Source organism: Salmo salar, chromosome ssa21 (assembly GCF_905237065.1).
Source record: "Salmo salar chromosome ssa21, Ssal_v3.1, whole genome shotgun sequence".
NCBI classification, from domain to species: Eukaryota; Metazoa; Chordata; class Actinopteri; order Salmoniformes; family Salmonidae; genus Salmo; species Salmo salar.
In genome coordinates this window covers 3,197,017-3,341,195 of record NC_059462.1, presented here as the reverse complement: position 1 = coordinate 3,341,195, position 144,179 = coordinate 3,197,017, and the positions used below count along the sequence as shown (strand labels likewise).

Below are 144,179 nucleotides of genomic sequence, written 5' to 3'. Positions count from 1 at the left end.
AGGTACTCGTAGTGCCCGATAGCCGTGTTAAAGGCAGTCTTCCACTCATCCCCTTCCCGTTTCCGAACCAGATGATAGGCGTTCCGAAGGTCCAACTTGGAGAAGATGGTTGCCCCCTGGAGAGGCTCGAATGCTGAGGAGATGAGTGGTACCGGGAAATGTTTTTTAACCTCACTAGGGTCGGCGGGACGAAATCGTCCCACGTACTCAACAGCCAGTTGAATCCCGTGGCGCGTTATTCAAATACCTTAGAAATGCTAACACTTCAATTTCTCAAACATATGACTATTTTACACAATTTTAAAGACAAGACTCTCGTTAATCTAACCACACTGTCCGATTTCAAAAAGGCTTTACAACGAAAGCAAAACATTAGATTATGTCAGCAGAATACCCAGCCAGAAATAATCAGACACCCATTTTTCAAGCTAGCATATAAGGTCACATAAACCAAAACCACAGCTAAATGCAGCACTAACCTTTGATGATCTTCATCAGATGACAATCCTAGGACATTATGCTATACAATACATGCATGTTTTGTTCAATCAAGTTCATATTTATATCAAAAACCAGCTTTTTACATTAGCATGTGACTAGCATGTGACTAGCATTCCCACCGAACACTGCCTGTGAATTTACTAAATTACTCACGATAAACGTTCACAAAAAACATAACAATAATTTTAAGAATTATAGATACAGAACTCCTCTATGCACTCAATATGTCCGATTTTAAAATAGCTTTTCGGTGAAAGCACATTTTGCAATATTCTCAGTAGATAGCCCGGCATCACAGGGCTAGATATTTAGACACCCAGCAAGTTTAGCACTCACCAAAGTCAGATTTACTATAAGAAAAATGTTATTACCTTTGCTGTTCTTCATCAGAATGCACTCCCAGGACTTCTACTTCAATAACAAATGTTGGTTTGGTCCCAAATAATCCATTGTTATATCCAAATAGCGGCGTTTTGTTCGTGCGTTCAAGACACTATCCGAAAGGGTAAATAAGGGTGACGAGCATGGCGCATTTCTTGACAAAAAAAATCTAAATATTCCATTACCGTACTTCGAAGCATGTCAACCGCTGTTTAAAATCAATTTTTATGCCATTTTTCTCGTAAAAAAGCGATAATATTCCGACCGTGAAAGCCTGTATACTTACAAAAAGAGAGAAAATAAATACATCTCGTGCCCTCGTGCACGAGCGTGAGTCTCAGAGTACTCTGACCAGCCACTATCCAAACGCGATAATGTGTTCCAGCCAGAGGCTGCCTCGATATCATTCAGCTTTTTCCCGGGTTCTGAGAGCCTATGGGAGCCGTAGGAAGTGTCACGTTACGGCAAAGATCCTCAGTCTTCAATAAAAAGAGCCAAGATGAACAACAACTTGTCAGAGAGGGCGCTTCCTTCTTCTCAGGTTTTTGCCTGCCATATGAGTTCTGTTATACTCACAGACACCATTCAAACAGTTTTAGAAACTTTAGGGTGTTTTCTATCCAAAGCCAATAATTATATGCATATTCTAGTTACTGGGCAGGAGTAGTAACCAGATTAAATCGGGTACGTTTTTTATCCGGCCGTGTCAATACTGCCCCCTAGCCCTAACAGGTTAATGCAACCGCTGTGTCAGATTTTAAAATAGCTTTTCGGCGAAAGCACATTTGTCAATATTCTGAGTACAGAGCTCAACCATCAAAGCAAGCTATACAGATACAAGCAAAGTTCTGGAGTCAACTAAACTCAGAATTAGTATTATAAATATTCCCTTACCTTTGCTGATCTTGGTCGGAATGCACTACCAGGACTCCTACTTCCACAATACATTTTATTTTTGTTCGAAATACTCCGTATTTATGTCCAAATACCTCCGTTTTGTTCGTGCGTACAGATCACTATCCAAAGGCATAACACGTGAGCATAAAATAAGAGACAAAAAGTCAAATAGTTCCATTACCGTTTGTAGAAACATGTCAAACGATGTTTACAATCAATCCTTAGGGTCTTTTAAACATAAAACATTGATAATATTCCAACCGGACAATAGCGTATTCCTTACAGAAGAAAAAGAATGAGCGGCGCGCCAAATGTGCCTGCGCAGTAAACAAATCACTGGTCCCAGGCAGTCCACTGATAGACTGAGCTCCTATTCTCTGCCCAGTAACAGGAGACGCATGAAACAAGTTTCTAAAGGCTGTTGACAGCCAATGGAAGCCTTAGGAAGTGCACAATGACCCCACAAACACTGTAGTTTGAACAGGGATTAGATAGAACTACAAATCTCTTCCTGGTTGGATTTTTTTCTAAGGTTTTTGCCTGCCATATGAGTTCTGTTATACTCACAGACATCATTCAAACAGTTTTAGAAACTTCTGAGTGTTTTCTATCCAAATCTACTAATAATATGCATATCTTAGTTTCTGGGAGTTAGTAGGAGGCAGTTTACTCTGGGCACATCAGTCGTCCAAGCGACTCAATACTGCCACCATCCATAAGAAGTTAAAACCACTTCCTGTCCCTCATCGCCCCTGGTCCCATATATCCTTGGACTTTGTCACGGGCCTCCCGCCATCTGATGGCAACACCACCATCCTTACTGTGGTGGACCGGTTTTCCGAAGCTTCCCATTTTATTCCCCTTCCTAAGTTGCCCTCAACTCAGGAGATGGCACAGCTCATGGTGCAGCATGTCCGTATCTATTGACTGCTGGTAGACATGGTCTCTGATCGCGGTCCTCAGTTCTCATTCTGGTTCTGAAATGCGTTCTGCACCCTTATTGGGTCGTTGGCCAGCCTGTCCTCTGGTTTTCATCCTCAGTCCAGCGGCCAGTCGGAGCGAGCCAATCAAGACCTGTAGACAGCTGTCTCATCTCCACTAATCCCACCACCTTGAGCCAGCAACTCGTGTGGGTGGAATATGCTCGCAACAACCTTCCCTGTTCTGCTACGGGTCTCTCGCCTTTTGAGTGTTCCCTAGGTTATCAGCCCCCGCTCTTCCCATCGCTGTCGCCGTACCTGGAAGAGAGCCCGGGCCGCTCTTCTCAAGACCATCTCCAGGTACCGACGACAGGCGGACCGCCATGGGACCCATGCTCCCTGCTACCGTCTTGGGCAGAGGGTATGGCTGTCCACTCAGGATCTGCCCCTCCGGGTGAATTGGTCCTTTCCCCATCTTTAAATTCCTTAGCCCCTCTGCTGTCCGTCTTCTGTTGCCCCGTACCCTCCGTATACATCCCACTTTTCATGTGTCCACAATTTAACCTATGTCTCACAGGACCCATCCTTTAAAAAGATCACACAGCGCCACCCACAGAACAGAAGCAGATTAACTGCCAAAAGCATTTTCAACGCGACACATCTCCTTTGCCTAGCGCTGATCAGCCTGTTGATTGTGGCCTGTGAAATGTTGTCCCACCCCTCTTCAATAGAAGCACGGTGGCTAGGAAAAACTCCCTTGAAAGGCAGGAAACTAGGAAGAAACCTGGAGAGGAACCAGGCTCTGAGGGGTAGCCAGTCCTCATCTGGCTGTGCCGGGTGGAGATGACATGGCTATTAAGGTGTTCAGACGTTCATAGATGACCAGCTGGGTCAAATAATAATCACAGTGGTTGTAGAGGGTGCAACAGGTCAGGAATAAATATCAGTTGGCTTTTCATAGCCGAGTATTCAGAGGTCGAGACAGCAGGTGCGGTAGAGAGAGAGAGAAAAAGAGGGTCAAAAACAGCAGGTCCGGGACAAGGTAGCACGTCCGGTGATAATGTCAGGGTTGTTGAAACTGGAGCATCAGCATGACCAGGTGGACTGGGGACAGCCAGGAGTCATCAGGCCAGGTAGTCCTGGGGAATGGTCCTAGGGCTCAGGTCCTCCAGGAGGGGACGGAGAGAGGGAGAATGCCAGTGGCTATCGAAGGTGACCATTTACCACGGAAGTCGGTTACGACGCCAAACTGCAATCAGGTCAAGACCCTGGTGAGGACAATGAGCTTACCTGACACGGTTTCTGACAGTTTGTGCAAAAATTATTCGGTAGTGCAAACCCACAGTTTCATCAGCTGTCCAGGGCTGGTGTGGTTACACGTGGTCTGCGGTTGTGAGGCCGGTTGGACGTACTGCCAAGTTCTCAAAAACGACATTAGACGGGGCTTATGATAGAGAAATAAACTTTCAGTTCTCTGGCAATAGCTCTGGTGGACATTACTACAGTCAGCATACCAAATGCACACTCCCTCAAAGTTGAATCATCTGTGGCATTATTTTGAGTGACAAAACTGCACATTTTATTTAGAGTGAACTTTTATTGTCCCCAGCACAAGGTGCACCTGTGTAGTGATCATGCATTTTAATCATCTTCTTGATGTGCCGCACCTGTCAGGTGGATGTATTATCTTGGCAAAGGAGAAATACTTATTAACAGGGATGTAAACAAATTTGTGCACACAATTTGAGAGAAATAAGCTTTTTGTGCGTACAAAACAATTTAGGGGATCTTTTATTTCAGCTCATTAATCATGGGATCAACTCTTTACATGTTGCGTTAAAATTATTTGATCAGTGTATTAAATATGTAATATCTAAAAAAAGAGAATGAATGAAGGGGGGGACGGGATGGGGTGGGGAGGGTCTGTGTGTGCCTGTTGTCATGGGAGAATGTTTGAGTGTCGGCGGGAGGGTGTGTGTGTGTGTGTGTGTGTGTGTGTGTGTGTGTGTGTGTGTGTGTGTGTGCATTAGTACATCTATGCATGTGTGTGGAAAGGGGGGGTTCTTGGTAAGCTTTGTAATTATCCAATACTCTCTCATAAGTTCCCCCTCAAATTTTTATTTTCTTAAATCTGTTTGTTTGTATTTTTCACCCGCCGTCAACATACAGTACAATTGGAAAGTATTCAGACCCATTGACATTTTCCACATTTTGTTATGTTACAGCCTTTTATTCTAAAATTGATTAAATACAACAATGTCCTTATCAATCTACACATAACACCCCATAATGACAAAGCAAAAACAGGTTTTAGAAAAGTTTGCAAATGTATTAAAAATAAAATACAGAAATACATTATTTACATAAGTATTCACACCCTTTGCTATGAGACTCGAAATTGAGCTCAGGTGCATCCTGTTTCCATTGATCATCCTTGAGATGTTTCTAAAACCTGATTGGAGACCACCTGTGGTAAATTCAATTGATTGGACATGATTTGGAAAGGCACACAACTGTCTATATAAGGTCCCACAGTTGACAGTGCATGTCAGAGCAAAAACCAAGACATGATATCAAAGGAATTGTCTGTGGAGCTCAGAGACAGGATTGTGTCGAGGCACAGACCTGGGAAGGGTACCAAAAAATGTCTGCAGCATTGAAGGTCCCCAAGAACACAGTGGCCTCCATCATTCCTAAAAGTTTGGAACCACCAAGACTGTTCCTAGAGCTGGCCGCTCGGCAAAACTGAGCAATCGGGGAGAAGGGCCTCGGTCAGGGATGTGACCGGGAACCCGATACTCACTCTGACAGAGCTCCAGAGTTCCTCTGTGGAGATGTGAGAACCTTCCAGAAGGACAATCATGTCTGCAGCACTCCACCAATCAGGCCTTTATGGTAGAGTGGCCAGACAGAGGCCACTCCTCAGTAAAAGGTACATTACAGCCAGCTTGGAGTTTGCAAAAAGGCAACTAAATGACTCTCAAACCATGAGAAATAAGATTCTCTGGTCTGATGAAACCAAGATTGAACTCTCTGGCCTGAATGCCAAACGTCACGTCTGGACAAGACCTGGCACCCTCCCTACGGTGAAGCATGGTGGTGGCAGCATCATGCTGTGAAGATGTTTTTCAGCGGCAATGACTGGGATACTAGTCAGGATCAAGTGAAAGATTATTGGAGCAAAGTAGAGAGAGATCCTTTGTTGAAAACCTGCTCCAGAGCGCTCAGGACCTCAGACTGGGGCAAAGGTTCACATTTCCAACCGGACAACGACCCTATGTACACTAGCCAGGACAACGCAGGAGTGGCTTTGGGACAAGTCTCTGAATGTACTTGAATGGCCGAGCCAGAGCCCGGACTTGAACCTGATCAAACATCTCTGGTGAGACCTGAAAATATCTGTGCAGCGACGCTCCCCATCCAACTTGACAGAGCTTGAGAGGATCTGCAGAGAAAAATGGGAGAAACTTCCCAAATACATACCCAAGAAGATTCTGGGCTGTAATAGCTGGCAAAGGTGCTTCAACAAAGTTCTGACTAAAGTGTCTATGTAAATGTGATATTTCAGTTTTTTCTACCCCCTAAAAATGTTTTTTTATACAAAATAAAAAACAATTCAAGAGAGGAATGGCAGGGAATCTGTGTGTGTGTGTTGGGCGGTTGGGTACAATATATATACCTCAATCAGTTCCTTTTACTGTACCAGTGTACTGTATATTGTACAATAATGTATGGTAATGACTGTCATTTTACAAATGTAAGATGGGGGCGGCTGGTAGGCTAGTGGTTAGAGCATTGGGCTAGTAACCGAATGGTTGCTAGATTGAATCCCAGAGAAGATGAGGTAAAAATGTGTCGTTCTGCCCCTGAACAAGGCAGTTAACCCACTGTTCCCCGGTAGGCTGTCATTGTAAAAAAAATAGTGTGTTCTTAACTGACTTGCCTAGGTAAATAAAGGTTAAATAAAAAAGATGCAAGTAAAATGTCCCGACGATTAGTAAAGTAAGCTTCTTTTTTATCTATCTTTGGACCTGGAAACATTGTAGGAACGTGTATTAAAAGCCAATGTGTGCTTTCCTATAAATAAAATGTATGTTTTGCAGAATTCTACATTAAAAACATTTATGTCTTGTTATACAATTTCATGAAAGGACCACCAGATAAACGCATTGGTGAAGAGACACAAAAACCAATCAAACCAGAACAATATCCATTCCATCTCATCAGCATCACTTTGGGCATCTGCTGCCGAGCTCCATCTATCTACCACAGGTCTGGAGGACTGGACATTGACATGCATCAGGTGCCGATTGACTGCCAGTCGATGTGCTCACTGACCAGAAAGGTCTCGCGCTGTCAGGGGACCACCGCAAAAAAACTTAGCGCTCAAAGTCAATCAAAATAGCTCCTTCCAGCCCACTAACTCATGAACCGAGGAGCTGCAGTCAGAACTCCCATCCTAGGGAGCTGGTTATGTCTGTGGGGGGTGATCTAGGAGGGCACCCTATGGGGTAGGAAAAGGCTAGTAGAGACTATACGTAGCATTGATGAACTCAGAGGAAATTAGCAGCCCTGTTGAATAATGTCTGATTTAAGAAAAGCATCACTCTGGGAGTTTGTGAAGCGATGAAAAATAAAAATGCTTTTAGTTTCATTTGGAAACTATTTTTTATTTTTATTTGAAATGTTGTTATCCAACTTGGGGCTGCTGCTGTTTTCCATGTGAAACAGGCACAGGCAGACGTTACTTGTTCCCCCCATTGTGTTTCTGTAGTCTCAGCAGGTAAGGGAATTCCTCTGGGGAGGACCAGACAACGGAAATCATATTAAGATCAGAGTATTGACTTACTGCATACGAGTCTGCATCACGGGGATCGCTGCAGGGGTGTATCCTTGTCCTACTCCATTTGTCTTATTGTAAGAACCTGTAGAGGACAGATGCCTTGTTAATTTTTTTTTGATGTTTTCAGAATCTTTAAGATATCAGACAGGCAACACACATTGATGTCACATCAGATCAAAAAACAAAATCTTCAAAGCGAAAGGCAAAGCTTCCTCCCATCTTCTATTTGAGAAGAGGATGGGTGCCAGAGGTTGTCTGTAAAAGATATAATCAAATCATTTAGCAGGTGACAGACGGTAGGAGGGTTTTTGAGGGGGGTGTGAGGGGGCAGGTGTTAGGGGGGGCATATCTCCATTCCCTCTTGTGCCAAGTCGTATAAAATCTATTTTGATACGAGCGTTACATTTTGTTTCCCTGATTATTGTTGAAATCAAAGTGACGGACAACATTAGGGAGAAAACGATCTTCAGGCAAGTCCAAACGTGCCGGTATTGTTTTCTAAATGCAGACCGTAGCAACTTTCTCAAAGTTCCCCAAAAATCTCAGAGACAGGATATCAACAAAGCACAGCAGTGAAGGCTTGAATGCCAGGTAGCAGATACAGAGGGAGTTTCAACAAATGGTTTATGAGATTGTCGTTACATCTAACAGGTTTTTATTGACAAGCGCCAAATTTCTGTCTTAGCTGAATGAGGGTTTATTTCAGTCTTACCAAATGCCAATCAAGTACGATTTGATCATTTGTCCATATCTCTATTGTTCATCAGTTTCTTATTTATATTGATATAAAAAAAATGCAAAGTGGCATTTGAGAAATAGAGGTACTTGTTTTTGTAAAAATATACCACCCCAAAATAATTAATAACTATCTATATATATATATATATATATATATATAAAAGACCTGCACTCAAGGAATTGAATACATCAAAATGGCCACCACCACTAACATCCCTACAAGCACAGCAATCAGAGACCACAGTCACCTCATTGCTCCCTGTTCCTTGAGCCAGAATGCTGCTGTATTTGAAGATCAAAGACACTGAAGTGAAACATCATGTTTACAGGTGCTGGGAAATTAAAAACTTCCTCAGATATGTGTGCATGTATACGGTGTGTTTGTGAGGGGGTGTTGTATTTGGTGTGTGTGGGGGTATCCTTTTGGGGAGATAAACCCCTGCCGTTTTGTATCTGAGCTATTGGCCTTCCCTATATGATAGTCAGGAACATCAAAATCATTCCTGATCCCTTTGATGCCCCACCTGCTCATGTCCAGAAGGGGCATGGGTTCCTAACAGAAGCCCTGTTTATACCTGGTTCTAACATGCAGCCTTTGTACTGATCTTGTTCACATTCTGATTCTGGGCACATTTTTAGACGAGTGTAGACGATTAAAAGACTAATTGTTATCTGATCTTATATCTGTAAACAGACAAGATTAGCTCAAGATCAGGAAAAGATCAGGACGAAGGACGCATGTTAAAGGCAGGTATAAACAGGGCTAAAGAGAGAGAGAATGGCCCTGAAAAGAACTCATATTCAGAGCATATTTGCCATCATGGCAATGAAGCATAACTGGCTAGGTCTTGTGTTGGGAGTCATATCAAGCACCAGACCGCAAATGAGCCAGTGGGTTGAAAAACGCAGAGTTGTGCGAGCAGTATGTCAGAATTCTTCTTCTGACACTTTAGCTAGAGGACCCACTACAAAAAAGCAAAAAGCCCACCTCAATCCACTTCGAGTGTGCCATTTTACTCTGTGTTTCTCTCCTTCCACGAGAGTAGAGGCAATGCCTTTCTGCTTTAAAGGGAGATTGTTTGAGTCCAATGGGAGGCGCCTGCGCCAGTTTCCTTGAAGGAGTAGGTGGTTTTTTTCTGCTTTGTGCCAGGAGAAGTGACAGCCATTCCGGCTTACTCAGAGAAACCGATTCATCTGTGTGAGAAAGGTGGCCCCTGAGCCAAGATGAAAGGAGCTGTGTTACACAGGAAGGCAGACTGCACATAGACTTTCATATAAACATTACACAAGTCATGAGAAAGGTGGCCCCTGAGCCAAGATGAAAGGAGCTGTGTTACACAGGAAGGCAGACTGCACATAGACTTTCATATAAACATTATACAAGTCATGAGAAAGTGGGAGAGATGGAGAGAGAGAGAGACCAGACAAGCATGTATTTTACATAAGGTGCCAGGGAACCCTTAATTCATGGTAATAAACTTAATCAATTGGACAATAAATATACACATTCAACTGTGCCTAAAAGCTGTATAATGTATTCCAACAACTAATTTCTATAATTGCCTATGTGCCCATCAAGTAATGTAGGCCTACTGATGATTATATTAGGTGGACATTGACTCCTAACACATCTGTCAACAGCCATTTATCTCTATATTACACACTGAACATTACTGAGTACAATATAGGCATGCAATGCAGCCCCCAGGTTTTGGTCTTGTTCTTTTGACAGTGCTGAGTGTAGTTAGGCCATTACAACTGTCCAACAATCAGTACGATGCACCAAACAGCGACAAGCAACTCCACTCCTGATGTCGACTTGAGAATGATTTGGAGGACGGCTTCTATTCCGTAGGGTGCCTTCTATTCTGTTGCACTGGTTAAAAAATGGTCCATGCTATGCGCGATTCTTGGGAAGCCCTACCCTATTGAAGTTCAAATGTTTAATGTTTAAGGTAAGGGTTATGGTTAGGGTTAGGTAAGAGTTAAGGTTATGGTTATAGTTATGTGTAGGGGTTAAGGTTAGGGTCAGGGTAGAAATGTCTGAAGGCTTCCGAATAGCACTAACCATATCGAAATCACACTGGCTATTCTGCACCTGTTAATTACACATGAGAAACAAAAATATGGAATATGTGATAATTAATATATGATTAATGAATTTAGAAAACGAGAGAATGGTATTTCCTAACACCTCAATTTTGTAAACTAGTTTATGCATGTTTGTGACAATTTATTCCACAATTTCATGCATTGTTTTTTGTTTAATAAGTGAGAAAACCGTATTGATACATATCTTTGACAAGGTCACAAATTTGAAATTTAGCACATCCTCAAGTGCATTTACTAAGCTACGTGGTACAGTTGAAGTCTGAAGTTTACATACATTTAGGTTGGAGTCATTAAAACTTGTTTTTCAACCACTCCACAAATTTCTTGTTAACAAACTATAGTTTTGGCAAGTCAGTTAGGACATCTACTTTCTGCATGACACAAGTAATTTTTCAAACAATTGTTTACAGACAGATTATTTCACTTATAATTCACTGTATCACAATTCAAGTGGGTCAGAAGTTTACATACCGTCAGTTGACAGTGCCTTTAAACAGCTTGGAAAATTCCAGAAAAGGATGTCATGGCTTTAGAAGCTTCTGATAGGCTAATTGAGTCAATTGGAGGTGTACCTGTGGATGTATTTCAAGGCCTACCTTCAAACTCAGGGCCTCTTTGCTTGACATCATGGGAAAATCAAAAGAAATCAGCCAAGACCTCAGAAAAAACATTGTAGACCTCCACAAGTCTGGTTCATCCTTGGGAGCAATTTCCAAACGCCTGAAGGTACCACGTTCATCTGTACAAACAATAGTACACAAGTATGAACACCGTGGGACCATGCAGCCATCATACTGCTCAGGAAGGAGACGTGTTCTGTCTCCTAGAGATGAGCGTACTTTGTGAAGATGCTGGAGGAAACAGGTACAAAAGTATCTATATCCACAGTAAAACGAGTCCTGTATCGACATAACCTGAAAGGTCGCTCAGCAAGGAAGAAGCCACTGCTCCAAAACCTGCATAAAAAAGCCACTGTTTGCAACTGCACATGGGGACAAAGATTGTACTTTTTGGAGAAATGACCTCTGGTCTGATGAAACAAAAATAGAACTGTTTGGCCATAATGACCATCGTTATGTTTGGAGGAAAAAGGGTGAGGCTTGCAAGCCGAAGAACACCATCCCAACCGTGAAGCACGGGGGTGGCAGCATCATGTTGTGGGGGTGCTTTTCTGCAGGATGGACTGGTGCACTTCACAAAATAGATGGCATCATGAGGGAAGAAAATTACGTGGATATATTGAAGCAACATCTCAAGACATCCGTCAGGAAGTTAAAACTTGGTCGAAAATGGGTCTTCCAAATGGACAATGACCCCAAGCATACTTCCAAAGGTGTGGCAAAATGGCTTAAGGACAGCAAAGTCAAGGTATTGGAGTGGCCATCACAAAGCCCTGACCTCAATCCTACAGAAAATGTGTGGGCAGAACTGAAAAAGTGTGTGCGAGCAAGGAGGCCTACAAACCTGACTCCGTTACACCAGCTTTGTCAGGAGGAATCGGCCAAAATTCACCTAACTTATTGTGGGAAGCTTGTGGAAGGCTACCCGAAATGTTTGACCCAAGTTAAACAATTTAAAGGCAATGCTACCAAATACTAATTGAGTGTATGTAAACTTCTAAGCCACTAAAATGTAATGAAAGAAATAAAAGCTGAAATAAATCATTCTCTCCCCTATTATTCTGATATTTCACATTTAAATGCCCATTTAAATAAAGTAGTGATGCTAACTGACCTAAGACAGTGAATTTTTAATACGATTAAATGTCAGGAATTGTGAAAAACTGAGTTTAAATGCATTTGGCTAAGGTGCACGTAAACGTCTGACTTCAACTGTGTATGAAATAAAATTTATTCGAACTTTGGCTCATATAATTGAGGGAAAAAGAGATTGGCTAATCTGTTGAAATTGTGTTTCATGGACATACGTGGGACGAAAAATACAATATTTGTCAGAGTAACTAAAGGTTGCTTATAGGCCTATTATGGGGTGATGAAGGTGATCTGATGGCTGGGCATCTTAGATATGTGTACAGTGCCTTGGAAAAGTATTCATCCCCCTTGGAGTTCTTCCTATTTTGTTGCATTACAACCTGTAATTTAAATGAATTTTTATTTGGATTTCATGTAATAGACATGCACAGAATAGTCCAAATTGGTGAAGTGAAATGAAAAAAATACTTGTTTCAAAATATTCAAAAAAAATTGAAAAGTGGTGTGTGCATATGTATTCAGAGATCAGGGTTGGGTTATAAAAAACGATATCCAAAACTTTGAACATCCCATGGAGCACCATTAAATCCATTATTAAACAACAAACCTGCCAAAAGAGGGCCGCCCACCAAAACTCATGAATCAGGCAAGGAGGGCATTAATCAGAGAGGCAACAAAGAGACCAGAGATAACCCTGAAGAAGCTGCAAAGCTCCACAGCGGAGATTGGAGTATCTGTCCATTGGACCACTTTAAGCCGTACACTCCAGAGAGCTGGGCTTTACGGAAGAGTGGCCAGAAAAACAGCCATTGCTTTTGAATAAAAAAATAAGCAAACACGTTTGGTGTTCGCCAAAAGGCTAGTGGGAGACTCTCCAAACATATGGAAGAAGGTACTCTGGTCAGATGAGACAAACATTTAGATTTTTGGCCATCAAGGAAAACGCAAACCCAACACCTCTTATCACCCCGAGAACCCCATCCGCACAGTGAAGCATGGTGGTGGCAGCATCATGCTGTGTTTTTTTTTTTCATCGGCAGGGACTGGGAAACTGGTCAGAATTGAAGGAATGATGGATGGCACTAAATAGAGGAAATTCTTGAGGGAAACCTGTTTCAGTCTTCCAGTGATTTGAGACTGGGACGGAGGTTCACCTTCCAGCAGAACAATGACCCTAAGCATACTGCTAAAGCAACACTCGAGTGGTTTAAGATGAAACATTTAAATGTCTTGGAATGGCCTAGTCAAAGCCTAGACCTCAATCCAATTGAGAATCTGTTGTGTGACTTAAATATTGCTGTACACCAGCGGAACCCATCTAACTTGAAGGAGCTGGAACAGTTTTGCCTTGAAGAATGGGCAAAAATCCCAGTGGCCACATGTGCCAAGCTTATAGAGACATACCCCGAGACTTGCAGCTGTAATTGCTGCACAAGGTGGCTCTACAAAGTATTGACTTTGAGGGGTAAATAGTTATGCACACTCAAGTTTTCAGTTTTTTTGTCTTATTCAACATTCTCAAATGTTGTTTTTTGCCATCATTGTAAGCCTGCCACACACACACTATACGATACATTAGTTTAACATAAGAATGAGTTTGAGTTTTTGTCACAACCCGGCTCGTGGGAAGTGACAAAGAGCTCTTATAGGACCAGGGAACAAATAATAATATAATAATAGTCAATGATTTTGCTCTTTATTTAGCAATCTTACATATAAAACTGTATTTGTTAATTGAAAATTGTGAATAACTCACCACATGTTAATGAGAAGGGTGTGCTTGAAGGATGCACATATCTCTGCAATGTTGGGTTGTATTGGAGAGAGTCTCAGTCTTAAATCATTTCCCACACATAGTCTGTGCCTGTATTTAGTTTTTATGCTAGTGAGGGCCGAGAATCCACTCTCACATAGGTACGTGGTTGCAAAGGGCATCAGTGTCTTAACAGCGCAATTTGCCAAGGCAGGATACTCTGAGCGCAGCCCAATCCAGAAATCTGGCAGTTGCTTCTGATTAAATTCAATTTTCACAGAACAGCTTGTTACAATTTTGATGAGGGTCTTGTTCAGATATCGATAAGTGGACTGGGGGCAGGGCAAGAAAGGGATAACGAATCCAGTTGTTTGTGTCATGCGTTTTGGGAAAGTACCTGCGTAATTGTGCACCCAACTCACTCAGGTGCTTCGCTCTATCACATTTGACATTGTCCGTAAGCTTGAGTTCATTTGCACACAAAAAATCATACAATGATGGAAAGACCTGTGTGTTGTCTTTGTTAATAATGCAGACAGAGAAGAGCTCCAAGTTCTTACTCATAGCCTCAATTTTGTCCCGCACATTGAATATAGTTGCGGAGAGTCCCTGTAATCCTAGATTCAGATCATTCAGGCGAGGAAAAACATCACCCAGATAGGCCAGCCGTGTGAGAAACTCATCATCATGCAAGCGGTCAGACAAGTGAAAATTATGGTCAGTAAACTTTAACCTCGTCTCTCAATTCAAAAAAACGTGTCAATACTTTGCCCCTTGATAACCAGCGACTTCTGTATGTTGTAAAAGCGTTACATGGTCGCTGCCCATATCATTGCATAGTGCAGAAAAAAACACAAGAGTTCAGGGCCTTGCTTTAACAAAGTCAACCATTTTCACTGTAGTGTCCAAAATGTCTTTCAAGCTGTCAGGCATTCCTTTGGCAGCAAGAGCCTCTCGGTGGATGCTGCAGTGTACCCAAGTGATGTCGGGAGCAACTGCTTGCACGTGCGTTACCACTCCACTATGTCTCCCTGTCATGGCTTTTGCAGAAGAGGATGTCTTCCTTATTTGACCCCCGATAAACGTAACGGGCATATACCAGGAGCTGTGCCAGGCCACGTCTGTTGAATCATCCAGCTGTAATGCATAGAATTCACTGGCTTGTACCCGAAGCAGTAATTGTTTCAAAACATCTCCTGCCATGTCACTGATGCGTCGTGAAACAGTGTTGTTTTTTTTTATTTTCCCCCAGCATTGTCCCAGCCATATCCGCAGCAGCAGGAAGAATGAAGTCCTCCACAATAGTATGGGGCTTGCCTGTTGTAGCCACTCGGTAGCTCACCATATAAGACGCTTCTAGCTCCTTCTTATTAATGGTATCTCTTGCTTTTATACATGTCTTATTACTTGAAAGTCATCTTAATTCTTGCTCAAAAAACTCCCTGGCTTATTTTTCAAATTGTTTCTAAATGTCTTTGCAAGAGTGAAGGTTTCATCAAGTTGCAAGATAGTACTTTTGCACATATAACACACTGTGGCTGAGGAAAGGCACTACTCCCAACATAAGTGAACCACAAATCAACGTAGTTCTCAACATATTTGCGCCTCTTCGATGGTCCAACGTCCCTGTCTGTTGTTCGGTGCTTTCCCGGGTAAGGGGGCAGTAGCTCTTCGGCTGCATCAGATTCACAACTGTCAGTGTCCATGCCAGCTAGGCTAACAACAAATGTAGAATTACTGATGCTAGTTTTGGATGTGCTCGTGGAAGCAGAACAACTTGTGTCGTTGACAGGTGCAGGTGTAGTACTGCTGGTAGTAGCAGTACTACCAGTAGAGCTGGTATATGTCTCTGTGGGCGCGGGCCTTACTTTTAAAAAATATTTATCAATTTTCGAGCAAACGGAATGAGCAGCAGCTACGTTTGGCTACATATGGACCTTTAGTGGAATTCATGCGAGAGAGTAACGGTTAATGTGGATTGGATGTTAATTATTTGACTAGTTTGTACCTGTATTTGACATTGTGTTGTTATTTTGATGAACACTAGATGATTTAATTTTATTTTTGGCAGTGAAACGAGGCTACTCAAGCGAGAGGAAAACCTCACCAAAATGTATAGCCCCGTTGGAAAATATAAATGGACTGTGAAAATGTGAAGAATTTTGTATTTTTTTTATGTGAATCACATTTTTATTTGGCGTACCCCCGACGGCATTGTGCGTACCCCGGTTTGGGAATACCTGGTCCAAGGAAAGGAAAGTGGCACTAGTGAGCCCATAGGTTAATCAGCAAGCGGGTGACATACCCGCTCTTGAGATAGGAAGCGATGTGAATATATGATGCTTACTGAATGGAAATACAACTGACATACATTCAGACCAGCCTTAATGATTGAACTTTTGTGAACTACATTACTTCAGTATAACGTTTTGCTACAGGTTTCCTCATGGTTCTATTTAAAGTCATGCTCTCAAATTGTTCAGAGAACGTTAAGAAACAATGTTCTTCTGTAGGAATATCAGTAGGCCTACATCAGCATAACATTTCATACAGTTTCCCTCATTGTCCTATTTAAAGTCATGTTCTTAAACTGTTCAGAGAACATTAATTAAGATACAAAATTATTCTATGTGTATTTCCAAACTTCCACAAAACATTCCACAAAAGTTCTGAAGTGGTTCTATTTAAAATGGTCTGACCTCAGCGATGTTCTCAGAATGTTCAGAGAACGTATGGTTCTCTTTTATGGTAATTGTTGGCAATAATTTGGCAATGTAAAAAAAAATAGCATTCCTGAAATTGACATAAAATCACAAGGAGACTTTTGTAATGCTCAGAAAATGTTCTAAGAATGTTATTTAAAAACATATACATTTCCTTCTCAGCGTCATCAAAACTCTCTCTATCCTCCATTTTGTTAAATGTGTTCAGGTGTGCTGGCCACGCCCACTAAATGGCCACACCTGGTCTTATTGAGTGCAGGTTTCCATGGAAATGGGGTCTGTTTCAATAGATTAAAATGAACAGCTTTGTATGCATAAAAAAAATGTGCAGTGGACTAATTCCAGGGACGGAGAACAGAAAATCATAGGTTTCAATCTCACTGACGCCATGTCACAATAACAATAAAAAATGTTTTCATTATTAATGCCTAAACAAATTAATTTCCTTGTGTCATGCTATATTTGTGCTTGGAGTTCAAAAAAGTCAACCCAAAATAAAATGGCAATGTTATTAAAAGTCATATGGAAACATTTATTGAATGTTTTTAGGAAGTTATTTATAAACCTCCAAATAACCTTTACATTTAATTCGGAGAATGTTAAGAAAACTTTCAATAATAACCATAACAAAACTTTCACAAAATTTTGAGAATGTTCTCAGAATGTTATTTAATTACCTTCAAATAACCTATAAGTTCTGTTCTCAGAGCGTTAATAAAACCTCCCAGGAAACTTTCAGGGAACCAAAGTAAAACATTCTCAAAACCTCCTTGCAACATTAATGTTCCCAGAACAGACAAAATTGTCACTTATGTTCTCAGAATGTAAAAAAAAACAAAAAAAAAAAAGTTTTACGGTTAGGAAACTTCTCACTTCCTTCCCACAACTGATGTAAAACCAAAAACATACATTCCCACAACTTCCAAGGAACCAAATGTGCTAGCTGGGTACGGTTTGATCTTTTTATTTTTCTATAGGCTAAACTAGTTGCCAATCAAATGTAGGATAAGAACTGAGATGTATAGGTTAGTACCTTTGAGGCTTCCTTATAAGTTCCACATATGGTAAAGAAACAACTTCTCATGGAATTAGTCTTTTGCATTAGTTTTACCGGAACAATTATCGTACTTGGGTCACCAAAAAGCAACAAACATTTTTTACCAATAACGAACAAAGTGTAAAATACAACATGATTTACAGATAATACAGCCCTTGATCTTTCTTTATCGCAAAACATAATATCATAAAATGCACTTTTTCTCTATTGGTTGTTGTTATTACCATTAGAATCAATAAAAGGTTATGTAGCCCTACATTTTTGACAAAATGGTCATGAACTTGAACTAGGCATATAGCAGGTATTTCGTTTTATACCCAAATCTCAGCATGTATGGTCATATGGGTGTTATAAGCATATAGGCCTATGAGTTCACAAAAATAAGAAATTTAATTAAATCCAAAAACCAACTGAATCTACGATTTTAGTTGGCTAGAAAAATGCAAATATGTAAACCTATGCGCTCAAAGGAGCGCTGGGTCAATGCCGACTGTCACCGTCTAAAAACAGGCCTATTGAAATGTTGGTATGGTGCATACAGCGAAGATTGACGAAGATACACAGTACAGCCATGACTTACATTTGAAGTAAATTGTGTCCGGTTCGTTCATAAATGTACAGGATATTTGTTTTAGAACCCTGCTCCGCACAGACACCCAAAAGTATATTATATGTTTGTGCCACAAAATTATGTTTTGCCTATTATTTACTGTCATATTGCAAAGATTCTGATAGCCCTATAGTCATTTAAAATTCTTTCCTCGGTTTTAATGTTTTGATTCTTGCGCAATTATTTCAATTCAATCCAAAATAGAGTGAAATACATAATGCAAAATGGAATGCCTATCTACTTTCAAATTCGTTGGCGTATCATCCTAAATTGTAGACTTACTTCTAAATTCTAGATGCAAATTGTTGTGGGTGTTATGTACATTTAATTTTATGGATTACCCAACTTTTTCATATCTCAATGCAGGCAGTTCTGAAATAAACGAATGAGGACTGTTTGGCCTTGTGTTTTATGATCTATTTTCAAGATGCTTCTGTAAACCATAAAGATTAAAGCAGTCAAATAGAAAAAAATATACCTAATTTAATTGTCGTGACCATATTTAGTTATGACAAACCAAGACATGGTGGTTGGTAACCTATACAGTGGATATTGTGAAACATATCCATTCACTATAGACCTCAAATTAATACATTGAGTTCATTCTGTTAGAAGCTCGAAGAACAGTCGAAGCGTTTCTCATATATTTGGGAAGAATTACAATTAAAATATATTGGGATTTCATTTGACATTTAGCCTGCACAAGATATATTGGTGTGTGTGTGTGTGTGTGTGTGTGTGTGTGTGTGTGTGTGTGTGTGTGTGTGTGTGTGTGTGTGTGATAGAGAGAGAGAGAGCGTTAGGGGGAGAGTCAAGGCAACAGACAAAGACCATCAAAAGGAACATACATTTCGACATCCCACCTAGGATATGGCTAAAAATACTACCAGTTATAGAACCCATTGCCCTCTTATGGTCTACAACTGTTTACGGTTGTAAGGTCTGGGCTAGGCCGGTAACCTGTGATACAAGTCAATATTCGAAGTCCATCCATGTCTGAGTATGTCGGGAGATGAAGTGGAAACCGGCCACTAAGGGCAATATTGAGCTCTGTTACCTTCAACTATGTTTCACTGTTTTGGACAGGGATGGCAGTTGGTAATAAGCATCTGCGTCTGATTCCATGTTGCATGTTCGAATCCAGCTACAGAAAGTTGCTTTTGATATTTTGGTTTGAAGCCTATCCCAAACCTTAACCCTTACCTTGACCATCTGGAGTTAATGCATAGCCTTAAGAATTTAGAATTTAGAATTTATAAATTCTGAATTAATGCCTACACTTAACCTTAAACACTTCGAAATTTGGCTTTTGGAAACTTTGAAGTTTGACTTTAAAAAAAGATGTATGAATGTCTATTTCTGACATGAGACTGAAAGATTGTAAGTCTGGTGTACACTCACTCACCAACCAATAATTCACAAAATGGGACAAACACCCAATTAACCCTTTTGTGGTTTTTATGTTTTTGTTATTCACCCAATGTTTGATGGTTTGATGGACCCACAAGATTATTGGGTTTTTTAAATAATACAGCCTAAACAATTTATGTAAAAATACTTAATACTTAATACTTAGATGTTGATTTATACCACTTACAAGCAACATAGACAGCATAAATGGTTCATATTTTCCATTTACCTCTGCTAGATCACATTTATCAATAAAAACACTATTTATTTTTATTGTAAAATGTGATTTTGTAAACAAAAATCTATTATAAACAATACATTATAAAATATAAACAAAACAAGATTTTCAGCACTATTGATGCTTATTGCTTTGAACTGAACAAATTGGAAGGACAAATTTTACATACAGTATTTTATGGAAATGATAAATCACCCCCATTGAACACAAATTAAAGCCGGTCTACACAACATATGAGGGACAGAGTTTTACTGTGTGTGTGTTGCAAATGTATTTCTTGCACTTGATGCGTGTGTACTGTGTCTTCCTGTCCTTCTTGGGTCCACACACATCTTGTTGCTACCGGCTGCAATCAGAATGATGAAAACAGGCCAAGGTAGGAGAGTCAGACACACACACATGCAACAACCTCACTCACACTTACTTCCGGTATTGGAGTTGTTGGTTCTGTGGGTCGGGCGGATGGGCGGATGGGGAACCAGAATCCTCCTCCTGAATCCTCCTCACAATGGCTGCAGAAGCTGGGGTCCTTGGGATATGTTGCCTCCTCTGGATTTGAGGTCTTACCAATGCCTTGCACAGCTCCTTGAGAAAGAGCAGTCTCCTCTGGAGCTTCCCTCTGTTCCAATCTGGGTTCAACTCCATCTATGAGAAACGCGTTGTATGCCGAGCTGTCCAAGATGTTGAAGAATATCACAAGTGGCCAGTATAGGGTTCTTCATTTGCAGCTATAACCAGTCACCAGTTTGTCTAAATTGTCCACCCCTCCTTTTGTGGCATTATTTGATGTTCCTGGCCACAGATTCTCCTATCCCTATGCAGCATACTTATGAGTACCACATTTTTGCCTTTCTTTGGCACGTAGGACACTAGGGATGTGTCGGTTGTGAACACAAACTTAGAGGAATTGATAGGCCTGTTCCGTGTATTCAACAGCTGAGGTGGGAGCTCTGGCTTGTTTTTTCGTACCGTTCCTACCATCATCAGCTTCCTCTTGAGGAGCTCCTGTCCCAGTTTATTCGAAGTAAAAAAGTTATTGCATGTGATATCACGTCCAGGACAACCCGCATCCCTTGGTTCTCCTCAAGGGCTCTTCCATCTGGCTTCCCCGTATAAACTTGCAAGCTCCACGCATGTGATGAAGCGGCATCACAGGCAGCCCAGATATTGATTCCATATTTTTGTTTAGACAGTATGTAATGCCTGAAGGGGCAGCACCCTTGAAATGGCATAAGCTGCTCATCAACAGTAATGTTGGGCCCAGGGTTGTAAAACGGGGGAAGGTGGTCCACCCACTTGTCTCACACTAACTTGATTGCAGCTAGCTTGTCTCTCTGTTGCCGAGCTGGTCTGGTGTCTTGGTTATCGAACCGGATAATCCTGGAAATGATGTGAAAGTTTTCCTGAAACATTGATGCACGGAAAAGTTCTCTGCCAGTTTCTGCATCCCACAGGGATTCTGTGGATTCCCCATTGGATTTGACAACATCAGCAATGATAAATCCTCTAAGGGATCGGTGTCCCCCCCATGGGACGGTTGAAGCTAATGTGATTAGCATGAGGTTGTAAGTAACACGAACATTTCCCAGGGCATAGACATAAAGTTGAAGTCAGAAGTTTACATACACTTAGGATGGAGCCATTAAAATGTGTTTTTAAACCACTCCACAAATTTCTTGTTAACAAACTGTAGTTTTGGCAAGTTGGTTAGGACATCTACTTTGTGCATGACACAAGTCATTTTTACAACAATTGTTTACGGACAGATTATTTAACTTAACACTGTATCACAATTCCAGTGGGTCAGAAGTTTACTAAGTTGACTATGCCTTTAAAAAGATTGGAAAATTCCCCAAAATGATGTCATGACATTAGACGCTTCTGATAGGCTAATTTACATCATTTGAGTCAATTGGAGGTGTACCTGTGGATGTATTTCAAGGCCTACCTTCAAACTCAGTGCCTCTTTGCTTGACATCATGGGAAAATCAAAAGAAATCAGCCAAGACCTCAGAAAAAGATTTGTAGACCTCCACAAGTCTGGTTCATCCTTGGGAGCAAATTCCAAACGCCTAAAGGTACCACATTCATCTGTACAAACAATAGCACGCAAGTATAAACACCATGGGACCACGCAGCCGTCATACCGCTCAGGAAGGAGACACCTTCTGTCTCCTAAAGATGAACGCACATTGGTGCGAAAAGTGCAAATCAATCCCGGAACAAAAGCAAAGGACCTTGTGTCGATGCTGGAGGAAACAGGTACAAAAGTATCTATATCCACAGTAAAACGAGTCCTATATCGACATAACCTGAAAGGCCGCTCAGCAAGGAAGAAGTCACTACTTTTTGGAGATATGCCCTCTGGTCTGATGAAACATAATTCGAACTGTTTGGCCGTAATGACCATCGATATGTTTGGAGGAAGAAGGGGGAGACTTGCAAGCTGAAGAACACCATCCAAACCGTGAACCAAGCGGGTGGCAGCATCATGTTGTGGGGGTGCTTTGCTGCTGGAGGGACTGGTGCACTTCACAAAATAGATGGCATCATGAGGGTGGAAAATTATGTGGATATATTGAAGCAACATCTCAAGATATCAGTCAGGAAGTTAACCTCTCTAGGGGAGGTGGGACGAAATCACTATTCAACAGCCAGTGAAAAACCAGAGCGCCAAATTTAAAAACCACAAAATGTCATAATTCAAAGTTCTCAAACATAGGACTATTTTACACCATTTTATATATACACTTCTCCTGAATCGAACCACGTTGTCCGATTTCCAATAGGCTTTACAGCGAAAGCAAAACATTAGATTATGTTAGGAGAGTACATAGTCACAAATAATCACACAGCCATTTTCCAAGCAAGCATATATGTCACATAAACCCAAACCACAGCTAAATGCAGCACTAACCTTTGATGATCTTCATCAGATGACACTCCTAGGACATTATGTTATACAATACATGCATGTTTTGTTCAATCAAGTTCATTTTGACATCAAAAAACAGCTTTTTACATTAGCATGTGATGTTCAGAACTAGCATACCCACTGAAAACTTCCGGTGAATTTACTAAATTACTCATGATAAACGTTGACAAAATACATAACAATTATTTTAAGAATTATAGATACAGAACTCCTTTATGCAATCGCTATGTCCAATTTTAAAATAGCTTTTCGGCGAAAGCACATTTTGCAATATTCTGAGTACATAGCTCGGCCATCACGGCTAGCTATTTTGACATCCGCCAACTTCGGGGTCACCTAAACTCAGAATTAATATTAGAAAAATTTGATTATCTTTGCTGTTCTTCGTCAGAATGCACTCCCAGGACTTCTACTTCAACTACAAATGTTGTTTTGGTTCCAAATAATCCATAGTTATATCCAAATACCTCCATTTTGTTCATGCGTTCAGGTCACTATCCAAAGGGTAACGCGCGAGCGCATTTCGTGACAAAAAAAATCAAAATATTCCATTACCGTACTAAGAAGCATGTCAAACGCTGTTTAAAATCAATTTTTATGCAATTTTTCTCGTAAAATAGCGACAATATTCCAACCGGGCAACATTGTATTCATTCAAAGACTGAAAGAAAAAAATGGAGAAGTCTCGTGAATGCGTATCTCCAGTCTCACTGTCCCCAGGCTGACCACTTACAACCTCTGCTCCTATACTTTGCCCAGAGACAGCAGACACCCCATTCCACTTTCTGGCGGCTTTAGAGAGCCAATGGAAGCCTTAGAAAGTGTCACGTTACAGCACAGATGCTGTAATGTCGATAGAGATACAACAGAAGGACAACAGAAGGACAACAAATTGTCAGACAGGGAAGGGACAGGGATTCCTGCATGGAATCTTCTCAGGTTTTGGCCTGCCATATGAGTTCTGTTATACTCACAGACACCATTGAAACAGTTTTAGAAACTTTAGGGTGTTTTCTATCCAAATCTACTAATTATATGCATATTCTGGTTTCTGGGCAGGAGTAGTAACCAGATTAAATCGGGTACGTTTTTTATCCGGCCGTGAAAATACTGCCCCCTATCCCAAAGAAGTTAAAGCTTGGTCCCAAGTAGGTCTACCAAATGAACAATGACCCCAAGCATACTTCCAATTTTGTGGCAAAATGGCTTAAGGACAACAAAGTCAAGGTATTGGAGTGGCCATCACAAAGCCCTGACCTCAATCCCATAGAAGATTTGTGGGCAGAACTGAAAAAGCGTGTGCGAGCAAGGAGGCCTACAGACCTGACTCAGTTACACCAGCTCTGTCAGGAGGAATGGGCCAAAATTCACCCAACTTATTGTGAGAAGCGTGTGGAAGGCTACCCGAAATGTTAAACAATTGAAAGGCAATGCTACCAAATACACTCAATTAGTATGTAAACTTCTGACCCACTGGGAATGTGATGAGAGAAATAAAAGCTGAAATAAATAATTCTCTCTACTATTATTCTGACATTTCATATTCTTAAAATAAAGTGGTGATCCCTAACTGACCTAAGACAAGGAATTTTTACTTGAATTTTATCCTGAGGGTCAATCTCATCCACTTCTTCCAACTCACTGTCAAACTCCGAATTGACAGAGACATGATCCTCATATTTGGAAATTTCTTCATCTTCCAAAGTGGAAGACACACACACTTTTCCACACTTTTATTACCCAGTGGACCCGAACACCGCAGACGTAATATAAATGTGTAAAAGGGAGCACAGTGTGCACTCAATGAAAATGTGTTATTTTACATGTTCTTCACAAAAAATGAGACAAGGCCAATGAGTCTCAGGTTGAAAAAATAATTAATTGTATCATTTTTCTTAAAATAAACATTGAAAATGGGTCCCACAGACCCGAACACCACACAAGGGTTAAGACTCTGCATGTAGAATTCTGCAAAAATGTACAGTAGCAGTCAAAGATTTGGACACACCTACTCACACCTTCTCATCTTTATTTTTACTATTTTCTACATTGTTGAATACTAGTGAAGACATCAAAACTATGAAATAACACATATGGAATCATGTAGTAACCAAAAAAGGGTTAAATGAATCAAAATCGATTTTATATTTGAAATTCTTCAAAGTAGCCACCCTTTGCCTTGATGACAGCTTTGCACACTCTTGGCATTCTTTCAAACAGCTTCATGAGGTAGTCACCTGGAATGCATTTCTATTAATAGGCGTGCCTTGTTAAAAGTTCAATTGTATGAATTTCTTGCCTTCTTAATGCGTTTTAGCCAATCAGTTGTGTTGTGACATGGTGGTATTGTCACAATGGGTGGCTTGTGGATTTCGAAGAGTCAGGCGCAGGAGACAGAAATATTCCGTTAATGAATTTAATAGAATATCCACACGGAAAATATGCAAGGTATGGAGTGCAAGGTGTGCAAAAAGAAACGCACCACCCTTAAAAGAACGTAACCAGGGACGCAGCCCAAAAGGAATAGTGTAACTCCAAACATACAGAACCACATGAAAATTAAATTAAAAAAACAAACCTAACTAACTAGCCTAAATACCCCTCCCCACTAACAACTAACACAAAACAGGTGCGCAACTAACCTAGGCCTAACTAACAGAATGTGAAACATAAATCGATGGCAGCTAGTAGGCCGGCGCCACCTTCCGTAGGTGTCGTGACAGTACCCCCCCCGACGCGCGGCTCTGGCAGCGCGCCGACGCCGGCCTTGAGGACGAGGCGCAGGGCGATCCGGATAGAGGCGGTGGAAGTCCTGGATGAGCGTAGGGTCGAATATATCCTCCACCGGTACCCAGCATCTCTCCTCCGGGCCGTACCCCTCCCAGTCCACGAGGTACTGCAGACCCCTCACCCGGCGCCTGGAGTCCAAGATGGACCGGACTGTATACGCCGGGGGCCCCTCGATGTCCAGGGGGGGCGGAGGGACCTCCAGTACCTCATCTTCCTGCAGCGGACCAGCTACCACCGGCCTGAGGAGAGACACATGAAACGAGGGGTTAATACGATAATAAGAAGGAAGTTGTAACCTGTAACACACCTCGTTTATTCTCCTCAGGACTTTAAATGGCCCTACAAACCGCGGACCCAGTTTCCTGCAGGGCAGGCGGAGGGCAGGTTCCGGGTTGAGAGCCAGACTCTCTGCCCTGAGGCAAACACTGGAGCCTCACTGCGGCGATGGTCCGCGCTCTTTTTTTGTTGTCCCCTGGCCCGTTCCAGTGACTCCTTAATTGCATTCCAGGTTTCCCTTGAGTGCTGGACCCAGTCTTCCACCGCAGGGGCTTCTGTCTGGCTCTGATGCCAGGGCCCCAGTACCGGCTGATAACCCAACACACATTGGAAAGGTGACAGATTGGTCGAGGAGTGGCGAAGAGAGTTCTGAGCTAACTCGGCCCACGGCACGAACCTCGCCCACTCCCCTGGCCGGTCCCGGCAGTAGGAACGCAGAAACCTGCCCACATCCTGGTTTATCCTTTCCACCTGCCCATTACTTTCGGGGTGAAAACCTGAGGTCAAACTGACCGAGATCCCCAGTCGCTCCATAAATGCACGCCACACCTGGGACGTGAACTGGGGACCCCGATCCGAAACGATGTCGTCAGGCACCCCGTAGTGCCGGAAAACGTGGGTGAATAGTGCTTCCTCGGTCTGTAGGGCCGTAGGAAGACCGGGTAAAGGAAGCAGACGGCAGGACTTAGAGAACCGGTCCACAACGACCAGGATCGTGGTGTTGCCCTGGGACGGTGGGAGATCAGTGAGGAAATCCACTGCCAGGTGGGACCAGGGTCGCTGTGGAACCAGGAGGGGCTGTAATTTCCCTCTAGGCAAATGCCTAGGAGCCTTACTCTGGGCGCACACCGAACAGGAGGAGACATAGTGCCTCACGTCCCTCACCAAGGTGGGCCACCAGTATTTCCCACTAAGACCACGCACCGTACGCTCATTCCCCGGGTGACCCGAGGAGGGTAGTGTGTGCACCCACTGAATCAATCGATCGCGGACACCAAGCGGGACGTACTTACGACCCACGGGACACTGAGGAGGAGTGGGTTCCGCCCGTAATGCCCGCTCGATATCCGCATCCACCTTCCAGACCACCGGTGCCACCAGGCAGGAGGCTGGAAGTATGGGGGTGGGCTCGGTGGACCGTTCCTCAGGGTCATGGAGACGAGGCAGTGCGTCGGCCTTAGTGTTCCGGGAACCTGGGATGTACGAGATTGTGAACTGAAATCTCATAAAGAACATCGCCCACCTGGCTTGATGAGGGTTCAATCTCCTCGCCGCTCGGATGTACTCCAGGTTACGGTGGTCGGTCCAGATGAGAAAAGGGTGACGTGCCCCCTCAAGCCAATGTCTCCACACTTTCAGGGCTTTTACCATAGCCAGCAACTCCCTGTCCCCCACGTCATAGTTACACTCCGCTGGGCTTAACTTCTTAGAGAAGAAAGCGCAGGGGCGAAGCTTCGGTGGCGCGCCCGAGCGTTGTGATAGCACAGCTCCCACCCCAGCCTCGGACGCATCCACCTCTACTATGAATGGCAAAGAGGGATCCGGATGCGCCAACACTGGCGCATCGGTGAACAGAGCCTTCAGCCGACTAAAGGCCCTGTCCGCCTCCGCCGACCACCGCAGCCGCACCGGGCCCCCCTTCATCAGTGAGGTAATGGGAGCCGCCACCTGCCCAAAACCCCGGATAAATCTCCGGTAGTAGTTGGCAAAACCCAAGAATCGCTGCACCTCCCTCACCGTGGTGGGAGTCGGCCAATTACGCACGGCCGAAATGCGGTCACATTCCATCTCCACCCCGGACGTGGAAATGCGATATCCCAGAAAAGAGACGGCTGGTTTGGAAAACTCTCATTTCTCCGCCTTGACGTATAGGTCATGCTCCACCAGTCGTCCAAGCACTTTACGAACCAGAGACACATGCTTGGCACGTGTGGCGGAGTAGATCAGAATATCATCGATGTATACCACCACACCCTGACCGAGCAGGTCCCGGAGAACATTGTTCACAAAGGATTGAAAGACGGCGGGAGCATTCTTTAACCCATACGGCATGACGAGGTACTCATAATGTCCAGATGTGGTACTAAATGCTGTTTTCCACTCGTCTCCCCTCGGACACGCACCAGATTGTATGCACTCCTGAGATCTAACTTCGTGAAGAACTGCGCCCCGTGAAATGACTCTATCGCTGAAGCGATGAGAGGTAGCGGGTAACTGAAACCCACCGTGATGGCATTCAGACCTCTATAGTCAATGCACAGGCATCTGTCCCCACGAAATCTTAGGGCTGTGAGTGGCTAGCCAGGGGATCCCTAGTACCACCGGAAACGCCGGGGAATCAATGAGGAAGAGACTGATACTCTCCTCATGATCCCCCTGCATTTTCATTACCGGCGCACGGTCGCCTCCCTGACCAGACCGGACCCTAGTGGTCGACTATCTAGGGCGTGCACGGTGAAGGGTTGGCCCAACTGAACTAAGGGAATCCCTAACTTAGTTGCGACCCCACGGTCCATAAAACTCCCAGCCGCGCCTGAATCGACTAGTGCCTTAAGCTGGGAGTGAGGGGAAAAAGTGGGAAAGGACACTAATACATACATGTGACTGACAGAGGGATCTGGGTGAGGATGGTGCTGACTCAGCTGAGGTGTCAAAGAAGTGCTCTGCCTGCCATCTAGACTCCCGGGTGAGTTCCTCCAGCACCGGTCCACAGTGTGTCCTCTGCGACCACAGGCGGTACAGGAGAGACCCCCCCCTCCGACCTTCCTAGCGGCAGCCCCCCCTATCTCCATAGGCGTGGGAGCAGGAGGGCTAGGAGGTAGAATGAGCAGGGCCCGGTTCAGACGCCCGCGGGCCGCCAGCAGATTGTCCAAACGGATCGACAAGTCAATCAGCTGGTCCAGAGAGCTAGTAGTGTCCCTACATGCTAACTCCCGGCGGACGTCCTCCCTTAAACTACACCTGTAGTGATCTATAAGGGCCCTCTCATTCCACCCCGCCCCAGCAGCCAGGGTCCGAAACTCCAGAGCAAAGTCCTGCGCGCTCCTCATCTCCTGTCTCAGGTGGAATAGCCGCTCCCCCGCCGCTCTCCCCTCCGGGGGATGATCGAACACTGCCCGGAAGCGACGGGTGAACTCCGGGTAGCTGTCCCTGGCTGAGTCCGGACTGTCCCAGACGGCATTGGCCCATACCAGGGCTCTACCCGTGAGACACGAGACGAGGACGCTGACACTCTCCTCCGAGGGAGGGAGGAGGACGGACGGTCGCTAGGTACAACTCCAGCTGGAGTAAGAACCCCTTACATCCAGCGGCCGTTCCATCATACTCCCTGGGAGGGGAGAGTTTAACCCCGCTGGCACTGGCTGCTGGAGATGCTGGTTGAGGTGCCGGCTGTTGGACCGGCTGGTTAGTGGGGCCGGAAGCGCTTCGGTCCCAACTCTCTAGGCGTGCCAGCACCTGGTCCATAGCAGTACCCAGAGGGTGGAGTAGGGTGGAGTGTTGATCGATCCGCTCCTCTATGGACGGGGCTGGTGTTGACGTTCCTGCTGACTCCATGTGGGTGCGGGATTCTGTCACAATGGGTGGCTTGTGGATTTCGAAGAGTCAGGCGCAGGAGACAGAAAGATTCCGTTAATGAATTTAATAGAATATCCACACGGAAAATATGCAAGGTATGGAGTGCAAGGTGTGCAAAAAGAAACGCACCACCCTTAAAAGCACGTAACCAGGGACGCAGCCCAAAAGGAATAGCGTAACTCCAAACATACAGAACCACATGAAAAACACACCCTGACCAACGAACAATCCCGCACAGAAAACAAACCTAACTAACTAGCCTAAATACCCCTCCCCACTAACAACTAACACAAAACAGGTGCGCAACTAACCTAGGCCTAACTAACAGAACGTGAAACATAAATCGATGGCAGCTAGTAGGCCGGTGACGACGACCGCCGAGCGCCGCCCGGGCGAGGAGGGGCGCCACCTTCCGTAGGTGTCGTGACAGGTATACAGAAGATAGCCCTATTTGGTAAAAGACCAAGTCTATATTATGGCAAGAACAGTTCAAATAAGCAAAGAGAAAAGACTGGCCATTATTACTTTAAGATATGAAGGTCAGTCAATGAGGAAAATTTCAAGAACAAAAACCATCAAGGGCCATGATGACTCTGGCTCTCATGAGGACCGCAACAGGAAAGGAAGACCCTGAGTTACCTCTGCTGCAGAGAATAAATTCATTAGAGTTACTAGCCTCAGAAAATGCAACCCAAATAAATGCTTCACAGAATTCAAATAACAGACACATCACAACATCAACTGTTCCCGGCTTTCATGGTCGAATTGCTGCAAAGAAACCACTACTAAAGGACACCAATAAGAAGAAGAGACTTGCTTGGGCCAAGAAACATGGGCAATGGACATTAGACCGGTGGAAATCTGTCCTTTGGTCCAAATTTGAGATTCTTGTTTCCAACCGCTGTGTCTTTGTGAGATGCAATGTAGGTTAACGGATGATATTTGAGTGTGTGGTTTGCACCGTGAAGCATGGAGGAGGTGGTGTGATGGTGTGGGGGTGCTTTGCTAGTGACACTGTTGAAGATTTATTTAGAATTCAAGGCACACTTAACCAGCATGTCTACCACAGCATTTTGCAGCGATACGCCATCCCATCTGGTTTGTGTATAGTGGGGCTATCATTTGTTTTTCTATAGGACAATGAACCAAACACACCTCCAGGCTGTGTAAGGGCTATTTGACCAAGAAGGAGAGTGATGTCGTGCTTCATAAGATGACCTGGCCTCCACAATCACCCAATCTCAACCCAATTGAGATGGTTTGGGATGAGTTGGACCGCAGAGTGAAGGAAGAGCAGCCAACAATGGCTCGGCATATGTGGGAACTCCTTCAAGATTGTTGGAAAAGCATTCCAGGTGAAACTGGTTGAGAGAATGCCAAGAGTCTGCAAAGCTGTCTTCAAGGCAAATTGTGGCTACTTCGAAGAATCTAAAATAGAAAATATATTTTAATTTGTTTAACACTTTTTTAGTTATTACATGATTCCATATGGTTATTTCATAGTTAAGATGTCTTCACTATTATTCTACAATGTAGAAAATAGTAAAAATAAAGAAAAACCCTTGAATGAGTAGGTGTGTCCAAACCTTTGACTGGTACTGTACTTCAACGCAAAACCCCAAACACTGCATGCAGACCAGAATTAGGACTATAAACGTTAGCTATCAAAATCCAGAAAAGAGCTGTTAAATTTTACAACCACCTAAAAGGAAGAGATGCCCACGCATTCCACCACAAAGTCCTTACCTACAGAGAGATTAACCTAGAGAAGAATCCCCTCAGCAGCTGGTTCTGGGGCTCTGTTCACAAACAGACTCCATAGAGCCCCAGGACAGCAACACAATTTGCCACACTGGAAAGAATCCACCAAAAAACGAATTGGAATACCTGACCCCTGTGACTGACCCAAAATTAAGAAAACCCTTGACTATGTAGGCTACAAACTCAGTTGGAATAGCGTTGCTATTGAGAGAAGCCGCCATAGGCAAACCTGGTTCTCGAGAGAAGACAGGCTATGTGTATACTGCCCACAAAATGAGGTGGAAACTGAGCTGCACTTCCCAACCTCCTGCCAAATGTATGACTATATTTCCTACATATCACACGGACCCACAAGAATTTAAAAACAAATCAAACATAGATAAACTCCCATATCTGTTAGGCAAAATACTGCAGTGTGCAACCACAGCAGCAAGATCAGTGGCCAGTTTCCATGAGAAAACGTCAACCAGTGGAGCACAAACACTGTAAATACCACCAAGATGGTGTCGATGAAGAAGGCAGACGTTTTATGTGCCCCCAACCGATTGTGTTTTTTTGTTCATTTATTTGCGTTTTTTGTAACTTATTTTTTTACTTATTTTGTACACAATGTTGCCGCAACAATCTCTTATAACAGAAAACAAATTCTGGACATCAGGACTGCGATTACTCACCACTGACTGGCAGAATCCTTTTTTTCGTTAACCTCTCTGGGAAATGTGGCACGCTAGCGTCCCACCCGCGGGACACACTATTCAACAGCCAGTGAAATAGCAGGGCGGCAAATTCAAAACAACAAAAATCTCATAATTCCAATTTCTCAAACATACAACTATTATATCCCATTTTAAAGATACACTTCTCGTTAATCCAACCACATTGTCCGATTTCAAAAAGCCTTTATGGCGAAAGCATAACGTTAGATTATGTTAGGACAGCGCCGAGACAAGAAAAACCACACAGCCATTTTCCAAGCAAGGAGAGGCGTCACAAAAACCAGAAATACAGCTAAAATGAATCACTAACCTTTGATGATCTTCATCAGATGGCACTCATAGGACTTCATGTTACACAATACATGTATGTTTTGCTCGATAAAGTTCATATTTATATCCAAAAAACCCATTTTACATTGGCGTGTAATGTTCAGAAATGTTTTGCCTCCCAAAACTTCCAGTGAATGAGCACATCAATTTCCAGAAATACTCATCATAATCGTTGATAAAATATTAAACTGTCATTCAAGGAATTATAGATACACTTCTCCTTAATGCAACCGCTGTGTCAGATTTTAAAAAAACTTTACAGCGAAAGCACACTTTGCAATAATCTGAGTACAGCGCTCAGACAACAACAACAAGCAATACAGATACCCGCCATTTTGGAGTCAACTAAAATCAGAAATAGCATTATAAATATTCCCTTACCTTTGATGATCTTCATCAGAATGCACTCCCAGGAATCCCAGTTCCACAATAAATATTTGTTTTGTTCGATAAAGTCCATAATTTATGTCCAAATACCTCTTTTTTGTTCGCACGTTTAGTCCACTACTCCAAATGCAGGAAGCGTGCAAAATGTAATGACGAAAAGTTAAAAAAAAGTTATATTTACGTTCGTAGAAACATGTCAAACGATCTATAGCATCAATCTTTTGGATGTTTTTATCATAAATCTTCAGTAATATTCCAACCGGACAATTTCAATGTCTTCAGAAATTAAAAGGAATAGAGCTAACTCTCACGGGAGCGCGCACCACTGAACTCATGTCATTCTCTCAGTCATCTGACTCCAGGACCTCTTATTCTCTCCCCAGTCACAGTAGAAGCATGAAACAACGTTCTAAAGACTGTTGACATCTAGTGGAAGCCTTAGGAAGAGAAAAATGACCCCACAGACACTGAATACTGGATAGGGAATCACTTGAAAAACTACAAACCTCAGATTTCCACACTTCCTGGTTGGATTTTTCTCAGGTTTTTGCCTGCCATATGAGTTCTGTTATACTCACAAACATCATTCAAACAGTTTTCGAAACTTCAGAGTGTTTCTATCCAAATCTACTAATAATATGCACATCCTACCTTCTGGGCCCAAGTAGCAGGCAGTCTAATTTGGGCACGTTATTCATCTGAATTTCCGAATACTGCCCCCTGTCACCAAAAAGTTAACGAGTCTGTTGAGACCGACGCGAACAATATACTGCTTTCTCACGAACAAGCCCAGATCCCCGTGATTTTGCATGAAGAGGAGGCGGAGAAAAAGTGGCTGGACAGCGGACTGCCTTCTGAGAATCATAGGCGATCGAATAAACCCCCACTTCCTTCTATTCAGCTATCAAACGTGCATACCTTTGGACAATAAAATATATGACCTACGCGGAAGATTAAACTACCAATGGGACATTCAAAACTGTAATGTCTTATGCTTCACTGAGATGTGGCTGAACAACGACACTATCAACATACAGCTGGCTGGTAATACGCTGCACCGGCAGGATAAAACAGTGGCGTCTGGTAAGACAAGGGGCGGCGGACTATGTATTTTTGTAAATAACAGCTGGTGCACGATATCTAAGGAAGGCTCGAGCTATTGCTCGCCTGAGGTAGAGTATCCCATGATAAACTATAGACCACACTACCTTCCAAGAGCGTTTTCATCTGTATTTCTAGTAGCTGTTTGCATACGACCACAGTCAGAGGCTGGTACTAAGACAGCATTGAATGATCTGTATTCTGCCATAAGCAACAAGAAAACGCTCACCCAGAGACGGTGCTCATAGTAGCCGGGGCCTTTAATGCAGGGAAACATAAATCCATTTTACCAAATGTATATCTGCGTGTGAAATGTGCAACCAGGGGAAAAAAACTCTGGACTACCTTTACTCCACACACAGAGACACATACAAAGCTCTCCCTCGCCCTCCATTTGGCAAATCTGACCATAATTCTATCCTCCTGATTCCTGCTCACAAGCTAAAATTAAAGCAGGAAGCACCAGTGACTAGATCAATAAAAAAGTGGTCATATGAAGCAGATGCTAAGCTACAGGACTGTTTTGCTAGAACAGACTGGAATATGTTCCGGGATTCCTCCGATGGCATTGAGGAGTACACCACATCAGTCATTGGCTTCATCAATAACTGCATAGATGACGTCATCCCCACAGTGACCGTACGTACATACCCCAACCAGAAGCTATGGATTACAGGCAACATCCACACTGAGCTAAAGGCTAGAGCTGCCGCTTTCAAGGAGTGGGACTCTAACCTGGAAGTTTATAAGAAATCCTGCTATGCCCTCCAATGAACCATCAAACAGGCAAAGCATCAATACAGGATTAAGATCGAATAGTACTACACTGGCTCTGATGCTCGTCGGATGTGGCAGGGCTTGCAAACCATAACAGATCACAAAGGGAAGCACAGCCGAGAGCTGCCCAGTGATTCGAGCCTACCAGATGAGCTAAACTACTTCTATGTTCGCTTCGAGCCAAATAACACTGAAACATGCATGAAAACACCAGCTGTTCTGGAAGACTGTGGGATCATGCTCTCCGCAGCCGATGTGTGTAAGACCTATAAACAGGTCAACATACACAAGGCTGCGGGGCCAGATGGATTACCAGGACGTGTACTGCGAGCATGCGCTGACCAACTGGCAAGTGTCTTCACTGACATTTTCAACCTCCCCCTGTCCGAGTCTGTAATACCAACATGTTTTAAGCAGACCACCAGAGTGTCTGTGCCTAAGAACACTAAGGTAACCTGCCTAAACAACTACTGACCAGTAGCACTCACGTCTGTAGCCATGAAGTGCATTGAAAGGCTGGTCATGGCTCACATCAACACCATTATCCCAGAAACTCTAGACCCACTCCAATTTGTATTCCGCCCGAACAGATATACAGATGATGCAATCTCTATTGCACTCCACACTGCCCTTTCCCACCTGGACAAAAGGAACACCTATGTGAGAATGCTATTCATTGACTACAGCTCAGTGTTCAACACCATAGTGCCCTCAAAGCTCATCAATAAGCTAAGGACCCTGTGACTAAACACCTTCCTCTGCAAATGGATCCTGGACTTCCTGACGGGCCGCCCCCAGGTTGTCAAACCAAATCAAATTGTATTGGTCACATACACATGGTTAGCTGATGTTAATGTGAGTGTAGCGAAATGCTTGTGCTTCTAGTTCCGACCATGCAGTAATATCTAACAAGTAATCTAACAATTTCACAACAATTACCTTATACACACAAGTGTAAAGTAATGAATAAGAATATGTACATAAAAATATATGGATGAGCGATGGCCGAACTGCATAGGCAAGATGCAGTAGATGGTATAGAGAACAGTATATTCATATGAGATGACTAATGTAGGGTATGTAAACATTATATAAATAGCATTGTTTAAAGTGGCTAGTGATACATTTGTTACATCAAGATGGCAAGATGCAGTAGATGGTATAGAGTACAGTACATGCATATGAGATGAGTAATGTAGGATATGTAAACATTATATAAAGTGGCATTGTTTAAAGTGGCTAGAGATACATTTATTACATCCAATTTTTAATTACTAAAGTGGCTAGAGATTTGAGTCAGTATGTTGGCAGCAGCCACTCAATGTTAGTGATGGCTGTTTAACAGTCTGATGGCCTTGAGATAGAAGCTGTTTTTCAGTCTCTCGGTCCCAGCTTTGATGCACCTGTACTGACCTCGCCTTCCGGATGATAGCGGGACGAACAGGCAGTGGCTCGGGTGGTTGTAGTCCTTGATGATATTTTTGGCCTTCCTGTGACATCGAGTGGTGTAGGTGTCCTGGAGGGCAGGTAGTTTGCCCCCGGTGATGCATTGTGCAGACCTCACTACCCTCTGAAGAGCCTTACGGTTGTGTGTGGAGCAGTTGCCGTATCAGGTGGTGATACAGCCCGACAGGACGCTCTCGATTGTGCATCTGTAAAAGTTTGAGTGTTTTTGGTGACAAGCCAAATTTCTTCCGCCTCCTGGGGTTGAAGAGGCACTGTTGCGCCTTCTTCACCACACTGTCTGTGTGGGTGGACCATTTCAGTTTGTCCGTGATGTGTACGCCGAAGAACTTAAAACTGTCCACCATCTCCACTATTGTCCCATTGATGTGGATAGGGGGGTGCTCCTTCTGCTGTTCCCTGAAGTCCACGATCATCTCCTTTGTTTTGTTGACGTTGAGTGTGAGGTTATTTTCCTGACACCACACTCCGAGGGCCCTCACCTCCTCCCTGTAGGCCATCTCGTCGTTGTTGATAATCAAGCCTACCACTGTAGTGTCATCAGCAAACTTGATGATTGAGTTGGAGGCGTGCATGGCCACGCAGTCATGGGTGAACAGGGAGTTCAGGAGAGGGCTGAGAACACACCCTTGTGGAGCCCCAGTGTTGAGGATCAGCGGGTTGGAGATGTTGTTTTCTACCCTCACCACCTGGGGGAGGCCCGTCAGAAAGTCCAGGACCAAGGGTCTCCAGCTTAACCTGTTGGGGCTAGGGGGCAGTATTTTCACGGCTGGATAAAAAAACGTACCCGATTTAATCTGGTTACTAATCCTACCCAGTAACTAGAATATGCATATACTTATTATATATTGATAGAAAACACCCTAAAGTTTCTAAAACTGTTTGAATGGTGTCTGTGAGTATAACAGAACTCATTTGGCAGGCAAAACCCTGAGACATTTTCTGACAGGAAGTGGATACCTGATGTGTTGAATTACCTTTAAGCCTATGCCATTGAAACACACAGGGGTTGATTAATGTTTTGGCACTTCCTATTGCTTCCACTAGATGTCACCAGCCTTTACAAAGTGTTTTGAGTCTTTTACTGTGAGATCTGACCGAACAAGAGCCATGGAACGGTGATGGCCGATTAGACTCTGGCGCGAGTTCATGTTGGGTACCCTCGTTCCAATACGTTATAAAAGAGAATGCATTCGTCCACCTTGAATATTATTCATGTTCTGGTTAAAAAAGGCACTAATGATTTATGCTATACAACGTTTGACATGTTTGAACGAACGTAAATATATTTTTTCCCCTCGTTCATGACGAGAAGTCCGGCTGGCTTAGATCATGTGCTAACAACACGGAGCTTTTTGGATATAAATGATGAGCTTTTTTGAACAAAACTACATTTGTTATGGACCTGGGATTCCGGGAAGTGACATCTGATGAAGAGAATCAAAGGTAATGGATTATTTACATAGTATTTTCGATTTTAGATCTCTCCAACATGGCCGTTTGCTATACAGACAAAGCATATTTTTCTGGGCGCAGTGCTCAGATTATTGCAAAGTGTGATTTCCCAGTAAGGTTATTTTTAAATCTGGCAAGTTGATTGCGTTCAAGAGATGTAAATCTATAATTCTTTAAATGACAATATAATATTTTACCAATGTTTTCTAATTTTAATTATTTAATTTGTGGTGCTGACTTGACTGCCGGTTATTGGAGGGAAACGATTTCCTCAACATCAATGCCATAGTAAAACTCTGTTTTTGGATATAAATATGAACTTGATAGAACTAAAAATGCATGCATTGTCTAACATAATGTCCTAGGAGTGTCATCTGATGGAGATTGTAAAAGGTTAGTGCATCATTTTAGCTGGTTTTATGGTTTTGGTGACGCCTGGCTTTGAATTGACAAAACATTACACACAGCTATTGTCAATGTACTCTCCTAACATAATCTAACTTTATGCTTTCGCCGTAAAACCGTTTTGAAATCGGACAACGTGGTTAGATTAAGGAGATGTTTATCTTTCAAAGGGTGTAAGATAGTTGTATGTTTGAAAAATTTGAATTTTGACATTTATTTGGTTTCAAATTTGCCGCTCTTGAAATGCACCTGCTGTTGATAGGGTGCACCACGGGTGGCACGCTAGCGTCCCACATAGCCCCAAGAAGTTAATGACGAGTTTGGAGGCTGCTATGGTGTTGAATGCTGAGCTGTAGTTGATGAACAGCATTCTTACATAGTTATTCCTCTTGTCCAGATGGGTTAGGGCAGTGTGCAGTGTGATTGTGATTGCGTCGTCTGTGGACCTATCGGGGCGGTAAGCAAATTGGAGTGGGTCTAGGGTGTCAGGTAGGGTGGAGGTGATATGATCCTTGACTAGTCTCTCAAAGCACTTCATGATGACGAAAGTGAGTGCTACGGGACGATAGTAGTTTAGCTCAGTTACCTTAGCTTTCTTGGGAACAGGAACAATGGTGGCCTTCTTGAAGCATGTGGGAACAGCAGACTGGGATAGGGATTGATTGAATATATCCATAAACACACCAGCCAGCTGGTCTGCGCATGCTCTGAGGACGCGGCTAGGGATGCCGTCTGGGCCGGCAGCCTTGCGAGGGTTAACAAGTTTAAATGTTTTACTCACATTGGCTGCGGTGAAGGTTTTGGTAGCGGGCCGAGCCGTGTCAGTGGCACTGTATTGTCCTCAAAGCGAGCAAAGAAGTTGTTTAGTTTGTCTGGGAGCAAGACATCGGTGTCCGCAACGGGGCTGGTTTTCTTTTTGTAATCCGTGATTGACTGTAGACCCTGCCACATACGTCTTGTGTCTGAGCCGTTGAATTGCGAATTACTTTGTCTCTATACTGATGCTTAGCTTGTTTGATTGCCTTGCAGAGGGAATAGCTACACTGTTTGTTTTCGGTCATGTTTCCGGTTGCCTTGCCATGATTAAAAGCAGTGGTTCGCGCTTTCAGTTTTGCGCGAATGCTGCCATCAAGCCACGGTTTCTGGTTTGGGAAGGTTTTAATAGTCACTGTGGGTACAACATCACTTGCTAATGAACTCGCTCACCGAATCAGCGTATACATCAATGTTGTTGGCTGATGCTATCCGGAACATATCCCAGTCCACGTGATCGAAGCAATCTTGATGCGTGGAATCAGATTGGTCGGACCAGTGTTGAACAGACCTGAGCATGTGCATTTCCTGTTTTAGTTTCTGTCTATAGACTGGGAGCAACAAAATGGAGTCGTGGTCAGATTTTCCGAAAGGAGGGCGAGAGAGTGCTTTGTATGCATCGCGGAAGTTAGAGTAGCAATGATCCAGAATTTTGCCGGGTCGCGCATTTGATATGCTGATAAAATTTAGGGAGCCTTTGTTTTCAGATTAGCCTTGTTAAAATCCACAGCTACAATAAATGCAGCCTCAGGATATGTGGTTTCCAGTTTACATAGAGTCCAATGAAGTTCTTTCAGGGCCGTCGAGGTGTCTGCTTGGGGGGGATATACACGGCTGTGATTATAATCGAAGATAATTCTCTTGGTATATAATGCGGTCGGCATTTGATTGTAAGGAATTCTAGGTCAGGTGAACAAAAGGACATGAGTTCCTGTATGTTGTTATGATCACACCACAACTCGTTAATCATAAGGCATACACACCCGACCTTCTTCTTAAAACCTCTTGGGGCTAGGTGGGACGCTAGCGTGCCACCCGTGGTGCACTCCATCAACAGCAGGTGCATTTCAAGAGCGGCAAATTTGAATCCAAATAAATGTCAAAATTCAAATTTTTCAAAAATACAACTATGTTACACCATTTGAAAGATAAACATCTCCTTAATCTAACCACGTTTTACGATTTCAAAAAGGTTTTACGGCGAAAGCATAAATTTAGAGTATGTTAGGACAGTACATTTACAAGAGTTGTGTGTAATGTTTTGTCAAGTCAAAGACAGGGTCACCAAAACCATAAAACCAGCTAAAATGATACACTAACCTTTTACAATCTCCATCAGATGACACTCCTAGGACATTATGTTAGACAATGCATGCATTTTTAGTTCTATCAAGTTGATATTTATATCCAAAAACAGCGTTTTACTATGGCATTGATGTTGAGGAAATCGTTTCCCTCCAATAACCGGCAGTCAAGTCAGCGTCACAAATTAAATAATTAAAATTAGAAAACATTGGTAAAATATTATATTGTCATTTAAAGAATTATAGATTTACATCTTTTGAACGCAATCAACTTGCCAGATTTAAAAATAACCTTACTGGGAAATCACACTTTGCAATAATCTGAGCACTGTGCCCAGAAAAATACGCGTTGCGATACAGACTAGACGTCATGTTGGGGAGATCTAAAATCGAAAATACTATGTAAATAATCCATTACCTTTGATTCTCTTCATCAGATGTCACTTCCAGGTATCACAGGTCCATAACGAATGTAGTTTTGTTCAAAAAAGCTCATCATTTATGTCCAAAAATCTCCGTCTCGTTAGCACATGATGTAAGCCAGCCGGACTTCTCGTCATGAACGAGGGGAAAAAATATATTTCCGTTCGTTCAAACATGTCAAACGTTGTATAGCATAAATCATTAGGGCCTTTTTTAACCAGAACATGAATAATATTCAAGGTGGACGAATGCATAGTCTTTTATAACGTATTGGAACGAGGGTACCCAACATGAAGTAGCGCGCCAGGTGTCTAATGGGACATCACCGTTCCATGGCTCTTGTTCGGTCAGATCTCCCTCCAGAAGACTCAAAACACTTTGTAAAGGCTGGTGACATCTAGTGGAAGCAATAGGAAGTGCCAAAATATTCCTAAACCCCTGTGTTTTTCAATGGGATAGGTTTAAAGTCAATACAACACATCAGGTATCCACTTCCTGTCAGAAAATGTCTCAGGGTTTTGCCTGCCAAATGAGTTCTGTTATACTCACAGACACCATTCAAACAGTTTTGGAAACTTTAGAGTGTTTTCTATCCATATATAATAAGTATATGCATATTCTAGTTACTGGGTAGGATTAGTAACCAGATTAAATCGGGTACATTTTTTTTATCCAGACGTGCAAATGCTGCCCCCTAGACCCAACAGGTTAACAGAGAGATGTTTGTTTCTGTCGGCACGATGCGTGAAGAAACCAGGTGGCTGTACCGATTCTGATAATGTATCCTGAGTGAGCCATTCTTCTGTGAAATAGAGAGTGTTAAAATCTATGATGTCTCTCTGGAAGGCAACCCTTCCTCGGATTTTGTCTACCTTGTTGTCAAGAGACTGGACATTGGCTAGTAGTATACTTGGGAGCAGTGGGCGATGTGCTTGTCAACGAAGCCTGACCAGAAGACCGCTCCGTCTGCCCCTTTTGCGGCGCCGTTGTTTTGGGTCACCTGCTGGGATCCGATCCATTGTCCTGGGTGATGGACCAAACAGAGGATCCGCTTTGGGAAAGTCATATTCCTGGTCGTAATGTTGGTAAGTTAACGTTGCTCTTATATCCAATAGTTATTCCCGGCTGTATGTAATAAGACTTAAGATTTCCTGGGCTAACAGTGTAAGAAATAATACATAAAAAAAACAAAATACTGCATAGTTTCCTAAGAACACGAAGTGAGGCGGCCATCTCTGTCGGCACCGGGATACTAAAGAGGGTAGGTAACAGCACATCCGCTATGCTGATCCTCAACACAGGGCCCCCTCAGGGGTGCATGCTCAACACCCTCCTGTACTCCCTGTTCACTCATGACTGCACGGCTAGGCAAGACTCCAACACCATCATTAAGTTTGCCGATTACACAACAGTGGTAGGCCTGATCACCAACAACGATGAAACAGCCTATGGGGAGGAGGTCAGAGACCTGGCCGTGTGTTGCCAGGACAACAACCTCTCCCTCAACCTGATCAAGACAAAGGAGATGATTATGGACTACAGGAAAAGGAGGACTGAGCACGCCCCCATTCCTATCGATGGGGCTTTAGTGGAGCAGGTTGAGAGCTTCAAGTTCCTTAGTGTCCATATCACCAACTAACTAACATGGTCTGGCTTAGAATTTAATTGTTTGAAAGATTAAGTCTGCAATTACTCTAATGTTTGTAAATGGTTTTATATTTCAATTTTTTTCTAATTTCATTAGATCTTCTATCTCAATGGTAATTTTTTTGAAAATTTTAAGAAATACAATAAGTATTGAAATATAAATTATTAAATCGTATTGGACGTGTGAAAAACATTTCCTTTCACAAGATGCATAAAATGATTTTGGTAAAAAGCATGTAGGCCTACTAAGTCTACATGTAGCCCTACCAAGTCTTGCATTGGTAGCAAATTAAGTTAATTAGTGCTATACAAATTGATTTAAAAAATTGGCAATATGCAATAGCCCAATGAGTGTTTATGTTCCTGAATGTTCAGTGGAGGCTGCTGAAGGGGAGGACGGCTCATAATAATGGCTGGAATGGAGCAAATGGAATGGTATCAAACAAATGGAAACCAAGTGTTTTATGTATTTGATACCATTCCACATATTCCGCTCCAGCCATTACCACGAGCCCGTCCTCCCCAATTAAGGTGCCACCAACCTCCTGTGTGAGTGATGTCCCAGAATAAAGCATTCATTTTTATCATAAACCTAATGCCTTTCCAAGGTAGCACATTGTGTTTTTGTGTATGTTTTACTCAATATGAAGTTCATTGTTTGATTTCTGCTCCTCCCATCCTTCTTGACTGTACCTGGAGCAGAGGTGCGAGTGAACTCATGAACATAATTCTTCCAACAAACACCCTCCCACCCATGCACACACACTCCCACCCACATCTGCTATACCACCCCCTTTCTCACTTCCATACTCACACCCACCCACTCAAACACACATTACACAAACACACACACAAACACATACAGACACACAACTCCTCCCCACAGACTTGAGTATTGGAATTGTGTATCTGCCCCTTGTCACTGAGAGTAACTGAATAAAAAAAATACATTCATATACCCTAACCTATACTTTTTAATAACTAGAATTATGTTGAATTCAACTGCTCTCAATGTTCTATCAATGGTCTGTCTTCCTTTGGGGAAATTGTGTAGGCCTAATATTAAATTGTATGTGTATACGTAGCCTATGGGCTACTTTGGGTAAAGTACTAAAGACGTTTACTCTAAGCTCTGAATAAGCGTGTTTATTGAATGTTGCAATAATGCTTAAAATGTATCACATTTAGGCTACATAATTAGCCTATACACCTCATACAAATGACAGATTAGCCTGTGGGGTAAGTGGTGCCAAAATGAAACTAAAACATGAAACTAAAACATACATCCGGGTATATCTCTCTATCAATAGCACCTTAAAGCCAGGTTCTGAAGCTCTAACTGTATGTGAGGGTGACTGGGGGCTGGTTTGGAGACTGGTCTGGAGTCTGGAACACCTGAAACAGCTATAATCTGCAATCTAGAACCATAACCATGCTTAATTTATGTACAAAATATGTATATGTGTATGCATATCTAAGCATACCTCTTGAGCTGTATGTATCCTCCTGACTGGTGGATGTTTTTTAAGAAACTACAAAAGCAAGTAATAACTAAATGTACTGAATAAGACACATTCCTTTCAACAATTTATTCAGATTTTAGCAGAGATGTAGAGAAGCATATTTAAACTCTACCAACCTTGCCAACAGGCATGCCAGCTAAAACAGTTAGACAAGCTCTATCTTGAAGCTAGTTAATAGGTTGGGAGATAAGTTCTCAATCTTGGCTAGCTAACACCAACTGTATAAGATTGCTAGGGTGCTATGAGTGTTTTTTTAACCGGACAAATCTAAGGGGGCACATGCCCCTGTACCCCCTTTTTGCATGACACCTCTGCTCCCAGCTCATCCTTCTCCATCATTGGTCAATATGAGAGTAGCATGCGCTGAGAAAGAAGCGGCATCATCGAGCTGCCTGGGGCTGATCGTTGACATTTTCTCGCTCCCCACAGGTCATATCTTCCCCGCCGGAGAGAAATTCCGCACTTCCAGGTGCCATTAGCAATTATTTACTCGAAATCTATCATTTAAATGGCATTGGAAATCAATTGAAAAGCTTAATTTGAAAAAATACTCATTAGTTAATTAGTTCAGGCTATAGCCTATATCCGGGTAATGCAAAAACATGTCTAAGACATCTGAACATTAAACTTTGATTAAATGAATGATTCAACCGAGCTGGAATGGGGTAGGAAGAAACATTGTTTGATTGCCGAGATATGTAAGCGGCTTATGTATGTGCCACAGAGAATTGTAGGTAAGTCAATGACGGGATAGCCTCTTCACATGGTCTCAGACTGAGAAAGCTGCCTCAGTTACTCGCCACCTGCATCAACATGCACTCGTTTATCGCTCATGATATGACATTACCAGATTTCTTTTTTGGGCCACTCCCTACCCTCACACATAACTCAATTACATTTTCTGCAGACCAAAAAAAATGCCTCTATGGTCAAAAACATAATGCATTAAGTGCAAATACATGTTTAGGCTACTAATTTTAATGAGTGCAAATACACTGGGGGTATGTACAAAGATTATCAGGACCTGCCAGATGTTCTGTAACCAATAAGCCCTCGTGGCTGTCTTATTCACAGATAGAAGGAACCACTAAAATCGTCTCAAGTAGCCATACTCTCAACCTGTGTTGCCTAAACAATACAATCCACTCACTATTCCAGAAAGCAACTGTCTCAGTCAGAGAAAGTATACCCAAGTGATTGAAATAAATCAATACAACTGTATAAATTATATGGCCACGCATTCATACGCCTAACCATGTCTTGGCATACAGAAGGCTCCAGCCCCGCTCAGGACTGAGTCAAGTTCAAGTTCACGGCTTCTCTGACTGCGCAACCTCCTCGTGTGGGGGAGGGGATGTTCGGCTGGGTTTTCGTGAGTACATGGTCTCTCTACCAAACGTAAAGCCTGTGCCAAAACGGTTAAAAGATACTGCCATTTAATAAGTCTAAAATTTAAATGGTCTGAGTCATTGCCGGGTATTAATTTTCTACATTGTATTTAATTTGGATGCATGGACAAACAAGCGAAGCAGGAGTTCAAATCAAATTGTATTGTCACATGCGCCGAGTACAACCGAATACCGTGAAATGCTTACTTACAAGCCAACAATACAGTTCGAGAAATAGAGTTAAGAAAATATTTACTAAATAAACTAAAGTTTAAAAAAATATTTATTAGTAAGTAACACACAAAAATGACATAATAAGAAGGCTATATACAGGGGGTACAGGTACCGAGTTAATGTGCGTGTGTACAGGTTTGTCGAGGTAATTAGGCTATAGGTTAGGCTTCATAACATGTGGGTTCGAGTAGCCTGATAGCCTACTCTTTTTACTTTCAAGTAGACATACATTTTAGTTGAGTTTACATTTTGGCCTTACCTGCTTAAATAAACCTCAGCCACAATGTTTGTTTTGTGACCAGCGAGAAGGTTATGCCTAGGCTACACATATATCTTGAAACTTGGAATTTGGCCTGCCACATTAACAGGGATTGCAGACCATGTTCATCAAAAAGATTGTTATATGGTTATACGTCATGACTTATTCACGAGAGGTGGTGCAATACGAATCCAGAGCTGATGGGGTTTTAAGAGAGACCTAAGGGCATAAGTATTAATATCTAAAACAATACTTGTTTTACCACTGGAAGCAGAATATAATTTACATAGAGCAGATACACCCATATCCTCATAGCATGCATACTCTTGCTGAGCAAATGTGTCTTAGCTTTATTGGTATATGAAAATGCTGGTCTGAAATGACCCGCTTAATAACCATATTTGGCACCAGTAGAGTTCTTATGAAAACAATTATGAGTATGAAGACATCAAGAGAGGGACATTTTTTTAACACTTGCAACACTTTTTATTATATTTGTATGCAGTAAAATTCTTATCACAATAATGAAGGAAACACCTCTTTAACTTTGAACAAAAACACATAACAAAACAACTGCCCGTGTTTAGCTCATAATTGTACATATTTATAGTAAAGAAACATTCTTTATAAATATTGTTTCATCTGTAGCAAGTAAATACCATAATTTAATTACAAACGGATAAATAAGGCAGTCGATATTTACAAAAGGGAGGGGGTACAGAAAATCCAACGGCACAATGTTTATTTTCCTCACAATCTTCCAGATAGTAATTCACAATTCAAAACTTGCAAAGCACAAAACATCACAAGTTAAGCCCAGCAAACTAAAATATACATTCACAAGCAAAATATTGTGGTCTGTTTGAGTTAAGTGTTGACTTTGGCACTCTTTCCAGTTTATAGATGTTTAGTATAGTTACAATCAATTTGCCTTAGGATCACAATATTTAACATCATAATACAACTTGAATCGTAATATGTGCACTAAAAGTCCAGTTAGAGAAATAGCTACCATTGAAGGAACATCTATACACCAAAGACTGACAAAATCTATCACAACCAATGGGAAAGAGGGCGTGTAATATTTACAAATATATTGAATACACCTTAAACATATCACATTTTCTTCTGTTGGTAAGTGAGATTTCTTCCCTGGTGGTTTTGAATCGCTTTTTATGATTTTGAAGCGTTCATAGTAGGTTATTCGTGCTCTCCTCGGTGCACAAGTGTCCGAATCTCCTGCGCTGGTAGGGGTTCTGAGCAATGGTCCTGTGTTCGCTTTTCGGTTCAGTCCTAAACATACCATTCACTGAAATTGGACGATAAGCTGCTGTGGCCATTGTGGTTGTTGTGGACTGCGGGGGACAGATTGTTGTTGCTTTGGGTCTCGGTGGTGGGGGAGACAAGGCCAGGTGGTGTGGACGATTCATAACCAGAACTGGCTGCAGGCGAGGAGTCGGACGCTGGAGGGGGGGCCGCTTCGTGGACCTGGAGAAAAGTGCAGATAAAATGAGTTTATGATGTCAAGACAGGAAAATTGTGAAGTATGACTTCAAAGTTCTTCAAGAATGGTGGGGAACATAACGTAAACAACAGACGTAAACAACCCGTACATGCTGCTATCAGCTGGAAAGTGAAAGACTGAAAGTCAATTTACCTTCATGTGTTTTCGTAGAGAGCTGGGATGTGTGTAGGACTTATCACACATCTTGCAAAGATATGGTTTGTCTGACGTGTGAACGTGCATGTGCTTCTTTCGGTCGCTGCTGTTGGCAAACCGCCTGTCGCAGCCTTCAAACTCACACTGGAATGGTTTCTCTCCTGCCGAAAAACAAGTATAAAACAGACACGTTAGATTCAGTTCAGCAAAAGCCTATCAAACGTCTATGCCTTAGGCCGAATACTATAGGTGTTGGATTCAATAACATGGCCATTCAACGAGGAGTAACGGGTTAATTCATAGCGTTCGTCATATTTAGTGGGTGCAGTTATGTTCACTCACATGCCTTCCATTCAGTTAAATCTCAATTGTAGCACAACATTTATTAAAAAATATTACCTATGTTCGTGGGAGCAGAAATATTCTGTTTTATGGTGGGTTTTAAGAAATAGCTTATCATTTAGGCCTATGGGAAGCCTATTTCTTTGAATCACAGCAATTTAATGTAAGTAAGCCAGTAGGCTAAGTCAATTTAGGCCTACTTTTGAACATGTATTTCATAGACTACTATATTTCAATATATGTCAGGGCTCTGAAATTTAGAATTGATATCAAAATAGTAACAACATGCCCGAGTTAAATGTATATAGCCTAAACAAAACGCAAACATCCCATGTGGGGCAATAGCCTTTGGTGCATAAGGCGCGCCATTTGCTTGGAAACAATAACAAAACGAAATTGCACCTGACCAATTCCATGGCTGTATAGCACAACTAAATCCTCCCAGAAAATAGTCCAAAAGTGAAAGGCTGGTAATGCATCGAGCACCTAGGCTACTACCAATGGAATGCATGAGAAAACAGAATAGGCCATTACACACATTCACACACTTGCATGTTCGTGATGAGTAAATTGGCTATACGATTGCCAGAAAACAAAAAGCCAAACAATATTTCTCAACGGACAAAACAAAATAAATCGATTTGTGAAAAAGAGGCGAGGCATTCCGGATATAATCCTAAAAGCTCAGTCTTGCGTAAACATTAAACCGGGTGATGAGATGTACTACTACTCCGCGTACGCCAAGCGCTGCGAGCCAGAAGCCCTCGCCTCGCCTTTGACCCATTTTTAAGTTTACAAACCATAAAACCTCGACAGAATATCGCATAATTTAGCACCTTGTTGCAAAACATTGAGTTTCTCCAGAACTGGACGAAATCTAATCGTATCCAGACGCGTCGGCTATGTGTTTACTATTTTAGAGTACAATTCGCACGTTAAACTAGCAGCTTTTCTTTCTTAAATCCAAATCTACTTTGACCATAGGTGTGAATGTCTACCTTGGCAGTCTAAAAATACCCTATCGACTGATAGTCATCTTAAATTTGGTCAACTTGGATGTTTTGACAACGTGAATAATGAGATTTTTGCAAGCTACGCAATTGGCTAAGATGCAATATAGCATGGCGTATTGGCACAGCGAACTCTTAACTGTGCGGTGTACTTTTACGAAACGAAAAAAGTGCTCGAGAGATGAGAAACATTTGGGTAAAATGCTATAAATATTGTATAATTACCTGTATGTGTGCGCTTGTGAATCTTCAAGTTTTCCGACCGTGCGAAGACCTTGCCACATCCAGGGAAGGGGCAGGGGAAGGGTTTCTCTCCCGTGTGGACCCGAATGTGATTCACCAGTTTGTATTTTGCCTTAAACGGTTTGCTCTCGCGGGGGCACTCTTCCCAAAAGCAGATGTGGTTGCTCTGCTCCGGTCCTCCGACGTGCTCCACGGAGACGTGCGTGACCAGCTCGTGCATTGTGCTGAAAGTTTTGTTGCAACTCTTCTTGGGGTTGCTTAGCTGCTCCTGGTCGATCCATTTACAGATGAGCTCCTGTTTGATGCACTGCTGCCGCATGTAGCGAAAGAAGGCACCGGGGTGGTGCTGGTGAGCTCCCATGTGCATACCCATGTTCATATTCATGCTGCTGTACTGGTTATGGAGCTGGGCGGCCGAATAAGGGTCGGTCCTTGGGCTGGAGACCTGGTGGTACTGATCGGAACGCCCGAAAACCTCACCTGGTAGTCCAATACGCATTTGCCCGTTGAGCACATTCGGGGATCCGTGGGACCCATGCTGGTCGTGAATCCCGGGGAACAGAATGTGGCCTTGACTGTCTGTGTGGGAGTGATGGAGAGACCCGGTAGTGGGGCCGAAAATAGCGTGCTGACTGCTCGCCGGAGAGGATTCTCCGAAGCCGCGGCTGCGAAAAAGAAAGTCCCTGGTCGAGTTGAATGGGGAACTCGCGTACGAGGTGACATGGGCGGCGTGTGCACCCAATGCTGCTGTGGGGTAGCCGGGCGCCTGAGAGGTGAAGGCTGAGCTCTGTCCCGGAGAAAGATCGTGGTTCAGTTTAAACGCACCCATGTGTGCCGAGTCGACGAAGCTATTTTGTGCTAAACTCAAGTCTCTCTCCTGCATCTCGCTCGCTGTGTGATGCCTGGAAAATGTGCCAACTCCCAGTCCGGGGAACTGGTGACCTGCGTCCAGTAACATGGTCTCTCAAAGCGAATTTCGTTCGAATCAGCTTGTGTACAACAATTTTGGGGGGAAAAGTACAATTCAATATTATATTCGGTTAGGGTTATTCACAACTTCATTGCATGGAAACACCATATCAGGCAAAGTTCAAAGCGATGATCCGCTCGTAGGGGAAAAAAACTACACAAACACGTCTATATTCACTGGTAGTTAACTTGTTACTAAAAATCCCCATGAAACGAAGAGATTCCTTTGCGTTTTTCCTCTGGAAACTGTGAATGTTGATTGCGTTTAAACACACAGGAATAATTTAATAATTATCTTACTAGGTGTCCTCGCATGGAGAGAGTGCGGGTTGTTGCAGCATCTCGGATTGTTGTTCGGATTGGTGTGTTTATTTCTTTCGCTTGTCTGTGTTTATCGCGGAGGGTCCCTCTTTCACCGTGGACTGGCACTAGCTCCTCTTACGCCCCTTTAACTGAAGCCCGGTCATTCATTCCAAGCAGTCTCATTGGCCACTTCGTCTCATCAATCCCAAGTGCCCCTCCAATAGCAGGTACCGCTTTGACGACTAATAGCTGATCGCCATTTTCACTAATAATTACCGCCTACTTGTTAGGAGCGGCTTTTAGGGGGAAGGGTAAAATAAGAGAGGGAGAGAGAACGAGTGTGGGGGGGGGGGGCATAGTATCGGAAATGATGCCTCAAAACCTTAATTTTATAGCTTGATGTATAACCAGTGGCTTGACAACACGGCATTGCACGTTGTGTGATAACGGGCTTTAAAAGTTGACCTATGGTTGAATGAATATGATAGAAAATAACGATCATCGAAATAGCGAGCTGGTCTTTTGGGGAGAAGGTGGGGTCTGCACATTTAATGACATTTAACCAGTCATAGTCAATTTATCATTAGACAGGCGGATATAGTTAGCAAATATTTTAAATGATTTAGCCAAACCATTATTTTTGGTATTGACAGTGTTTATATGTAGCCTATACGTAATAACGCACACGTTTATGTGCAAACGCACGCGTTTATACTAACTGACTTATATCACGGGAGACCTGGCGGCGTTTATAAGTGGGTAATAACGGACGCTTAAATAGGCAACATATCTACAAGCTCTGTGAAGCTATACAAAGGAAACTGAAGCATACAATATAGGAAGTCAGAAAAAAAAATGGCATTTATTCATAGAATACATAATACATATAATAGTCTGCATTATGGATGCATTCATTATGTATTTCATTAAATTAAATGGCACATTGTTTTCTGATTTGCTTTGCTTATCTTATGTTTCTGCTGTTTATCCTCACATTTCTATTGCAGAACTTATAGATATATGTAACAGAGTACTATCAAAAAAAGGTTACTGATCATTTACCCCACAAAGGGAATAATATATGTTCATAGCATCTGCTCCTCCAACCATCACTGAACTACCATAGGCTCATGTAGTCTATACGTACGTTTGTTCAAATATTACACAGCGGTCTGCGCACCAATTGTAATGCCAGAATTACCACTTTTTTACATGACAACAGTACACGATGTTCATATTCTGCTAAAGAACATTGCCTAATCATTTGAAAACATAAAACACACGAGTCTGTAAAGTTAGTGTGTTAGTCAATTGCCTACTATGCCTATAAAATTACACTTCTAAAACTAATTCTAATGTTGTTTCCTATGTGTATTACGGGTTTGGGTTTGGGGAAGTGGTATTAGCCTACTGTTTCAATGGCATATTCAATCTTTACTACAGGGATATCTATTCCCCAAGCATGGCTTTGCACGCGCGCGCACACACACGCACACACGTGAGGAGGTATTAAATATTCAGAGAGTACTTACCTTGTTTTTGTAGAGAGCGGGGTTGGTGGTTTGTTCACTTTGCTTAGCTTGTACAGTTTGTCAGTCTTGCCCCAAAAATATGGTTACTGTTTATTTTATCTGCAATCAACAGCATGAGTTTATGTTTGAATGTTTTTTCTCCTGTAAAATAAAAAAAAAAAAATGCGTAAAATGAGATTACTATACATACCTATAGCCTAAATGCAAAACACACTGCCATAGGTCTACACCCATTATTTGTAATTAGTCATAATTTGGTGAAAATATTAGGGAGCATTACAGACAAGAATTGTGTGTAACTTCATCACAATTGGGTGAGTTTGTTGAAAACAAATGTATTAAAGTAATAAATAAAATAGAGTTTCTAGAATGGGCTACTAAAGAATAAAATAGCCTAGATCCAAAAGCCTAATGGTCCTTCCCTTCAATTGCCATAGCCTACCATAAAGTCCCAATCAATCTCAACAAGAAACCTCGCTTGCTGGTCGTGCGTGCAAAAACACCGCCAACTCACAAGGTTCGCTAATATAGTGAGTCTTTTCATCCAAAGCGCGTACTGTATGGACTGCGTTTAACAACGGTCTCCAACAACAGCTGCCCATTGAAATGTACACACTAAGTGAAGGAAGTTTACTTACACTTCCATTGAACTCAAGTCCCACAAGTCCTCCTGCTCCAACACAAATCAAACATTCTCTGGTCCCTCTCGGCTCCCAAACACTTAAAATAGCGGGCAATAATGGGACGGAGAGTAGGTAGGACGTCTGAAAACTTTGGGAATCCTGTCCCTCTCTCACTCAGCCCCAAGCCGGGGCAGCCAGAGCGTTCTCTGCCATTCTTCCAAGAATCTATTTCTCCCCGCACCACGGGACACGCAGGACCTGATCCAAGTTCAAAGTCACGTCTGCCGACTTCTTAAAAGAACTTCTTTATTTCCGTGGAAAACTACAAAACCCCTTGGCCTTGTCACTTGAGAAAAATAAATTAAAGAGAAAGAAAGAAAACTCAATCGGATCAGAGACGCGTAGCTAGCTATGGGTTCTTATTTCCATCTACCTCTAGAAGAAAGGGACATCTGAAATTCCCCACGACATACATTTCAACAAGTTTCTCAGAGCCAGAATACAGAGGACGAGACAGAAAGTGTTAAAAGAGGGTTATACATAGCCTATAACATACATAGTACATTGTACAATGTATATAAACTAATATATGGACTCTAACACACCTTTCACTATTTTTGGTTTACAGAGAAAAAAACTCCCACAGAAGTTTTGACCAAATATGCATGATAATGCTTATGATTTTAATATTGCCAACAACAAGGATAAAACCATTGCATGCCCTGATGGCGCAGCGCTTAATGCGGGCCAAGGGCGAAGGAAGCCGGGCGTATTTCATTAGTTCATTATTTGACAATATCAATATGTTGACGCATTGGAAGGTTACTTGTGTGGTTTCCATGACCTTGTTTGTTTCATGAATGTTTTACCTATGACCCATTAAGACCACATATGTTGGCCTCTTGACTTGTTCTGTAAAATAAAAATAAAAATGATAACAAATAGCCTTTTGTTTTAAGAAGTTTAAAGCCCGTCTTCCAGCTGAGCGTCTGAAGTAAGGACAGGCCTTAGGAGCAATTTCTTACTAATCGGAATCAAGGAATTGAACTCCTTCATTCAGTTGGGAATTTCAGAGGGGTGCTCTTTGAAATAACACTATTCGGATATTCTGTAATCGTTTTTTTCTTCGCCTACTATATAAAAACATAGAAGCCCTGGCCTGACAACTATGGACCCTTCTCTGTACTAATATGTTTTGTAAAATAATATATTCATTTGTTTTTACTATTCCCTAAAGATCACGTTGAGATTGGAATCGCATTATCGAATGAGCCACTTGTTCGTAGATGATAACAACATACACATTGTACTGTATGTATCCCAACGGGGTTGGTTTATTGACCATTCAATAGCTGTAAATTAAAAACTTGGAAGCCAAATTATTTGTAGGCCTACCTGTTATTTGTATGTGCAGGCCATCTATTAATTATGTTTAACAATATATTGGGAGGTGTGCTTACTGTTTATTTGAATTTCGCATTGTAGGCTAGCCTTCTGTATCCAAAAAGTACACTTTATGACACTTTGAAGCACGTATCAATGGTAATTATGAATTTAAACCACAGGTGCATGCAGACCTGTTCCCTTTTAAGTCAATACCCATATACGCCAACTGATTTACACAGAGTCATGGATAATTTGACTACGCACTAGGCCTAATATTTCCGTTGTTGCGCAATTTTTTAAAAGTATTTTAGAGATATATAGGTTGCTCCAAAGAAAAAAGAAACTATGAGTGCAACTGTTGATTTTGAAGTCATCAGAAGACAAGAAAACATGCCAAAAGTTGACTATTTATTAATAGTAATTGTTCAGATTGTCAGCTACAGTATGTGATGACACCATTCAACTATGCTAAGGTCTTGGGTCAAACAAATTCATCTGTAAAAAAGTAGGCTATTAAATATGAAATAGTCATTTTACATGTACTGCCCCTATGCCGAGACCAAAACTACTCTGCGAAAGTGTCTAGAAGTATTAGATTCATTAATTTAATTAGTTGAAGTTGAGTACTGGGGTAGTTTTGGGCAAACCCCGTCATGTTCCTACCACTTTAATAAGGACCAATTACATCGAGATCTGTGAGGCCGCCGATCATAAATCGATTACAAAGGTGTCTGAAAAAAATACATAAGAAATCGATGACAGATACACGCCCTGCTGTGTAGAACAGGGACCATACAAGAAGGCGTGGGCCACTACCATAAAAGTGAACCAATTCTAAGATTTACAAGCTTCTCTTACTCCGTTCCTTGCTAGGGTCATAAAAACTGAATTTAACTATTTGGAATGGATCACTGGCAACTTATTGAGAAACTATTTACACTATTCAGCTCCCTCCATGCATGGGGCAGTGGTGAGAATGAAAATCCTAGATTTATAAAGTCATTTAGCAAAATAGATAGGTCTTCAAATATAATTAGTTAAATAATCTATATGCAATTTGTTGATCAAATGCAGGCTAAAATCTAAGATGGACATGATTGTTATATATGCAACACGTTTCATTTGTTAAATCTGGCAACCTGGTATGTGTAGGCTACTTGTAATTAATTCATTGGCCTCAATTTTAACAGTACAATTCAGATGTCAACACTTTTCTTTGATACTTGTATTGATAAAATATTCCTTTCTATCTACAGTATGTGCCTATAAGATATGTGCTTCTATATCTAAGCACAAAATACATACAAAATATTCCAACATGCTTTTCGGCTGAGACCGGTTTGGTTATGCATGGGTTGTTGCACAGTATTGCATGACTTCCAAATAGTCCTAGTGCTTCGTGATACTTGCACAACTCATGCAATACTGTATTAGTGGAGTATAAACACTGGTTTAGCAGACACCTCCGCAGTCCCCGCAAGACGGGAACCACGAGTTTTGGCGATCCCCCACCTCCTCCTAACTGGCAATATTGGATCTTATCTGTAAAATTATCTTATGTAGTTTCTGGTAATAGCCATATGTGACTTTAAATAATACGTATCTCAAAACAGATTCCTAAAAGATGTGTCCTGAGATTTGGTCAACTCAGTCAGATTTGTCTAAAATCCTAAATGAATGAGGAATGAGCAGGGTTAGCTATACCATATGGACCCCTTTATTCATGTCTTCATTACATGTAGTGCAATAAGACCACTCATGGTCTGAAAAGTTCTCTACTTTTAATAGATTTAAACAAACAGTATTGGAATCACCATGCATAAGCTGTCAACTCCATCTGCCTATTAATACCATGTTTGCTTCAAACATGTTACATTTAATGAGGTTTTAGAGTCATAAAGCAACTAAGGATAAGAAAATTGCTACTTGAATGAAGTCCGATTTTTGTTAACTCAACTCTGTCAGAGTGCTAATGTATCTGATAGAATGGTTATGTTTTTATTGGGGACTTTCAAATTAATCATGTTCCATACTTTACAAATGTTTGTATTTAACTTTTATTTTTAGAGGCAAAAATATGTCTGTTTTGAGTATCTGTTGTCAACTCCATCAGTAGCTTGTCAAATCCATCACTGATGGCTAACCCACCTTAATATTATGAAAAAAATATTGAATCACTTTTTTGCTTGCTCAGACCTTGCGGCCCCGCGAAACTGCACTATGCCACTAAGTATAAAGTTGCAATAACTCAGTAAATAATTGAGAAATGTAACATGGACAGACATCAACTGCATAGTATGTCACCCGTATCAAGTGGAAACAACATTAAGCAATTTTCTTTTAAAGAGGGACGATGTTATGTTGGGAAACCATATGAAATATAATTGTATGCATATAAAACATTTCTATTACATACTAAATTATAAATTGTTAAATAATAATTACTAATTTTAATAGCGACTTTGAAGTGTTGTGGACATTTCAGCTTTCTCTATGGCCATTAGTCTTGGAAACAAAATCAATTGTTCGAGACCATGGCTTTAAAAGTATTTGATTGGCTAAATGTCTCCATTATTATTGATGTGTATGTATTTAATTTGACCTGAATAAAAGTGCATATAGCCTACTTGAGTTATGGTGATAAGAATGTATTTTATTTAAAATTATATTTTCTACATTGGGGTTACACCCCTAAAGAAAAATACGAACAAGAAGAGACAAACGCTGTATAGTCATTTCTAATACTGTAGACGTCCTAAATTTTATCCACGTGTGTCAGCCCCGGGTAAACACCATTGCGCATAAACTGATTTGCTGGTAACTTTGTGTGTAAAACTTTTTGGAATCAACAGCGATAAAGAGAGCGAGGGGGCGGAACCCCGCTGAGCCCTTGCGCTGAACGACAGCCAATCGCTTCGTTCTCTTAACTGCCAGTCACCGAAATCCATCCAATACCCGCAGTGCCATTTCTGAACTGTATTCCCTACTGTGTCCTCCAACTGTTGTATGTTCTGTCAATCGCTTGAGGACTGAGTGGGAAAAGGAACAAGCAGAGTTAGAGGCAGGACAAAAGAAGTTATATAGTTCGCTTATATACATATATTTTAATGTTTTAGAAAATCGTGATGGCGGGGGAGAAACAATAGCGGTGGATGGACTTGACAGTGTAGTTATGGAGCCCCCTTTGAGCAAGAGGAATCCGGCGATAAGATTAGCGGATTTGGCAGCGACTCAACCTCTTCCTCATCAGAATATGACAGGCTTCCCGGGTCTAGGGGTGCATCACCCTCACTCCCACCATGCCCACCACCACCCTGGGGAGATGGGCAACGACCCCGGAGTGGCACTCACTCCATTTGGACCCGAGCACATGGCACAGACAAACGCTCTCAAACTTAGCCCCTCTCAGCATATTCAGAGCCATCACGAAGCCCAGACCGCTGCAACGGCAGCATCCTTCACTTCTGCTCAGACCACAGTAGGTTTCCCCGTGGCTCCTCACCCCCACTCAGGCTACTCTAGCAGCAGGGACTACATCCTCAGGAGAGAACTCTCAGCCTCGGCTATGCATGCACTTGGCGACCAGCATAGTTCCGCCTCCTCCCCTCATCACCATGGCATGTTCATCGCACCAACAGGTGCTTATGGGCACGCCGAGACTGGTGCCCATCCACTTTTCTCTGGACTCCACGACCAAGCGGCCCCAGGTGCGCACCACCACCACCACCATGCCCTCAACGGGCAGATGCGTCTGGGTCTACCGGGGGACATTTACGGCAGGCCAGAGCACTTTGGCCACAGGCCCGAGCACTATGGACCATCTTCTATCCACAGCTACAACTCCATGAACCTCAATGTGAACATCGCTTCTGCTCCTCACGGAGCTGCGGGGGCATTTTTGAGATACATGAGGCAGCCCATCAAGCAAGAGTTAATCTGCAAATGGATTGAACAGGATGAAACTTCAAAGAAGCCCTGCTCCAAAACTTACAGCACCATGCACGAGCTGGTCAACCATGTCACGGTGGAGCACGTCGGGGGACCGGAGCAAGCCAGTCATGTCTGCTTCTGGGAGGAATGTCCGCGGGAGGGGAAAGCTTTTAAGGCGAAATACAAACTGATAAACCACATCCGAGTTCACACGGGAGAGAAACCCTTCCCTTGCCCTTTCCCCGGCTGCGGAAAAGTTTTCGCTCGCTCGGAAAATCTAAAGATTCACAAAAGGACACACACAGGTCAGTGAAAGTGTGCCGAATTATTTTAGAACTGCATTAAAAAACAGAAATCGATCTCTTGAATGAAAGCAGACGCTTTGAAAATGTTAAAGACACTTGTTTGTCATAGACAAGAAAATGTATATTGTGAAAAGCTTTCATTTGAATTGCTGGCGGGCATGGGGTGAGCATGCGTAAAAGTAACAGGAACGAGATTTAATCGAATAAAATTATGAATTATGGTCAAGCCAAGGCATCACGTGATTCAATGTACAGTAATAACTTTCTGAAAGATAGCTATTTACTCGAAGAGACGTGGAAACTAGAGGTGGGGGATTATGCCATATGGTTCTAGTTATTAGTCCGTATGACGTTTACGCCATTATGGGTCATGTTAGCGCTATGTTGATTTATCGACTATTCACAGCAGAAGCAACCATCACTTCAATCTCTAGTACGGATTTTATACTTTAGAAGACCAGGTGAAAATTAAACAATGTATTTTGGGGGGGAACGTTATAACAGTTTTATACTATTGTGTTATAGGCTGATGATAACCTATTTGAATCTTGACCCATAATAATTTCAGGCTGACCAAAGGAAAACAACAAAGTGAAAAAGGGTCACTGGGGATGGCTTTTCTTCCAAAATGATATACAGTAGCCTAGTACTTGTCCTTAGAGGCCGACCATAGCAATGGCGTTAGTCAGTCTTAACACTTGTAGTATGATGCAATACAGTACGCAGCGGCACGCATGCTATGTTACCGAGTAGCCTGCAAAGCAGACCCAATGTTCCACCTTATAACTCACACGGCGACTACGTAAGTGAGACAAGTGTATCATTGAGGGCTGGCTTGTTTGGACAGCAAGTGGCTCCCAAGACTGGACTGACGCGAAAAACAGCACGGCAATCAGATCATGTCAGTGTCTTTGGTAGTAAGTGAGGAGGGAGACAAGAGCAGAGCCCACTGAAACTGTCATGATGCACCATCAAGCCTTTGGGGATTTGGGGATTACTTAGTAACAGCTAGCAAGAGAAGCCCCTTTTCCGTGCAGACTCAAGATTGTGGCAATAACACGTTTTTCTAAAGTACAAACAAAAACAATACACCCTAGGGGTCGCCCCTACACAGCCTGATGTATGGCTTTTCTATTTTGAGTTGTCCATCTTATAATCATAACATCATGTTATGCACATTATTCTCAATACAAGCATTACAACATATATGTTTCTCTTTCGCCAAAAGGCAATAATTTAGGACTACCAATGCACTTGTTTCCGCGGCACTTATCACATTGCCAACATTAACCTACATCTGAATGTTTTCGCCTTCTGGCATTCACAACAGTGAGAAAAACAGACGCAATGGGGGGAAAAAAACAGTGCCTCTGTATAGTCTACACATTTCCCCTGCGCGTTCACGTGTATAGCCCACCGGCCACCCTATGACATATTCCACGTGCGTCAGTCAGTCAGGAACATTCCTTGTACATGTGGGAGAGGAGTGATGCGGGTGTAGATGTATAATAAATAAGGTATGTCGGACAGGAAGCCCTAGTGGCAGAGTGGGCTGCCACACTGACCATTTTTGGAGTAGCCTTATACTGCGGGAAGTGATATGTTACCCGTTACGCGGTGGTTTCAATTATGGGCCTACTTTGGGTAGAGCATTTGGGTAGAGCACGTCCATGTTGAATAAGGGTGAAAATTGACGATCCTTTGTATAGGTCACATTTAAAGATATTGGCATTGCTGTTTGCTGGGAATATATTGTTTACATTTCATGTCATAACATTATTTATTATTGGGCCGATCCATTTGGTAACTTTCTTATTCTTCTTGGACTTCGATCAAATGTTTTTATAAAGGCCATTATAAAATGTCATCATTATGTTGTATATTATGTTAAAACACATGCACACTTTCCTGATATGATATGAGTAGCCTCTAATGCTAAATATCTCCATATCTTCCAGGGGAGAAGCCTTTCAAGTGCGAGTTTGATGGCTGCGACAGGAAATTCGCCAACAGCAGCGACCGGAAGAAGCACTCACACGTCCACACGAGTGACAAGCCTTACTACTGCAAAGTCAGAGGCTGTGACAAGTCCTACACGCACCCCAGCTCGCTGCGAAAGCACATGAAAGTCCACTGCAAGTCGCCCCCGCCCCCTTCTGCCAACGCTTCATACCATTCCTCTACGAACCCTCTTGGCGCGCCCCTTTCGCCCGCCTCCGAACCGCACAGGAACCGGTCCGCGAACCTCTCGCCTCAGGTTACCAACCTCAATGAGTGGTACGTGTGCCAGGGGAGCGGGGGACCCAACCATCTCCACACCCCCTCCAGCGATGTGCCAACTTCGGACTCGGACGAAGAGGACTCTTTCAGAAATGCAGACCCGAGGACAATGCTCTAATGTTTACAAACAGAACAAATTAAGTTTATTCCCCAAATTGTCTCCCAACTGGTTAGAAGTATAGTAAGAACTACCTGCATGGGGATTGTACTGACTGTAAGCATATAAATGGGACTTTATGGAGCAAGAAATAGCGCCGCGGTTGTCAGATGATGATGAAGAAGAACAACTGCCAATAAAACGTGCCCTCTCGGTTCGCTTTCTAAAGAGCTGAATGTATCAACATCTCAACAAGTCTCAATATAGGAAAGCCACAATCACCAGTATTATTTGAGAGAAGGAAATCATATTCATATTCATTTTGCAAGCTTTATTATTCAAATAGGTTATAGAGAGGACCAAGATAAGCCTAAATATACTGAGAACAGAAATACAATGTCACCAGTAAGGATAAGCCTTTGAGAAAACACATGCATACATATGCAGGCTACATTTACATGCCTGCATCGTTTAACACGGATGAATTATGCTTACATTGACATTGTCCATATGATCGCAATCCCTGGCAATGTAACCTGTCTTAATCATCAATGTCCAATCCCAGACAGAAGGCAGAAATAGACGTTGCTCTGCAAAGTACATGAGCCTTATCAACAGCCCAGGAACACTATAATAATGCCTAAACATCCAAGAATGGGGGAGTTGCATTGCATTTTTCTTACGTATATCTCACAGTAGATGCGAGAACTAATGTATTCTAAACATCCAATTGAATATCGAACACCTGCAGATAGCGACAGACATGTCGCACCCACATGGTAATATTGCTAAGACGCAAGTGTCTTAAAGGGTCCAAACATAGTTTTAAGATTTAAGACTATGTTTGGATGGACTTTTGTTATATTTAAGAACAATTTAAGACTATATTTTATGCAAAAAAAAGACACCAGTTGTACACTAGTTAAAGAGTACGAATAAGTCCTGCGGGACCCTAAATATGTAAACTGACAGGTTTTGTCAATGACGGTCGGATTTGTATATAATTGTACTGATGCTCGTGAATGTTGTTCTTAGTCTTAATTACGAATAATATGTTGTTTTGTACATTGTAATTTATTTGCTGGTATAAATGTTGTACTGGATTTACAGAGACACCAAAGAATATTAATATTAATTTTGGTGAATATGTAATAGACCTACTGATGGTTTTGTTCTGTAAAAGAAAAATAATTATTCTTTACTTGAATAGGCAGTGTATTGTGAAACGTTCCTCTTCTCGCATGCCCTTTGTAGTGACTGTGTTTTTCTATTTGGGGTGCATGGTGCCATTATTTACGATGGATAAAAAGTGATGATGAAACAGCTATGATTGTGCAAACCCTTGATGTTCGTGATCCCGAGTGGCGCAGCGGTCTAAGGCACTGCATTTACAGACCCTGGTTCGATTCCAGGCTGTATCACAACCGGCCGTGATTGGGAGTCCCATAGGCCGGCGCACAATTGGCCCAGCGTCGTCCGGGTTAAGGTTTGGCCAGGCTAGGCCGTCATTGTAAATAATAATTTGTTCTTCACTGACTTGCCTAGTTAAATAAAGGTTCAATAAAAATAAACTGACAGGATGAATTAATTTTAAAGCTTAATAAACACACCAGGCCGTGTTAGTAGTTAATACGTGTATTTTAGTTAACATAACTGTATTGTTTCTTCACAGAATGCATGAGGCCTGTCAGTGTAGGATGTCATTCCTTAGATAAGGATATGCCTACATAATTGACTTGTTTGCATGCAGTAAATGCAACCGTTTTGCTGGTAAACTCAGTTGTAAAGCTATTATCATATTATCATAGCCTACAGATGATCGAAGTAATTGTAGACTACAAACACCTTGCCAAAAAAAAAAGCTACTGGCTGGTTGGATACCCTACTCTAATAATCACAGACGTAAACATCAAAGGTTTTGTCAACAAGACACATCAACATTCAACGGGGAGCCCCTCAAACCTGACAAAGATGAAATGCGAGGGAATATGTGAATTGATCATTATTGACAGTTCAATAAAATTTTCACTGGTAACTCACAAACAACGGGCACAATAAAGGGTTGGTATAAACCAGTCAGGGCTAATGGAGAAAAGTATAGCCCTTAATGGTGTTGTCTGAAAGGCGGGACAGGACAAGGCAACCGAGCCATGAATCATTCATTGAAAAAAGAAAATATAAAAGATATCAATATGTAGGACCTTGTATAAACTACATAAAACAAGTCCCCCTTCTTATTTCCTCCATTAAAACGCGCAACCTCACTTTCAAAGTCGGCCCTGTCCAGAATTAAAATTGACCAACCCGAGTCCTGCACAACTTCAAAGGCCTGCTATACTTCTGAGCGGAAGGCCCGCCGCTTTGACACTCTTCATGGTGCGTTACGATTTCTACAGCAATTGGGGAGCGAGACGCTCACATTTGAATATGTCTGGTAAAAACCCACTAACTGCCACTAAATGGACTATCATCAAAGCGCACAGTGCACCTTCTCCCCGAACAACGTCATGTGTCGACAAAGATAGGCCTAGCTGGCCTATATTGTTGACAGAAAATGAAATAGGCCTACAGGGACAGAATTGTTTTGCAATTTTTATGTGATAATGTATAGTAGTATAGGCTGGGCAAATAATAGGCAAAGATGATTTTATACATGCAGTCATACAACAGACACAGGTGAAATTGAATTGTCTTAAAACAGTGTGCCAATTAAGCACGAATGAAATGAGTGAAATAGTAGAATACATTATTCATATGTCTTTGCGCTCCATAAGTCACATTTGTAAGAGAGTGTTAAGAAATAGTCTTTATTTATCCCATAGCATGAGGTGGCCTCTTGAGTCTGGTTTCTGTGTCATGTAGAACAAGCTGCAAAAACAGAATGCAAGCAACAGAAACACACAAACAAGCACCTTTTTGAAACGTTTGTTGTCAATTTTCACCTCTCATACTTTTTCTCCTGCTTTGTCTCCAAATAGTTTTTATTCCCTCTTTATGTAAGCTAATCAAGTTTTATTGAATACAAGCAGTGTTCTGACGTTTCTCCTTTTGGCAATAAACCGTTATTTGGACTGAATCCACTTCTATTTATTTAAAACAAGTGCTCCGTGAATGTTGCAAAATAAACACGATGAAAAATAACCAAAGCGATAGATCCCTCCGCCCGATGGGACTTAATGAAAAGGAGTGAAGCAGTCACCATCAATGAGAAACGCTTTGAAGTAGAACTTATTATCTGAGGAATACTTTTGGGTTGTCCTAACGACAGCAGTGAATGGGAAAGGCTCTCTCCTTTGTCAGCGATTTGTTCTCCTTTAGTGGGATGCCGGTGGAAATCACTTACATGGGCCACCTTACCATGCTGCCTGCAAATCAGTAACCGGCTGAGTCAGACATGCAGACGCCACTTTGGCAAGGACAAAGCAAAAGTCGCAGGAAAAACGTCTCTCGTTCTCTTTCATTTTTTTCCTTTATATGGGCTGAATGATAATTTTGGAGACAACAGTAGAACCAAAACAAATGCTGTCTTGTCAGATTTAACAAGAATTACCCATCTTTCTGAAGTTGAGCACAAAGAGCATAAATTAAATGGTTTGTGGTCTAGTCATTAAAACTACTACGAGTGATAGGTTTGTTGACTATAATATAAATAATAATGCTTAGGCCTACCTAGAGAAAATCGTACCCCTGAAAAAAATGGATGTTCCTCCCTTCAGCAAAATATATTCTCACTAAACCCTCCCTGAAGGCTTGAAGAAAAATAAAACAGGTGACCCTCCCCTATACAAAAAATATAATTAGGTGGATAGCAGAGAACATGACTACGGTTTACCCTCACTTCTAGGACAGACCATGGCCTCGTTTCTAGTTGCGATGTAACCTAAGCTTTACTATAATGTACCAGATGCATCGTTGTTTCCCAATCAAGCACGTAGCGGGAACCTTCGCTAAGTGCATTTTTTAAACTATGTTGATGCATACTGATAGGATCAAAAGAAAAGCAGCGCTGCTCTTAGACCAGCTTTATCTATTCAAATGTTACCTTAACATTATAATTATTCCACAATACTGACGGATCAGCTCCTAGAGAGATATTACCACCTATGGCTGCAAATGGGCTATTGAGGAGGCTTATTAATAATGCACTAAATCACAGATTGGGCACATCACTGCGCACATGTTGTCACACATCATGAAACACATTGAGGCAAGAATTACAGACAGTAGCCTAGAATTAGGTAAATAGATTTCAATTCAATTAACATAAAAATTATTTCAATGTTATTTAAATTTATAGGCCTATGTAGCCTAATGTATTAATCTTTTGCAGTCATCTCCGTATTCATTTGGAACATTGTTTTATTCTTTACTTGTTTGTAACAATTGCAAAGATATTGGCCACTTTATATATAGATTATTTGTACTCAACTTCTAGAAACGTATTCTTAGGATATACTACATATTCTATCGACATACTGTCCACAATGACTATACATCCTATCACACACACACACACACCCGCACGCACGCACGCACGCACACACACGTATATATACAGTACCAGTCAAAAGTTTTGACACACCTAGTCATTCAAGGGTTTTTCTTAATATTTTGTACTATTTTCTACATTGTAGAATAATAGTGAATATATCAAAACTATGAAATTACATATATGGAATCATCTAGTGACCAAAAAATTGTTAAACAATTAAAAGTATATTTTAGATTCTTCAAAGTAGCCACCCTTTGCCTTGATGACAGCTTTGCACACTCTTGGCATTCTCTCAACCAGATTCATGAAGTAGTCATCTGGAATGCATTTCAATTAACAGATGTGCTTTTTAAAAATTAATTTGTGGAATTTCTTTCCTTATTAATGCGTTTGAGCCAATTAGATGTGTTGTGACAAGGTAAGGTTGGTATGCAGAAGATAGCCCTATTTGTTAAAAGACCAAGTCCATATTATGGCAAGAACAGCTTAAATAAGCAAAGAGAAATGACAGACATTCATTGCTTTAGGACTTGAAGGTCAGTCAATAAGGAACATTTTAAGAACTTTGAAAGTTTCTTCAAGTACAGTCGCAAAAACCATGAAGCGTTAAGATGAAACTGGCTCTCATGAGGACCGCCACAGGAAAAGAAGACCCAGAGTTACCTCTGCTGCAGAGGATCAATTCATTAGAGTTACCAGCCTCAGGAAATGGCAATTAACTGCACCTCAGATGGCGACCTGGCTAAGATAAAGCAAAGCAGTGCGACAAAAAACAACAACACAGAGTTGCACATGGGATAAACAAAAGTAAAGTCAATTACACAATAGAAAAATGTATGCACAATCTGTGCAAATGGAGCAAGGAGGTAAGGCAATAAATAGGCCAATAGTAGCGAAGTAATTACAATTTAGCAAATTAACACTGGAGTGATAGATGTGCAGAAGATGACGTGCAAGTAGAAATACTGGTGTGCAAAAGAGCAAAAAAAGTAAATAAAAACAATATGGGGATGAGGTAGGTAGTTGGATGGGCTATTTACAGATGGGCTGTGTACAGCTGCAGTGATCGATAAGCTGCTCAGATAGCTGATGCTTAAAGTTAGTGAGGGAGATATGTCTCCAACTTCAGCGATTTTTGCAATTCGTTCCAGTCATTGGCAGCAGAGAACTGGAAGGAAAGGCGCCCAAACGAGGTGTTGGCTTTGGGGATGACCAGTGAGATATACCTGCTGGAGCTCGTGCTATGGGTGGGTGTTGTTATGGTGACTAGTGAGCTGAGATAAGGTGGAGCTTTACCTAGCAAGACTTATAGATGACCTGGAGCCAGTGAGTCTGGCGACAAATATGTAGCGAGGGCCAGCCGACGAGCGCATACAGGTCGCAGTGGTGGGTGGGATACAGGGCTTTAGTGACAAAATGGATGGCACTGTGATAGACTGCATCCAGTTTGCTGAGTAGAGTGTTGGAGGTTATTTTGTAGATGACATCGCCGAAGTCGAGGATCGGTATGATAGTCAGTTTTACGAGGGCATGTTTGGCAGCGTGAGTGAAGGAGGCTTTGTTGTGAAATAGGAAGCTGATTCTATATTTAATTTTGGATTGGAGATGCTTAATGTGAGTCCGGAAGGAGAGTTTACAGTCTAGCCAGACACCTAGGTATTTGTAGTTGCCCACATATTCTAAGTCAGAACCGTCCAGAGTAGTGATGCTAGTCTCGGGCAGCGATCGATTGAAGAGCATGCATTTAGTTTTACTAGTGCCTTCCCTGTGGCTCAGTTGGTAGAGCATGGTGTGTGCAACGCCAGGGTTGTGGGTTTGATTTCCACGGGGGGCCAGTACAAAAAAAAGCATGAAATTAAATGTATGAAATGTATGCATTCATTACTGTAAGTTGCTCTGGATAAGAGCGTCTGCTAAATGACTAAAATGTAAAATGTTTAAGAGCAGTTGGAGGCCACAGAAGAAGTGTTGTATGGCTTTGAAGCTCGTTTGGAGGTTTGTTAACACAGTGTCCAAAGAAGGGCCAGATGTATACAGAATGGTGTTGTCTTGGTAGAGGTGCATCAAGGAATCACCCGCAGCAAGAGCAACTTCATTGATATATACAGAGAAAAGAGTCGGCACGAGAATTGAACCCTGTGGTACCCCCATAGAGACTACCAGAGGTCTGGACAACAGACCCTCCGATTTGACACACTGAACTCTATCTGATAAGTAGTTGGTGAACCAGGCGATGCAGTCATTTGAGAAACCAAGGCTGTTGAGTCTGCCGATAAGAATACGGTGATTGGCAGACTCGAAAGCCTTGGCCAGGTCGATGAAGACGGCTGCACAGTACTGTCTTCTACTGATGGCGGTTATGATATCGTTTTCTACCTTGAGCATGGCTGAGGTGCACCCGTGACCAGCTCGGAAACCGGATTGCACAGCGGAGAAGGTATGGTTAGATTCAAAATGGTCAGTGATCTGTTTGTTAACTTGGCTTTCGAAGACTTTAGAAAGGCAGGGCAGGATGGATATAGGTCTGTAACAGTTTGGGTCTAGAGTGTCACCCCCTTTGAAGATGGGGACGACCGCAGCAGCTTTCCAATCTTTAGGAATCTCGGATGATACGAAAAGAGAGGTTGAACAGACTAGTAATAGGGGTTGCAACAATGGTGGCGGATGATTTTAGAAAGAGAGGGTCCAGAGTATCTAACCCAGCTGATTTGTACGGGTCCAGGTTGTGTAGCTCTTTCAGAACATCTGCTATCTGGATTTGGGTGAAGGAGAAACTGGGTGGCTTGGCAAGTTGCTGTGGGGGGTGCGTAGCTGTTGGCCGGGGTTGGGGTAGCCAGGAGGAAAGTATGGCCAGCCGTAGAGAAATCCTTATTGAAATTCTTGATTATCGTGGATTTATCGGTGGTGACAGTGTTTCCTAGCCTCAGTGCAGTGGGCAGCTGGGAGGAGGTGATCTTATTCTGTATTAAAGGACATCAATAAGAAGAAGAGACTTGCTTGGGCCAAGAAACACGACCAATGGACATTAGGCACGGTGGAAATCTGTCCTTTGGTCTGATGATTCCAAATTTGAGATTTTTGGTTCCAACCTCTGTGTCATTGTGAGACAGAGTAGGTGAATGGATGATCTCCGCATGTGTGGTTCCCACCATTGAAGCATGGAGGAGGAGGTGTGATGGTATGGTGGTGCTTTGCTGGTGACTCTGTCTGTGATTTATTTCGAATTCAAGGCACACTTAACCAGCATGGCTACCACAGCATTCTACAGCGATAAACCATCCCATCTGGTTTGCACTTAGTGGGACTATCATTTGTTTTTCAAAAGGTTAATGAACCAAAATACACCTCCAGGCTGACCAAGAAGGAGAGTGATGGAGTGCTGCATCAAATGACCTGGCCTCCACAATCAACTGACCTCAACCCAATTGAGATGCTTTGGGATGAGTTGGACCGCAGAGTGAAGGAAAAGCAGCCAACGAGTGCTCAGCATATTGGGGAACTCCTTCAAGACTGTTGGAAAAGCATTCCAGGCGAAGCTGGTTGAGAGAATGCCTAGAGTGTACAAAGCTGTCATCAAGGCAAAGGGTGATTACTTTGAAGAATAAAAAATAAAAAATATATTTAAAAATGTTTTGGTTACTACGTGATTCCATATGTGTTATTTCATAGTTCTCATGTCTTCACTATTACTCTACAATGTAGAAAATAGTGAAAATAAAGAAAAACCCTTGAATGAGTAGGTGTGTCAAAACTTTTGACTGGTATTTTGTATATATATATACACTGCTCAAAAAAATAAAGGGAACACTTAAAAAACACAATGTAACTCCAAGTCAATCACACTTCTGTGAAATCAAACTGTCCACTTAGGAAGCAACACTGATTGACAATACATTTCACATGCTGTTGTGCAAATGGAATAGACAACAGGTGGAAATTATAGGCAATTAGCAAGACACCCCCAATAAAGGAGTGGTTCTGCAGGTGGGGACCACAGACCACTTCTCAGTTCCTATGCTTCCTGGCTGATGTTTTGGTCACTTTTGAATGCTGGCGGTGCTTTCACTCTAGTGGTAGCATGAGACGGAGTCTACAACCCACACAAGTGGCTCAGGTAGTGCAGCTCATCCAGGATGGCACATCAATGTGAGCTGTGGCAAGAAGGTTTGCTGTGTCTGTCAGCGTAGTGTCCAGAGCATGGAGGCGCTACCAGGAGACAGGCCAGTACATCAGGAGACGTGGAGGAGGCCGTAGGAGGGCAACAACCCAGCAGCAGGACCGCTACCTCCGCCTTTGTGCAAGGAGGAGCAGGAGGAGCACTGCCAGAGCCCTGCAAAATGACTTCCAGCAGGCCACAAATGTGCATGTGTCTGCTCAAACGGTCAGAAACAGACTCCATGAGGGTGGTATGAGGGCCCGACATCCACAGGTGGGGGTTGTGCTTACAGCCCAACACCGTGCAGGATATTTGGCATTTGCAAAAGAACACCAAGATTGGCAAATTCGCCACTGGCGCCCTGTGCTCTTCACAGATGAAAGCAGGTTCACACTGAGCACGTGACAGACGTGACAGACTCTGGAGATGCCGTGGAGAACGTTCTGCTGCCTGCAACATCCTCCAGCATGACCGGTTTGGTGGTGGGTCAGTCATGGTGTGGGGTGGCATTTCTTTGGGGGGGCCGCACAGCCCTCCATGTGCTCGCCAGAGGTAGAATGACTGCCATTAGGTACCGAGATGAGATCCTCAGACCCCTTGTGAGACCATATGCTGGTGCGGTTGCACCACAGACTGTCCAGGAGTTGGCGGATGCTTTAGTCCAGGTCTGGGAGGAGATCCCTCAGGAGACCATCCGCCACCTCATCAGGAGCATGCCCAGGCATTGTAGGGAGGTCATACAGGCACGTGGAGGCCACACACACTACTGAGCCTCATTTTGACTTGTTTTAAGGACATTACATCAAAGTTGGATCAGCCTGTAGTGTGGTTTTCCACTTTAATTTTGAGTGTGACTCTAAATCCAGACCTCCATGGTTTGATAAATTGGATTTCCATTGATTATTTTTGTGTGATTTTGTTGTCAGCACATTCAACTATGTAAAGAAAAAAGTATTTAATAAGATTATTTCTTTCATTCAGATCTAGGATGTGTTGTTTAAGTGTTCCCTTGATTTTTTTGAGCAGTATATATACACTAACATTCAAAAGTTTGGGGTCACTTAGAAATGTCCTTGTTTTTGAAAGAAAAGCACATTTTTGTCCATTAAAATAACATCAAATTGATCAGAAATACAGTGTAGACATTGTTAATGTTGTAAATGACTTTTGTAGCTGGAAACGGCTGATTTGTTATGGAATATCTTCATAGGCATACAGAGGCCCGTTATCAGCAACCATCACTCCTGTGTTCTAATGGCACGTCGTATAAGCTAATCCAAGTTTATAATTTTAAAAGGCTAATTGATCATTGGAAAACCCTTTTGCAATAATGTTAGAACAGCTGAAAACAGTTTTGTTGGTTAAAGAAGCAATAAAATTGGCCTTCTTTAGACTAGTTGATTACCTGGAGCATCAGAATTTGTGGGTTTGATTACAGGCTCAAAATGTCCACAAACAAAGATCTTTCTTCTGAAACTCGTCAGTCTATTCTTGTTCTGAGAAATAAAGGCTATTCCATGCAAGAAATTCCCAAGAAACTGAAGATCTCGTACAACGCTGTGTACTACTCCCTTCACAGAACAGTGCAAACTGTCTCTAACCAGAATAGAAAGAGGAGTGGGAGGCCCCGATGCACAACTGAGCAAGAGGACAAGTACATTAGAGTGTCTAGTTTGATAAAGACGCCTCACAAGTCCTCGGCTGGCAGCTTCATTAAATAGTACCCGCAAAACACCAGTCTCAAAGTCAACAGTGAAGAGGCGACTTCGGGATGCTGGCCTTCTAGGCAGAGTTGCAAAGAAAAAGCCATGACTGGTTGCATCACTGCCTGGTATGGCAACTGCTCGGCCTCCGACCGCAAGGCACTACAGAGGGTAGTGCGAACGGCCTAGTACATCACTGGGGCCAAGCTTCCTGCCATCCAGGACCTCTATACCAGGCGGTGTCAGAGGAAGGCCCTAAAAATTGTCAGACTCCAGCCACCCTAGTCTTAAGACTGTTCTCTCTGCTATCGCAGGGCAAGCGGTACCAGAGTGCCAAGTCTAGGTCCAAGAGGCTTCTAAACAGCGTCCACCCCCAAGCCATAAGACTCCTGAACAGCTAATCAAATGGCTACCCAGACTATTTGCATTGCCGCCCCCTCCCACCCCCTCTCCTCTCCACCTCTTTTACACCACTGCTTCTCTCTGTTGTTATCATCTATGCATAGTCACTTTAATAACTCTACATTCATGTATTTATTACCTCAACTAACCGGTGCCCCCGCACATTGACTCTGTATCGGTACCCCCATGTATATAGTCTCACTACTGTTATTTTACTTGTTACTTTTATTTCTTATTGTTATCCATATTTTTTTTAACTGCATTGTCGGTTAGGGACTCTAAGTAAGCATTTCACTGTAAGGTCTACACCTGCTGTATTCGGCGCATGTGACTAAAAACATTTGATTTGATTTGATTTGATTGGTAGTCCTATAGGGCGGTGCACAATTGACCCAGCGTCGTTCGGGTTTCGCTGGGGTAGGCCGTCATTGTAAATGAGAATTTGTTCTTAACTGACTTGCCTAGTTAAATAAAGGTTAAATAAAAATAAAATAAAATAAAACTGATTGGATTTGAAAAAAGTCATAAATGTAAGGGAATATATAAAAAAATTTCACCCAACTTTTAACCTAAGTCCAATGACATTGTGAAATGTCGACAGAAGGTAACAAGTGTTTCTCTAGAAGCTGTCTGAGTTTAAAACATCTTCTATATTACAGAAATGATAGCGACAGAATTAGATTACTTCCCAAGCAAAGAAAATGTTTTGTCTTCTTGGCTATAGAAGGTCGTAGATCAGACTCTGAATGTCATAGAAACTAACCAAAGATGTTCTTATATTCATCGGTCATGAATTTACAAGGTATTTTACAGCTTGTTTCTAGCATAACTCATCACTGACCAAAGTGTCGTTATAGATCACTTTATATAATGGAATCCATGTTATTTTCTTCAATATCTTAAGTTACGATTTTTGCCATTTGCTTTAACAAAAGGTAGGCCTATGGCATATCCTCACATACCCCCTGCATTTGAGTCCTGGATTTAACTTAACACACCAAGCAGTTCACTGGCAACGAGGTAGTCTGTACAGTGCATGGTAGGTGGAGGATTTGGCTGACAAATCTATGGATAGCAGCCTATAGCCTAATTTGGTCTGTCAAACAAGTAAGCCTACCTCGTATGACTTAAATAGGAAGAAATAGGTTTCAGCGCAAAGCCTTCTTGTTGTTAGTAAAGTCAAATTAAAATGAAGGCAGTTTAAATGAATTATGTCTACTCGAATTTGCCTACTTTCAGCACCATGAGCTGTCCATTTCCAATTGGTTTAGCAGCGGCTGCTGCTTCAAGTTTCAGCACCACAATGTAAATTACTTGAATCTGGCTTATTGTGAGGTCAGTAACTCAGATAAATACCTTAATCGTGGGCAAGAAACAATGTTTTTATCAAATCAATTATAGTGCTAGCAAGCTATCAAAGTTGACCCCGGTCTTCATCTTCACACTCTCCCTCTCAAACTCAACAGAACATATAGGCTAGTCCACACGACTGATATTACATTTTTTTTGGACTAATCAACAATTATTTTTGTAAGAAGTTTTATTTACATCCCAGCAGCACAAAAGACTTGGAAAGGAAGTACATTTTCTTTGAAACATAGGCCTAACTTTGCTCCGTGCTTCTCCGAGCATGGACTTTGTATAGCCTAAGCCTATAGGCTATGGATCATTTGATTGAGACCAGACTAATTGCCTATAGGCACACTTGATATTGCGAGCCTAGTGGAGAACTAGAGATGGGGGACGGCATCGAGTACACATCGATATACAGCCTAATAAAGCAACTCATTGTAAAACACTGATAAATATTGACATTTCATGAATTACAAATGGCGTGACCCTCCCCTGGACTAGATTTTTTAAAAGACTAAACCCTCACCCTGACTGAAATTGAAAAAGCATGGCCCTCCCCCATTTCCCTCCAGATTCCCATTCTATACATTTCAAACAATCTTTAAGATGTATTCGATCCCTTTCCGCAGTGCCTCAGATAAAACAGCAACATCTTTGTGGCAGATAAAGTCATACTTGATTATTGACAAAAGAGTCTCATGGGATCCCAACTTTTTAAGGTGATATGTCATGGTAAATGTATGGTAATGGACCTCAACATCATTTTCTGACATGATAACATTATAAACTTAAAGGGAAATTGCAATATTTTTCAACTTCATATTAATTATCTCCAGCACCACCCCAACATCAACATATGTGAAAATGTTGCGTTTCTATGTCTTGTAGCAAAAATGAGGAAGATAAGTGTTTCCAATGACATCATCAACCAAATAGTGGTGAATTAGTAGGCAATGCCTACTCGTAGTTCGTTAAAATCACACGATGCACACCAGTGATGTCATTGGAAACACTTCTGTTCTTCTAGAATTTTTACTATAAAACATAGAAAAGTGCAATTTTCACATGTGTTGATGTTGGGTTGGTGCTGGAGATGGTGAATTTGACCTTGAAATATGACACAGTGAAATTTCCCTTTACAATTACTAGCGGTGAGGGCATATCCAGCCATACTCTCAGACGAGCTCAAGCTAGGCGTTTATTGACGGTCCTTTGAGCCGGATTCTGACCTGCTTAGTTGATATGTTGAAGCATGCCAAAGAGGGATTTGTGCATCTCACCATGAGACGCCCGTCACCACCCACCTCAGCCCACATTGCCACACGAAGTCTTCATGCACCTGAGGAAGATAAGCTGTGATGCCTTACACACCTCTATCATCTAAGAGACTACCAGCCCTGCTCCAGGCCTCCCATTTGGGAGCTGCAGAGGAAATAGGAGGAACTCCGTCATGAGCAGGAAGAGCACAGGAGGTCATTCTCTAGGCAATCCCAGCCTGAGTCACTGCCGCGGGAGCAACGTTACCACCTCTACTCTCCTGACCATCACAGCTCTAGGCCCTTCCAACTAGAGCCATTGTCATTGCCACCCCAGCTGATTCTCCCAGAGCAAGCCTGGCTACTCCCCTGATAGACACTACCCCATGCTTCCACTGCTAGCACATTCACCACCTCCATGGGACTGTTGAGACTTCCACTATGTCCCAAGGTGGCCCAGCTATTCACCAGATCGTCATCCCTCCAGGCTCCCCCGGCTAGACCCTATGTCGTATCTACTACAGCCTTCAGGGAGCGCCACTAACTCCCGAAGTGGCCCAGGTTCTCTCCTTACCGACACACCACTAGGCCCCCACCGGCCTGAGCCACCAGAGCACCGGGTCCATGTCTGCTTTCCAGACCAGCCCAGCTCTCCATCAGGTCAAGACAATTCTAGCGTGCACAGTCCACCACACCAAGGTCTGCAGCCCCCTCAGCCAGAGCCTTAACTAGGGAGACTCCTTCTCCAGTTGTGGAGCTACAGCCAGCCGCAGCCATAGGACATGTATTGGCTATCGTTGTTGTCCTCTCCTCCCAATGCAAACCCCCTGCTGGTCGAGACTGACAACCAGCTGGAGCAACAGCCTGCAGCTCTTGCAGAAGTCAAGTACAGCCTGGACATTGAGGGCTTTCCAACCACAGCCTAGTTCGATCCTTCTTTCCTTCGAAGTTAAGCCTGTGGCCACAAGGACACGCTCCTGCTGGCCTTTCCCTGTCAGCCCCTGCCATGGTCGGACCCACCAGTCCCAGGCCAGGGGTCCTTGCTGGCCCAGCCTGCTAGCACCCTGCTATTTCCAGATTCGAGGATCCTTCCATAACTCACCTCAGGGGCCAATCCAATCCTGTCCATGGAGGACCAGCCAGACATCACCCCAGGTGACACACAAGAAGTCCCCCATGATGTCCCCCCTGACCTAGACGTCCAGTTCCCTGCCTTCACTGCAGGGTCAGATTCAGAGTTCCCTGCCCCCACAGTAGGGTTAGAGTTTCAGTCCGGCCTACCAGATAGGTGTAGAGGGCTCAGGTGTAGAGGGCTCTGCCTCTAATCCTTTTACAGGGGCTGAGTCACTGGCTTACTGGTGTTCTTCCATGCCGTCCATGGGAGGGGTGCGTCACTTGAGTGGGTTGAGTCACTGACGTGGTCTTCCTGTCTGGGTTGGCGACCCCCCTTGGGTTGTGCCATGGCGGAGATCGTTGTGGGCTATACTCGGCCTTGTCTTAGGACGGTAAGTTGGTGGTTGGAGACATCCCTCTAGTGGTGTGGGGGCTGTGCTTTGGCAAAGTGGGTGGGGTTATATCCTGCCTGTTTGGCCCTGTCCGGGGGTATCATCGGATGGGGCCACAGTGTCTTCTGATCCCTCCTGTCTCAGCCTCCAGTATTTATGCTGCAGTAGTTTATGTGTCGGGGGGCTAGGGTCAGTCTGTTACATCTGGAGTATTTCTCTTGTCTTATCCGGTGTCCTGTGTGAATTTAAATATGCTCTCTCTAATTCTCTCTTTCTCTCTTTCTGTCTTTCTCTCGGAGGACCTGAGCCCTAGGACCATGCCTCAGGACTACCTGGTATGATGACTCCTTGCTGTCCCCAGTCCACCTGGCCGTGCTGCTGCTCCAGTTTCAACTGTTCTGCCTGCGGCTATGGAACCCTGAACTGTTCACTGGACGTGCTTGTCGCACCCTCGACAACTACTATGATTATTATTATTTGACCATGCTGGTCATTTATGAACATTTTAACATCTTGACCATGTTCTGTTATAATATCCACCCTGCACAGCCAGAAGAGGACTGGCCACCCCTCATAGCCTGGTTCCTCTCTAGGTTTCTTCCTAGGTTTTTGGCCTTTCTAGGGAGTTTTTCCTAGGGAGTTTTTCCTAGCCACCGTGCTTCTTTCACATGCATTGCTTGCTGTTTGGGGTTTTAGGCTGGGTTTCTGTACAGCACTTTGAGATATCAGCTGATGTACGAAGGGCTATATAAATAAATTTGATTTGATTTGATTTGTGTAGAGTGCCCTGCCTCTAAATTAGGGCCAGTGTATCCTTACCCCTTGGTAGGGCTAGGGTTCCCTGCCTTCCTGGTAGGTCCAATGTATGTTTTCAGCCCTAGCCGGCCCTCAGTCTCTGGCCCTAGTTGCGACCTCACACAATTCTGGCTTAGGCCCCTGGACTGCTACCTTAATACTAGGGCCCCTGTTATCTGCCATTCTAAGTCCAAGGTCCCCTGCAGTAGTAGCCTCTAAGTTTACTGCTCTGCCAGGCCCTAGGTATTCTACCCAAGTAGTCCCCACGTTTGCGTCACCACCAGATCAGCAGTCTCCTGGTTTGCAGGTCTGCAGTCTCCTGACCTGCTCAGATTGCAGCCCCCTGCCTTAGTTGGTAGGCAGTTGCCTGGCTTGCCAGGTTTAGGGCCTCCTGCCCTTCTAGGCCGCAAGTTACCTGTACTATGTTCTCAGTCCTCAGGCCTCTTCAGCCCTCAGTCCCTATCACTAGGTCCTCAGTCTCCAGCACTAGTCGGCCCTCAGTCCGTAGCCCAGGTTGGTCATCAGGCTACTGCCTGACTATGCTCAGAGTGACCAGTTTCTCTAGTAGGGCCAGAGCTCTACCGCTCCCAGTCAAGTCCAGAGACAGTTTCCAGGTCAGGTCAAAGTCAGTTTCTCTGTCAGGCCAGGAGCCAGTTTCCCTGTCAGTTTCTGAGTCATTCTCCTTATCAGGTCCAGTCAGTATCCCTGCTAGGTTCAGAGTCATTCTCCCTCTCAGGTTCTGAGTTGCATTTCCTGCCAAAGTTATCAGCACTAGGCTCCCAGCCTTCAGAAGTTCTAGTTTGCTGTCTCCAGCCCTAGTCGGCCCTCACTGCTCCGCCAGGCTATAGGTTCTCTTTGCCCCAATAGGTCTGCAGTCTCTGCTCTCAATTGGTCCGCAGCCCCCAGCCTCAGCCGGCAAGCAGTCAGCATCCTCAGTGCTACTTGCCAAACCTCCTGATCTTGTTCTAGGCCCTGGGTCTCCCGTCCTACTAAGTTTGGAGTTATCTGCTCCTCTATGTCTGCAGTCCCTGCCCCAAGCCAGTTTGCAGCTCCCAGCCTCAGCTGGCACCCAGTTGCCTGTCCTAGCACTAAGCTCCAAGTCCCCTGGTCAGCTAGGTTTTCTGTCTCCGGCCATACCTAGCTTGCGGTCCTCAGTCTTAGTAGTAGGTGCTAAGTCCCTTACCCTGTCAGGCCCTGAGATTCCTGCCTTGTTTGGCCCTCAGCCCCTTGAACGGTGGGACGCACTGTTCCCTGACGGGGGGGGGCTTCTGTCTCCAGTTCTAGGGGGCCGCCATCCTCCTGCGCTGGAAGACCCTCCGGCCCTCGCACCTGGGGAACCATCTGACCTCTTCTCTTGGGCCCAGCCAACCCCTGCCTTCGAATCCCTCTTGAGACTCACCCAGGCGTCCACACCTGCTCCACCATCGGAGCCATGGCCAGCACTGGTGAAAGAATCACCAACCTCTGCCGCAGCCAGTGAGCTGCCAACCACAGTTGTGGCCGACATGCCACAATCCTCCGCTGCAGCAGGACCGCTCTGCTACGGCCAGCCTCCAGTATAGTACTCAGTGCCAACGGATGGGCTCCAGCGGTCTTGCACCAGCTGAGTTAGAGGGTCCTTCGCCACATCTGTGGCATTCCATGGGGTGGGCCAGAAGTCTCTGCACCTCTGTGCACCTCCCTCGAGGGGCGGCCCCTAAGCTCCTTGTATGCACTTGAGCCAGCACCCTCCTGGCCACCATGGTCTTTTAAAGTGACAGTAGTAATCACCTGCCCTTCTTGTTCAGCCAGATGCACACTAGGACTGCTGGATAGGATTAGGCCCTTTCAGGACTAAGCCCCTCATTGAGTCCTTTTAAGAAATCCAGGGGCTGCTGTGAAAAAGTCCTTCGTTAGTAACGTGGCTCTTAAAGAACTTTGCACATCTACTGGATCACTCGTAGAGCAGCCAACGTGTATCATTAGATGCTTCCCCCCCCTTTATTCAAAGACCTTTGCTAAACATAGAATCAAGATGTTTAGGTTATGTGTCTGATTGTGACTGCCGATAACTTCAGAATGAAGTTGACTAGAAATATGAAGTTGCCAAAGTATTTGCAATTGTTGCAAACTAGTGAAGGATACAATTATGCTTCAAATTAAAACCGAGATGACTGCATTAAAAGTTGGCTACATGGGCCTATATAACCTATTTCAATCATATTTCAATAAATTTCATGTTCAATCAGTTTAATTATATTTTGCGACTAAGCTACTTTCTGTAATTTTTGCCTTGATGTGTTTCATAATGTGTGACAACATGTGTGCAATGATGTGGCCAATCTATGATTTGGTGCATTATTATTGGGTAAGCATAATAAGCCGCCTAAATAGCCTATTTGCAGCCATAGGTGGTAATATCTCTCTAGGAGATGATTTGTCATCAGTATTGTGGAATAATTCGAATGTTAAAGTAAGATTTGAATGGCGAAAGCTGATCCGAGACCAGCGCTGCTTTTCTTTTGTTCCTATCACTATGGACACATGGTCTAACGACACTTAGCGAACACTCTCTACGTGTTTTTTGGGGGAAACTCTTAAAAAGTTGGCTTGTAAATAACGAGGTATCTGGAGCAATCTTCATAATCCGTTAATTACATCGCAACTTGGAAACAAGGCCCTGGGTTGGGTAAATTTCATTTAAAATTCTAATTCAATTCTTTAATTGATCAATGAAGTAGAGAATTTATGTTGAATTCAATTCGAATTTCCACAATGTTCAAGTTATGGAATTTGAATTGATTTGGAATTTGACAATTTAGAGAGTTTGAATTTGAATATAATTGGAATTGTAAGAACATTTAATAATTGGAATTTAAATGAATTGGAGTTCAACATTTGTAAATTTCCCAGTTAATGGAATTAATGCACATACTCTAGTATAAAAAATGTACTGGAGTATTTGTTTAAATAATTTCAATTTGTATTTATATATTTCCAGTATAGCTAGGATATCTGAACAGTGAAATGATCAGCCTGAATGAACTGAATTCAAATTCGAATGTGTGGAATTGTTGGGGATAATATTGAATTGGGATTTGAATCATTGGAATTGATGTTACATTGGAATTGAGAGGATATGGATTATTCTGGAATTTGAATTGACTTAAATGGATTTCACAGCATGAGGTAATTGAGTTAGAAATGTATTTGTGGAATTTAACCCCAACCCCAGTAATGACACTCACATGCTGTTTTTCTATCTTAAAATGTTGTGCATCCATCAAACATGTAATTGTTGTGAAATGTGTATATTGGTGTGTGCAACGTCTGACCCTCACAGGACTAGGCCGAGTTGTTTTGTTTAAGAGTTTGGTTTTTCATGGTTAACTTGTAGCTAATGTTAGCACTATTGCTTGTTCATGTATGCCTTTTGTAATGCCATATACATTATATACATTATGGAAGTTTCCAGTAAAAGCCAGCTTGCTGTCTCTCGTGCTCCAGCGCATGTGCAGTAGCCATGCCTTAAAGGCCCTTCATGGTCATCTGACTTCTGCATTGGCCTGCAGCATTTACGGTGATATGGCCTCTGCAGAAGTCAGGGCAATCATACGACTTGCGCTTCGTGGAGCAGTGCAGAGCTGTAGTGAAGGAAGTTGTCAAGGAAATGGGTTGGTGTTTACACAGGACCTCCCGCCCTCACCTACCGTCAACGAATCATGTCAATGTGGAGCTGTACTGAGCCCTCCGCATTGTTTGAACATTTGAGAGGGGCACGGCGATGCGGTACGAAGCCCAACGTGGCCTGCGTGCCTCCAGAGGCTCCGTAATTGCGTCACACCGTCCATACGGGGCCTCCAACAACATAATCAGATCAAGCATTTATTGGCTCTTAGAGACGATTCTCGTCCCATCTTTTTCTCCCGCACATGCGCGCTCTCTACTGCCTACATACAATCTGTACCCAGGCTGTGTAGAGAGAGGAACGCCTTAATTGCCGCCGTAAGGCTCGCACACACCTCACCGAATGTGGTACTAGCGCTCGTCTGCCGAATTTTCAGCGGGCGGTGTTTTAGGGACCACCCACTTTAGACGTCTTGCATTTGTTAAGTGATTCTACATGTACATTCGCAATTTAAATTCAGAGGTGCAAAGTACTCTCGGCCAGCAAACGCTATTGGTGTGTCTGAGCCCTCTTTCTGGTACATGGTTATTTCTTATGATGTGTAAATATCCCCGTGTTGCATTTGTATAATATCATGCCTTATGTTTTTACATCTCCTTACCTTGCATGCATACTTTGTATATTATTACTATGGTTTATATTATTGTGATCCTAATGATTGCTTACTCTGCCTTTTTTAGAACACACGTTGTAGGAAACATTCAAATGGAAGCAGCTGCATGTGTGTGTGGTGGTGACAAAGTGTATGGTAATGAGCCCCAACATCCCGTTCTGACAGTACAACACTATAGCGGGCATATCTTACTGAATCAGTTAAAGTGACAAGCGGATGAGGGCATATCCAGCCAATAGCTGGGACTACCTCCAGATATATGTTTTTTCGTAATAAGAATATTGGGAATAAGAAAACAAGTTACAAAAATAGTAGATTTCCCAAATCAGAAGAATAGTTCCACCTTGCGACGGCTTTGCCCTGCAGACTGTATCCTTCTCAAAATACCAGTCGTTACCTTCATGTGTCTGACAACAATGAAACAAGTGGCCAAACTATTACCTTTGGTGGTGAGACAGGTTTACGCAAGTGTTGCCTACTTAAAGCAGCAGTGTAAACAGTGATATAGGTTACCATCTGAAAACCCCGTCAAGTGGATAGTTTGGAGGGCTCTCGTCTTTTTTCTTTTATTTTCTTCCCCTCTTCAACTTTTCAAGATGGTGTTAATTAAAGTGCTTTTAAGCGAGCAATGTCTCGCCTTTGTCACAAAAGGCGTAGCCCACAAGTGTAGCCTAGTTTTGTCTCCTTGTCGATTTAACTTCCGAAGTGTCTGGGATATACTGTTACGATAGTAATATTTTAAAGTCAATGCAAACATATAATGGGATAAAATATACAATGGAATTAATTCATAACCAATTACGACAATAATAGCATTAATCTTTTCATTATACATAATTAATTACATGGTAACATATTTATTTGGTGATGCCTATTTTAATATTCGTTTTCAATAATATCAACAACGACTTGAGCATTAACACAACACTTGTTGTAGATTATATAGCCTCAAGGGATATTCTATTAGTATTTTTTTCAAATTCATGTAGTCAACATTTAGCTTAATGCAGAACAATAAATAAAATATTATCTTATTATTATTGCATACTTTTCTATCTTATCATTTTTTGCATAACAAATGTTTGTCGTTTTCCGCTACAAATTATTTGTTTGGACCAGGCTGCCATTTGTCACTTGCCTCTCGCTCAAACACCCTGCAGTGTGCGGGTCAAGCTCCTCTCTCCCAACACGTCTCACGATGGAAACATATGTGAAGGCCTACATTTTAAACTATCATGTTGTCTATTCGGTGTCAGACAGACAGTTTCTGACTTTCTAACATCTAATACAATTATCCAGTCTCTCCCTCTTCAGCGTGCTACGCAGGCAAGACCCAGAAAACTGGGCACATGTTCATTATCTAGGCATTTTGCCAAACTCTTTCTAGCACTCTACCTGGCTAGTATCTTAAATTACAGGAATACACGAGAAAACAGTAGAATCCAGTCGCAGTTGTACATGCTACTTCACCCGGTCAGCTTCTACCCTCCAAACCGCCAAAGATGTATCCCTGGCTGGAACAGAAAACTTATCGAGACAAACACAGGCCATTTTCCTGCTCAGCGCACAGTGAGTATGTACCCGCCGAACTGTCTCGAACGAAAATATTAAAACTGAACTATCGACTTTGAGAGAGTGAAAGGCTCAAAACTTTCTGTCCCAGTAGGGACACGTTATAGAACGGACAGTGGTCGATTTTCGCTTGAACTCAGGCATGCATATTTGGGGAAAGTTGGAGAAATGTGTTGTCCCGTTAGATTAGGGATTGGGTGAGTGGCTGTTCATGGTTTGGACGCCTAAAAGGAGGACTACTCTCTCCTCTCGACCCTCACTCAAGCAGCTGTGGTTTCACCTATTAGCCCCGATGTCTTTCCGAAAGGAGTGTTAGAGTTAAACATCCGACAATGGGCACGCCAGGGGGGCACTCGCCTGACCTATACCCGGTTTTAATAGTTTCATAGGAACTTCATTAAATAAATTACTTAGTGAGCACATCATAATTTATTTGTTATTAGCTGTGAAAAGCTAGATTTTTGTTAGACCTTTAGAGAGGAAAACCCAGCGGGAATCGTTCGTGTCATACAAGCATTTGTTTTGTTTGCCTGTAACTCGCCTTGTTTTCACGGTGCACCAAAACCTCTCTCAACCTGGTATTCAGAAGATTAATTCAAAAGTAGCCTACTCAAAAAGGGTGTAAAGTTCATTCTGGTAACACGGTTTTGCGCCATAAGTGTTTTCAGTTGTGAAGCATGCCTAATAACTTCAAAAATAGCATATTTTGTAACTTTACAAATAAAACCGTCGAGGGGGCCAATGCCAACATGAAGTAGACTAAAGTCACCATGTCAACGAAAACAATTAAGAAATATCTACATTGAAAACTTCTCTTGTGACAGTTTATTATTCAGAAGAAGGGTTCTTTTTCATTAAAGTATGCAAAAAAAGTGAAATAGATGGACAGAAATATGCATTTATTAGGGTTATATAATACATATCCCACATATTGCGGATGTTTATAGGCTTTGGGCTACATCCACAAAACTGTCAGCTATCAAATGAATTAGTTTACTATTGACAATCTTTTAACAAAAATGATCACCTGTATTTTCAATGAAAATAGCCATACAAATGCCTAAAAAACAACGTTGTCTGTTGCTAATTATATTATTATTATTTTGAGTGATAACATTGGCCTATGCTTTTGAACTATTCATCTCAAGAGAATCACCTGAATTAGTTTGATGATCTACGTGTGGCTATTCTGATTAACAGAAATCGATGAGAGATATTCAGTACTAGGCCTACCCATTATTCCATTGCCTGTCAAATATGAATACATGCACATCTTTTTATTTTACAAGGCAAGTCAGTTAAGAACAAATTCATATTTTTAATGACAGCCTAGGAACAGTGGGTTAACTGCCTTGTTCAGGGTCAGAACGACAGATTTATTTTACCTTGTCAGCTCGGGGATTCGATCTGTCAACCTTCCGGTTAATAGTCCAACGCTCTAACCACTACCTGCCGCCCCAAATATTCTAAAAGGCAAAGGACAAACCAAGTATCCATACCATTATTAGGCTATATCACTTGATAGAACTTAGTTACACAATATATCTAAGAATTATTGCAAATTGTTAAACAAAAGTGATACTCTCCCCTTGTTGTCATTTTATGCTTAAGATCATTCTTAGTGGCCCTATTAAAAAGAATAAAATGTACAGTGGGCCTACCTGACAAACAACGCACCTACTGAGAAGAAAGACTTGCTTCAATGCAAAAGGAGATAGAAAACTCTACAAGACCATTTGAAGCAGAGTTTTCGCTGAGTTTTGAGCTGTAGTTGGAATCAGTGTTCGATTATGTGTTAGGGTAACGTGGGGTAACTAGCCCCCCAGGGTAATATGTTTTAAGAGTCTGGTTGGTTCCCTGACTTGCCCTCGACAAGATCATCAGCAGACTCCATCACCATCATTTACCATCCTCTAATCAGTTCACTACGCTCAAGCCATGAACTGACCCTCTCCATCTTAGGAGGATGCCACTTTCAAAGACTTGGCTTCTATTGGTTGACCTGTCATGCTATTGCTTGTTTGGTTTTTGCTCTTGAAGTGCTTCAGATTCTATGAAAAGCACTATATAAATGTAATCTATTAATAATTACTATTATTAGTTATTTGTAATCTAATTAAGTTAGATATATAAATGTTTTGTATACAGTACCAGTCAAAATTTTCAAGGGTTTTTCTTTATTTTTACTATTTTCTACATTGTAGAATAATAATGAAAACATCAAAACTATGAATCAACACACATGGAATCATGTAGTAACCAAAAAAAGTGTGAAACAAAACAAAACATATTTTATATTTGAGATTCTTCAAAGTAGCCACCCTTTGCCTTGATGAGAGCTTTGCACATTCTTGGCATTCTCTCAACCAGCTTCACCTGAAATGCTTTTCCAACAGTCTTGAAGGAGTTCCCACAAATGCTGAGCACTTGTTGGCTGCTTTTCATTCACTCTGTGGTGAATGAAATTCACTCATTCACTCATTCACTCTGCACTCCATCACTCTCCATCTTGGTCAAGTAGTGGAGGAATACTGGAGGAAACAGGAGGAAACATACTGGAGGAAACAGCACAATAGCCGCTCTAGCTGAGACGTCAATAGGCTATATTCAGTAGCCTATATCCCCGGTATTAGCTCCGTCTTGCCTAATCTACATTGGATGCGCTCATAAATGTGCTGCAATACTCACAGCATTTTTTTCAGTGATATCAACATATGATGCTTCAAACAACCAATTAAAATACTGCCGACTCGAGTTATTTTCCTGTGTTTGGTCCGGGCTGCGTTCTCAACTGCAGCAAACCATGTTATGACCACCCTTTTGAGCGAACCACGATACGTTGTTTAGTGCACTCAGGAGTTTAATGCGTGCCAAACGAAAATAACTAAGGGGGTAAAAGCACCAGAGTTCAGAAAAAACGCTCCAAAACAATTCAGCGTGAAAGCCCCAAAATAATTCAGCTTACAACACCATTACCAGTGCATATTGTTGTGTGTATGGTTGCCTGTATGGCTACTTCCCTTCCCATCCCATTCATCCACCCCAGTCATCTTCCCCAGTCAAAAGCAAACAGATGCATCACTCTCCTCCTGCCTGTCTCCATACCAGAGAACATGACATAATATCTGGCCACTCTGTAACATCTGTGGGGGTAGAGACTTGGTGCCGGTCCAAAGGCTCCATCACCGGGACTGGGAGCCACTCCAAGGCAGTAGGTGAGGGTAGCAAGGTCATCCATGGACATCCACATGAGCCGGGCCTGCTACCTGGCCTTCTGGCCAGTGAGCTGTACGAAGGTAGACACTAAAAGGGCCCAGGCTGCGTACGTAAGTGCACTACATCACTAGACTCTCCTCGGGTGTGACGGGGCCTCCCTAAAAGCCTGTAAACGCAGTTAGCCAGGTGGTAGGGGAACGTGGAACTGTGTTGCGGCTGGGTTGTATCCCGTGGGAAGAGGGAATGTTTTAGAAGATGCACAGTTTTTATCTTGGATGGTTTTACAGTGTTGCGCTGAGGCCATGTTTACTATGGGCAGGCCCTGCAGAAATGAATTGCTTAGCAGAGTTTTCCTTATTCAATCTTGTTCTGAGGGCAGGTCTACCTCAAGCGCAGAAATTAACATGATGGTTAAATTGGTTAAGTTTAGGCAAGTAATCCCAGTTGGTTGAGGTTAGGGTTAGTGGTTGGGTTAAGTTTAGGCAATATATGTGATTGGTTTAGAGTTAGGGTAAGAAAACAAAACCCACACCTGAGACAATGGGGTTGGTCTGTAGGCGTCTCCTAGTAGGTACAAAGTAATGGTAAAGTCTAGAAAGGTTGGTTGCAACACAATCTCACAGTCAATTCATGCAAATATGTACAAAAGGTTTTTCAACAGATTTGCTTCATTTTTGTTTGTTTTCGTATGGCTTAATTCGTGTGAAAATACACACATTTTTGTGCGACTTAATTTGTAGGAAAAGACACATTTTTCTGTGACTTCATTCATAGAAAAATACATTTTTGGCTGGCAAACTTCGTAACAATCTTTTGAAAGTTATTGGAGAATTGCATTTTGGGCTATGGTGTTCAACACTGCCTTTTTTTGTTTTCCACATTTATTTATATATAAAAAAACATGTCAACAACCCAATATTGTTAATCAACCAGGTTGTAACCAAAATACTTATAATATAACAGTAGCCTTACATTTTGTTTAGTAAACCACCCTTAAATTAAGTCACATAAAAACACACAAAAATGCACAAAATCTGCTGAAATACTTTTTCTGAAATACTTTTTCGACAAACCCAGCAAGGTCATCGATGATAAAAGTCAGTATTCGATGTCCATGTCTGAAGATGTTGGGAGATGATGTGGAAACCGGCCACTAGAGGCAACAGTGAGCACTGTTACCTTCAAGTAGATTTCAGTTTTGCTAGTACATTGTGGATGGGGATGGCAGATGGGCGTAAGCATCTGATTCCAAAGGTTGCAAGTTTGAATCCAGATATAGAAAGTTGTTCCTGAGATTTTTTTAGGCCTATCCCAAACTTTAACCGTTTCCTTAACCATTCAGAGTTAACACCTAACCTTAATATTTCAGAGCCAATACCTAAACTTAACATTAAACACTTCGAAATTTGACGTTTGCAACAACTACAAAAATTTGACGGTTGGCAAACATCGATGGACGTCCAATTCTGATGTGTGACTGTGAGAGCTAGTTGGACAAAACATCAAAACAGGTATTGTCACTGACTTTTTAAAGCAGCGTAGCGCACACACACAGGCACACACACAGGCACACACACATGCAATGCAAAATCTTAAATGATTTAAATTGGTTTTATAGGTTTTATAGCTATCAAAGTTTAAAGAGGCAATCTGAACAAACAATTTGTTCGCATTTTTTTTTGCACATGCACTGCCAGAAAAAAAGTATGGAACCAAATTGTGCAAATCATTAACTCAAAGTTGATTTTCAAGGAGTTATTTTGAAACACTTTATTATGTAAAAATACAGTGTATTTTGGAAAGCATTCAGACCCCTTGACTTTTTCCACATTTTGTTATTTTACAACCTTATTTTAAAATGTATTAAATCGTTTTTACCCATCATCCATCGACACACAATACCCAATAAGGACTAAGCAACAATAGGTTTTTAGAATTTTTAGCAAATTTATTCAAAACAAAAACTGAAATATCACATTTACATACATTGGTTCTTCCTTTAAAAGTTGCATAGTACTGCAGCACAGCTTGCAGGCTGCTGCAGAATTCTATGGCACGTTATTTAAACGCCAGCCATTGTTGGCATTAATGCTAGTTAGTGCTAGTTTGACCACCAGAGGGCATCTTTGAGAAGCTAAGTTATTGAAATGACATAGAGCTGTATTGTCACATCCTGACCAGTAAAAGGGGTTATTTGTCATTGTAGTTTGGTCAGGGCGTGGCAGGGGGTGTTTGTTTTGTGTGTTTCTGTGTTTTTGGTTTATGTTCTATATTTTCTATTTCTATGTGTATATCTAGTTTTCTATTTCTATGTTGGGTTTTTGGCAATGACCTTCAATTAGAGGCAGCTGGTTGTCGTTGTCTTTAATTGGAGGCCATATTTAGTTGGGTTTGTTTTCACTTGTGTTTTGTGGGTGGTTATTTTCTGTATAGCCTGGGATGCCTTATGGAACTGTTTTTGTCGTTTGTTTATTTTGTTTAAGATGTTTTCATCTAATAAATTAAGTATGAGCACTTTACCCGCTGCGCCTTGGTCCTATCCTTATGACGCCCATGACAGAACCGCCTACCAAAAAAGGACCAAGCAGCGGAAGAAGGAGCAGCAGGAGAGATATTTGGAGTCGTGGACATGGGAGGAGATTTTGGACGGCAAGGGATCCTGGACATTGGAGGAGATCCAGAAGGGATTAAATCGCCGTCCATGGGAAGAAGTGGAGGCAGCAAGGGCAGACCGGCGACAGAGGGAGGAACTGGAGGCAGCAATGGCAGAGCGGCGCTATTATGAGGCGCTGTATAGGGCCAAAGGCAAGTACGAGAGGCAGGTGCTTATTATGGGGAGCGACGGATCAAGCAAGCACCTTGTTACGCAGAAATGCGCACGGTGTAGCCCATACGCACGCACAGTCCGATACGGCCAATAAGGGCACCGCAGCGTTGCTGGGCGAGAGTTGGCCGGCAGCCAGGAAGAAGTATGCTGGCACAACGGATCTGGTCTCCAGTGCGTCTCCTCGGCCCAGTTAACCTTGCGCCTGCTCTACGCATGGCAGCCCTCATTCCCCAGCACAGCCCAGTTTGCCCTGTGCCAGTGCTCCGCCTGTGCCGGGCTACAGTGACTATCCAGCCAGGATGGGTTGTGCAGGCCGTGCACTCCAGACCTCCAGTACATCTCCAAGACCCAGTATACCCTGTGCCTGTTCCTGCTCTCCGCACTAGCCCTGAGGTGCGTGTTACTAGTCTGGCACCTCCTATGCCAGTCCCACGCATCAGGCCTCCAGTGCGCCTGCCCAGTCCAGGGCGTCCTGTTCCTGCTCTCCGCACTTGCCCTGAGGTGCGTGTTAATAGTCTGGCGCCTCCAAAGCCAGCCCCACGCATCAGACCTCCAGTGTGCCTGCCCAGTCCAGTACATCCTGTTCCTGCTCCCCGCACGAGCCCTGAGGTGCGTGTTACTAGTCTGGCGCCTCCTATGCCAGTCCCACGCATCAGGCCTCCAGTGCGCCTGCTCAGCCCTGAGCCTCCAGCGACGCTCCTCAGCCCTGAGCCTCCAGCGACACTCCTCAGCCCTGAGCCTCCAGTGATGCTCCTCAGCCCTGAGCCTCCAGCGATGCTCCTCAGCCCTGAGCCTCCAGCGACGCTCCTCAGCCCTGAGCCTCCAGCAACGCTCCTCAGTCCTGAGCCTCCAGTGACACTCCTCAGCCTTGAGCCTCCAGCGACACTCCTTAGCCTTGAGCCTCCAGCAATGCTCCTCAGCCAGGGGCCTCTAGCGACGCTTCCCAGCCTGGGGCCTCCAGCGACGCTCCTCAGCCCGGAGTCTCCAGCGACCCTCCTCAGCCCGGAATCTCCAGCGATGCTCCTCAGCCATGAGCCTCCAGCGATGGTCCCCAGCCCGGAGCCTCCAGCGACGCTTCCCAGCCCGGAGCCTCCAGCGACGCCTCTCAGCCCGGAGTCTTCAGTGACGCCTCTCAGCCCGGAGTCTTCAGCGACGCCTCTCAGCCCGGAGTCTTCAGCGACGCCTCTCAGCCCGGAGTCTCCAGCGACGCCTCTCAGCCCGGAGTCTCCAGCGACGCCTCTCAACCCGGAGTCTCCAGCGACGCCTCTCAGCCCGGAGTCTCCAGCGACGCCTCTCAGCCCGGAGTCTCCAGCGACGCCTCTCAGCCCGGAGTCTCCAGCGACGCCTCTCAGCCCGGAGTCTCCAGCGACGCCTCTCAGCCCGGAGTCTCCAGCGACGCCTCTCAGCCCGGAGTCTTCAGCGACACTCTTCAGCCCGGAGTCTCCAGCGATGCCGCGCAGCCCAGGGTCTTCTGAACGGGAGCTGCACCCAGAGCCAGAGCCACCTCCATAGTGGTAGGATTGGGAAGGGGGGGTGTAGCACAGGGACCGTCATTGAGTTTTTTTAAGTTTGGGGTTGTTTTTGTGTTTTTTATTTGGTTTTAAGGTGCATTCGGGTGTGCACCTTTGGGGGGGGGGTACTGTCACGTCCTGACCAGTAAAAGTGGTTATTTGTCATTGTAGTTTGGTCAAGGCGTGGCAGGGGGTGTTTGTTTTGTGTGTGTCGGTGTTTTTGGTTTATGTTCTATATTTTCTATTTATATGTGTATATCTAGTTTTCTATTTCTATGTTGGGTTTTTGGCAATGACCTCCACTTAGAGGCAGCTGGTTGTCATTGTCTCTAATTGGAGGCCATATTTAGTTGGGTTTGTTTTCACTTGTGTTTTGTGGGTGGTTATTTTCTGTATAGCCTGGGATGCCTTATGGAACTGTTTTCGTCGTTTGTTTATTTTGTTTAAAGTGTTTTCATCTAATGAATTAAGTATGAGCACTTTACCCGCTGCGCCTTGGTCCTATCCTTATGACGCCCATGACAGAACCGCCTACCAAAAAAGGACCAAGCAGCGGAAGAAGGAGCAGCAGGAGAGATATTTGGAGTCGTGGACATGGGAGGAGATTTTGGACGGCAAGGGATCCTGGACATTGGAGGAGATCCAGAAGGGATTAAATCGCCGTCCATGGGAAGAAGTGGAGGCAGCAAGGGCAGACCGGCGACAGAGGGAGGAACTGGAGGCAGCAATGGCAGAGCGGGCGCTATTATGAGGCGCTGTATAGGGCCAAAGGCAAGTACGAGAGGCAGGTGCTTATTATGGGGAGCGACGGATCAAGCAAGCACCTTGTTACGCAGAAATGCGCACGGTGTAGCCCATACGCACGCACAGTCCGATACGGCCAATAAGGGCACCGCAGCGTTGCTGGGCGAGAGTTGGCCGGCAGCCAGGAAGAAGTATGCTGGCACAACGGATCTGGTCTCCAGTGCGTCTCCTCGGCCCAGTTAACCTTGCGCCTGCTCTACGCATGGCAGCCCTCATTCCCCAGCACAGCCCAGTTTGCCCTGTGCCAGTGCTCCGCCTGTGCCGGGCTACAGTGACTATCCAGCCAGGATGGGTTGTGCAGGCCGTGCACTCCAGACCTCCAGTACATCTCCAAGACCCAGTATACCCTGTGCCTGTTCCTGCTCTCCGCACTAGCCCTGAGGTGCGTGTTACTAGTCTGGCACCTCCTATGCCAGTCCCACGCATCAGGCCTCCAGTGCGCCTGCCCAGTCCAGGGCGTCCTGTTCCTGCTCTCCGCACTTGCCCTGAGGTGCGTGTTAATAGTCTGGCGCCTCCAAAGCCAGCCCCACGCATCAGACCTCCAGTGTGCCTGCCCAGTCCAGTACATCCTGTTCCTGCTCCCCGCACGAGCCCTGAGGTGCGTGTTACTAGTCTGGCGCCTCCTATGCCAGTCCCACGCATCAGGCCTCCAGTGCGCCTGCTCAGCCCTGAGCCTCCAGCGACGCTCCTCAGCCCTGAGCCTCCAGCGACACTCCTCAGCCCTGAGCCTCCAGTGATGCTCCTCAGCCCTGAGCCTCCAGCGATGCTCCTCAGCCCGGAGTCTCCAGCGACGCCTCTCAGCCCGGAGTCTCCAGCGACGCCTCTCAGCCCGGAGTCTCCAGCGACGCCTCTCAGCCCGGAGTCTCCAGCGACGCCTCTCAGCCCGGAGTCTTCAGCGACACTCTTCAGCCCGGAGTCTCCAGCGATGCCGCGCAGCCCAGGGTCTTCTGAACGGGAGCTGCACCCAGAGCCAGAGCCACCTCCATAGTGGTAGGATTGGGAAGGGGGGGTGTAGCACAGGGACCGTCATTGAGTTTTTTTAAGTTTGGGGTTGTTTTTGTGTTTTTTATTTGGTTTTAAGGTGCATTCGGGGTGTGCACCTTTGGGGGGGGGGGTACTGTCACGTCCTGACCAGTAAAATTGGTTATTTGTCATTGTAGTTTGGTCAAGGCGTGGCAGGGGGTGTTTGTTTTGTGTGTGTCGGTGTTTTTGGTTTATGTTCTATATTTTCTATTTATATGTGTATATCTAGTTTTCTATTTCTATGTTGGGTTTTTGGCAATGACCTCCACTTAGAGGCAGCTGGTTGTCATTGTCTCTAATTGGAGGCCATATTTAGTTGGGTTTGTTTTCACTTGTGTTTTGTGGGTGGTTATTTTCTGTATAGCCTGGGATGCCTTATGGAACTGTTTTCGTCGTTTGTTTATTTTGTTTAAAGTGTTTTCATCTAATGAATTAAGTATGAGCACTTTACCCGCTGCGCCTTGGTCCTATCCTTATGACGCCCATGACAGAACCGCCTACCAAAAAAGGACCAAGCAGCGGAAGAAGGAGCAGCAGGAGAGATATTTGGAGTCGTGGACATGGGAGGAGATTTTGGACGGCAAGGGATCCTGGACATTGGAGGAGATCCAGAAGGGATTAAATCGCCGTCCATGGGAAGAAGTGGAGGCAGCAAGGGCAGACCGGCGACAGAGGGAGGAACTGGAGGCAGCAATGGCAGAGCGGCGCTATTATGAGGCGCTGTATAGGGCCAAAGGCAAGTACGAGAGGCAGGTGCTTATTATGGGGAGCGACGGATCAAGCAAGCACCTTGTTACGCAGAAATGCGCACGGTGTAGCCCATACGCACGCACAGTCCGATACGGCCAATAAGGGCACCGTAGCGTTGCTGGGCGAGAGTTGGCCGGCAGCCAGGAAGAAGTATGCTGGCACAACGGATCTGGTCTCCAGTGCGTCTCCTCGGCCCAGTTAACCTTGCGCCTGCTCTACGCATGGCAGCCCTCATTCCCCAGCACAGCCCAGTTTGCCCTGTGCCAGTGCTCCGCCTGTGCCGGGCTACAGTGACTATCCAGCCAGGATGGGTTGTGCAGGCCGTGCACTCCAGACCTCCAGTACATCTCCAAGACCCAGTATACCCTGTGCCTGTTCCTGCTCTCCGCACTAGCCCTGAGGTGCGTGTTACTAGTCTGGCACCTCCTATGCCAGTCCCACGCATCAGGCCTCCAGTGCGCCTGCCCAGTCCAGGGCGTCCTGTTCCTGCTCTCCGCACTTGCCCTGAGGTGCGTGTTAATAGTCTGGCGCCTCCAAAGCCAGCCCCACGCATCAGACCTCCAGTGTGCCTGCCCAGTCCAGTACATCCTGTTCCTGCTCCCCGCACGAGCCCTGAGGTGCGTGTTACTAGTCTGGCGCCTCCTATGCCAGTCCCACGCATCAGGCCTCCAGTGCGCCTGCTCAGCCCTGAGCCTCCAGCGACGCTCCTCAGCCCTGAGCCTCCAGCGACACTCCTCAGCCCTGAGCCTCCAGTGATGCTCCTCAGCCCTGAGCCTCCAGCGATGCTCCTCAGCCCGGAGCCTCCAGCGACGCTCCTCAGCCCTGAGCCTCCAGCAACGCTCCTCAGTCCTGAGCCTCCAGTGACACTCCTCAGCCTTGAGCCTCCAGCGACACTCCTTAGCCTTGAGCCTCCAGCAATGCTCCTCAGCCAGGGGCCTCTAGCGACGCTTCCCAGCCTGGGGCCTCCAGCGACGCTCCTCAGCCCGGAGTCTCCAGCGACCCTCCTCAGCCCGGAATCTCCAGCGATGCTCCTCAGCCATGAGCCTCCAGCGATGGTCCCCAGCCCGGAGCCTCCAGCGACGCTTCCCAGCCCGGAGCCTCCAGCGACGCCTCTCAGCCCGGAGTCTTCAGCGACGCCTCTCAGCCCGGAGTCTTCAGCGACGCCTCTCAGCCCGGAGTCTTCAGCGACGCCTCTCAGCCCGGAGTCTCCAGCGACGCCTCTCAGCCCGGAGTCTCCAGCGACGCCTCTCAACCCGGAGTCTCCAGCGACGCCTCTCAGCCCGGAGTCTCCAGCGACGCCTCTCAGCCCGGAGTCTCCAGCGACGCCTCTCAGCCCGGAGTCTCCAGAGACGCCTCTCAGCCCGGAGTCTCCAGCGACGCCTCTCAGCCCGGAGTCTCCAGCGACGCCTCTCAGCCCGGAGTCTCCAGCGACGCCTCTCAGCCCGGAGTCTTCAGCGACACTCTTCAGCCCGGAGTCTCCAGCGATGCCGCGCAGCCCAGGGTCTTCTGAACGGGAGCTGCACCCAGAGCCAGAGCCACCTCCATAGTGGTAGGATTGGGAAGGGGGGGTGTAGCACAGGGACCGTCATTGAGTTTTTTTAAGTTTGGGGTTGTTTTTGTGTTTTTTATTTGGTTTTAAGGTGCATTCGGGGTGTGCACCTTTGGGGGGGGTACTGTCACGTCCTGACCAGTAAAATTGGTTATTTGTCATTGTAGTTTGGTCAAGGCGTGGCAGGGGGTGTTTGTTTTGTGTGTGTCGGTGTTTTTGGTTTATGTTCTATATTTTCTATTTATATGTGTATATCTAGTTTTCTATTTCTATGTTGGGTTTTTGGCAATGACCTCCACTTAGAGGCAGCTGGTTGTCATTGTCTCTAATTGGAGGCCATATTTAGTTGGGTTTGTTTTCACTTGTGTTTTGTGGGTGGTTATTTTCTGTATAGCCTGGGATGCCTTATGGAACTGTTTTCGTCGTTTGTTTATTTTGTTTAAAGTGTTTTCATCTAATGAATTAAGTATGAGCACTTTACCCGCTGCGCCTTGGTCCTATCCTTACGATGCCCATGACATGTGTGCCTAAGACTCCGGTTTACTGTAGCTGTTTTAGCGTAAATAACCTATTGGCAAAGCATACAGTACAAGTCATCCATGTCTTTAAATACAATCAAGCATTTTAGCTATAAAACAAAATAACAAAGGGAGCCTTGAATAATTAAACAATGAGTAAACTGCAACATGTCGGCTAAAGTGATTTCATTCACAAATGCATTTGACTGTTTTTAATATTGGCTGTACTAGAGACTTTACATTTTTTTGTGAGAACAGACTATATGGGATTTCTATTTAGAAATGTAGATTAATTTAATCAATATTATGGTGTTTCTATTCAAAGAAAAACGAAAAAAATTGTTTTACTGTAGTTGTTATAGTATAACTTACTTATTGGCATAACGGCCTACTTCAATATACAGTATGTCAAACAATCATTCATTCATTTGTGCATGTCAACACACAGCATACAAGTCATCCATGTCTTTAAATACAGTCAGTACTTTGTTTAAGCCCATTTGGCAGTGATTACAACCTCAAGTCTAATTGGGTACAAGCTTGGCAGACCTATATTTGGGGAATTTCTCCCATTCTTCTCTGCAGATCCTCTCAAGCTCTGTCAGGTTGGATGGGGAGTATCACTGCACAGCTATTTTCAGGTCTCTCCAAAGATGTTAGATCGGGTTCAAGTCAGGTTCCTGGCTGGGCCACTCAGAGACTTGTCTTGAAGCAACTCCTGTGTTGTCTTGGCTGTGTGCTTAGGGTCGTTGTTCTGTCAGAAGGAGAACCTTCAAATCAAACTTTTTTTTCCACATGCGCTGAATGCAACAAGTGTAGACTTTATCGTGAAATGCTTACTTACAAGCCCTTAACCAACAGTGCAGTTCAAGAAGAAGAAAATATTTACCAAGTAGGCTAACCTTTGACCCAGTCTTAGGTCCTGAGTGCTCTGGAACAGGTTTTCATCAAGGACCTCTCTGTACTTTGCGCCCTTCATCTTTCCCTCAAACCTGACTAGTCTCCAAGTCCCTGCTGCTGAAAAACATCCACCCAGCATTATGCTGCCGCCACCGTGCTTCACCGTAAGGATGGTGTCAGGTTTCTTCCAGACGTGACGCTTGGAATTCATGCCAAAGAATTGAATCTTGATTTCATCAGACCAGAGAATCTTGTTTCTCATGGTCTGAGAGTATGTATGTGCCTTTCGGCAAACTCCAACTGGGTTGGCATGTCCCTATAACCTGTTAGGGCTAGGGGGCAGTATTTACACCGCCGGATAAAAAACATACCCGATTTAATCTGGTTACCACTCCTACCCAGTAACTAGAATATGCATATACTTATTACATATGGATAGAAAACACCCTAAAGTTTCTAAAACTGTTTGAATGGTGTCTGTGAGTATAACAGAACTCATTTGGCAGGCAAAAAACTGAGAAGGTTTCATGCAGGAAGTGGCCTGTCTGACAAGGTGTCGTTCTTCTTGTCTCTGTTTATTGAAGAGTGAGGATCTTAGCTGTCCCGTGACACTTCCTACGGCTGCCATAGGGTCTCAGAAGGCGGTAAAAAGCTGAATCGTGGCTTTGCAGGCTCTGGCTGAAAAAAAGTAGCGCGTTTGGGTAGTGGCTGGTTACAGTACTGTGAGACTCAGGCTCGTGCCCGCGTCGACCGAAAGCTTTGTTTACTTTCCTCTGTTTAGCTAAATGGACATTCCCGGTCGGAATATTATCGCTTTTTACGAGAAAAATGGCATAAAAATGGATTTTAAACAGCGGTTGACATGCTTCGAAGTACGGTAATGGAATATTTAGATTTTTTTGTCACGAATTGCGCCATGCGCACGACCCTGATTTACCATTTCAGATAGTGTCTGGGACGCACGAACAAAACGCCGCTATTCGAATATAACGATGGATTATTTTGGACCAAACCAACATTTGTTATTGAAGTAGCAGTCCTGGGAGTGCATTCTGACGAAGACAACAAAAGGTAATCAAACTTTTATAATAGTAAATCTGATATTGGTGAGTGCTAAACTTGCCGGGTGTCTAAATAGCTAGCCCGTGATGCCTGGGCTATGTACTTAGAATATTGCAAAATGTGCTTTCACCAAAAAGCTATTTTAAAATCGGACATATCGAGTGCATAGAGGAGGTCTGTATCTATAATTCTTAAAATAATTGTTATGCTTTTTGTGAACGTTTATCGTGAGTAATTTAGTAAATTGTTAGCGAATTCCCCGCTAGTTCTGAACGTCACATGCTAATGTAAAAAGCTGGTTTTTGATATAAATATGAACTTGATTGAACAAAACATGCATGTATTGTATAACATAATGTCCTAGGGTTGTCATCTGATGAAGATCATCAAAGGTTAGTGCTGCATTTAGCTGTCTTCTGGGTTTTTGTGACATTATATGCTAGCTTGAAAAATGGGTGTCTGATTATTTCTGGCTTGGTACTCTGCTGACATAATCTAATGTTTTGCTTTCGTTGTAAAGCCTTTTTGAAATCGGACAGTGTGGTTAGATTAACGAGAGTCTTGTCTTTAAATAGCTGTAAAATAGTCATATGTTTGAGAAATTGAAGTAATAGCATTTCAAAGGTTTTGAAAATTGCGCCACAGGATTCAACTGGCTGTTACGTAGGTGGGACGAATTCGTCCCGCCTAGCCCAGAGAGGTTAACTGAGGAGTGGCTTCTGTCTGGCCACTCTACCATAAAGGCCTGATTGGTTGAGTGCTGCAGAGATGGGAGAATCTTCCAGAAGGACAACCATCTCTGGAGCTCTGTCAGTGACCATCGCGGGATTGGTCAGTTTGGAAGAGTATTGGTGGTTCCAGACTTCTTCCATTTAAGAATGACAGAGGCCACTGTGTTCTTGGAGACCTTCAATGCTGCAGAAATGTTTTGGTACCCCTCCCCAGATCTGTGCCTCTGTGCACTGTACATTAGACTCCAACAAAATCAATCTCCAAATATATTTCTTAACCTTTAAATTGATCCCATCACAATTCCCCGCCGCCCAATTTCAAATCTTTATCTTTTTTGCTTTTTCCAAATCTGTATCTTAATGACACACCTTGTGGATGGGTCAAAACGTTTCAACGTCACTTCTCGGATACGCCTTATCTCTCTCCCTCCATTCTCATCCCTCTTTTTTCCCTATCGCCACTCCTTCTATCGTGGGCACAGATAGGGATCTCCACCAGATTTCTGTAGAACTATCACAGTCGACACATCAGAGGCTGGGGCCCTGAATGCTTCCCCTCTCGTTGCGGATAAGGTCAACGTCGAGAGTGGAGAAAATCATTCTCTCACAGCTGGAGAGGAGGAGAGGAGAGCAGGAACATCTCTCTGGCAAACAAGGAGGCCAGGATAAAAAACAGAGGGAGAGGGAGGGGAGAGGCACAACCAGGCAGAGAAAGAAAGGAAGATAGAGAGAGGATGGCACAAAAGGTACGAGTGGCACAAAATAGATTGAGAGATAAAGAAAAGGATTAGAGAGAGAGGAAAATAGAGGGTGGCACATGCAGAGAGAGAAAGAGAGGGGGAGAGAGAGAGATAGTGAGAGAAATAAAAGCAGAGGCCTAACAAGACAGAGCCAGACAGACAGAAACAACCAAAAACCTAACAATGGCTAAATCCGACCAGCTCTAATGAGCTTGCGTTCAAGCAGGGGCACTCCACGTCCGGAGGCGGGGGGGGGGGTCTGACTGACTCCCACATTGTTTCCCTCCTCTGTCGCTCATTGTGGGCCTGTTTGCCAAGCGTGGTCCCCAAATAACCTCAAACCCCCATGTCTTCAATGGGGCTCTAATCCGGGTGCGATAAGCCCATAAGCTAGCAGTGAAGAGTCCCTGGCGCGAGTCAGGGCCTAATTGCGTCACCGGGGCCATGCAGAGTGGAGGTGGAGAGACCTCTCCCTGGCTCCAAGCTGTAGACCAGGACAGGATCCGAAACATCACTAGCAACAGTCACTCTCTCTCCAACTGACATGGGATAGACTATTACAGATATGATGCTTGATAGGCTGTAATAACTGATATGGTGTGCAACAGAACTGGGATAGGTAAGAAAATAGGTAGAAGAGAGAGCCTGAGAGATTTAAAAAGGCTGTGTGTGTCCCGTACTGAACTGGAATAGGCTATACTAAGAGACATGCTGGCTTTGGCTTTTGGGGGCTTGGTCCAGATAGGCCAATGTTAGGCTAAGAGTCATCAGAGAGGAATGAACAGCATAATAGTTTCTTGGTGCACTTTGATGTGGTGGACTAAGCCAGTACATGGTCAACTGTGCTACCTATGGGTTGTCGTTGGCCAATGACTGTCCCTCAGAAGGCCAACGATGCCCACTTGAGGATTTGCAAATGACCTAGAGGAAGTCAGGTGTGATAAACATGTTTTCAACAGCGGAACATGTGACTTCAACAGCAGAATGGGTCACATCAAGTTTCTAATTCTTGTGTTTCGCCACTTGGTATCTTACAGAATGTATCTATTGTAGTCTTCTGTTCTCTGGCCCCGAGACTGGATGATAGACTGAATTCACCCATCTCCTTCTCAGTGATCACCTCATCTAACATTCTCGCTATATCTCTGCCTTTCTCTCAGTCCCATCCATGGTTGGCTCCTGTATGAGTTGAATTGGTTTACTGTGCTATTTATGTGTTTTTATTTTATGTAGTGTTTATTTATACAGGGAAGTCCCATTGAGACCAAGTCTCTCTTGCAAGGGAGCCCTGCTTCACAAAAATGTAATTGCTTTAAGATGGTCATACCATGGATCATTAAGCAATTTGATTTCAAATTTGAGGAACCCTTTAAGTATAAAACAAATATTGTAAAAAATCATATGATAAAATATTGAATTTGGCGTTTACTATTATAGCCCATGGAAAGGCATTGAATAACACATTCATAATTGGCAAAAAAAGACAGTCAAATAATAAATCATAAGGAATAAGGTTTTGAAGTGGAGATTTAAGAAAGCTCAGGAAATATATATATATATATTTCTTGGGACATATTTTACCACTTATTTTTGTTTACTGCAAAATTACCTAAATTTTCCATTCATTTGTATGGGTTACCTACCTTCAGATAAGTCCTGTGACACTTGTAGGGGTCATAGAGCATATTAGTTTGTAGCCCAAACAGTTCAGATGCTACAGACAGAAGTTGGCACATCAATGTTACCGACTTCAGAGGACTCAACGTTCAGACACTACAGATGTTTTTGCGAGAAGACCAGTTTTCGAGGTGCCTCCTGGTCTGACAAACAGCACTGTAGATCTGCCACTTTAGATGCAGCTCATGCAACATATATCAGATATCTCTAGCTTAATTAAACGGACAGATTTCAATGGGGATTTTTGTGTTATGGATTGATGCACAGGTGCGTCAATAGACTCGTAAGGATTTGAAGGAAATACTGACACAATTATGACAAACAAAGGCGAGAGCATGAGAAATACAAAAATGTGGGTTATTAACCAATACCATTAAATGGCCGAAAGGCACTGGGTAGGTTAGAAGAGACGTGACATAATATGGTAGTTTATAATATGGTATAGCAATGTGCACTCACTACAGCAACAGAAAGGCTGAGAAACATACTTCTCTCGCTTTTTAAAGGTCTCCCCCTTTAGAAACCCTAAATTCAACCTAATCTAACAAATTAATAGCAATAAAGTAGTTCACCTATCAGGGTCTAGTCCTCCTTGACATCCTATCAAGCTGATGATGGCCCTAATGTTGTGTCTCAGTTGGTCCCTCAGGACACTTAGGAGTGGACTGTCCCCATCAGAAGACTAATAGTGTAATTAGGCCACCCCCATTGGGGACAGGCACCTTTTGTCCCTTCCTTGACACTAGCAATGGTAAATGACAGCACATCTCTCCAACTAACACCATAGATCCATCAGAGTAGCAAGACATCTTCGCAGGCAGTGCACACCCTCAACCAGACAGTCCAACTTCATCTTCATAAGTCAAATGTATGAATTTAAAAAAGATATGTGCATTCTGACTTAGAGTAAGCATGAAATAATATTTACAGAGACAGAGGGATCTGTTAAGCATGTTCATTAGGCTAATGGCACCTGGATAGAGGTGTGTGGGGTCCCGCCATGATAGTTATAAGTGGTGATCAGTGCCCTGGTACTGTCATCCAGAATGTAGGACTTGCACCCTTGCCTTGAGCAAGTTGCCTTCTTCCACATTTTACGTGACCAATTGCACCGTAATTAGTTAAGTGGTTAGGCAATGTAAGATTTGTGGCCTTGGGAATAATTCCTCGGGGCTTAGCTGAATTCAGGCCCATAGACTATAGCATAGGCTGCTCCTTACAAATTGGTCCTGATATCGAGGGGGTCGCTGAAGAACTCATACAATTCCATAATTTCCCTACATTCCTCTCAAACATTCGTCCTTGTCTCAAACATTCACATATACAACAGACGTCCTCCCGTTTTCGGCCTCACCGCGCGCATCATTATCGTTGTCAAAACGTGCACGCTGGACGTGAACTCCCGGTGAAAGGGCTGCGGCAGGCGTAGCCCTGGGAGCCGGCAAGTGGAGGTGTTGGAGCGGGTTACGCCACCTCCTTACCCGGGAGGGCCCCACAGGAACCCTCATTACACCAGATCGTGGAGCAGTGAGCTGTGCAGAGAGGTGGGGAGAGGCGGAGGCGTCTCCACACCTGAGCGTCTACCACTCCCAACCGGACACTGGCAGTCCGTGACAGCTCACATTCGAAACAGTCATGATGGAAATAATAATGAGGATAAAATGAGCATGCTCTCGGATCAGACGACCGGATGTCAGTTGCCTATAGTGTGGTGGTCAATGAGTGAGGCAAAAGTCAACAGAAAAGTTGTATAAACTCCAAAACAAGACAAAACTGAGAGAGAATATGCATTAAGCATGCTGTTTACATTTTCAATATCAATACATTATTATTAGCCTATGTGATATAGCCTATAGTGAGGTAGAGTAAAATAATAATAATAATTTTACTACAACACAAAACGAAATTGACAGCTCTGACAGCTCTAATTTTACTGTGGCGAAAGTACTCCACGGAGGAAATAAGTTCATGAAAGTACAGCCGTGAGTTTTGGACTAAAGCCTAATTATTACAAGCCCCCAAAATAGTAGTTTGAGTAGGCCTATATAAAATACATTCGCCCATATCACCTTAAAGGTCTAACCAAACCAATATCCCCATAATCCGCGCCCCATTCGGTTTGTGTTGATACAACATTTTACGACGCACAGAAAATAATGGGAACTGATGAAGTTTGATCCAAACTTCGACGCTGCATACTGTGCCGGCGACTCAGAGGGCAAGTGGAGCTTCATTAACTGTATCCCCATTTACTTTAGTTCCCTCCGGAGACTGCTCCATAGAGAGCGCATTAATGTCAGTTAGGCCTACCTGTCATTTCTGAATACTATACACACAATATAACCTAGAGATATTGTGATAAGTCCACTGCGCTGTTGGTTATCACATTATAGGCTAAACTCGTTCTTCACACATTCTCTCCGAATGTATTCCGATGCAATATTGACCCATAATCAATTGTCAATCACTGTCACCAAGTAAATGGCTTACCTGCAACCAAATATCTCTTTGGAAGTTAGTTCCAAAGAAACATGGGACAATATAAAGTCATTTTCACAGCTAAAGACTACTGTAATAAGTTACAAAATAATAATGTTGCAATAAACAATTTTAATAATTTTCGCTATATTAAATGCAGAATTAATTGATGAATTAATTAACCCCAATAGGGGCATTGCACTGCCCATTTTTAGTATACAAATTGTCTCCCTCTCGCATGAACAAATCTTTGGATTCTCCATTTGACGTTCCATAATAGAAAACTTTCTCACACAGACAACTGTAGGCTACTGTAGCAGGTTGACTGTAAAGATAGCCTACCACCGTTCTCTAATTAATTGACATATATTAAAATACAGGGGCTAAATTGTTGATGCTGTCCCATCAATTATCCATCACTCAGTAGAGCGGCATCATCAGTAAGCTGTCATAACCCTATACAACAGAGGTTACACCTGAACGGAAACGAAAAATAAGCAGGGCGACCGCACCTTTAAAAGAATAAAGTCTATGGTGGATTTCTCGGGAAATTAATAATGGTATGAATTGTGTAATTTCAACTAGGGTGCAAGTTCTATATCGACACTGAGAACAATTGAATTGCAAACCAAAAAACGGACAATTGAGCAGATTCCAAATAGGCTACTTGAAATATGTTGGCAGGTGTAAATTAATATGGCAAGTAAGGAAACATTTAACACGTTATTTTTCGTTTACAATTTACTTTTGGAAGTCATAAATGGACATATACAAGAAGTGTTGCGATTTCAAATGGTAGGCTTTTTTAGACTTAGGCTTTAGGTTATTGGTTTTACCCCAGGGATTCATTATTGGGTCATAGTTCTGCGTTGAGGGGTTGAGAAAATGATGCATGTTGTTCACGATACATTCAGGCCTATGTTGATATTGCCAATCAAAAAATAGCAATGGAAGGTAACCTTACAATTTTCTCATATAGGCTCACAACTTCAAATCTTAACTTTAGTCCAAGGACAATGTGAAACTTTTGAAGCTGAGGGTCCATAGACCTTAGTCCCTCTGAAGATAAAAGACTCCCGCTTCACATAAAGAAAGTACACTTGTACTTTCTGGGTTACCGTGTTCAATTGGATTACCATATATGATGTCATATAGGGCGCGAACTCCGAAGGACTGTCTACTGTATTTCCCGAGATATGAAGGAGAGTCAGGAGCGGTGTAGCGAAACATAATTCTACTTTTCAATTCACATTAAATCCATGCCTTACCTTTCGTTGTGGCTGGCAACTCGACAGTCTTGGTCCGCATCTCAAATTGAGCGTAAATATCACAGTAACCACTACCAGTAACCACAAATTATTCAACAAACTTTCTTCTAAAATATATTACACTATTGAATAATGCAACAATTCACAAACATGTATGCGAAGACAATTAAAAGTTTTATTTTCTCGTCTGTAGGCTATACTCATTACATTTTAGCTTCAAGGCAAAAGCAAAGAGTTGCTATAACAACATGTCTTCATCAAGTAGCCTAACGTTAGCCTATACAAAATGAACGATTAACCCTCTCATATGAATATAAAGGTTCAGTAGGCCTATCATACAACATTACAACAAAGCAAGCTTAATTTTTATCAATATCATGCAAATAATTACGTGTGTTAAAAGCAAATAGCAATTGAAAAAGTGGTATAAGTGAATTCACGACGAGCTGTTTTATATGGAAGCTCATAACCACCAAAAAAAAATAATATTACAATAACATGCCTCATGATTTGTCAACGTGCACAATAAGTCTGTGCTTCAGTCTTATCAACTGTAGCCTACTGATAAGAACCACAGCTGCAGGTAACCTTGAGACGCCTATACCGATCTGGACCAGGGGCAACGTAACATCATGTTTTTATAGCCTAAGCTATTTATTTATAGCCTAAAACAGCCCCATTTATTTGTGTTCTGAGAAAATGTGAACCTGATCAAATGTGGTTTATATTCACACTTCGGGTGGCTAGGCTACCTAGGCCTTTTTAATCCAAAATGATTGACTTGAATGAATGAATCAAAACAATAGTGATGACATACTGTATGTGTATCTTTTTAATGACAGATGCAATGGCCTACAATATGCGACCCACACAGCAAGCTCAGCCATGTTAGTTTATGTCAGCTATTTCAAAAACATTGCTCTGCTATTACCATTTATACTGTAGGAGTGTTGGCTCAATGAGACAATTCTGTTCACACCTCCCTGCTTCAAGGGAGAAAATTGTCGGGCCAGTGTCATGGCTTCCTCCAGAGGTAGAGGTCAAAGCGTATTTTTACGAAAATCTAGTAAGTGTGAAGGGGCTGATATGACTAGGTTCATCCAGACATGCACAATGATTTTTTTTATAAACAATAAATGTAAGGCCAATTAATCATGTACAAAACAACAGACATCGTTTTAGGCATATATTATGGAAACGTGTTCCATAACAATTGATGTATTTATAAACTTGTGTTTTATGCATTGTGTGAGACCTAAAACTTTATGACTTTTTTCCGACTTGGGGAACTAGGCCTAGAAAGAAACAATGCATCTCACCAATCAGCTACTTGAATTATGGAGGCAAAACAACAGCCAAAAGTTCGTGAAATCTTTGATTTGAAAGTAAGAAACTGGGCCTGTTCCTAGCCTCCATGTTTTTTTATAGGTCACTGATAAAAACAGTTGGTGATTCGTATGAAATAGTCCCCAAACAGCTAAAAAAATATAGCCTAGATTATATTTTATTCTGAAAATCATTCTTTGTAGGACAAAAAGTTATCACTGTTATTAGGTAGAGTCCCCATTTTCATTTTCTGTAAGGGTGTGGCGTCAGCACTCCCATTTCATATCTTAAGACCTATAGCCTCTATACTCGGTCATCAGGTGCTTATAAATAACTTGCAAACTTGAAATAGACTACATGAATGGTCTTAATATCTATGGATCCGGTAGATTTAAGAATAACTTTTCCAGACAAATTGTCCATGGGACAATGCAAGGCATGCCTCAAGTCAGTCAAGTCACACTTTACAGTTTATACAGTCTAAACTAATAAACGGTTTAGTTAACATTGACGTGTAGGACAAACATGAAAACCACGATGGCAGGGATGAAGAAAATAGGGATGCTGACATCCTTTGCTCTAGATCTCACACTCTAAAAACGCCCTGTTTGTCTATCGGTTTCTCTGCCTGTCTGTAGCCCAAATACTGATGAGTGCTAACTGAAACGACAGCGAGTGGAAATGAGCTAGAACTGAGAACATAAGCTCAACCCGGGGAACGGAAGAAGAGTTGGAATGTGATTGTTGGCAGAGCGTCTCGCTGTCTGTGGTCATGCGGCGGCGGTAATGACAAGGTGCGCGCAGCTGAATGCACAGGTGCCCATGTCGCGTGCCCGGCCTCCACCTGTTCCTAAGGCGCGCACTGGTGAGTGTGTGTGTGTGTGTAATGGTCTATAAAAAAAATGATATCATATTTATACCCTTTCATACACTATTGACGCATCCTCTTCAGATGGGGCAAGAGGAGGCCCGTGCACCAGTTTTCCATCTACGTTATTGCAGCATTATAGTGAAATACTTCAGGCCCTCTTGAAAAGTAATCTTGGATTGGATATCAAGCCAGCCAGGGGGATAGACAGGTAGTCAGTCAGACAGACATACAGACAGACACAGACAAAAAGGCCCTCTTGCACCATTCTCATTAGCATGTCAGACTAACTTAGTTGGAGGAGATACTGACCGCTGTTTGTACAAATGGAGTGTTGGCTTTTAACCTGGCGTTTTAATAAGTGACCTAATCTGCTTTTTCAGTCAACATTATGCCTATTGTGCAATGGACACGCGGGTGATTAGGCTCACCTCTCCTCGTGCCTGTCCGTCCATCACGCAAACAAAGGCATCTAATGAGTTTATGGTACATCAATAAATAATAAATACACATTTATCCACATCTCAATACTGCTATAGGCCTACAAAGTAAATAGCTGTTTATCAGCAGATACTGTCGCCATGTTGCACCTACAGAGCAGGCACAGGATTAGGGCACAGTTCCTCCAGTCCCTATCCTCTATCCTCTCATCTTGGAAAGCATTGGGGGTGGTGTCCATGGAAGATAGGCCTATGTAAACGTTCTATTGGCTTGTTGTGTCTGGATGCCACCCATCACATTTCTGCAGGGTGAAACAGCACGGCTAACAACAGCAGCTTTAAAGCAACCATATGGAGACTGTCCCTCCTGACTGATGGCGCATGCACCGTTCAAGTATCTTAGATCTGTGTCTAGAGGCAACTTCATCTTAATGACATACCTTGGATTAGAAAGTCCGAGTGATGCAGCTACCATGTCTAATATAGCTGGCTCGACCTATCTGCAGAAAATCTAATGCATCACCAATGATGCAAACTGTGTCACTTTGCAGAATTGAATAAACTGTAGCAGCTTTATACAAATTAACGCATGCTATGCTGGGAGCAATACAGAGGCTTTGAGAAACGTGCATTTGGCTTGTCAGTTGTGTAATTAAATTGTAAAACCAGAATGTGACAAATGAAACACAATGATCAATTCATTATTAGGCTATTTCAACATTAGGCCAATCAATTCATGTAATTAATTTATGAAGACCATTAGACATCTTAAACATACATGTAATTCATGTTCAAGTTAATTAAAACGCACTTTTTATTCTCTTGTGGGGAATAAAACCTGAAATATAATTTAATTTTGAAATAGAAAAATAAAATGCAGAGCAAAATTAATCACTTGAACAATACAGAAAGCGAACCAGTGATAGGTGAAGTTGGTTAGAAATATTTTTAAATATCGTCAGGTTTTTAAAGGTCCCTTGGGATATGTCTGGAAGTAGCGTCACTAAACAAACAACACTTTCCACCTCCAAAGTTATTGAGCGTTCCATGAAAGGGCCTCCAGATCTGACAAGCAATATAACCGCGCCTACACCGTGCCCCAACGTATAAAAACAAAAGTTGGAGGGACTTTGTCACACTGTAATGACTCTCATTACCATTGGCCCCGACACCCTGGCTCAGTTTACTAGCCTCCTAGCAACAGCAGACAAAGCGGCAGGGTTTTAGTGGGCTCCGTCGGGGCCGGCCGTCCTTTGATCTGTGCTAGTTGGAGAGCAGAGTCAGGGGAGTCGGAGCCCGAGCACCCGGGGGCCGGGGCGCAGAGAGAGCGGACTGGCTGTCTTAGTCATACGAACTTCACAAGTCGCAGTCCATTGAAGGGGGAATTAGCTTTCACCGTAACAGACAGACAGAAAGACAGACACACACACACATATAGGCTATCAATTATACAATTATTAGGATAAACATTTAAAAATCTAACATCTGATCATTTTCGTTATGGTCTATTGGGTATAAATTATTATTTGGCAGCCTATAAAATAGACAATGCAGACCGTGCAGTCACTTTTGGAACATTTAGTCCGCGGATGATTGCGCCGCCTCTCTCCTCTGTCTGTCTGTCTGTCTGTCTGTCTGTCTGTCTGTCTGTCTGTCTTCTCACAAACAATAGGCCTCTCCAAATGAAGTTAGTGATGGACCACATGTGCCAAAGCACTAAAGAGACTACTGCAGATTGACACCATATTTTATATTATGTTTGCCTAAATACAATTTGCGATAGAGATCTAACAATTCAAGCAGGTCTAGTAAGAAGCTATTTATAAACGGGCCTATTACAAACATGAACAAACGAAACAAACATAAATTATAGCCTATAGACCTATGTATGAAATTGTGTTCATTTGGAAGACGATAACCTATTTTCTATTAAATAATAATACTTTTTATAGGCCTATAAGCTACTATCAAACATTTTTACATTGAAGGAGCATAGTAGCTAATTCTTTTTTTTCCCTCTTAAAATGCGTTCAAAAATCAAACACAAATTAAATTTTTATGTATATGTTTCAGCAATGGGTGGATTATTTTAAATCCTATCTTGTCTCACACGGCCCTTTCATGAAAATAATACACATGAATCAAACGTACTTTACCACTGTGACTTGCCCTCACACCCACAAGCCCATTACAAACATTTTGAATCAGGAGTCTTAATTAATAAAACATTCAATGCAATTAGGCTTAATTGTTCATCAATTTAAAAAGCTTAATGAAAAGAAACATATACATTATAACTAGTTATTCATTCATAAAAATACAAATAAAAGGACAAAACGAAAACATTATCATTTTTTTCAAATACTTGTTTCCAAATGGAAATATTTCATAAAATGTTCTCAAAAAAAATCTCAGAAAAAATGTTGTCAAAGGAGAACAGTACCTCTACTCACTACCTACATATGAAAATGAGAGAGACATGGGTATAGTCTTCTCAAGAGACTTCTTAGTATGTCAAAGAATTGGTACTGAAAAATCCAAGCCTACAGTAAATTGGGCTATATGTAGCCTAAGGAAATCTCAATATAGTCTAATTGAAGAGTTAACGAGTTAAATCACATTAAATGTAACACTGTATCATCAACTCATAATCATCATGTTACAAATGCCTCAAAATCATTGTAATTGTCAAACTGTGTGGCAAAGACTCCAGCGCCTACAACCTTAACGAGTCGTTTTATTGCGTGGGAATAATCTTTTGTTGAAATTAGTTTGTCACATATTGTCATTAGCACACTACTAAAACAATGAACTCGTTATTTGGGCATCCCCGGGCGGGAAATTAAGCGAATAAAACTGTCTTCTCCACCCGGGTCGCATCGATATTAATGGAAAAATATGTAAAACACTTCGTTTTAATTTTCCTCTGACACTGTTTTGCATACGTGCATGTTCTCTGCTGTGTCGCACGATCATAATTTATGAAAGCAATCTCGACCAACACATAACTGGGGCTATGAAAACAGTGCTCCCAGCCTAATAAATTCCTGTCTTCATTGTCTCCATTTTGTTGAGGTTATAATCGTGTTAATTGTAATTGACTCTCTCTGGGAATACTAGCAAAATGTATTTAAATAAATCTGTCAATGCGTTGGCTGAGAAGATTATGTCAATTCCATAATAGACATGTCTTGGAGAATTACACTGGATTGATAAACGGGAGTGATGGAGAGGCATTCAGGGTAATCTACAAAGATGTGTCATTTAAATCAATTACAAGTCCCATTCCCAGATAGACATACTGTACCTCTCACCCCTCAATACTATAAAGTGAGTACTGAGTAGCTATGCACATTGAGTTAACTTTCTATTGAATAGGTCAGGAAAAACAGAAATTAAAAAAATACATTAAAACACATGAAATAAAAGGGAACAAAGTGTCAGTGGACACCAAAATAACAACCAGTAGTAACCTTAACAGTAGGAAACGGTTTAAAGTATAGGCTAGATAACATGGAGAGAGCAAGGTAACCCTAAAGGTATCACTGATTTGGTTGACTAAACTTTAAGACAGGTCAGCGGCTGTTACTCCTGACCTGATTAAGGGTAGTGTTGTATCCTGGAATTAAACTGAATCACACTCAATTTCACTATAGTTACACTTCAAACAGAATGGATTCAAGGCTATGATGTTATTGTATTCAGACAGAAACAAAATTGTCCATCTCATAATATGGCAACGTTTCAGGTGGATCTCCACCTTGACCTGCAATTCGGGTCCATATGTCTGTAACAACGCCAAAGGTGCAGTACAGTAGACATGAGAAGTAGGCCTATTTTTCATACAAGTACAATTTTGATATGACAATGCTGTGCTAGGAGAGTCCACTGAATTTGATACCTGTTTGATACTTCTGGAGAAGTGGTGACAGAGGTGGAGAGTAGCCCCACCAGTGTGAGCCTTTCCTGGGCACAGACACAGGGCACAGACAGGTTAGCATGGAGCTCTGGTACAGACCACACAACCTGCTACTGTATAAAGAGAATTGATGGGTTATTCCAATAGGGTTTTAATTATCGGGCACATGCCTGGGGGTGCTGACACTTTTATAATACAGTGTAAATGTGGGCACACCCAGAGCCATTGGAAATGTCACTGTTGGTCTTTCCCACTGCTTCAGGGCATCCCCAATAATCAATGCATACCTTTAACATGTCAAATATGTTTACTGTATTGTCAACACTCTTCTAAACAACTCAAGTTTCTAAACACACAGAGCCATGATTATGAGTGATATTCCAATTCCTATTTGAGGCTCTGAAACACACATAAATCCAGTCATGTCAAGCCTCCTGAACAGCCTGCACTTTTGCACTATTCCTTTGTAAGAAATAACTATTATTTAACTATTTGAACACATGCAGGTCTGCTTTTAAGACACAAACCTTCACACTCGAGTCCCCCTAAACTACACTAGCAGATTCACATTCAAGCCTCCCAAACACACACACGCACACTACTCAGAGGAAGTTCCCTGAGCCCGCTTGTGGGATAAACAGAAGTCAACTCCAGACGCTCCTGTCACCCAATCCTAGCGACTCAATAGCAGGTAGAAAATGAGATTGAGGCGAAAACAAATAGAACACCATGACAAAATGAAAACTAAATGAGAGCGAAAGTTAAAATACGTGGGAAGGAGAGAGAGGGAGAGAGAGAGAGAGAGAGAGAGAGAGAGAGAGAGAGAGAGAGAGAGAGAGAGAGAGAGAGAGAGAGCGAGAGAGAGAGAGCGAGGGAGACGGGGATATACGTGGCCAAATGCCAAGGAGATGGCTTTTTGTTGGGGTCTTTGGCTGGGCACAGTGGTGGCTTCGATCTTTTTGTCTGGCTTTGGCCTTGCACAGACCTGAGAGCCTGCTGCAGACACAATAGATCTAACACACACACACGCACACACGCACACACACACACACACACACACACACACACACACACACACACACACACACACACACACACACACACACACACACACACACACACACACACACACACACACACACACACACACACACACAAACACAAACACACACACACTGTACTGCCCTTTCATTACCATGGCCACTGATGGCACCATTAACAATTCAACACCTCCCCAATTATCCCTCAGTCCACACAGTCAGTCAGTTACTGTGTCCCAAATGGCACCCTATTCCCTATGTAGTGTACTACTTTTGACCTGTGCCCTATGGCCCCAGGTCAAAAGTAGTGCACTGCATAGGGAACACGGTGCCATTTGGAATGAAGCCAGAGAGATAAAGCCCTGGTCCTGACCTGCTGAAACAACATTGGTATTAACAGTTTCTGACTTTAAACTCACACCATTTCACTGTCACAAACACATGATAGAGTACCATTGAAGAGTTATTTGTATAATTTATAAAATTACTGCAAAGAGAGAAATATTAGTTCTGTGTATTTTTATTTGTTTTTGGACACATTGACTGTTCCTTCTGGTTTGTGAGTTTGAATTTTTGTTGAAGGACACTGGTAGATGGAGAGAGCAGCAGTTAGAAAAGTACCCTAGAAGGAGAGAAGCAAAAACAGGGAAATATTGGAAATTGTTTATATTCGTTTTGAGATAACAAGTGTGTGTGTGTATGTTAGTACGTATTTGCATCTGTGTGTGTATGCCTCTCTGGTGCGGAGGTCAGCGAGGGCCTGATGCCCAGTTCAATTGTATTCATATGGCCCTTCAAGGAGAACACTGGCTCTCAGTCCACACACAAAGACCCCTGCTTTACTGACAGGACTGAAACAAAATCTCAGATTGTTGCTTTAACTAAATGAATTGAGGCTCTTTAGCAAAGAGAGCTTTGATGTGGCGGAGCATGGGGTCTGAGCGCTGAAGCCTGGGGCTGTGTTCGTGTGTGTGTGTGTGTGTGTGTGTGTGTGTGTGTGTGTGTGTGTGTGTGTGTGTGTGTGTGTGTGTGTGTGTGTGTGTGTGTGTGTGTGTGTGTGTGTGTGTGTGTGTGTGTGTGTGTGTGTGTGTGTGAGAGAGAGAGAGAGAGAGACATTGTGTGCGCGTGTGTGTGTGCACACAGTGCTCAGCCTGCATGGAGGAACATCAGCATCTTGTTGTGTATGCTTAGCCTTTCCTCTAGCTGCCTGGACCCTGGAGGTGGGTGAGCATCCTTCATGACCCAGAAGAGGCAGGGGGCATGGGCACACACACACACAAAACACACACAGGCATGCACGCAAGCACACCGATATGCCCATGCCCAAACACTGCCAAAAAAGTGCCTGCACCCTTAGCATAACCCTGGATGCTCTATTACCATGGAAACAACTGCAGTTCTTAAATGGCATTTTCACATCATTGTGCCAACCCGAACCGTACTGTGCTCTGGCTTGAATATTTATTCTCAAATGGTCCTTTGCAGCCTGGTTCCAGCAACTATGGTGCATGTGCAACCAGGCCAGCGCAGTGAAGTACAGCTCAGCTTGGTACGGTCAGTATTATGAAAAGGGTAAAAGAATATTCTCAACTATTCAAATGCATTTCATTTATCAACAATAATCAATTTAACAAACAAATCAACATCAATTAAACCTTGAATTCGAGTGACTTTATACACAAGACGTAATGTGGGAAGTTCATGAAATGATGGTGCTTTGTACCAGCTGATAAATCTGGCTAGTCAGAGAGTTTGGCGTGTCCGGTGTTTTCCCATCTCCTTTCGCTTATTCCAGGGTATACAGAAAAGTGACACTTTTCACTGCCTCTTTTCTTGTTTCTCTCTCCTGTCATGTCACTTCTCTATAGTTTCCTCCTCCCATCTCTTCTTCCTGAGCGTCTCACTTCCCTGTGACAGCTGCAGCCAGCATTACGATGCTCTGAGCCTGCTTCACTGAGGGCATGTCGATCATACTGCCCCGGAGGTGAAGGCACCCTGGAGACAGGAGAAGAGGTCAGTGGAGAGTACTGGAGAAGCCAGAGTCACAATAATATTTCCACTCTCAAGAAGTGTGAATTTGCTCACTTCCCTTCATGGATTTGAAAGGGAATCACTGGTATATGGAAACTCCCTCTAGCCCATGCTTAAAACCAAGGAGAGAAGGAAAGATTATTTGGGACAGAATCAGAGAATGCAGCTTTCCTCCTCACCTTCATCTGCACTGATTAGAAAAGACTGGACAGGTGAAAACAATATGGTGGAAGCTCGTCACTAGGCTGGCTTTCACCTGGTCATTTCATTTAGATTGGTGAAACGAAGTAGAGAAGTCAAGGACTTCAGAAAGACACAATGGGTCAGCACAGGACAGCACAGTAGGTTGTCACTAGTTACCACAGCGACAAAGTCAAAATAATTTACGTCTTAAAAATTCAAAAATCCTCCTTAGATTAAGGTTAGGGTTAGGCATAAAGTTAGCAGTGTTGTTGAGATTAGGGTTGAGGTTATGGTTAGGTTTAAAATCAGATTTTAAGAACATAAATTGCAGAAATAGGTGGGGTTTAGCCATAGTTACAACTTTGCGACTGTGATAACTAGTGATGACCAGCACCGAGGATCAAACAGCTTGAGGTCTTGCACATGTTGTTCCAAATTGAGGTATAAGTTCACCACGAATAGAGAACACGGTGCTACTTTCAGTTCAAAGTCATAGGCACCTTTACCAGAAGGGTGTGTTTTCTTTATTCAATTATACTTATTATAACAAAAGTGTTCACATATTCTCCAATTGACATTAATGCATGATTTATACAAATGTCTTTGAGTTACACACTTATATCTTAATTTACCATTGGTGCCCAGAAAACACAGAGGAGAGTACAGAGGATCCTAATGCTGGACATTTGGGAAAGATTAGGGCCAGAAATGAGCCTGGGTATTTCTAACACACTGCCCATTTTGGGATACCCACATAGGCCCATTGTTTCACTTGAAGCCCCCATTATTATAGCCAAGTAATGGTCATTCTGCATAAAACAAAACTAAATAAAACAATTTAGACAGTTAAACTTGGCTAAAAAAGGAGCAGCCCATCTGGCATTCGTAGGAACTACCATATGGTTAGTTCATCCATGCATTTGGGTATATTTACAATAGATACAGTACCAGCCAAAAGTTTGGACACACCTTATCTTTATTTTGACCATTTTCTACATTGTAGAATAGTAGTTAAGACATCAAAACTATATAATAACACATATGGAATCACGTCGTAACCAAAAAAACTGTTAAACAAATCCAAATATTTTTTATATTTCAGATTCTTCAAAGTAGCCACCCTTTGCCTTGATGACAGCTTTGCAGACTCTTGGCATTCTCTCAACCAGCTTCACCTGGAATGCTTTCCCACAGTCTTGAAGAAGTTCCCACATATGCTGAGCACTTGTTGGCTGCTTTTCCTTCACTCTGCGGTCCAACTCATCCCAAAGCATCTCAATTGGGTTAAGGTCGGGTGATTGTGGAGGCCAGGACATCTGATGCAGCACTCCATCATGCTCCTTCTTGGTCGAATAGCCCTTACACAGCCTGAAGGTGTGTTGGGTCATGGTCTTGTTGAAAAACAAATGTTAGCCCCACTATGCGCAAACCAGATGGGATGGTGTATTGCTGCAAAATGCTGTGGTACCCATGCTGGTTAAGTGTGCCTTGAATTCTAAATAAATCACATAGTGTCACCAGCAAAGCACCCCCACACCATCACACCTCCTCCTCCATGCTTCACGGTGGGAACCACACATGCGAAGATCATCTGTTCACCTACTCTGTGTCTCACAAAGACACAGCGGTTGGAACCAAATATCTCAAATTTGGAATCATCAGACCAAAGGACAGATTTCCACCGGTCTAATGTCCATTGCTCGTGTTTCTTGGCCCAAGAAAGTCTCTTCTTCTTATTGGTGTCCTTTAGTAGTGGTTTCTTGGCAGCAAATCGACCGTGAAGGCCTGATTCACGCAGTCACCTCTGAACAGTTGATGTTGAGATGTGTCTGTTACTTGAACACTGTGAAGCATTTATTTGGGCTGCAATTTCTGAGGCTGATAACTCTAATGAATTTATCCTCTGCAGCAGAGGTACCTCTGGGTCTTCCTTTCCTGTGGCAGTCCTCATGAGAGCTAGTTTCATCATAGCGCTTGATGGTTTTTGACTGACCATCATGTCTTCAAGTAATGATGGACTGTCATTTCTCCTTGCTTATTTGAGCTGTTCATGACATAATATGGACTTGGTCTTTTACCAAATAGGGTTATCTTCTGTATACCACCCCTACCTTGTCACAACACAACTGATTGGCTCAAACACATTAAGAAGGAGAAATTCCACAAATTAATTTTTAACAAGGTACACCTGTTATTTAAAATGCATTCCAGGTGACTACCTCATGAAATTGGTTGAGAGAATGCCAAGCGTGTACAAAGCTGTCATCAAGGCAAAGGGTGGCTATTTGCAGAATCTTAAATATAAATATATTTTGATTTGTTTAATACTTTTTCATTACTAAATGATTCCATATGGGTTATTTCGTAGTTTTGATGTCTGCACTATCATTCTACAATGTAGAAAATAGTCAACATAAAGAAAAACCCTTGAATGAGTAGGTATGTCCAAACTTTTGACTGGTATATACAGTTGAAGTCGGAAGCTTATATAAACTTTGGGTGGAGTCATTAAAACTTGTTTTTCAACCACTTCACAAATTTCTTGTTAACAAACTATAGTTTTGGCAAGTCGGATAGGACATCTACTTTGTGCATGACACAAGTCATTTTTCCAACAATTGTTTACAGACAGATTATTTCACTTATAATTCACTGTATCACAATTCCAGTGGGTTAGAAGTTTACATACGCAAATTTGACTGTGCCATTAAACAACTTGGAAATTCCAGAAAATGATGTCATGGCTTTAGAAGCTTCTGATAGGCTAATTGACATAATTTGAGTAAATTGGAGGTGTACCTGTGGATGTATTTCAAGGCCTACCTTCAAACTCAGTGCCTCTTTGCTTGACATCATGGGAAAATCAAAATAAATCAGCCAAGACCTCCACAAGTCTGGTTCATCCTTGGGAGTAATTTCAAAATGCCTGAATGTATCACGTTCATCTGTACAAACAATAGTATGCAAGTATAATCACCAAGGGACCACGCAGCCATCAAACTGATTAGGAAGGAAACACGTTCTGTCTCCTAGAGATGAAGGTACTTGGTGCGAAAAGTGCAAATCAATCCCAAAACAACAGCAAAAGACCTTGTAAAGATGCTGGAGGAAACAGGTACAAAAGTATCTATATCCACAGTAAAACGAGTCCTGTATCGACATAACCTGAAAGGCCACTAAGCAAGGAAGAAGCCACTACTCCAAAACCGCCATAAAAAAGCTAGACTTCGGTTTGCAACTGAACATGGGGACAAAGATCATACTTTTTGGAGAAATGTCCTCTCGTCTGATGAAGCAAAACTATAACTGCTCTGCCAAAATGACCATCGTTATGTTTGGTGTAAAAAGGGGGAGGCTTGCAAGCCAAAGAACACCATCCCAACAGTGAAGCACGGGGTTGGCAGCATCATGTTGTGGGGGTGCTTTGCTGCAGGAGGGACTGGTGCACTTCACAAAATAGATGGTATCATGAGATAGGAAAATTATGTGGATATATTGAAGCAACATCTCAAGACATCAGTAAGGAAGTTAAAGCTGGGTCACAAATGTGTTTTCCAAATGGACAATGACCCCAAGTATACTTCCAATGTTGTGGAAAATGGCTTATGGACAACAAAGTCAAGGTTTTGGAATGTCCATCACAAAGCCCTGACCTCATACTATAGAAAATGTGTGGGCTGAACTGAAAAAGTGTGTGCGAGCAAGGAGGCCTACAAACCTGACTCAGTTACACCAGCTCTGTCAGGAGAAATGGGCCAAAATTCACCCACATTTTGGTGAGAAGCTTATGGAAGGCTTTGCAAAACGTTTGACCCAGGTTAAACAATTTTAAGGCAATGCTACCAAATATGAATTGAGTGTATGTAAACTTCTGACCCCCTGGGAATGTGATGAAAGAAATAAAAGCTGAAATAAATCATTCTCTCTACTATTATTCTGACATTTCACATTCTTAAAATAAAGAGGGTGTCCTCACTGACCTAAAACAGGGACTTTTTACTAGGATTAAGTGTCAGGAATTGTGAAAAACTGAGTTTAAATGTACTTGGCTAAGGTGTATGTAAACTTCTGACATCAACTGTATATATATATATGTGTATGTTATGGCTTAACATATACAGTATCTTATGAAACTTTTCAGACCACTTTACTTCTTCTACATTTTGCAAGGTTACAGCCTTATTCTAAAAGGTATTAAATCGTTTTTTCCCCAGATAAATCTACACATAATACCCCATAATGACAAAGCAAAAACAGATTTTTTACATTTTTGCTCAGCAATTACAGCCTTGAGTCTTCTTGGGTATGATACTACAAGCTTGGCACACCTGTATTTGGGGAGTTTCTTCCATCCTTCTCTGCAGAACCTCTCAAACTCTGTCAGGTTGGATGGGGAGCGTTGCTACACACCTATTTTCAGCTCTCTTCAGAGATGTCCGATCAGGTTCAAGTCCGAGCTCTGGCTGGGCCACTTCAAGGACATTCAGAGGCTTGTCCCAAAACCACTCCTGTGTTGGCTTGGCTGTGTGCTTAGGGTCGTTGTCCTGTTGGAAGACGAACCTTCGTCTCAGTCTGAGGTCCTGAGTGCTCTGGAGCAGGTTTTCATCAAGGATCTCTCTGTACTTTGCTCTGTTCATCTTTGCCACGATCCTGACTAGTCTCCCAGTCCCTGCCGCTAAAAAAACATGATGCTCCCACCAAAATGCTTCACCGTAGGGATGGTGTCAGGTTTCCTCCATACGTGACCCTTGGCATTCAGGCCAAAGAGTTGAATCTTGGTTTCATTAGACCAGAGAATCTTGTTTCTCATGGTCTGAGAGTCTTTAGGTGCCTTTTGGCAATCTCCAAGCGTGCTGTCATGTGCATTTTACTGAGGGGTGGCTTCCGTCTGGCCACTCTACCATAAAGGTCTGATTTGTGGAGTGCTGCGGAGATGGTTGTGCTTGTGGAAGGTTCTCTCTGCACTACAGAGGAACTCTGGAGCTCTGTCAGAGTGACCATCGGGCTGGGCCGCCAGCTCCAGGAATAGTCGGTGCTTCCAAACTTCTTCCATTTAAGAATGATTGAGGCCACTGTGTTCTTGGGGACCTTCAATACTGCAGATATTTTTTGGTACCCTTTCCCAGATCTGTGCCTCGGCACAATCCTGTCTCAGGGCTCTAAGGACAATTCCTTCGACCTTATGGCTTTGTTTTTGCTCTGACATGCACTGTCAACTGTGGGACCTTAGATTGGACATGATTTGGAAAGGCACACAACTGTCTATATATTTAATTTACCACAGGTGGACTCCACATCAAGTTGTAGAAACATCTCAAGGATGATCAATGGAAACAGGATGCACCTAAGCTCAATTCCGAGTCTCATAGCAAAGGGTCTGAATACTTATGTAAATAAGGTATTTTTGTTTATTTATTTGAATACATTTTGAAATATGTCTAAAAATCTGTTTTTGCCTTCTCATTATGGGGTATTGTGTGTAGATTGCTGAGGATATTTTTTATTTAATCAATTTTAGAGTAAGGTGGTAACATAACAAAATGGGGAAAAAGTCAAGAGGTCTGAATACTTTCCGAAGGCACTTTATATATTTTATTTTTGTTTATTTTCTAGGAAATGTAGGTCTAACACATAGCAAAAAGTTGTACTTGTACAATGACCAGTAAAGTAGAGAGAAATTCAGCATTATAGAAATTTCTAGAGTTTTGAACACTTGCACACTTGAAGACAAACAGCAAACTATTAATTTTCCACATGATATTCACAAGGATGAGAGGCATGACAAAAATGGATTACATTTTTTTTTAAATGTACTGAAAGCATTTGTGTAATATTTGGACCAAGCCCTAATGTCAGGCATATGAGAAAAAAAGCCACTAGAATTACCCCATTAGCTGTAGAAAATAACTTGTCACAGAGACCAAATATAAATCAATAAAGAGTTTTGACTGTGGCAGACCATATTATTCTGTGATGTGCATTTCATATTCCTGACTGTTGTTTTCCTCTTGCTTTGAACATGCAGTAAAGTGTCCTCAAAAATGCCTTCATTGTAACGGCATATAATGTCATAACTCATAGTTAGATATTGTCTGTTTTGCTGTAAAACACTATTCTGATCCTTCAAGGTACTATGATATTTCAACATCTTTATGTAACAGTAGTGACATTTCTGATCAGCTCATCAGCCAGTTATTTCACAAGCAACCTAAAATATCCTGAGCTGAGTTTGACAAATGAGGGTAAACATTTTTCTAAAACTAGACAATATAAAGAAGAAGACATTTGCTTGGCATTCAGTGTCAATAATGACTGGGGGTGAACAGGAAGAAACAAACACCGCTGGGGTACAAAAAGAGAAAAGCTCTCTGCTCAAACCCCTTAGAAGGCACTCACTCACACACACACGGCAGGGCTGGGTAGGATGGGTCCCTTGGGCGATGCTTAGTGTAGGCAGGGCAGGGCAGGGGCAGCCTGGCAGAGAGAGGTATGGGGCAGATTGTGTATTACCCATTCTAGCTAGCCTCTCCCTCAACAGACAGACAGCCCACAGAGTCCTACACATAGGAACCAACCATGCACTAAATTAGCAACAATAATATTCTACACTTAATTTACCCCTCCACTCCACTCCACTCCACCCCATTCCAAACCCCAACCCCCCATATACTGTACTGACTCGGCAGTGCCACACTGGGGTGTATAAAGAAAAGGACATTAACAATTAAGTGTGTGTGTGTGTTTGCGCATGCGTGTGGTGTGTATGTGTACAAAGAAAGACACAGTAAGTAGAAATGTCATAGAGCAGATATAGCTGACCCCTGGTATATCACTGTCTAACAAAAAGTTATATGATATATGTTTGGTTCTTTTTATTTGTTTGCACATACTGTAATGGCATAGTGTGAAGCATCTTGTAATGTGTATTTTAATGCACTTATGCACAGATGTCATCCTGTGAATTTTTTTATATTGTTTTATGGAATGACATGTTAATAAACACAAAAAAATTATCTTTCCTTGCTTCTGGTGCTCGTCAAATGAAGAAATGAGTTCTGTAGCCAACTAGACCCTCTCCTGACTGGGGGAGAACTCCTCCTGCACGGCCTGGACCTGTTTGGGATGGATCACCTGCTTAGCTGTAAAGGGAAAATGAGAATACATTCAGTGCATTCGGAAAGTATTCATATCCTTTGACTTTTTCCACATTTTGTTACATTACAGCCTTATTCTAAAATTGATTAAATCGTTTTCCCCCCTCATCAATCTACACATAGTACCCCATAAATTACTAAGTGAAAACAGACGTTTAGAAATGTTTGCAAAAATATCACATTTACATAAGTATTCAGACCCTTTACTCACTACATTGTTGAAGCAGCTTTGGTAGCGATATAGCCTTGAGTCTTCTTGGGTATGACGCTACAAGCTTGGCACACCTGTATTTGCAGAGCTTCTCTCATTCTTCTCTGCAGATCCTTTCAAGCTCTGTCAGGTTGGATGGGGAGCGTCGCTGCACAGCTATTTTCAGGTCTCTCCAGAGATGTTCGATCGGGTTCAAGTCCGGGCTCTGGCTGGCCAACTCAAGGACATTCAGAGAAGCCAGCTTTTAGAAGAGTCTTGGTGGTTCCAAACTTCTTCCATTTAATAATCATGGAGGCCACTGTGTTCTTGGGGGCCTTCAATGCTGCAGAAATGTTTTGGTACCCTTCCCCAGATCTGTGGCTCGACTCAATCCTGTCTCTAAGCTTTACGGACAATTCCTTCGACCTCTTGGCTTGGTTTTTGCTCTGACATGCACTGTCAACTGTGGGACCGTATCTAGACAGGTGTGTGCCTTTCCAAATCATGTACAATCAATTGACTTTACCACAGGTGGATTCCAATCAAGTTGTAGAAACATCTCAAGGGTGATCAATGGAAACAGGATGCACCTGAGCTCAATTTCGAGTCTCATAGCAAAGGGTCCTAATACTTATGTAAATAAGGTATTTAACATTTTTAGTTGTAATACATTTGAAAACATTTCTAAAAACCTGTTTTCACTTTGTCATTAGGGGGTATTGTGTGAGTACAAAAAAAAAAATGCATGAAATGTATGCACTCACTACTGTAAGTCGCTCTGGATAAGAGCGTCAGCTAAATGACTAAAATGTCAAATGTAAATGTAGACTGATGAGGATTTAAAAGAAATGTAAATAATTTTAGAATAAGGCTGTAACGTAATAAAATGTGTAAAAAGGGAAGAGATCTGAATGCTTTCCGAATGCACTTCAGCGCCTTCAGAAGTATTCATACCCCTTGACTTATTCAACATTCTGTTGTGTTCTTTCAAATTGTTCATGTTCTCTCAAGTTGGATGTTGATCATTGCTTGACAGCCATTTTCAAGTCTTGCCATAGATTTTCAAGCCAATTTAAATTCAAATTGTAACTAGGCAACTCAGGAACATTACATTTTGTCTTGTTAAGCAACTCCAGTGTCATTTTGGCCTTGTGTTTGTAGGTTTTTGTCCTTCTGAAATTTGAATTGGTCTCCCAGCGTCTTTCGGAAAGCAGACAGAACCAGGTTTTGCTGTAGGATGTTGCCGGTGCTTAGCTCTATTTATTAGCTTGTTTCTTTTCATCCTAAAACACTCCCTAGTCCTTGCCGATGACATAACATGATACAGCCACTACCATGCTTGAAACTATGAAGAGTGATGTGTTGTGTTGGATTTGCCACAAACATAACTCATTGTGTTAAGGACAGAAAGTTATTTTCTTTGCCACATTTTTTACAGTTTTACTTTAGTGCCTTATTGCAAACAGGATGCATGTTTTATAATATACTTTATTCTGTACAGGCTTCCTACTTTTCACTCAATTAGGTTAGTATTGTAGAGTAACTACAATGTTGTTGATCCACACTCAGTTTTCTCCTATCACAGCCATTTAACTGTTTTAAAGTCATCATTGGCCTCATGGTGAAATCCCGGTTTCCTTCCTCTCCAGCAACTGTATCTTTGTATTGACTAGGTGTATTGATACACTATCCAAAGTGTAATTAATAACTTCACCATGCTCAAAGGGATATTCAATGTCTGCTTTTTTAAAAATCCATTTACCAATAGGTGCCCTCCTTTGTGAGGCATTGGAAAAACTACTCGGTCTTTGTTGTTGAATCTGTGTTTGAAATTCACTGCTGGACTGAGGGACCTTACAGATAATTATATGTGTGGGGTACAGAGATGAGGTAGTCATTTAAAAATCATGGTAAACACTATTATTGCACAAAGAGTGAGTCCATGCAATTTAAGCACATTTTTCTTCCTGAACTTATTTAGGCTTGCCATATCAAAGATGATGAACACTTATTGACTGAAGACATTTCTTCTTTTCCTTAACAAAGGGGTTGAATACTTACTGATTCAAGACATTTCAGTATTTTCATTGTTTGTAGGCCAATGACACAAAATCTCAATTTAATCTGTTTTAAATTCAGGCTGTAACATAACAAAATTAGGAAAAAGTCAAGGGGTGGGAATACTTTCTGAAGGCACTGTACATGTACGTTAGGGTATACCGTACATACATACAGACATTTCAACAATATCTCCAAGCGAATCACTTAAGAATTATCTACTTATTTGCATGGAGAAAATAGTAATATAGCCTAAATTATACATATTGTACATGCATAAAGAAGTGCCTACAATATTGCAAAATGAAAATAACTTACACTTCTGGGTTACAGTCTATTTCATGCTCTATCAGTTGGTTGAAATGCAACACACTTGCTAACTACAGTACTTCATACAACATGGTACATGTTGGTGCTTTTGAAAATACTTCTTAATAAATGAATCATAATCATTTGACCATGTTTTTTTTAAAATCAGTAAACACCAGATATACAGTGAACTGTAAAATAAAATGTCACAAATATTTTTGTTGAGACTTTTATATTGTTGTATTGGAAGGTAGCCATCCATGAGCCGCTCTTTCTCTGGCGACTGAGGGGTCAGTGCCCAGTCGGTGTGTATGTGTGGCCGTTAGCCCCACGTTCAGCCGGTCTGTGTGTGTGTGTGTTCGACCGTTGTGTGTGTTTTTATTAGTTGGTGTGTGTAGTCGTTGGGCCCTGTGTTCAGTAGATATGTGTGTTCGACCGGTATATGTGTGTGCAGTCGGTTTGTGTGTTTGGCCAGTCTGTGTGTGCGTGTTCCGTCAGGGTCTCTCAGGCTGATGAGTAAATCGAGGGACATTGCAGGGCGAGAGGAAGTGATGCATCACAGGTATCATGTGGTGTCCCCTCCATTTTGTCCCTGAGCACCGCCATATCTTGGTTGTACCTCGGCTGTGTAGGAGAAACTTTGCTCCACGCTTAGTTACACTTAAAGCTGAGCCTAAACACGGCTGGAACAGAACCCGACTGCTGCTAAACAGGCCTGCGAGAGCTCGAAGAAGGCAGGCAGGAAGAGGGCATGCACACACACACACAATTCACTCCACAGCAATTTAAAAACACACATAATAAAAGCCATGCTATTATGTAGTCATATTGTAATAATTCAGCTGCCAAATTGTAATGTAAAAGCATTCTCACTGCATTAAAAAGATAATGATTCAAATCAGATCAATTCCTTATCTCTGTTTTCCCAAACCCTAAAAATAGCATTATTCTCTCCTAACCAACCAATTCTCTCAGAGTCCAAATAATCCCAAACCTTTCAAACAAGACAATGCTAGAAGATCGAGAAACACCACCTTTTCGCCCCTGTCTGTCTGTATTTTACAACTAACAAGGATTTAAACACATTCTGACACAATTCTCATTTTCCCATTTTCCCTATGAGTCCTCAGAGTTACGTCTCGGAATGAACGCACGGCACTCTGAGCTGGCATAGTCTAATGTACATTTACGGATCAAACTTAGTGATAAATGAAGGTTATGAAATGTCTTAGGAGAGCAACAGGCTCTGGCAGTAGCCAGCAGGATCTCATCACAATAGGTCTTAGCTCTGTCTCCAACCACAAATCCTTCAAGGTAGCACAGGAGAGAAGAGGAGAGAAGAGGAGAGAAGAAAAATATTAGCTAAATAAAAAAGGAGATAGTAACACTATAAAACAATAACATGGCTATATACAAGGAGTACCAGTACCGAGTCAATGTGCAGGGGTACCAGGTAGTTAAGGGAATTGAGGTAATACTGTATGTACATTTAGGTAGGGGTAAAGTGAAAGGCAATCAGGATAGATAATAAACAGAGTAGCAGCAGCCTGTGTGAAAGTGTGTCTGTGTGAGTGTGTGTTTGTGTGGCGTCAATATGCATGTGTATGTGTGTTTTCTGCATGTGAGCTCATGCTGTGTGTGTGTGTGTGTGTGTGTGTGTATATGTCAGTGTAGTATGTGTGAGTGCATGGATAGAGCCAGTACAAGAGAGTCAGTGCCAAAAAATGTAGATTAATTAATGTATAGTGAAGGGGGTCAATGTAAATAGTACGGGTAGATGAACTGTTCAGTAGTCTTATGGGTTGGGGGTAGAAGCTGTTCAGGAGCCTTTTGTTCATAGACTTGGTGCTCCAGTACACTTTGTCGTGCTGTAGCAGAGAGAACAGTCTATGACTTGGGTGGCTGGAGTGAAAAAATGTTGGGCCTTCCTCTGACACCGCCTGGTATAGAGATCCTGGATGTTCAGGAGGGAGTTGGTTGGGGAGTTCGGCCCCAGTGATGTACTACCCTCTGTAGCGCCTTGCGGTTGGATGCAGAGCACTTACTATACCAAGCGGTGAAGCAGTCAAGTTGCTCTCATTGGTGCAGCTGTAGAACTTTTTGAAGATTCGAGGGACCATGACAAATCTTTTTAGCCTCCTGAGGGGGAAGAGGCGTTGTCATGCACTCTTCACGACTGTGTTGGTGTGTTTGGACCATGATAAGAACATGAAGCTCTCAACCCGCTCCACTACAGCCCCGTCGATGTGAATGGGGGCGTTTTCGGCACTTAGGGCTGTCCATGTTGGATAAACAGCCTAAGGAGGAGTCCTTGCTCCCATGTCTGAATTGTGTGTGTGTGTGTTTCTTCCCATCCAGGGATAGACCCGCAGGGGGGTCAGCTCTCTCACAACAATAGAATATGCAGCCTTCCCTCTTCTGCCACCTGTTCTGGTGTTGGCGGGGTTAATAATGTGTGTATGTGCGTGAGTGTTTCCCCTCTTTAACACACATTCTGGCACTTCCATAGTTAAAGACGAGGGACAGGAGTGTTTGTGTTTAGTCTGTGTGTGTGTGTGTGTGTGTGTGTGTGTGTGTGTGTGTGTGTGTGTGTGTGTGTGTGTGTGTGTGTGTGTCTAATGACGGGAGAGTGATAGAGCAAACCCACAGACAGGGTGACTCAGGTTCCCTCACTCACGCCCCATTGGCTCTCCCAAAACGCATCACTCCTGCCCTTCAACAAATCCCAGACTGCCATGTGGTGCTGGCCTCCCATTGGAGGATTGCTATTTAGCAAAGTGCTCTCAGGCGAATCATGGGCAGGGTCCCTGGGACATGAGTGAAATACTATTTGAAAAAAGCATAGAATTTCCACTGAGATTTGGATAAAGGTTTTCTCTCTTTTCTTCTGCTGCTGATTTTTACAGTTAAAGGAGAATTTCACGATGAAAGGTGGTAAAATAATGCTTTGCCACCGAAACAGTTTTGTCAAAGCACAGAAAGGGCAGCCATTTTACAGTAAAGACAGTAGGACTCAAAAAAAAATACACAGGCACAAAATGGACAATTTCAAGAACAACTTCCCTGGGCCTGGGATAGAATGGACTAGTAGGCCCTGATACGGCAGCGTGTGTGTATGTTTGAGAAAAGTAATTACAATCAGCCCCACCTGGCACATTACTGAGCAGCAACCTGGGGAGTCTGTGTGTGTCTCAGAGCGACATGGGGAGTCCACTCATGGACAACTGACTTAGCAAATAAAAACAAATGCCAAGAAATTTTCCCTTGCCTCCCTTTCAGTGTGAAATTATCATACTAATCCACTACAACTGAATATTCCTCTATTCCATCAACTGTTATTTCTCATTAAATACAGTATAACACTCAAACAGACCAGAACAATTTTAGCAAAACAAAATTACTGTGTGCAAGATTGTAATGGATCATAATATACACTATGTAATAAATTATTATTTCAATAATTAACCTGTGAAGCCCATGAGAGCTCCCTCTGTGGCCAGCTGTTGTAGACCTCCGTCCTTGTAGTCTATCTAGACCAAGTCTATGGCATGTAGACTGAAGGCTTTGGTCATTACCACCACCTTATGACGGACATACAGCAGCTCCCTGGCATCCTTGGTCCGCGTCGCACCTGGTAGGAGGGAGACACATGGAGAATTAATATATCAGGTTTAGATTGGCCAGTGCATGTTAAATTTCCTTTTTCCTTTCCTCTTTTCTCCGTTGAGAACTCCATGACCGGAATAGTCACCAGAGGGTCTGTTCGATAGTTTTCTCCCGAATGGCGCAGCGGTCTAAGGCATTGCATTGCAGTGCTAGAGGCATCACTACAGACCTGGGTTCGATCACAGGCTGTGTCGCAGCCCACCGTGACCGGGAGACCCATGAGGCGGTGTACAATTTGTCCCAGCGTCATCCGGGTTAGGGGAGGGCTTGGCCGGCCGGGATGTACTTGTCCCATCGCGCTCTAGTGACACCTTGTGGCGTTCCGGGCGCATGCACGCTGACTTCAGTCACCAGTTGTACGGTGTTTCCTCTGACACATTGGTGCGGCTGGCTTCCGGGTTAACCTGTTTGGGATAGGGGGCAGTATTTTCACGGCCGGATAAAAAACGTACCCGATTTAATCTGGTTCCTACTCCTGCCCAGAAATTAGAATATGCATATAATTAGTAGATTTAGATAGAAAACACTCTAAAGTTTCTAAAACTGTTTGAATGGTGTCTGTGAGTATAACAGAACTCATATGGCAGGCCAAAACCTGAGAAGATTCTATACAGGAAGTGCCCTGTCTGACAATTTGTTCTCCTTCTAGGGCATCTCTATCACAAATACAGCATCTCTGCTGTAACGTGACATTTTCTAAGGCTTCCATTGGCTCTCAGAAGGCGCTAGAAAGTGGAATGAGAGCTCTTCAGTCTCTGGGCAAAAAACAGCAGGAGTTTTTGTGAGTGGTCCTGCTGAGAACAATGACACTGGAGCGCACGTGCACGAGACGACTCCATGTTTTTCTTTCAGTGTTTGAACGAATACAACGTTGCCAGGTTGGAATATTATCCCTACTTTACAAGAAAAATAGCATAAAAATTGATTTTAAACAGCGTTTAACATGCTTCGAAGTACGGTAATGGAATATTTAGAATTGTTTTGTCACAAAATGCGCCGGCGCGTCACCCTTCAGATAGTGACTTGAACGCACGAACAAAACGGAGCTATTTGGATATAACTATGAATTATTTCGAACCAAAACAACATTTGTTGTTGAAGTAGAAGTCCTGGGAGTGCGTTCTGATGAAGAACAGCAAAGGTAATCCAATTTTTCTTATAGTAAATCTGAGTTTGGTGAGGGCCAAACTTGGTGGGTGTCAAATTAGCTAGCCATGATGGCCGGGCTATGTACTCAGAATATTGCAAAATGTGCTTTCACTGAAAACCTGTTTTATAATCTGACACCGCGATTGCATAAAGGAGTTCTGTATCTATAATTCTTAAAATAATTGTTATATTTTTTGTCAACGTTTATCGTGAGTAATTTAGTAAATTCACAGGAAGTTTGCGGTGGGTATGCTAGTTCTGAACATCACATGCTAATGTAAAAAGCTGTTTTTTGATATAAATATGAACTTGATTGAACAAAACATGCATGTATTGTATAACATAATGTCCTAGGAGTGTCATCTGATGAAGATCTTCAAAGGTTAGTGCTGCATTTAGCTGTGGTTTTGGTTTTTGTGACATATATGCTTGCTTTGAAAATGGCTGTGTGATTATTTTTGGAAGGGTATCAGGTTCATGAAATCAATAATTTTCTAACTTCAATCAATGAGACTCAGATAATTCCTTTAACTCTACGGTAGTAGCAATAAAGGAATAAACATCCATAGAAGAAAAACACTGGGGAGGTGTCGTTGTAAATGGGAGATATGTTGCTGTGTAGTACAGAGGATCTCATTCCAAAGTTTGTTGAAGTGTTGTGGTTGCTGCTTCACCTTAACCTGTTTAGGATAGGGGGCAGTATTGACACGGCTGGATAAAAAACGTACCCGATTTAATCTGGTTACCACTCCTACCCAGTAACTAGAATATGCATATACTTATTACATATGGATAGAAAACACCCTAAAGTTTCTAAAACAGTTTGAATGGTGTCTGTGAGTATAACAGAACTCATTTGGCAGGCAAAAACCTGACAAGGTTTCAGGCAGGAAGTGGCCTGTCTGACAAGGTGTCGTTCTTCCTGTCTCTGTTTATTGAAGAGTGAGGATCTTAGCTGTCCCGTGACACTTCCTACGGCTGCCATAGGGTCTCAGAAGGCGGCAAAAAGCTGAATCGTGGCTTTGCAGGCTCTGGCTGAAACAAAGTAGCGCGTTTGGGTAGTGGCTGGTTACAGTACTGTGAGACTCAGGCGCGTGCCCGCGTCGACCGAAAGCTTTGTTTACTTTCCTCAGTTTAGCTAAATGGACATTCCCGGTCGGAATATTATCGCTTTTTTATGAGAAAAATGGCATAAAAATGGATTTTAAACAGCGGTTGACATGCCTGGAAGTACGGTAATGGAATATTTAGATTTTTTTTGTCACGAATTGCGCCATGCGCACGACCCTGATTTACCATTTCAGATAGTGTCTGGGACGCACGAACAAAACGCCGCTATTCGGATATAACGATGGATTATTTTGGACCAAACCAACATTTGTTATTGAAGTAGCAGTCCTGGGAGTGCATTCTGACGAAGACAACAAAAGGTAATCAAACTTTTATAATAGTAAATATGATTATGGTGAGTGCTAAACTTGCCGGGTGTCTAAATAGCTAGCCCGTGATGCCTGGGCTATGTACTTAGAATATTGCAAAATGTGCTTTCACCAAAAAGCTATTTTAAAATCGGACATATCGAGTGCATAGAGGAGGTCTGTATCTATAATTCTTAAAATAATTGTTATGCTTTTTGTGAACGTTTATCGTGAGTAATTTAGTAAAATGTTTGCGAATTCCTCCGGAAGTTTGCGGGGGGTATGCTAGTTCTGAACGTCACATGCTAATGTGAAAAGCTGGTTTTTGATATAAATATGAACTTGATAGAAGAAAACATGCATGTATTGTATAACATAATGTCCTAGGGTTGTCATCTGATGAAGATCATCAAAGGTTAGTACTGCATTTAGCTGTCTTCTGGGTTTATGTGACATTATATGCTAGCTTTAAAAATGGGTGTCTGATTATTTCTGGCTTGGTACTCTGCTGACATAATCTAATGTTTTGCTTTCGTTGTAAAGCCTTTTTGAAATCGGACAGTGTGGTTAGATTAACGAGAGTCTTGTCTTTAAATAGCTGTAAAATAGTCATATGTTTGAGAAATTGAAGTAATAGGATTTTTAAGGTTTTGAAAATCGCGCCACAGGCTTCAAGTGGCTGTTACGTAGGTGGGACGAATTCGTCCCGCCTAGCCCATAGAGGTTAAACATCGAAAGCCTCTTATTTTGGGGTGTTGCTATTGGCTTGTCACGCCTGCTCCCGCTCGCCCTCTCTGGCGCTTGAGTGCGCCAGGCGGCCCATCATTACACACACCTGTCACCATCATTACGCACTTCATGGGACTCACCTGGACTCTATTACCTTATTGATTGCTTCCCCTATATCCGTCACTTCCTCAATTTCTTCACCGTGTCTGCATTAATGGTGTTATGTTCCCCTTGTCCAGACACTGTCCTTGTTTTGTTTCATGTCCGTTATTTATTAAATATTCAATCTCTGTACTTGCTTCTCGTCTCCCAGCATCTGTCCTCACATAGCCACCAAGTGATAGCAGTCAGTAACTGGATAATATGTGTGAAATGCTTAATAGTGTATGTGATGTTAAAATAATTGTTATGTTTTTTGTGAACGTTTATCGTGAGTAATTTAGTAAATTCACCGGAAGTTTCGGTGGGTATGCTAGTTCTGAACGTCACATGCTAATGTAAAAAGCTGGTTTTTGATGTAAATATGAACTTCATTGAACAAAACATACATTTATTGTATAACATAATGTCCTAGGAGTGTCATCTGATGAAGATCATCAAAGGTTAGTGCTGCATTTAGCTGTGGTTTTGGTTTTTGTGACATTATATGCTAGCTTGAAAAATGGGTGTGTGATTATTTCTGGCTGGGTACTCTCCTGACATAATCTAATGTTTTGCTTTCGTTGTAAAGCCTTTTTGAAATCGGACAATGTGGTTAGATAAAGGAGAGTCTTGTCTTTAAAATTGTGTAAAATAGTCATATGTTTGAAACGTCGAAGTTTTTGGATTTTTGAAGAGTGTGTAATTCGCGCCACGCCCTATCATTGGATATTGGAGCGGTGTTCCGCTAGCGGAACATCTAGATGTAAGAGGTTAATGACATCACAAAATAACAAACAATGACATTAGTGTTCTATGCTTCTGACCATTCCCCACATTCTATGTTAGAAATATTGTTCCAGTATTCAATACACATGGATGATATAGTTCCTGTGCTATTTGTAAACACCTTGTTAGGTTGATTAATAACCTGAACCAGATTACAGGCACTGGTTACAATGAGCAGCTTCCACTTGAGTGGACAATTTGCTGAAAACCAATCTATATTCAGGTGACTACTCTCACTCTGTTAAGAATTATAGATCCAGAACTCCTTTATGCAATCGCTATGTCCGATTTTAAAATAGCTTTTCGGTGAAAGCACATTTTGCAATATTCTGAGTAGATAGCCCGGCCATCATGGCTAGCTATTTTGACACCAACCAAGTTTGGCACTCACCAAACTCAGATTTACTATAAGAAAAATTGGATTACCTTTGCTGTTCTTCATCAGAATGCACTCCCAGGACTTCTACTTCAACAACAAATGTTGTTTTGGTTCGAAATAATCCATAGTTATATCCAAATAGCGGCGTTTTGTTCGTGCGTTCAAGACACGTTTCATTGAAGGGCGGTTCCGTCAGCCTGACACCTCACTGACCTTACTCAGGGGCGTGACTTGTCACTATGCAAAGTTTATGTAAAACAATTATCTCTTATGGCTCCTAAAATCACATCCCTCCCTTAACGAAAACACTTTCATCATTTTTTAGAGTACATGCACAACACAGAGGATGGGAACTTCACACATGTAGTGGGTATACTTTCCAAGTTACAGTATTTTCACGACCGGATAAAAAAACGTACCCGATTTAATCTGGTTACTACTCCTGCCCAGTAACTAGAATATGCATATAATTATTGGCTTTGGATAGGAAACACCCTAAAGTTTCTAAAACTGTTTGAATGGTGTCTGTGAGTATAACAGAACTCATATGGCAGGCCAAAACCTGAGATGATTCCATGCAGGAAGTGGCCTGTCTGACAAGTTGTGTTTCATCTTGGCTCTTTTTATTGAAGACTGAGGATCTTTGCTATAATGTGACACTTCCTACGGCTCCCATAGGCTCTCAGAGCCCGGGAAAAAGCTGAACGATATCGAGGCAGCCTCTGGCTGAAACACTTTACCGCGTTTGGCAAGTGGCCGATCAGAGTACTATGGGCTTAGGCGCGAGCCCGAGTCGACCCCATGCTTTTAATTCGTGCCACCTACGTAACAGCCACTTGAAGCCTGTGGCGCGATTTTCAAAACCTTAAAAATCCTATTACTTCAATTTCTCAAACATATGACTATTTTACAGCCATTTAAAGACAAGACTCTCGCTAATCTAACCACACTGTCCGATTTCAAAAAGGCTTTACAACGAAAGCAAAACATTAGATTATGTCAGCAGAGTACCAAGCCAGAAATAATCAGACACCCATTTTTCAAGCTAGCATATAATGTCACCAAAACCCAGAAGACAGCTAAATGCAGCACTCACCTTTGATGATCTTCATCAGATGACAACCCTAGGACATTATGTTATACAATACATGCATGTTTTGTTCAATCTAGTTCATATTTATATCAAAAACCAGCTTTTTACATTAGCATGTGACGTTCAGAACTAGCATACCCCCCGCAAACTTCCGGGGAATTCGCTAACATTTTACTAAATTACTCACAATAAACGTTCACAAAAAGCATAACAATTATTTTAAGAATTATAGATACAGACCTCCTCTATGCACTCGATATGTCCGATTTTAAAATAGCTTTTCGGTGAAAGCACATTTTTGCAATATTCTAATTACATAGCCCAGGCATCACGGGCTAGCTATTTAGACACCCGGCAAGTTTAGCACTGACCATAATCATATTTACTATTATAAAAGTTTGATTACCTTTTGTTGTCTTCGTCAGAATGCACTCCCAGGACTGCTACTTCAATAACAAATGTTGGTTTGGTCCAAAATAATCCATCGTTATATCCGAATAGCGGCGTTTTGTTCGTGCGTTCCAGACACTATCCGAAATGGTAAAGAAGGGTCGCGCGCATGGCGCAATTCGTGACAAAAAAATTCTAAATATTCCATTACCGTACTTCGAAGCATGTCAACCGCTGTTTAAAATCAATTTTTACGACATTTTTCTCGTAGAAAAGCGATAATATTCCGACAGGGAATCTCCTTTTCGGCAAACAGAGGAAAAAATCACAAAAGCGGGGGCGGTCGGGTCACGCGCCTAAGCCCAGAGTCCCTTGATCGGCCACTTGAGAAAGGCGATAATGTGTTTCAGCCTGGGGCTGGGATGACGACATTCTGTTTTTTCCCGGGCTCTGAGCGCCTATGGACGACGTAGGAAGTGTCACGTTAGAGCAGAGATCCTTAGTAAAAGATAGAGATGGAAAAGAAGTTCAAGAAATGGTCAGACAGGCCACTTCCTGTAAAGGAATCTCTCAGGTTTTGACCTGCCATTTGAGTTCTGTTATACTCACAGACACCATTCAAACAGTTTTAGAAACTTTAGGGTGTTTTCTATCCATATGTAATAAGTATATGCATATTCTAGTTACTGGGTAGGAGTGGTAACCAGATTAAATCGGGTATGTTTTTATCCAGCCGTGTCAATACTGCCCCCTAGCCCTAACAGGTTAACCTGTTGGGTCTAGGGGGCAGCATTTGCACGTCTGGATAAAAAAAATGTACCCGATTTAATCTGGTTACTAATCCTACCCAGTAACTAGAATATGCATATACTTATTATATATGGATAGAAAACACTCTAAAGTTTCTAAAACTGTTTGAATGGTGTCTGTGAGTATAACAGAACTCATTTGGCAGGCAAAACCCTGAGACATTTTCTGACAGGAAGTGGATACCTAATGTGTTGTATTGACTTTAAACCTATCCCATTGAAAAACACAGGGGCTTAGGAATATTTTGGCACTTCCTATTGCTTCCACTAGATGTCACCAGCCTTTACAAAGTGTTTTGAGTCTTCTGGAGGGAGATCTGACCGAATAAGAGCCATGGAACGATGATGTCCCATTAGACACCTGGCGCGCGAGTTCATGTTGGGTACCCTCGTTCCAATACGTTATAAAAGAGTATGCATTCGTCCACCTTGAATATTATTCATGTTCTGGTTAAAAAGGCCCTAATGATTTATGCTATACAACGTTTGACATGTTTGAACGAACGGAAATATATTTTTTCCCCTCGTTCATGACGAGAAGTCCGGCTGGCTTACATCATGTGCTAACGAGACGGAGATTTTTGGACATAAATTATGAGCTTTTTTGAACAAAACTACATTCGTTATGGACCTGTGATACCTGGAAGTGACATCTGATGAAGAGAATCAAAGGTAATGGATTATTTACATAGTATTTTCGATTTTAGATCTCCCCAACATGACGTCTAGTCTGTATCGCAGCGTATTTTTCTGGGCGCAGTGCTCAGATTATTGCAAAGTGTGATTTCCCAGTAAGGTTATTTTTAAATCTGGCAAGTTGATTGCGTTCAAGAGATGTAAATCTATAATTCTTTAAATGACAATATAATATTTTACCAATGTTTTCTAATTTTAATTATTTAATTTGTGACGCTGACTTGACTGCCGGTTATTGGAGGGAAACGATTTCGTCAACATCAATGCCATAGTAAAACGCTGTTTTTGGATATAAATATCAACTTGATAGAACTAAAAATGCATGCATTGTCTAACATAATGTCCTAGGAGTGTCATCTGATGGAGATTGTAAAAGGTTAGTGTATCATTTTAGCTGGTTTTATGGTTTTGGTGACCCTGTCTTTGACTTGACAAAACATTACACACAACTCTTGTAAATGTACTGTCCTAACATACTCTAAATTTATGCTTTCGCCGTAAAACCTTTTTGAAATCGTAAAACGTGGTTAGATTAAGGAGATGTTTATCTTTCAAATGGTGTAACATAGTTGTATTTTTGAAAAATTTGAATTTTGACATTTATTTGGATTCAAATTTGCCGCTCTTGAAATGCACCTGCTGTTGATGGAGTGCACCACGGGTGGCACGCTAGCGTCCCACCTAGCCCCAAGAGGTTAAAGTAGTTTGCAATATCAGTGGGCTTAGTGATGAATGAGCCATCTGATTCAATAAATGAATGAGACAAGTTGGCTTTTTTCCCAAAAGTTTCATTTAAGGTGCCCCAAAGCTTTTTACTATCATTCTTTATATAATTTATCTTTGTTTCATAGTGTAGTTTATTTTTCTTTTCCTTTAGTTTAGTCACATGATTTCTGAATTTGCAGTACGTTTGCCATTTAGTAGGGCTGCCACACTTAATTGCCATACCTTTTGCCTCATCCCTCTCAAGCATACCATTTTTCAATTCCTCATCAATCCGAGGGGATTGAACAGTTTTTACAGTAATTATCTTAATGGGTGCGTGTTTATTAGTAACTGGATTAAGTAGTTTCATAAATGCGTCAAGTGCAGCGTCTGGTTGCTCCTCATTACACACCACAGACCAGCAAATATTGTTTACGTCATCAACATATGAATCACTACAAACCTTCTTGTATGACCTCTTATACACTATATTAGGCCCTGCCTTCGGAACTTTGGTTTTCCTAAATATGGCTATTATATTGTGATCATTACATCCTATGGATTTAGATACTGCTTAAACAGTATTTAACATTAGATCGTCTCTAAGCTTTACAGGAATGTGGTTCTGAATATAGACTGCAACACTGCCTCCATTGGCATTTCTGTATTTTCTGTAGATGTTATAACCATGTATTGCTACCCCTTTATCATCAAAGGTATTATCTAAGTGAGTTTCAGATTGTCAGAATATGAATGTCATCTGTTACAAGCAAGTTATTGACTTCATGGACCTTGTTTCTTAGGCTACATATGTAAATATGGGCTATTTTTAGCACTTTTCTGGGTTGCTTTATTGTTTTGAATGCTTTACTGGGAAGCTTATCATTGGTAGACTTACTCATGTTATTTACATTGGAGCTGGTAGTGCAGGGTGAGCTGCATAAAGTGGTCCTCCTACTATTGCACACCGCCTCTGTATTAACAGTGTAATTCTGGTTTATAGGCTCATGATTACTGCTTACAATAGCTGTAGGATAAACAGATGTATTCGGTGCAATTAGGGGTACATAAATGAACTTACTTACATTGTGTTTGCCAATGCCCCTAAGATCATGTACCTTTGATGCAGCATTATAACGACTCATTGTCATAATGGTAGGGATTAACTGAGCTGGTCTTGGATCATTTACCAGTCATTGTTTCAACGCAGCCTTGAAATGCGTGGACAGAGTCCAGGAGCCAGGATGATTTGGTTGGACTCCGTCATTCCTTTTCTGGGCGCAGTGCTCAGATTATTGCAAAGTGTGATTTCCCAGTAAGGTTATTTTTAAATCTGGCAAGTTGATTGCGTTCAAGAGATGTAAATCTATAATTCTTTAAATGACAATATAATATTTTACCAATGTTTTCTAATTTTAATTATTTAATTTGTGGTGCTGACTTGACTGCCGGTTATTGGAGGGAAACGATTTCCTCAACATCAATGCCATAGTAAAACGCTGTTTTTGGATATAAATATGAACTTGATAGAACTAAAAATGCATGCATTGTCTAACATAATGTCCTAGGAGTGTCATCTGATGGAGATTGTAAAAGGTTAGTGCATCATTTTAGCTGGTTTTATGGTTTTGGTGACCCTGTCTTTGAATTGACAAAACATTACACACAACTCTTGTAAATGTACTGTCCTAACATACTCTAAATTGATGCTTTCGCCGTAAAACCTTTTTGAAATCGTAAAACGTGGTTAGATTAAGGAGATGTTTATCTTTCAAAGGGTGTAAAATAGTTGTATGTTTGAAAAATTTGAATTTTGACATTCATTTGGATTCAAATTTGCCGCTCTTGAAATGCACCTGCTGTTGATGGAGTGCACCACGGGTGGCACGCTAGCGTCCCACCTAGCCCATAGAGGTTAATTGTTACATTATTAATTTAATTGTGTAACAATTAAACATAGTTAGTTGATTAGATAAATAACAGTCTTCAGATTCATTTTAAAGTCAAGTCACGAAACCACAATATAGTAGCTGTATCTAGAAAAGCCAAAGTTCCAAAGGCTGGGCCTAAAATTGTGTATATGAGATCATACTAAATGTTTTGTAGTGAATTCTATGCTGAAGATGTGAAAAATATTGTTGTTCTGAGGTATGTAATGCTGTGCATACAGATGCTGCACTTCATGCATTTTTGAAATTGCTTCTTTCAGTTTTTGATAAGCATGCACCCATTAAGAAACTGACTGTAAAAACAATTAAGGTGTGTGGATTGATGATGAGAAACTGACTGTTAAAATGATTGATGAGGAACTCAAAAACTGTATAGTTGAGAGAGATTATGCAAAAGGAGTGTCTAATAAATCTGGTTGCACATCTGATTGACAAATTTACTATAAAATGAGAAATTATGGCACTAAACAAAAACATATATAAGAAACTATATTATGAAAGTAAGATAAATTACATGGAAAAAAAGCTTTGGAAAACTTTATATGAAATTATTGGCAGAACAACTAATTCAACTCTGTTTTTTATTGAATCAGATGACTAATTTATCACAAAACCCTTTGATGTGGCCAATTATTTTAACGACTTCTTCATTGGCAAGTGGATACATTCAGGAATGAAATTCCATAAACAAATTCTGAGCCATTATACTTATGCATAAAGTACCTAATTATGAAAGGAAAGCAATATAAATTAACATTTTGCAAAGTTAGTGTGAAAGAAGTTGGGAAATTATTGTTGTCACTCAATAATGAGAAACCACCTGGTATTGACAACTTAGATGGAAAATTACTGAGGATGGTAGCAGAATATGTAGCTGCTTCTGTTGCTCATATGTTTAATCTGAGCCTGGAGAAATTTGTTTGTCCTCAGACCTGGCAGGAAGTTAAAATCATTCCGCTACCCAAAAATGGTAAAACGCCGTTTACAGGTACTAACAGCTGATCAGCCTACTGCCGAGTCTTAGCAAACTTTTGGAAAAAATAGTGACCAGATAAAATGTTATTTCTTTATTAACAAATCAACAACAGACTTTCAGTATGCCTATTGAGAAGGGCATTCCACATGTACTGCGCTGACACAAATGACTGATGATTGGCTGAAAGAAATTGATAATAAGAATTTTGTGGGAGCTGTACTCTTAGACTTCAGCTCAGCTTTTGACATTATTCACCATAATCTGTTATTGGAAAAACTTTTGTTATGGCTTTACACCCTTTGCCATATCATGGATTGGAAGATATATACAGTATCTAATAGAACACAGAGGGTATTCTTTAATGGAATTAACGAAAAACTTTAACGTAAAAAAATTATCAATATCAACTTTAACGTAAAACATTTCAAGTGTGATATTCCACAAGGGAGCTGTCTTGGCCCATTACAGTTTTCAATGTTGACTGATTACTTTCTACTTGTCTTAAACAAGGCCTGTGTGTCCATGTATGCTGATGATTCAACCTTATAGAAGTCAGTGGCCACAGCTAGTGAAATCATTGCAACACTAAAGGCGTGCTGTACCATGAGCTGGGCCGTCTCTTTGGCAGAGGGTAGCTTGGGGAGAGGAATGAAGTGGGCGGCTTTGGACAACGGTCCACTACTGTCAGGATGGCAGTGTTGCCATCAGACAGGTGTAGGCCCGTGACAAAGTCCAGGGATATGTGAGACCGGGGACGGTGAGGGACAGGCAGTGGTTGAAGGAGACCAGCCAGAGCTTGCCGAGGAGTCTTGTTTTTGCACACAGATCGTGCAGGCGGTGACAAACGCAGAGATGGCAACAAATGCGTAGACGCTCGGGACCATGGTTGGCCTCCAAAAGCATTGCCGCACAAAAGCCAGGGTCCAACTGGAGTGGGCCCACTCCTTGACCGAGGGGCGGACAGCGTCAGGAACAAACATCCGATTATCCCCCCCCCTCGGGGTTTGGCTGGGAATGTTGCGCCTCACTGACCTGCTTCCCTATTCCCCAGATAACCATGCCATCGCCAGGCAGAAGGTGTGAAGGATGGTGAATCATTTGTTTTTCAACAGGACAATGACCCAACACACCTCCAGGCTGTGTGAGGCCTATTTGACCAAGAAGGAGAGCGATGGTGTGTGGCATCAGATGACCTGGCCTACACAATCACCCAACCTCACCCCAATTGAGATGGTTTGGGATGAGTTGGACCGCAGAGTGAAGGAAAAGCAAGCAACAAATGCTCAGCATATGTGGGAACTCCTTCAAGACTGTTGGAAAAGCATTCCAAGTGAAGCTGGTTGAGAGAATGCCAAAAGTGTGCAAAGCTGTCATCATGGCAAAGTGTGGCTACTTTGAAGAATCTAAAATCTAAAATATATTTTGATTTGTTTAACACTTTTTTAGTTACTACCTGATTCCATATGTGTTATTTCATAGTTCGGATGTCTTCACTATTATTCTACAATGTAGAAAATAGTTAAAATAAAGAAAAACCCCTGAGTAGGTGTGTCCAAACTTTTGACTGGTACTGTAATTAAAAAAGTTGTTGATGTTCCAGTGTAGGCAGGGGCATCAGTAAATAGGGAAACTGGGATATGACAAAATAATTAATCAGGGTGATTTTTCCACAAATAGACAAGTATTTACCTTTAGCAAGATCTTGTCAGTTTTTGCTAGCTTTCTATAATATTTGTTTTGATTGAGATTAATTTATTTATTTCGGCATATGAATTCCGAAAATGTCCACTTCACCGTAATACCATTTTATTCATTACTACATGGTAATGTAAAAGTTGTATTTTTTTTTTAGCAATCCAATATATAATATGATACACATATCATAGTTCAGTTGTAATCCAGAGATTAAAGAAATTATCTAGATCCATTATGAGACAGGGATACATATTGCGGATTTTAAAGAAAACATGAGTCGTCAGCGTTCAATGACGCCTTTGTACTTAAGCCCTGGATTTCTATCACCTTGATATGCTGTTGTATCTGGTTTTATTAGCTAACATTTCCATGGCCATAAATGATATGACGATAGTGAACAACCTTGTTTTACTCCTCTTGACTGTTTAATACTTTCTCAGAAGTAGCCATTATTTACTATTTTACACCTAGAGTTACTATACATAACTTTAACCATTGTATAAGAGATTCTCCAAAATATAAATATTCCATGCATTTATATATAAATTATATTCGTACTACATCAAGTCCATGTTCCAGAGACCTGCAAGCTTGCAACGGCTCCCAGAAAGCGGTGTCCCTTGTGAGAGTCAGTATTTGCTAAATGTCATGGTCACTACACTTTAATCATACCTTAATTTTATTTAATTCTTATATAATGTGGCAGGACTTGTGCGATTATTACAACTTCTAGGAAAAAAATTAGAAATTAACACAAAAAAATATTTTTTTATTGAAATATTAGCTTTTGTATGAAGCCAGAATGTCACATCCTGACCAGTAAAAGAGGTTGTTTGTTATTGTAGTTTGGTCAGGGCGTGGCAGGGGGTGTTTGTTTAGAGTGTTTCGGGGTTTGTTGGGCTATGTTCTTGATAGTCTATTTCTATGTTAGTTCTAGTATGTCTATTTCTATGTGGTGTTTATTGGGTGGACCTTCAATTGGAAACAGCTGCTCCTCGTTGCTTCTAATTGAAGGTCCTATTTAAGAGGGGTGTTTTTTTCCATGGGATTTGTGGGTAGTTGTTTCCTGTTTTGTGTTCGTGCACCTGACAGGACTGTTTAGTGTCGTGTGTTTCTTTTGTTTTCCTTCTTTAACTTCTGTGGGCTAGGTGGGACGTTAGCGTCCCACTCTATTCAACAGCCAGTGGAATCGCGTGGCGCGAAATACAAATACCTCAAAAATGCAATAATTTCAATATTTCAAACATACGACTATTTTACACTATTTGAAAGATAAGACTCTCGTTAATCTAACCACATTGTCCGATTTCAAAAAGGCTTTACAGCGAAAGCAAAACATTAGATTATGTCAGGAGAGTACATAGCCACAAATAACCACACAGCCTTTTTTCAAGCAAGCATATATGTCACAAATACGCATAACACAGCTAAATGCAGCACTAACCTTTGGTCTTCATCAGATGACACTCCTAGGACATTATGTTATACAATACATGCATGTTTTGTTCAATCAAGTTCATATTTATATCTAAAAACAGCTTTTTACATTAGCATGTGATGTTCAGAACTAGCATTCCCACCCAAAACTTCCGGTGAATTTACTAAATTACTCATGATAAACGTTGACAAAATACATAACAATTATTTTAAGAATTATAGATACAGAACTCCTTTATGCAATCTTATGTCAGATTTTAAAATAGCTTTTCGGCGAAAGCACATTTTTCAATATTCTGAGTACATAGCTCAGCCATCACGGCTAGCTAATTTGACACCCGCCAAGTTTGGGGCAACCTAAACTCAGAATTACTATTAGAAAATTGGATTATCTTTGCTGTTCTTCGTCAGAATGCACTCCCAGGACTGCTACTTCCACAAAAATGTTGTTTTTGTTCCAAATAATCCATAGTTATGTGCAAATATCCCCGTTTTGTTTGTGCGTTCAGGTCACTATCCAAAGGGTAACGCGCGAATGTTCCTTTACCGTACTTAGAAGCATGTCAAACGCTGTTTAAAATCAATTTTTATGGTATTTTTCTCATAAAATAGCGATAATATTCCAACCGGACAATGCTGTATTCATTCAAAAAGGAAGAGAAAAAATGGCGAGGTCTCGTGAATGCGCATTTCCCATCTCTTAGCCACCAGGCAGTCCACTCAGAAACTGTGCTCCTGTTATCTGCCCGGAGACAGGAGACGCATCAATCCACTTTCTGAACGCTTTAGAGAGCCAATGGAAGCCTTAGAAAGTGCTACATAACCCCACGGGCACTGTAGTTTCGATAGAGAAGGAAAGGGAGAACTACAAAATTGCAGACAGGCCACTTCCTGCTTGTAATTTTCTCAGGTTTTTGCCTGCCATATGAGTTCTGTTATACTCACAGACACCATTCAAACAGTTTTAGAAACTTCAGAGTGTTTTCTATCCAAATCTACTAATAATATGCATATTCTCGTTTCTGGGAAAGAGGGAAAGAGTTTCTGGGAAAGAATAGTGGGAAAGAGTAGTTTAAATCGTGTACGTTTTTTATCCGGCCGTGAAAATACTGCTCCCTAGCCGAGACAGGTTAATAAAATAAGAAGATGAGTTTACACGTTCCCGCTGCGTTTTGGTCCAATCCCTACGATACTTGTGACACAGAAATATAATTTGACCTACTCTGTTTTCAATATACACAGCTTGACACCTGCTAGAGTACTGCTTTATTTTTAAATTTTTATATAATTTTTGTTGTTGTATTTTTCACCCCTTTCTTCTCCCCAATTTCATGGTATCCAATTGGTAGTAGTTACATTCTTGTCTCAATACTGCAACTCCCATACAGACTCGGGAGAGGCGAAGGTCGAGAGCAATGCGTCCTCCGAAACACAACCCAACCAAGCCTCAATGCTTCTTGACACAATGCCCATCCAATCCGGAAGCCAGCTGCACCAATGTGTCAGAGGAAACACGGTACACCTGGCAACCATGTCAGCGTGCACTGCGCCCGGCCCGCCACAGGAGTTGGTAGTACGCGATGAGACAAGGATATCCCTGCCGGGCCAAACCCTCCCGACGCTGGTCCAATTGTGCACCACCCCATGGGCCTCCCAGGCACGGCCGGCTGCGACAGAGCCTGGACTCGAACCCAGAACCTCTAGTGGCACAGCTAGCACTGTGATGCAGTGCCTTAGACCACCGCGCCACTCGGGAGGCCGAGTACAGCTTTATTGATATTTTTTTTGACCAAAGTAAAGTGTGCGTCCCACTGACTTAACCTACTGCATAGGCCTACTCAGATTGGAAATGGACAAGGTAGTCGAAATCTTTTGAACATATTTTGAAGCTATACTTGATTTATGTTCCTGTTATAAACAATGATGTAACGCAAACCTTATATTTTGGGTTACAAAGGCTAAGACCGTTGCTCTATGCGCTTGAGACATTTATAAATTATATAATTTAAAGGTTCAATTTGCAATTACTACATAAATGTTTTGCCATTGAAATTATTTACATACACCCGTTGATTGAAGAATACATCTGATATAATCAATACCTCATGAGCTTAGTCCAATTGTCAAACCCCATCAGAACCCAACATACAGTTGAAGTCTGAAGTTTACATACACTTACGTTGGAGTCAATAAAACTCTTTTTTCAACCACTATACAAATGTATTGTTAACAAACTATAGTTTTGGCAAGTCGGATAGGACATCTACTTTGTGCATGACACAAGTAATTTTAACCTCTTACATCTAGACGTTCCGCTAGCGGAACACCTGCTCCAATATCCAATGATAGGCGTGGCACGAATTACAAATTCCTCAAAAATACAAAAACTTTAATTTTTCAAACATATGACTATTTCACAGCATTTTAAAGACAAGACTCGCCTTTATCTAACCACACTGTCCGATTTCAAAAAGGCTTTACAGCGAAAGCAAAACATTAGATTATGTCAGCAGAGTACCCAGCCAGAAATAATCAGACACCCATTTTTCAAGCTAGCATATAATGTCACAAAAACCCAGACAGCTAAATGCAGCACTAACCTTTGATGATCTTCATCAGATGACACACCTAGGACATTATGTTATACAATACATGCATGTTTTGTTCAATCAAGTTCATATTTATATAAAAAAAACAGCTTTTTACATTAGCATGTGACGTTCAGAACTAGCATACCCCCCGCAAACTTCCGGAGGAATTTGCTAACAATTTACTAAATTACTCACGATAAACGTTCACAAAAAGCATAACAATTATTTTAAGAATTATAGATACAGAACTCCTCTATGCACTCGATATGTCCGATTTTAAAATAGCTTTTTGGTGAAAGCACATTTTGCAATATTCTAAGTACATAGCCCAGCCATCACGGGCTAGCTATTTAGACACCCGGCAAGTTTAGCCTTCACCAAAATCAGATTTACTATTATAAAAGTTTGATTACCTTTTGTTGTCTTCGTCAGAATGCACTCCCAGGACTGCTACTTCAATAACAAATGTTGGTTTGGTCCAAAATAATCCATCGTTATATCCGAATAGCGGCGTTTTGTTCGTGCGTCCCAGACACTATCCGAAATGGTAAATCAGGGTCGTGCGCATGGCGCAATTCGTGACAAAAAAAATCTAAATATTCCATTACCGTACTTCAAAGCATGTCAACCGCTGTTTAAAATCAATTTTTATGCCATTTTTCTCGTAAAAAAGCGATAATATTCCGACCGGGAATGTCCATTTAGCTAAACAGAGGAAAGAAAACAAAGCTTTCGGTCGACGCGGGCACGAGCCTGAGTCTCACAGTACTGTAACCAGCCACTACCCAAACGCGCTACTTTGTTTCAGCCTGCAAAGCCACGATTCAGCGTTTTGCCGCCTTCTGAGAGCCTATGGCAGCCGTAGGAAGTGTCACGGGACAGCTAAGATCCTCACTCTTCAATAAACAGAGACAAGAAGAACGACACCTTGTCAGACAGGCCACTTCCTGCATGAAATCTTCTCAGGTTTTGGCCTGCCAAATGAGTTCTATTATACTCACAGACACCATTCAAACAGTTTTAGAAACTTTGGAGTGTTTTCTATCCAAAGCCAATAATTATATGCATATTCTAGTTACTGGGCAGGAGTAGTAACCAGATTAAATCGGGTACGTTTTTTATCCAGCCGTGAAAATACTGCCCCCTAGCCCCAACAGGTTAACAACAATTGTTGACAGACAGATTATTTCACTTATAATTCACTGCATCACAATTCCAGTGGGTCAGAAGTTTACATACACTAAGTTGACTGTGCTTTTAAACAGCTTGGAAATTCCAGAAAATTATGTCATGGCTTTAGCATCTTCTGATAGGCTGATTGACATAATTTGAGTCAATTGGAGGT

The 144,179-nt window shown here is 42.4% G+C and overlaps 2 protein-coding genes and 1 long non-coding RNA gene across 3 annotated transcripts; 2 read left to right on the top strand and 1 right to left on the bottom strand.

Annotated features, from left to right (window-relative positions):
- Positions 1-45,921: 45,921 nt before the first annotated feature.
- On the bottom strand, positions 45,922-50,259 carry zic2a (zic family member 2 (odd-paired homolog, Drosophila), a). Its single transcript, XM_014163785.2, has 3 exons — positions 48,697-50,259; positions 47,117-47,280; positions 45,922-46,947 (listed from the first exon to the last, which is right to left on the bottom strand). Exons 1-3 carry the CDS (start codon positions 49,670-49,672, stop codon positions 46,753-46,755), a joined length of 1,335 nt encoding a protein of 444 aa, XP_014019260.1. The 5' UTR covers positions 49,673-50,259; the 3' UTR covers positions 45,922-46,752.
- A 6,266-nt stretch (positions 50,260-56,525) lies between these two features.
- Positions 56,526-63,215, top strand: zic5 (zic family member 5 (odd-paired homolog, Drosophila)). The gene is made up of 2 exons (XM_014163784.2): positions 56,526-57,762; positions 59,721-63,215. The coding sequence occupies exons 1-2, from the start codon at positions 56,700-56,702 to the stop codon at positions 60,158-60,160; spliced, it is 1,503 nt and encodes a 500-aa protein (XP_014019259.1). The 5' UTR covers positions 56,526-56,699; the 3' UTR covers positions 60,161-63,215.
- An 18,023-nt stretch (positions 63,216-81,238) lies between these two features.
- LOC106581636 (uncharacterized) lies at positions 81,239-119,886 on the top strand. The gene is made up of 3 exons (XR_001323148.2): positions 81,239-81,650; positions 112,169-112,313; positions 119,561-119,886. It is a non-coding gene; the product is annotated as an uncharacterized lncRNA (long non-coding RNA).
- Positions 119,887-144,179: the final 24,293 nt, after the last annotated feature.

Excerpts from the sequence above, each read along its gene's own strand:
- zic2a (XM_014163785.2), bottom strand. The coding sequence starts at position 49,672 with ATGTTACTGGACGCAGGTCACCAGTTCCCCGGACTGGGAGTTGGCACA. Across the intron at positions 47,281-48,696 it reads TCACAAGCGCACACATACAG|GAGAGAAACCATTCCAGTGT; the intron begins GTAATTATACAA and ends GTTTTTCGGCAG. Across the intron at positions 46,948-47,116 it reads CTCTACGAAAACACATGAAG|GTCCACGAAGCGGCCCCCCC; the intron begins GTAAATTGACTT and ends ACTTTTCTCCAG.
- zic5 (XM_014163784.2), top strand. The coding sequence starts at position 56,700 with ATGGAGCCCCCTTTGAGCAAGAGGAATCCGGCGATAAGATTAGCGGAT. Across the intron at positions 57,763-59,720 it reads TCACAAAAGGACACACACAG|GGGAGAAGCCTTTCAAGTGC; the intron begins GTCAGTGAAAGT and ends CATATCTTCCAG.